Genomic DNA, 144,179 nt, shown 5'->3' with positions numbered 1-144,179 from the left:
CTACAGGAATTAGCCATTTTTTGTTCCTTATCTTTTAGGTAGGAGTGATCTCAAGAGAGGAAACAATTACTGTTTTGTGTGTGTGGTATTAGTTTTTTTTTATTTTTTAAATTTTTTATTCCTTTGATTTCTACTCAGCAAAAGTTTTCTTTCAAAATTAATATACAGACAGTGTTATCCCCTGAGAACAAATGTAAAGAATTTGAGGCCCATTAGAGAGTTTATCATAAAGTTAGCAGCCCGTGAAAACCAATGGTCCTAACAGAAATTTATAGATTTTAAATCCAGAAAGGACATTAGGAATGCAAAATATGACCTCTTTTACAATATAACTCATAGACTTTTACTTAAAAATTTTCCCCTATCTTAACTAAACTAAATAAAATTGAAAAGATAGATGGCCTTATTTCAACAATTCAAGATTAAAAGACATAGCTCAGAATTTTCTTGTTGTTTGTTTTGTTTTCTTTTCTTTTGAGTGAGTGATTACTTTTGCTGTCACAATATTTTGCTCACTTCTGTTGTGAGTTTATCATAACTGTAACACACATCTGTCTGCTCTGGAAAGAGTCTTCTCACATGCAAGCTCTTCTCAAAACTGATCAGCTCATATGCAGAAGCAAATAATTTCCTCCCTTTATCCTGCAGACTAATCAGAAAGAACTCCTTCATGTTTGGTGAAAGAGATAAATTTTACATTCTTGTTTTCATGTAGTGGTTTTTTTCTTTTTTTGTTTTGTTTTTTCAGGGTTTTTTTTTTTTTTTTGTTTTTGTTTTTTTACTATTTAGCTGGTGTGTCAGGATCTTCTTCACTTACAGAGAAGGTGTTCTTTCCTTTCAGTTCAAATCAAATGGTGGAAAAGCAAGGAGAGCATACTTTGTGGGCCAATCCATTCTTGAGGTTACTGATCTTGGATAGCAGATCTACTTCTTTACACCAAGGCCCTTTTTATTTTTGCCTGTATAGCAGTAAGTTCTTTAATCAGTGAAAATTTGGGTTGGATAAATAATAAAGCAAAGACACACAATACCTCATGCAAGAAAGGGGTCTCTCCTTTATGGTCACTAGTGCTATGAGTAACCACTATGACTTACATGGGTTTGCAGTAAAGTATTGAAAGTTATACAGAAATTCAGAAAGATGACATGAGCTGGCTCCTCTTGATCAACTAGGTGGGTTACCTTGTCATAAAAAAAATTAAGTTTGACATGAACCCATGCTGGCTGTGACTAATGACTGAAGTGTCCTTCAGGTGTTTTTCAGTAACTCCCAGAATAATCTTCTCCATAATTTTACCAGGCACTGAAATGAGACTGGGAGGCCTGTAGTTTCCAGTGTCATCTGTTTTGCCCTTCTTGAAAATTGGGACAATGTTAGCCAGCTTCCAGTCAACTGGGACCCCTCCAGATACCCAGAATCTCAATTCCCAAGATTGAAAAATCATTGAGAGAGGCCTCATGATGATATCACCCTCCTACTTGCTCCTGGCAAAACAGTATTTAGAATGAATGGGGATCCTTTGATCTCCAGCATCTCACCCTTGGTAAAACAGCAAGGTCACCAAAGATAGCAGGATGAGGTTTTGAGCTTTTGTTGGAATGTTAAGCAGGCCATTGTTTCATATTTCCTACTTGGACCCTTAAAAAATTCCATTTGATCTAACTCCACTGCTACTAGTCCAGAAATAAAGCAATTCCTTGGGGCATGAATACTATTCAGACAAAATAATACCAAATTTTGTCTGCTTTCCCTTGCTTATATCCAGCATCTTTGCCAACTCATTTTTCCTTAAAGAGGAAATAACCTACTTCTGGAATTTAGATTTTCCCGACTTCTTGGAAAAAGAGTGTATCAAGTGCTCTGAATAATGCTCCCCTTTGAAACCTTCTCAAAATAGCCTTGCAAATATCTACTGCTTTGAAAGTTTGAAGTTCCCTGGGGGTGTAATTGTGCTGACATTGATGGCATCCGCCAGCAGAAACTCTGTTTCTGCAGTTTCTTCTGTGAGCTGCATTGCCTTTTGCTCGATAAGGAAAGCTGCACGAAGTAGGTCCAAACCCAGCCATGAGTATCCTTTGCTGTGCTTTTCTCAGGCTGTGCTCAGCACTCAGGCTGATGTGATGCTGGTCTGACAGCAGCTGAACTCCTCTGGCTAGTGGGGTCACCACTCACAGCTGAGGGAGAGGCCACTTTTCCCTTGAAAACATTTGTATGGATACGTTTGCATACAAACATATGTATACCCAAGTATTTGATCACTTTCTGAGGGAATAAATCCTCCCAAGATAATGAATATAAATCAAAAAGCAAAGCTCTTGCACATTACCAGAACAGAAGTAAAAGTTTCATAATTCTTACTGAACAAATCACATGCAAGTGAGTCACTCATAATTGCTTTATAAAAATAGTGAATAAACGCTGTCTTATTCTATACTTGATTAAGTACCTGTATAACTTGAGTCAAAAGAACCTGTCTTGTGAGCATAAAGTTGCAAGGAATAAGGCTCAGTAAGAACAGCACCTTGTGGAAAGTATGAATCCCACAGCCAAAAATGTGTTTGGGAGATGCAGTTCACTCTTGAAGCATTTTCTACTTCAGGAAGATTTGCTTCAGTGCAGAGGAAGAGATTATGCTTGTCTCTCTTTTGGTAAATGAAACTGTCTCCCAAGTTAGAATGGTAGAGGGAAGAATTTATCTAAAAATTAGTTCCTTCATAAATTTATTGTCTATCTACCTGGATAATGGATAGGAAACAAAGTCCAATTGTGTTTTCTCTTTACTTAGTTACATCTTTTTTCATAGTACTTTACTTTCTTCCTTGAATGAGTATATAGTCTGAACTCTGGGTACAAAACAAAACCAAGGCAAACTCTTGGATTCAATACACCAGAAGGAGAAAAGCTGTGCCATGCTGAAGTTAGGCAATCTCATTCTTTTAATTTAAATGCTATCAGTTTTCTGCCAGGGCACTTCACCATCTCTAAAGCCACATTCAGTCCATGTAAAAGTCAACATAAATGTTCGATTTTGGCTTGAAAAATAGTTTGCTTGACAGGTATTGCCTCAGAGTGCCAAGCAGTCTTCAGTCCACCCACCTACAGCTCTCCTACTGACAGGTGAGCAAATTCAGCACTCCCCCAATCAATGTTTTGAGAGGTTGCATGTGAAAAGAAAGCCTCAGAAAGTTCTTGCAAAGTGAAGCACAGGGCCTTAACAAGTCCACAGGCACTGTCCAGGTGGAAGCTGCCTTTCAGACCTGCCTGGGAAAGGCTGAGCAGCTCTGCATCACTTATGTTTAATCCACTTGATGGGTTTGCCCCCTGGACACCTGCAGTTGAAATGTCTGATTAATTTATCCACTCCATCCCCATTGGCTGTTGGGGAAATGTACTGAAGAACATTGGTCCTAAAATGGAGGATTCTGTGAGAGATGCTATTGAAAGTTTTACTAAAATAAAAAAGTTTATATCAACTGGCTTCTCTTGATCAATTAGGTAACTTTTTCATAAGAAGAAATTGAGTTTGTTAACCAGGAGTTTTCCCTCATGTACCCATGCTGGCTGTTCACAAGGGGAAAGTCCTGATTAACAAACTTAATTTTTGTCAAGAGTTCTCCTCAAGGCACTCTGAGGGCTGTCCAGCACACCCTAAAGGAGATGCCTCCATCTGGTCAGTGCACTTGCTTTTCAATTGTATATGAAAAGCCCTAAATTTAGGTGTCTTAATTTGTGAGGTAAGCAGCTGTGGTGGAAATGGTAGAGGGCAAATTGCTGCCATCACTCCTGCTCACAGTTCAGGGACACCAGGACTGTTTCTTCACACAAAAACTGGTTCAGATACCTGTTTCCACTGAGAGAATAAAATTTTTGACCAATCCATACTCCTGTGCAGCTGGTGTCTTCCACCTCAAAATGCCTCTGAGTACTTTTCCAGCATAATTAGGGTGATACTCAAAGGTTTTTGAAGCAGAATGATGCAGCTGCTTTGCCATTGCTCTTGGGATGTGAAACAAAAGACAAGTAAATGCAATATCCAAAATATTAAGGGTTCATATATTTAAGGGTATTAAATGCATTTTCCTGCCAATCCTTTGCAGAAAAACCTTAGACTCAGGGCTAGTTCACCAGACCCTTGGGAATATCCCAAATATCCTTCCCCATGTAGGGCTGTGCTGCTCTGAGAAGAGGAGTAGGGTGTGAAAAGGCTGAGAACAGGGGGGTCACCACACCTCCACCCCTGCCAGTGCCAGGAGCAGGGAAGGTCCCACTCCACCTTGCATCATGGAGGCTCCTAAATGGGGATGCAATGGTAATACAACTATTGGGAAGCTGTGATACAGATTTGGAAGTTGTTAAATGGTCCCAGACTGATTCCTGAGATGGCCTGCTGCTGTAGCAAGGCTGTGAGTGTGGCCTCAGGCAGAGCTGATGCAGGCCCAGCACATGTCCTCCCTCTTCCCTGTCTGGGGAGAAAGCATTTCCACACCTGACACACTGTCTGTCCTGTGGCACACAGGGTGACAGGACTGTGGCAGCCCAGCCTTGGTCTGATCACACAGGGCTGTAAAAAAATGGCACACAAGCATCCTAAGCTGTGCTGTCTAACAACAGAGAGCAAACCCAAGTTATCAGCTAGGGTCTGTGTACACCCCCACCAGTTTTACCAGTGTATGTGTACTGCCCTGTAAAATTGTTATCTCTGTTGTTTTGTTCTTCCAGGAACAAAAGAAAAAGTTTTTACAGTTGCCCAAACATGTTCATTTTATTAAAGGTAGAATATGTTTTTAGTAGAAACTGTGACCTTAAAAGAGCAATTTTTCACCACTGGATGGCAGAATCTTCCTCTGGTCTAACAATCTAATAGCAGAACAATTTGCTAAAATTAAAGAGAAATTGGATCTGTCATAATCAATCCAGTGTCTGATCAAAGTGGAAGGATCTACTGGAAATGTAATTCCAGAGGCAGAAGTTATATATTTTAGAAACTACTTTCTGACTATAACACCTGACCTTTCAATATCTGTCCTGTTCACATGAATTACTGGGCACTTGCTCTTCTGAAGATTTGTCAGTGTCCCACAGCATCAGCCACCTTATCAACATGGTGTTTATATCTACACTTAATATTTTTTCTCTTGAACTCCATGTTATGCCAAAATTAAATGTCTGAATTAGGGAAATCACTATGTACTTGGGAGATGTGTTTAGGAAGATGCTGCAGTTGTTAATATTATATCCTCTTAAAAACACAAACAGTAACAAGTACAGGTGCTGAAGTTCAACTAATATAGTGATGGGACTATCAATGAAAATATTATAAAAGAAAAAATACATGTACAATATCTATAGAGAGGATGTGGTATTTTTAAATCTTGGAACTTTTCAGGAGTTACTTTTAAATTGGAAAAAAATAATGTATTTATTCACATTGCTTCTTTTACTTATAGTAAACACTGAACAGCTTCATTAAATCATGCCTGAGAAAAACGAGAATATTGAAATTAATTAAGACTTCACCCTTGCTAAGTGGGAAGACAAACTTCATCCTTCAGAGGGCTTGAAATTAGTTTCTATTAGCAGAGACCATCAAGCAATTTTGAGTATTGTTAAGAATCTACAACTTTGTTTCTTTCCTAAGTTCTACTTCCATGGGCATATCCATGTGAAGGTTTTCATAGAGATTTGAATAACCCTCAAAACAAATCTCAAAACAGTTGGCAATCCCTCTTTAGAGAGAACTTTTTAAAATGTTCAAATGAAAAAATTTCCCCCAATAGTAAGCTTTTATAAAGAAAACAAAAAGTATCTGGATAGATAAGAAAGGAGAAAAACCAAGGTGTATGATAAACTGTTTCAGTGCATAAAACATCCACTTTGTATCTTTGACTTCTGCAGCATTTTGTAGCAATGAGTTCAATAGCATCTTTATATATTTTGCACAGAGTATATCTTTAGAATTCTTTGTTTTTACCTTTTTCTTTACAGGTCATTTACAAATTCAAAGCTTTTTGTTAAAGGGATTTTAGCCTAAAAGAGACAAATTGGCATTTAGACTGATAGGAACTGAAATATGCATTTGAGTCACTTTCTCAGCAACAAAATACTTATGATGTCCTAAAAAAAGTAAAAGAGAAAGTAAGCAGGCCAGTATGAGTGCAAATAAAGCAGAGTGACACCTCTGGAGGGGTTGGGGATGCCACTTGCATTTCTGTGATGCAGGAATGTCCCTGTGTGTCAGCAGGTGCCGTGCTGGAGCAGCATTTCAGGAGACAGAGTAGCTCATATGGCAAACCCCAGTGAGGGGCTGAGAAGGTGCTTATTCTCCCCCTTCTGACAACCACCCCTTGGCTCAGGATTACAGCTTGCCTTGGTTAAAGAGACCCCCAGGGTGACCTAAGGTCCACCCCACCCTCCCTCTGTGTGGAGCAGCTCTCCAAAGCTGCTGTGTTCTCCAAAGAGCATCTTAACCCTGAAAACTGCATTTCCTCTGGGCAGCACTTGTCAAGTTGTGCCAGAGGGTAAAAGGGCCTTGAGAATATCTGGATTATAATTAAACAGGAATTTCCAGTAACTAGACCTAAGTGGTTTGAACAACAAATTCACTGATGATAAAAGTGAGATAAATTTTCCAGTGTAATCTTCTGTGTTTTCTTCTGTCCTGAATAAAATGTATTGCAATGTACAGCAATGGAACACTGGGAAAGATTAATTTTCACTTGAGGGCTAATTGCAGGCCCAATACAAGACTTTATCAATGACAATACCTAGCAGCATTACAGCTCACCCAAGAGCCAGGCTCATCAGAGAAATGTAAAATTGGAGCTGCTGATTAAGAAGTGCAAAATGAGATTCACGGCAAATAAACTATCACTCATGATTTTTTGAAATATCCTATTAAAGCTACAGTGTGAGTATAGAAAGTTTGCAGCATGGCCTGTAGTTTATTTTTCTAAAGACCTCCTCATTCAGCAGAGGCATATCAGGATAAAATCCTGATAGTCTCAACACAGCAAGTCACTGATAATGTGATATTCATAACAGGGCAGGACACTGATGCTACACCTGAATTAAACACATCTGGGGCTGCTCTCTGGCATCAGGCCAGCAGGTGTAATCCAACCTCAACATGTTTTTCAGCCTCTTCCTTTTGGAAGAGGGGAGAGGTGCAGCCAGACTGTGCCCTCAGACTGGCTGCTGGAAGTGGCTTTCCCTGACCATGACCAGATGGACATGTAAGGGTCTCTGCTGCTCTCCCTGTGACACCCTGCAAAGGGCAAGCAATGCCTCTTCTGTTCCCTGTTTTCTTACAAAAAACACCAGCTACTTAGTCCTTGGCCTTTTATTTTTCTCTCAGTTACCATAGGGATGGTACAGAACATCATCTACACAGGTGGAAATTCCTTGAGATCTCCTCCCATGATTCACATCTACAGTAATATTAATGCTGGCACCTTACACTTGCCATATCTCTGCTGTGTTACAGTTAAATGTCATTTTTTATGAACAGAAGACAAGTTTTTTTTCTCCCTTAATGCATGGGGAACTGCTGAAGAGGGGGTTCCCAATACACTGTTAAGAGAATATGATGCTCTGAGTGGCTGATTTTTAGTACAGCTCTTGTCTGACATCACACAGCCCTCAGCTGCTGTGTCCTCATCCACTCATCCTCATCCTCATCCATCACAGATTTGCTTTGGAAGGAGCCAATGGACTAATTCAGCATGTCAAAGCTAATGTTGCCAAATCCTTGGGTATATCAACGTGTCCAAGCACAGTCATAAATGTTAGCAACTTCAGTGACCAGAATGAATTACAGCAAAATTATGGTTTAACCTGTCATGAAGAGTAGGCTCTGAAAAATTGGTAATCTTGCCTGTGTTTTGAAATGTATGCCTTCAGCTGAGGTCACATTGAGAAATCACTGCTGAATGTTTAACAGAATAAATGGTACACAGCCCAGTGCTTCAAAACTATTCCTTAATTTTTTGCTTGTGCTTTCGACATTTATTTATTTTTCCCATTTCTTTTTGTAAGGCTATCCCTGCTGTATGAATGTCCCTATGAAATGCTGTTGTCTTTCAGCATTAATGTCACAGGTACAGGACTTTGTCTTACTGTGGCTGATCCTGTAGGTAAAACAACCCACCTAGTCTTGGAAGACCACCAAAAAAAGCTGTTGGTCCTTCCTTTATCAAATCCATTAATTCATTAGTTCATTGAAAGGTCTTCACTTATGGTCTAACTCTGCTCAGTAAGGTCAGGATTAAATGTAAGGGTTTTCTTAACTGGATTCCTCAGGGTTCTTTTCCTCTGGCAAATGGACTTGTGAGATGGGATTCAAGCTTGATGTCCTGGATGAGAGGAAGAAGTCCCAGCACTTATTTCTGACAGCTTTTTCGTCAAAGAGTTTCAGTCCTTCTTAAGGCTGTTCCAAAGGCTTAAGGGGTCACTTTGTTCTTATGCCAGCTCTGTGTGGATGCAAACCATCACCTCAGGACACTAAATTGTCTGGTTTGCCAAAGTGGAAATCTGCTTCAGAAAATGGGATCTGATTTGTGAGGGCATTTGGGAAAGAATGGGAGGTGCTATCTTTGTGACTCACTCTCTCAGGCAAAATGCAAAGTAGGGTAAAGATTGTATAGCAGCAACAGGGAATAAATAGGTTTCTGTTTTGCATAGCTGTTATCCAGGGAGACAGGGCTAGAGCAAACATATTCAGTGATAAGGCTCCTTTTTTTGTCTCACTGCTGGGTGTAAAAATCACTCTTCTAAGCTTGAGCAGGAAGAATGTGATGCACACCAAGAAGTGGTCAGAATAAATGAAGAGACATGAACACAGACCAGGGTGGATTTGTGCTGCGAGGAGCATCTGCAGCTCTTGTGAACAGAACTACAAGGAAGTCTCTGCAAATTGAGGTTCTTTATTTTTTATTGTAAGAAAACAGGAAACCTGCATAGCAGTGAGATGAAACTCCCCATGTCTCCCTAGAAATGGTGGTTCACTCCTCCAGAGGTTCCTATTCCCTTGGTGGTCTCTAAGGGTAATGAGGTGATCAGTGGAGGACTCCTTCAGCTATTAGTCTTCCCTGGACTGAGTGATACTGCAGAGAATTAAAGCTCCCAGAAGACAACAGACATTCCCACGACCTCAATACATTTTATTTCTGTAAGTGGAAGAAAGGCTACAACAGAATTATTCACCCTTCCCCCACTCCCCATAACTTCCCTTACTGCTGCTGTATAAATTAAAGCTTGCAAGGGTTTTTCTCCTGAGCAGACTCTTAGGGCAAGTGCAAAACTCATTAAATGAAAACAAATGTTCAACCCTTCCCTGTTATTTCCCTCTCCATCTGGCCTGTTAAAAAAAATTCCTAAAACTGAAATAGAAAAAGGTAGGAGTTTCCTGTTTTGCTCACTACAGGGAAAGGCCAGGCTGAGTCCTGGTGCAAGCAGTGAGACCATGCACCCAGCCTTCAGCTGGCACTGGCCAAGAAAGGAGAAGCAGTCTCAGCAGTGGATGCAGGGATGCTGAGCCCTGTGCACAGCAGGAATGAGACATTCATCTCATCTTCAAAGCACAGCTCCAGGCCACTGCTGGGTGCAGATCTATGTGCAGGCAGTGTGTCCAGCAGCTGGCCATTCAGTGACAGTAGATGCACTCAGATTGGCACCAGCCATGGCGGGATGGAATGAAATGCCATAGGGATACATTGGCTTCATGGGAACACGCAGTAAGTTGCCTCTGCAGTGATGGAATGGAGTTGTAAACAATGGAATGAATGGAGCTATAAACAATGGAATAAATGGAGTTGTAAACAATGGAACTGCAGAAGGGATTTGAAGGGTAAAATGCCCATGCAATGCCCAACAGAGCCCTTCACCTTTTCAAACTATGAAAACCCAGTACCAATAAAACAATACAGTGAAACACAATTTCCTTGAAACTGTAGGTGGTGGACTATACTGGTGTCCATGGGTGCTGAAAACAGCCATATTTCTGAATGGTAACTTGCCAGCAGTGTTGATAGGGGTTTGGTAATAACACCAGAGTCCACATGGCAGTTTTATTTTGCCCTGGTGTGAACTAATGTCTTCATAACTCTCTGTCAGTGAATTGTATTAGCTGCAGTTCAGAGCAATCAGTCTCTTGGGAAGTTACCATTTGACTTTCGCACTTGCCCTTACTAAGTAATACTATAAATCTTTGAATCATCTGGCTGCCTTTGATCTAGCAGCAAGTGTGTTGAATACTTGACTGGAGTGGAGGAAGGAGGGAGACAAATACCTCATTGCTGTGCTAAAGTCATTCAGAGTTCTGAAAAAAATAGATGGATACGGCTTATCTTCCTAATGAAATTATTTTAGTTGGCAATGTTGCAATTTGTGTTATCACACTTCAGAGCTGGGGAGGAATAATTATTTTTGTAAGTGTGTATTTTCTGGGGAAAAAAAAAGATATGTTTAGTTGTATCTTAAAATGACTTCAGAATAAGATCTTGTCAATAGCAGACCTCACATGTTGTTTGTAAATGGCAAAAATATTTAAACATTATACAAAATACTTAAACAAGACAGGTTTGAGGAGGGATATGCTGCTTGCAGGTGGAGCACCCCTAGCAAAACCAGATGATAGTGTAGAGTATGCTGCACTTGCAGTATAAAACACCCAAGTCATGAGCCCAAGTGATTGCAATACAGAAAAAGCACTGGATTTCCCAAGGGTGGGATTTATCTCATTAAGTTCAGATCTTGCACAGTCATCTAGAGTCCCTTTAGCAGATAAGGAACAGACTCAGCTCATTGCATATCTGCTGGAATGTGGAGCTGACCTTGCTTTTTGTTCCCAGTTATCCGAATGCTGCTGTTTGCACTGCCCCTTCACACAGGCAAAGGGGCACTTTCTTATCCCCTGAACATTTGTTACCTATGTTTTTGTGACACTGGGAAGTGAGAAAACAGACCCAAATCCTGTAACTGGCTTAGCATGGGCTGTATCAGCATTTGTAACAGGTATCACCTGGTGGGCAGCTCTCTTGAGTGGATCAGTCATTACTAAAGAGCAGCATAGCAAGATGTGCTGTGGGAGGTGCTTTACTGAGAGGCAACGTGGTCTGTTAAAGCTACATTGGCCTTATTACACCACCTCAATGTCACACAGACCACATTGCCCTGAAACCTGCTCAGAAAAATGATAGTGATAGCTGTGCCAAGCAATAAAAAAAAAAAAAAGAGGAAAAGAAAGGCATTGTAGGCAATATTTGCAAGGCCATCATCCACATATCCACACCCATCAGCAATCACATCTATTAACATGATTACTATTGATAATGTACCCTTCACTTCTGAGATTCCTTAATTTGAGCATTCATGGAACTCAGGTAGCAGCTGAAGCACTTCTGATTTTTTTCTCCTGAATATTACAAGGTGAAATTATTTTCAATGATGAGGAATCTTTGAAAAATGCCTTCCTCTGAGAATTTAATTTTGCCATCCCTTTTTGGTAATATTTAATACTCTCTGACTGTCTGCAAACAAGAGCAGAAACAGGAGAGAAATTCATCCTGGAGCACACGTCCGGTGCTCAAATTCAGTTGCAGCACCAGATTTGAATGAGACAGCAAAGCAGGACAATCACCTTTTACTCCTGAATGCTCTTGAGGTCAAAAAGGAGAAAATGCACCATTCAGCTATAGAGACTTCCAGTTTCTGAGGCAATCACTTATTTTTTGCTGTTATCAGCTACTTGTGTTACCGTCTGTTATAAAAAATGACTCCCACACCCTTTATATCCTTGTATTGTGCTTGTTTGTGCAGTTCTGCTGAGGCACTTATGAAACAGAGGAAGCTTGAAAACTAATTTTCCTATAATTTTACACATAGACAACATGTGTGAGTGAATGTGTGTATACATATATATTTTTCTGGAGGCTGGTATAGTCAGGCATCCCTCTATCTCTTAAGAGGAAAAGTGTACCTTACTACAAAAAGAAGTTTACCTATATTTATACCTGCACCTGTACCTATGGCATGGAATCACAGAATGACCTTAAAGATCATCAAGCAGTCTTACATGGGCTTGAGACTTCTGCAGCTTAGAAGGGCTCAAAGGGAAATTATAAATCAAATATTTTTTGTTGTCACAGATATGTCCACAAATCTGAGTTATGCAGTGTAGATTTTTGGTTACCTGCTCCTAAAATGTTTGTTGTACATAGGTCTATGAATACCACAGAAAAATTTTGTGACTAGCTTTCCAGTCCTCATGGGAAATACTATTTCCTGCTTAAAATATACCAGGTTTTGCGGTCTTGAATTTCTTATGAAAGAGGAAGGCTTTTGATTTTCGGAAAGGAGGGTTTACTGGAAAACGAGTTTGATTTGCATTTTTTGAGGAAAAATATTAAATTTTATTATATGCCAGGACAAAACTACCCCCTTCCCAATTTTTTTTTTATTTGGTGAGCAGTAGGGAAAGCATATTTTGTGAAACACACTTTAACTATATTTGTGCTTCGAGGCATGTGAGACCCAGGACACTGAAAAAATATGCTTGGTGAAAACAACAGGCAAGAAATCCAGGTGCCAGACTAGTGAGAATTGGCAAGGAAAACACTTTTCTCTCCTGTAACAGAATCAGAGGTGTAAGTTGCAAAAACTACACTGCCTGCTTCCCTCCAATATGTGGGACTCACCCCTGGGACTGCTCATCTGGAGGAGCATGGGATGTTTGGAGAGGGGAAGGGTTGCTTTTCTCTGGAAAGGCAGAGAGCAGGTGTTGTGGTGCACTGCCTATCTGTGTGCTTTGGTTAGTTCCCTCTGCCATTAGGAAGTGGTCCCTACTTCCCACATTTGCACAGAGCATTCTCACAGTGTAAAAAAGCCAGGGAGTGCAACCTTCAGCTCAGCTAGCAGGATCAGCTCACCAGCCCAGTGGCACTGTCTGAAGACAGAATAGCAGGAGGAGGTTGCATGAAAATTACTAATTCTCACTAATGGTTGAGAGCAGAGGCACATGCACCAGTTAGATTTGATACATTGTTTTCAATAGTGAAGCAGGTCGTCTTGGATCTGCTCCAGACAACTCCTTCTTGTCTTGTAACAGAGTGAATAAATATCACTCCTTGCTTGTAAGGCCAGGTGCAATCAGGTGACTTTCCCCTGGGGAAGCTCCATCAACCCCTCTTCAGCTCCACCAAGTTCTTTAGATCAGGCTGAATGCATTATACAGCAATAAACCTCTTCAGTACTTTGGAAAATTGCATTAGAACCTGCAAACAGGGTGTGCATGGCAGTCTGGATGGATGGATAGCTTAGGACTGATCACAGCAGCAGCATCCAAAAGAGCAGCAGGATATCATGCCTAGGCAGGACAAAGTAAGAGTGAAAGAGCTCAAGGAAGCTTAAACATGTCCCTGGAGGTTGTCACAGCTCAAGCCCTTACATCAGTAGGCACAGACCACATAACAGAGTGGGAGTGATCAGTCCTTTAGAGAGAGGCCACCCACCTGCTTGCCTAGGCAGCTGCTCCCTTGCACCTGCCCTGGAGCTGCCTCTACCCCTGCAGGGCATGGCAGCCACTACACTGGGGCACATGCAGCTATCTCAAAAGCCTAGGCATTTCTGAGAGTTCTTTTCCCAAGCTTACACAGAAGTTCAGATGCCTCAGGATGGTCATGCTGACCCCTGCAGTTCCCAAGCACAGCCAGAGTGCTCTGGGCTGCTGGCCCTCACATCACCAGTTTTGTAAATGGAGAGAAAAATCCTCAGGAAATACAGAGCTTTTCCTTTAAGCTTCACTCCATCATTCTACAGGAAGAGCAGAGATTTCCTCTATGATGAACAGAGAAGCATGTGCCTCCTTCCAGTACCCACACTGCCTGACAGCAGCAAACCACAGCTCTGCTGGAACCAGTTGCATGGAGCAATTTGCACATCCAAGGGTAGGTGGGAGCCAAACTGCTGGTGTGGTGGTCTCCTGGGGGTGCAGCATTTTCCTTGAAATCCCTTGACAGCCCTGTGGGGCAGACCCTGGAAGCACTTCACCACCAGCCCAAGGGATGTCTTCCAGACCTGGCACAAAGCCTGTGACAATCTTGTTCCTCTAACAGGGAAACCCTCTCCAGTAAAGCCTCTGAGCTGACAATGCATCATTTAGATCCTCTTAAAAAAGGATTAAGAGCTTTGTGACTGGGATGGATGCACTTTAAATAAGAAACCTTGGTCCTATTGAGTGCTTCCTTTGGGTGTGCTCTTGGTTGCTCAGCTGGGAGGTCCAACCTGCAGTGTCTTGGAGGATGACATGTGCAGCCCTTCAGGGAACTGAGAACCACTGTGCTGACCAGCAGCACTCATCCCCTTGACAGAGGGCTGCCTTCTCCACCTTCAAGGTAATGGAGTGAATGAAAATCTACCTAAGTGAGCTTGGTCTGCAAACAAGGCAGGCTGGGGAAGTCTGGATGGTCCCCAGAGCACTAGATGATATTCAGATCCAGTTTTAATTATTTTTAGAGCAAGTATCTTCAGTTTAACCATGTAAAAAGCCTTTGAATTACAAATCTACAAATCAAATTACAAGTCTACAAATCAAATAGGAATTCCTGCTACACTTTTACATGAAAGATTTCTGCTGCTCATTGCTAAAGGCAATAATCTCTACATCTTTGCAGGACTTGTAGCCTCAAAGATCAAGAATGAAATCTCTTAGTCATACTTTTGTCCCTGAAATCCAGCACTCTGCTTTTCACCTTTTACCAGTGAAAGCCTGTAGTTTCAGAATGCAGCTGTACCTCTCTAGGCTCAGCCCCTTTCTTCTCCTTCCTTTTGTGTATGTGTTTCTTCCAGTTTACCAGTTCCATCAAATACATAGATGGTTGCTATGATTATGCTCCATGCTGAGTTAAATGTTGCTAACTGTATTAAGGGATTGCTATAGAACAAAATGTCCCTCTGGGTGAAAATACAGCAGTTAAATGTGGAAAACCTGGGTCTCTCCATGCAGTCAAAACACAATTTAAAGCAGCCAGGTTCAAAATACAATTTAAAGCCAACCCAAAAGTGTTTCATTTGGGCAAACATAGAGCTTACTTTTGTTATCAAAATATATATGGATCAATATTGCTCTTTGAAATCACACAGGGTCTCTGCTGGAAGATGACTGAAATGAGAATTACTCAGTCTAGGATTTTACACTGAGTTTTGTTTGCTCTCAGACTGAGGGAGAGGCTAGAGAAGGTACTGGGCTACCTCTGAAAGTCCTTCAGCTTTTCTTTGCTGTTTTCTGGCTAAGGAAAATAAGGCAATGGAAGTCAGGCATAGTATTTGCTCCAGGTCCTTCTCAGCTGCAAGACACAGGGTTATAAAGATGTTATTGAGCCCTAAAATCAGGTTGTTTTTTGAAAATAACATTCATTAAATTATGATTTTCTTCTCTACTTGGGATCCTTCTACTTGTATTTCTGTTACCATCAACTTTTCAAAAATTAAAAACGAAAGTGTTTAATGCCTTTACACTGTACACCTTTAAGGCCCTTCATATACATATATATATATATATACACACATATATATATATATACATATATATACACAAATGTACACACACACACACACACACACACACATACATATATATATACTTTTTTTTTTTTTTTGTGTGTGTGGAGAGGGTTCTTCTGAAAGATGTGCATGGTTTGCACAAATATAGTTGGAACATGTGGATATTGGAAAAACCCCATGTCATTTCCAACTCTTAATGTCCCATCTGCCTCCCTAAGTCTCCAGGCCCTCTGCAGTTTCTTATCTCATCCCAGTCTTGATGCAGTTTTTATATTATTTCCCCTGCAGGGATGAAAACAAGCCCCACTGACAAATAACTACATGCACCATAGACATGCAGCTTCTGGACCCACCTCCCCATCTGTACCTTGGGCTGAAGGCCAGGTGCTGAGAGCTGGGACAAAAAAAAAAAAAAAAAAAGGATAAAACTCTGATTTATTTGTTTTCTGTACACCTGCACGCAAGAGGGTGCAGAACATCCTTGCCATGGTGATGCAAGTGCACAGGTTGCCAGATAATTTGAAGGCTGGATAATAACTGCCTAAGTGCATTTTTTAAGGAAAGTGCATATGTTTCACAATGCCTGCTAACAAGCTGCAGAGGAGTAGCGTGGAAATCGGCATCCCCTGCCCCCGCTGAGCCTGGAAAATGCTATTTAGAGCAGTTTGTTTTAATTTTAGTGGAGAGATTTGCTTTAAAAGCCTGTGCTCTCTATAGTATTATGCAACATATGCCCTGAAAGGCATGTTATTTAATCTGTTTTCTTGTTTGTGTTCTATTTAATGCTGAAAGGAAAAAAGGGAATACAGAGGTTTTCTACTGTCCTCCCCTCAGCAGCTTTTTGAGGAAGGCTGAGAAGCAAAAGCAAGGGACATATTTCTGCTCCAGGATGGATGAATTTTGGACAAGCAGGAATGAAAGCTGCAGGTGTGGAGCCAGTCTGTGCCTAGCTCTGCATGCAGGAGTGGAGATTGTGCTGCCATAGACAGCAGGGGTTGTGTGGTTTGGCATTTCAGGGCTCTTCAGCCATTCCAGGGCATGGCAGTCACCTCACAGGGCAGCTGCTGTGGGGTACCACTGACAGCAGCACTGCAGGTTCAGCTCTGCCTCCTCACGTCTGAGTGATGGGCTCAGCCCAAAGCTTCAACCAGAAAAAATCTGCTTTTTAGCACAAATTAAAGCGCAGGATAGCTTCTGTTGCTAACCTCAAGAATAAATAACTCTGTCTGTCTGTACTATTTCATGAAGAGAAACCCAGGACAATTCCTGCCATGAATTCTTGTTCATTTTGGGGCAGTGAGGTGCTATTCCACAGTTTTGTTTCTTGGTTAAGCTGCAGGGTTTCTGCCTGGTGTTCAGCTTCTGGCCTCACCCTGCACTTCTCTCATGGACACAACTGAAATAATTTCATTCTCAGAGGGTTCTGGGGAGTCCTGTGCTCAGATGAAACATCCCCAGGGTGGTGTTTTGGGATTTAAAAATCCCTCAGTCAGGGCAGCTCCATTTTCCCACCTTTTGCCAGCAAGAAGAAAGTGATTCCCAGGAAAGAAAATACATTAAAGCCCTGTTGGAGATATTTTTCCAAGGAGAGATGGGGAGGGCATGGGGTTGAGGGAATGTGAAAAGAGAAAATACCATATTCAGTTTCTGGGCAAGTGTACAGAAAAATGCTTATGCCATTGTTAGTCTCCTCAGCAGCTGACTCTTTGCCAGGACAAAATCCAAACCTTCAGGGCAGGAGCAACCTGAGTGAAGCTCAGAGATCCAGCAAGTCTCTCACCACTGGCCACGACTTCCTCCAAGACAAGTAGTTCTTGCTGGAGCAGACAGCCTCCCAGGTTTCCTAATGCAGGCCATGCTTTTGCACATCCCCTACCCTTTCAACAGCCCCATCTGAGGCTGATACTTGCATGGAAGAAAAAAAGTAACACAATATCATACTCAGATTGTGTAGATATTATAATATATATATATATATATATATATATATATATATATATATATATATATATATATACTTTTTTTTTTTTTTTTTTTTTTTTTTTTTTTTTTTTTTTTTTTTTTTTTGGCACTTCATGTTCAGGAGAAAGGGAAGAAAAGAAAGAGACTTTTCTTTTCTGGATGTGGGAGTCTTGGCACCCTGCATACTGCATCTGCCCAGGGTGGGCTCAGACCCTGATCACTCCCCAGGAAGGAGATCTTTGGTAAATTTTCTCCAAGGCTGTGAAGCTCCTCTGCAGTTATGTTCCATGGTAGCTTTGAAAGGAAAAAAGACAGCCTCACCCCCACAGCCCTTGTCCAGGGGTGGGGCCACCCTCCTAGCAAGCTGAATTCTTAGCTGTACTGTCACAGACATACCAAAAAAAAAAAAAAAAAAGCAGGAAAATGCAGTGTTTCCCACAGACTTCCCCAGCTGCATGATGTAGTTGTGATTTAAATATACAAGGCAGCATTTTCAGGGCTTCAAGTAAGCACACCAGCTAATGAAGGGATTTTTATTGGCACAAAGGATCCTTTGCAGTTAGTGGCTGAAGGAAATAGGACAAGCCTGGACATCAGGAGGGGCAGTGCTTCAGCTAAAGCTTCCTAAATCCTTTCTCTTTTGTCAGATGATCTGACTACCACAAGTGATCATACTTTGAAAAACCCTTCTTTTCAAAATTTCTGATAGCAAAATCCCTCTTTAATCTACTCTGAATCAGGCCATGCTGGCCTTTTTCATGCTGCCAGGGTATCCCCAGCAGTCACATTGCCCAGGAGGATGACAGGCTCATAAGAGTAATGGCAACTCTGGGGAGGAAATGCAAAAATGCTTCTAGATTTTGTTAGATGCAGAGTGCTGCCCAGGCAGGTCAGAATTTCCCCATGGAGCAAGGCTTGGACTATAACTTCCTACAGTGAGAGAGGGAAATAAAACACCTAAAATAAATTTTTTTATGACCATGAGGAAAGGTCCATTCCTCAGGCAGAAGTTTTCCTTCAAGAACTGAGTATGGCCCCCAAAAAATAAAAAGTGAAAAAACAAGGGAGTGGCCAGGTTTAAAAGCAGTATTTGGGGTGGGATGCTTGTAACCCTGCACTGCCAGGTTCTGGCTCTACCTTAGGGGTGTGTTTTGGCCAATAACTCTAGAAGTACCTCAGTTAGAAAATAATAATAAAAATATACAGAAATCAGCTGGCACCTTCCTATATCAAAACAGCTTACAGCAATCAAAGCAAAGAAAAAGTACTTGATTTTATGTGCTTTTGGATATTTTTTAGGGTAACAAACACTTGAAAAACCTGATGGTATTTTACTGAGTAGATGAATAAATATGGAGTGGGCTGATCCTGACTGGATACCAGGTACCCACCAGAGCTGCTCCATCACTCTCCTCCTCAGCTGAACACAGAGAAGAAAAACATAAAAAATAGCTCATGGGTCAGGACAAGGGCAGGGAGCACTTACCAGTTATCACAAGCAGAACAGACTCAGCTTAAGAAAAATAGTTGAATTTATTTTAATTTATTATCAGCCAAATAAGAGTAAGGTAATGAGGAACAAACCCAAATTTTAAAACAGTTGTCCCCTGTTGCATTTTAAGGCTATAAGAGCAGTGAAACATGTAATGGATAAGCAAGAGAGAAGAGAGCTTTATTTAAAGAAACACTACACATATATAAAGGGTAGTTTGTGCAAAACAAAGTAGAAAATACTCATTGGTCAAAGAAGGCAGCACCTCTCTCAAAACATACTTATGCAAAACAACACATTTCTCACACACCATGAAGGTACATAATCATTGTGATAATTCTTGTCCTTGTGAAGGCCTGAGAAGCTCAAGGATTCAAGGCTTTTTCCTTGGCTCCCAGTAGTATCCAACAACAGTCCCCCACCTCTTTTTTCTTTCCAGGCTCAACCTCAGTCTTCCATGAACTTCTCTGAAACAAATCCTTCCCACATAAACTGCTCCAGACTGGGTCCCTTCCATGGTGTGCAGCCCTCCAGGATCAGGTTACTCCAGAGTGGTCCCATGCTGGAGCAGGTTTGCTGGCAGGATCCATGTCCCAGGTCCTGCCAGGAGCCTGCTCCAGTGTGTGCTCCCCACAGGATCACAACCTCCTTTGGGCATCTGCTCTGGCACAGCTGCCTCACCATGGTCTTTGTCACAGGCTGCAGGGGCATCTCTGGAGCATCTCCTCCATCCTGCTTCACTGGCCTCAGTTTCTGCAGGGCTGGGGCTCTCACTTATTCTCACTTCTCTGTTTCAGCTGCTGTTGCACAGGGTTTTTTGTCCATTCTTTAATCTGTTATCCCACTGTCACCAATGGGCTTGGCCTTGGACAGCAGCAGGTCTCTATTGGAGCTGGATGGTGTTGGATCCCAGAAACCTGGAATTTCTGAGCTTTCTGTGCTTTCTGGCACTGGCCCCGTGGAGAGCACTGCTTTTGACCTGAGGCTTTGGAGAAGGCTTCCAAATTTAAGTGATGGAGTTAAAGTCACGGGTGTGTAGTTAAATAGAAGTGTGTGCTTTCATATAGTGAAGGGTTTTAAATTTGAGGTTTTTATAATACAGTAATAGATATGGGACACAATGGAGGATTTTGGGTGGTGTCTTCTTTTGGTGTTCTTCCTTCTTCTTGGTTTCAGGTAGTAGTTTCTGGTTGGACAGTTAGTGCTGCACTGCAGGTCACAGGAGTTTGGTTATTGGGTCAAAAGTATAAATAATATATGTGTTAATTCTCTATTGGATTGTTTAGCTTTAAGAGGCCTTGTAGCTAGCTAGGTTCACCTCCATTTTGCTTTCTTTTAGGTGGTAGCTAGAAGTGTTGCTGAACTCTCTGTACTTTAGATAAGATTTAATAAAAAACCAAGCCTGAACATGAGAAAATTCATCTCCTTCATGTTTTTTAATCCTGGCTCTGAGTGAAGACAGAAGAAATTTCAGACAAACCACTAACTAAGTGCTGCAAATACTACATTACAGATGGCACTGATTTCACAGGACACAGGGAAAGTTCCTGGCACCTTTCTCACAGAAGGCACCCTGCAGTCCCCCACTGACAAAACCTTACCATGCAAAACCCAATATAAAACAAAAAAAGGAACCTGAAATTCATAGACAAGCCCAAATGAAACTATTAACTTAAGACAAAGCAAATTAAAGTGCTGGCAGTTTAATAATAAAAAATCATACAAATTTTTATGAGTTGTGGAAAAATATTCCAGAGTGACCCCAAGTTAAGGTAGCCTGTGGAGTAACAGGAAAAAAAAGGATCAAGCTTTCCCCAGCTAACTGTAGCTTCATTGTTTAATCAATGTGCCTTCTCAGGTTGGTGGAAAGAGATGGATGATTGTGAGCAGGGGTGTAAAAAGAGGGTGTGTGTATGTGTGTGTGTCTCCACAATGCAGAGGCTGGATGCTGAGCATAAAAACTTCACTTTTAGGGAAGTTGCAGTCTGTGTGTCTAGTTCAGCCTTTTAAAAAATTTTTTTTAGTTGTGCCACATTCCAAGGCAACAATGAATGGAAGGTCCTGCTTTGGTATCAAGTTTGCTACCTTCTTGGAGCAAGCACATGTGGAACAAACAAGAAGGGGTTGCTGTTGTTGCTGTTGTGTGCTTCCCAAAGGAGAATTTCTGTCTGCAGAGGTGGTTGGGGCTCTTTGGCTGGGAGGTGGGAGGTGGCATGGGAGTCAGGACAGTGGTCTGTGCCTGCTGGGCTTCATTTCAGGGTTTGAGTGGGAGCCATCAGTCAGGTTTCCTCCTGGCCCAGTGGCTGAAACAAGCAGGGAGCCTCCATCCTGGTGGTCTGATAGATGATCAGCTCAGTCTATAATTCTTCCATAGGCCTTGAGGCAATTTGCTCTGGCCTGCAAATACAAGATACAGCCATGCTGGGTGCCAAAATGAGATGTCAAGTTGTCTGCCCTTTTCTGTGAGAGGAGAAATATGCCTTGGACAGGAAGGCATTTATCTCGGAGGTCTGCCTGCAAACCCTTCAGGATTTTGTAAAGGGAGTAAAGCTGGCATCTGAACACTGTGCAGGCTCAATCAGGTCTGTGTGCCCACCTCCTCTGCACCTGCACTGGGCTTTTATCTCCCAGCAGGAATTTACACTGGGATGGTGGCAGCTGCCTCTGCAGGGGTGTCCCTGTCCCTGCCAGCAGCCTGGAGAGCCCACAGCAGCATCTGTGGCACAAGAGCACATCTTGTACTCACCAGGTTCTGCTGCATCCTGTGGCACTCCACAGCATCCTGTAGCATCCTGCTGAATCCTGTCATGTCTGTCTACAGCCCACTGCCCTGTCACTGGAGCCAAATTCATTTACTCTTTCTGGCTCTGCTGGTGCAGGGGAAAGGTTCTGCCTTCCCAGCCAGCCCTCCTGGCTAATCTAGAGATGCAGCCAAATGTGAGGGAGTGGTTTATGCAGTTGTGGCCTTTGAATGTATGTACTGGGGTAGTTCAGTGCAGGGAGATGGCTCACTCCTCAGCCAGTGTGTAAAGGCATCTCCTCTCCAGTTACAAAGGGCTGCAGAGAGGAATGCTGAGTGCCAGGATTTATGGAGCCACATGTTTATCAAGGAAATGACAAGAAAGAAAACACCTTACTAAAACTCAGTAACATTATGGCAACTTTTTTTCTTTATTAATACTAGAAAAAAAAAATAGAAATTCTCCTGACTATTAGTCTTTTTCTCCTGGCCTGTTGTTTCTTTATTGGGTCTCAAGCCTGTCTGCTTGCCCTGCACTGTCAAGGAAAGAGCAGCCCTGCCTGGGAAACTCTTGGTGAGTGTCTGGGGCAGCAGACAAGTGTGCCTTTGTGTGGTGGTTTGTTTTGGAGGTTTGTCACAGCCTGACACAGACAGGCTGGAACTGGCACCTGGGTGTGTCCTGTGCAGAGCCCAGGCACCCGTGGGGACTTTGGGCAGGGGACAGTCTGCCACAAACCCACACCCTTAAAAATGGGGAGAGGGGGATGGGACAAAAGAAGTCATTAAGTATAGGGTTAGTTAGAAGTGTGAGTGCTATTTTGGGAAGCTCAATTTTCAATGTAGAATGGCCTTTTTCCAGATTAACAATGGTGAAAAAATATCCTGACCTTTTAAATAGTCTTCACAAACCTGTCTCAAACAGGTTTCTTAAGGATAAGCCTCACTTAGATCTGAAGCAAATATAATTGAAAATATTACAGATTTTAGTTAACACTTTCTTTTTTGACTTTGTAAGGATCAAAATGTGATTTTCCTGCTTGGAGACCCTTGAAGCTCAGCTTTTGTCTCAAGGCACCTAGTTACAGGTTTAAAATCTCCATGTTGCTTTCAAATACATGATATTTTATTAACTTAGTTTTTTTTTTCTCTCTATGCAGAAGCACTTTCTCTTTGTAGATAACAAGTGGCTGGAAATGAAAGCCAGGGATGGGAACAGAAGGATACAAGAGCTTTTTGGACTTCAAGCAGGTGATTAAAAAGAAAAGGCCATAGTGTGGTAATACAGTCACTTCTATTTCTTGGGGTTTTTTCCAACACCAAACAAAGAAAATGTAAATTGCTTCTTTCTTCAGACAACACTGAATTACCTCTAAGTAATGTTCAAAAGTCTATTATTTAAACATGTCACAGTCTGCATGTGTCCTTCTGCTTTCTTTGAAAAACAAAAGTGTTCTCTTCCAAACACAGCAGTGTGCTGTGGCAGCTCCTGAGCACAGGGACAGTGACCTCCAGCCTGTGCTAGGGGGGCCAGCTGGGGACCCATCCTTGAGGATGCACAAGGATGAGGAGCTGAATAGCTGTCCCTGGCACAGGGCTGCCAGGCAGGAGAAATTCCACACTCAGAGCAGTGCTGCAGAAGAGAAGGAGATGGGATGACTCCCATTCATTTTTAAGCAGATTTTCTCTGCAAATTCCACAGAATGGAAAATACTGGTGGTGCATGTATAGCTGTAAAATTGTTCACATGGTAAACATCTCCTGGTGCACACAGACTTAGGGCTTGTGATCCAGAGCTCTCCCTTGTCAGTCACCCTTCCCAAAAATGGGATATTTTGTATTTTATTTTTCTAAAGGGCCCCCTGGACAAATAACAAACCTTGGCTGCAGTGCATGGGATGAAATCGTGGCAATGCTACGTGGAGAAGTAAAATTGTCTGAGGCAAGATCCCAGTGAAAGTTTATATGAGACTAGGATGAGAACAGGGAGCTGCAGGGAGGAGAATGGTTCATGGATTGTTTGGAAATGTGTTTGGACGTGACTTTGCCTGTGCTGCTGCCTCTGGAGGGGAATGTGTGGGGTCAGAAGGTGCTCCATGCAGTGGAGAAGGTGCAGATTTGCCAGGGGCTGGGAGAGGGCTGGGACAGTTCCCACTCCCACTGTGACCCCTTCCTGGGGACAGGGAGGGGCAGAGATGTCCACTGAGACCTCTCAGCATTCCATGTGTCCCCAAAACCTCATGGCAGGAGTCACTGCTTGACTCCAGTCCTGGATGAGCAGGAGCCATCTGGCAAGGGGGCGGTGCTGGTGGGCTACAACAGCAGCCAACTGAATGCAATAAAACCACAGGGGGTATTTTTGGAAAAGCTGACATCTTTCTTTCTCTCTTTAGCACTGAATAATCCAAGAGCCTGGCTTCCTTGCACTGTGGGCCTTACTGAAAGCAGCACTCAATGGGCAGGAAATGCTGCCACCTGTTTTTGATGGTTGCAGACACCACCAGTACATTTGGATATAAATGAATTAATTCACTCTTAATCTTCAAAACTCAGAAAAATTCAGGTCTTGGTACCTAAAACTGATGGGTAATTTCCATGGGCCCCTAGGGGAGAGGAGTCTTTGCCTGCAATGCCCATGATGTCATCATTTGCCCTCAGTTTCCTGATGATGCCAACTCAAACTTTCCATCATCTTACAAGGAGCTTTTAGCTATAAGGGTTTTATTGAGTTCTTGAGTGTTAAGCAAAACAATCCAGCTATGAAGTTAATTGTGTCTGCAAAATGACAGGGATCTTACAAACTGCAAACACCCAGCCCACTCAGGATAAAAATGGTTCATGCAGCTCTAACAGTACACACGGTTGATTGAGAGTTTGTTGGTAATTTGGGTTTTTAGTAAATATAACCCCCACATTTTCATCAGCAATTTGATTTAAAATAAAAAAAAGGAAGAGCTTTGCATTTTCAGGTTTTTAAAGTGAAAAGCTCAATATCCCCCTTACTGCTCCCAAGCTTTGAAGCATTTGCACATAAAGAATAGGATAAGAGGCAGCATCAGGCCCTTCAGTGGGCAGTTGTGGGGGGTGTGAAGGATGTGTCAGCCAAAATGCTACTTAAACAAGAGGCATCTCTGCTGTTTTCATTAGCACATTTATGGTTTGTTTCTAGGCGTGCAAATGGTGAGCAATATTTCTGTTGTGGTTTGGGTTTCAAAAAATCCAAGTAGATTTTTGTAGGCATTGTGTTTTGGGAAGGAAAGTGAAAAGGTAAGAATGACATCCAAGCAAGTCTGGCTGTGGGGACAATTCAGTGCCTTCATGCACGTAAAATGGGTGGTCCAGGAATAAACTGGAGACTTAAAAACCTGCAGCTTTTGGAAAATGTGATGAACAAGCACCAGCAATATACCATGGGGAATTTTGGGCCAGGAAATGCTAATTTTAGCTGCAGCAGTGCTGCGTTTAGGGGTTATGGGGCCAAAGTGAGAGGCCCCTTGCTCCAGCTCTGAGTCAACACTGCCTCTGGAAACCTGCACCCTGTCCTGACTAGGGAAACTGCCCAGATTATGAAGAGGAATTAAAGCCCCAGCACCTCTCCCTACAGAGGGAATGGACACTCCACCTGGTCTGAGCAGCTTTTATTTGCCTTGGCCAGCTCTTCCCTGACACTTTTCCAAGTCCCTCAGAAGGCTCTTTCGAGCATTTTGTGTTCCCTAACAGACTATTTCCATGCACTGGGTATTTCCATGCTGCAGCAGCAGCCATGAGCAAGCTAAATGCTGATGCCTTTAGCCTGCTTTTAAGAAGGTTCTTATTTAGTCATACCTTGCACAGGGCTACATCACAGACAGCCATGTGCAACATGAACTGATGAAACAGGTCTTTTAGAGCTTTGATTTTTTTCTATTTTTTTTTTTTTGTTATATTTTGGATTAAATGTTCGAGCGAGAGTATTTTCTGTTTGGACTCAGACGTTTATTAATTCTTATTTACATTACAGTGAGTTTTACAGCACTTCTAGCTAATAAGCTAAAAATTAAGATATATTTCTCTCTTTACAAGGCCTTTTAAGTCCAAATTATCCAATTAAGAATGGACACTTCAATTATTTTTACTTTTAACTTAATAAAACTAATCACTCGTGACCCGCAATGTGGATTTTTTTATCTAATTATATAAAATCACCCAAACTCGCAAAGAAAATGATGAAGAAGAAGGACAAAACTTCCACCCCAAAATTTCTATCTTGCTTTTTATATATTGCTATATTCTAAAAGCTTAAATTCTAAGTTTTTTGTCGTGTGATATTACACTCTTCTATTCAAACTACACACTTGTGATCCCAGTTATCTCATTCAATTTTTGGAGACTTCTCCGTGGCCTCAGGTCAAAAGCAATGCTTTCCTGGGGGTTAGTGCCTGTCAGCACAGAAAGTCTAAAGTTCTCTGATTCCAGGGTTCCAACACTGACCCAGCTGAAGTCCTCCCAGCAGCAGAGCTGGCTGCAGGACCCGGCTGTCTTTGCCCACCCTGGTGAGGATGTGCTACACCTCACCTTGGAAGGGTTTATGTAGTCCTGCACTTCATGTATCAAGGGAGACATTACTGCACAGAGCAAACATCTGTACTTAAAGCCACATGGAAGCTGCTGCTCAAAATAGAGAGAATTCCTCATGCAGCTATATAGAAAAGCCTTCCTTAAAAGTTAGTATTTTATTTTAACTGCTCTTCTTCCATGTAAATAAAGCAGAGTCCTCATGGCACTGTTGTCATTTTCAACTGTGGCTTCTAATTCTAGATTTTGAGATTTAGGAGTGGCCAGGCTTCCAGGAAACCACAGGAAATTTTAAAGCACATAAAGCACCATGATCCCTTTGAGTGTGTGATACACTACAGGGTCTCACATCCCAGGACAGCTGGAAAATCCTTTTCTGGATATGAGTGTCCAGACCCAGAGATATTTGTAAATCTTTGCCTCTTGAACCTCTTAAGTCAGGGCAAAACATTTTGTTGAGTTTTGAAGCTGAACACACATGGGCTGTGACCACATGGAGTCTTCTTCAGCAGAAAGGAACCTCATGAGAGGCACATGGGGTGACCAATAGAGCTGCTGGCAAAGGTGCCTGTCATCCCTGGGGCAGTGGCCTCAGAGCAGGTGCTTCAGGGACCCCTTCAGGAGCCAGCAGAGGACTCCCCATAGCATCTTCTATTGCAGGAAATGCAACCGTCCCATTTCTGCTGGCCAGGATTCATACTGGAGAGCAGGGGAGAGAAATATGGAGGCCTTTATGGAATGACACAGGAGACTCCTCATGAAGCAGGAAGCTTCTCTGCCATGTTATCTGGTGCTTCCCTTCCTGGTCGCTACCAGACACTGCAGACAGATTTCTGATCTCAGCCTAATAAGCAGTGGAGGGCTTCTTGCCCTGGGAGGGCACTGGGGTCCCTTTGCTATGGCTTCTGCCCTGGTTTTCAACACAGGGAGGAACTGTGGGACCAGTAGTGGGACCAGTAGTGGGACCTGCCCTGGTCCCTGGCCTGGGAGAGCTCCTGACCAGGGCACAGCCAGCACGTCCCTGTTTGCAAAGCAAGTGCCAACCTGCCTCCAGTTGAGTCAGCATTAGTTCAGTTCCAACCCCTTATCCATTCTCAGCTGCAAATAACAAACCAAATTCACTTGTGGTACAGCTTCAGTAAAATTTAAGCTTCATGAAGTCCACCAGCAGCAATGTGCAGAACGTTTGCAAAGGCAAAAAAAGGAAGTTGGGAAATTATCCCCTTATCTCTACCAGCCATGGGACTTCTGAACAGCATCCAGCATCCAGTGCCTTTCCTTCCCCTCTTTGCTACAGCTGCATGCCCCTGCTTCCCATGGTTTCTGCAGTGCCTTTGACACACACCTGTTACTGTGCCATCACAGTGCATGGCTTTATCAGCATTGTTTTCAGAACTGCCATGTGTGCTCCTTTACAAAAGCACTTAAAGTAGCTGCACTTAATGCTGGACTGAAAAATGCCCAAGGCATAGATCAGTCTGGATCAAGAACCAGGTGCTGCAAAACCATGAAACTTTAAAAAGTGTATTTATTTAGTTCAAGTTTTGATGCGGATTTATGTTTATGTTTTATAATTTCACACTCCCAGATGATTCAAGCACACTCAGTTCTGACAGTTTATTTTAAGCCAAACATCTCCCTTTACTGAAACCAATATTCATGCAGAACCCTTTAATATGGCATCTTGAACAAATAAACCTCCTCAAATCCTCCATATCTTGTGTGTGTGGATTGGAAAGTCAGTGTGTTTTGGATGTATAAGCCTGGAGTGGAGCAAAAGGTGAGTGTGACACTAGAAAGGTGGCTCAGGGCAGAACAAAGCAGTGCTTGATGATTAAGTGGGTACAGCCTACAGGAGCAAGCACAGATTGCTGCCCTGAGCAGTGAATTGAGTGTGAATAAATGATAAGTCAAAGTTCAATGCAAGGTCATTGAGGTAGTCATGTAATAGAAGCAAGAGCAGTCTCTGAATAATCTGGAAAGGTCTGAGGAAATTTCAATCAGGGTGTATGGCTGAGTTTTCACAGCCAGTGCAGGAAGGTGGCAAGCAGATTCATGACTGGGCACACAGAACAGGGATGTGTAGCTGAAAAAGCCTGGAAAAAACACTGGAAGTTTGTTTTGATCCTGTTTTGACATTTATATGCCCAATTCTAGTGCCCTGGCATATGTGTGAGATATAATTTCTGAGATTACAGAGCCATCCTGATAGAACACTTCTGGCTGTTTCTAAAAGATCCTTATACATCCAGAAGGATTTTTTTGAAATAGATAAATCACTGAGAAGTTGGATTACATAAACAAGACTAAGAAGTATGGAACACTGTGATACTTAATTCACAACTCTCTTCTTCTCAGTCATTAATTTCATCTGTACTACTTCAGCCAGAAACATCAAGCAGACACAGAAGTGCTTGCAGAATTCAGTGCAAACATTTCAAACACTGTACAGGGGGCTGTTGTTGGTAAAAGACCACAAACATGGGTATTGTTTTAATTGCCTTGTGGAATCTTTTCATAAAGAGTTGCATGCTTTTTGTGGATTAGTCTCATGCATTTAAAGCTTTGTTTTGCCTGATATAACAACTGCTCAACTGCACCAACAGGAATAACTTTACAAGTTTATTCTATTTTATAAAAATCAATTTATACAGCTCCAAAAAGAAATTAGTATTTATTTAGCTAAAATGTTTCAAATATTAATAGCAGCTTCAAAATGTTGACAAGTCCTAAAGCCCAGCAAGTAACATGCTTTGATGTGTTTGTCTTCTGGCAGCTGAAGAGAGAACCTATTTAAAATGTAAATAATTAGTTGCATAATATTTTCTTCCCAAATGTGAAATCTGTTTGGGCATTTTTTCCCCCTCCAAACCGTGGTTTAAATTACACTGTACTGGTATTATTTTTCAATGTATCTCCCAAAAGAAAATGGAGACAACTCACTTGCTGACACCCAACTGACCTGGCTCTTGCCTTCAGGTTTGGCACATGTTGGCCTTAGTGTGGCACATCTTCCTTCCTATCTGTAGGCACAGCACCAACCCTGCTGAGACCATTGCTCCATTCAGGTCAGCAGCATTATTTGGTTTATTTAAGATTAAATGAATACATTTTTGAAGGATTGCTGCCACAATAAAGGTATTTTATTTTTTAGTACAAGGGGATTGATTTACACCTGAGATATTTAAAAATAAATCTCTAAGGAATTTTTTTTTTCTTGTAACAAAATAGAGCAGTTATGAAGGCCTGATTCCCAGCTGGGCTAAGTCAGCTTGCAGATATTGGAGATGCTATGATAGTTACAGCAGCTGAGGATTGAGATCTACAGTTTCCCTAAATATATGATGCAGATGTACACACCCACAGTGGCAACTTAACACATCTATCTGGCAGTGCATGAGCACCTCTCAGTCCCAAAGGAACCTTTCTATCCCTTACCTACAGAAATAATCTTTGAAACACTGAAAGCACAACAACTAAATTGAATCTTGTACTGCAGAGTCATGGCCAGAGAGGAATATAGGTTCTTTTTGAAAAGAATATAATGAAATGCAGTTCTGAGCCAAAGCCCAGTGATGCTCCAGCCATTTTTGCTGACAGCAAATCCCACTAAGGCCTGTGGGACACCAATATTGCTGTGAAAAAGAGGTGACTCCCACTGCAGAGGAGGCAATAAGCTCAGGAGATCTTCACCTGGCTGTTAGGGCTGCTACTGTAAGTGAGAGAGGGCACACACCTGCAAAATCCCTGGCAAGCTCCTGCTATGACCCTGTAATACTCTTCGACTGAACTAAACATCCTGCAAATCTATAAACTCTGCCCACCTGGCATCTGAGACAGTGTCCTTCTGTGAGATCCTGTTTTACGAGCAGATGAAGGTTTCTAACCAGATGGCAACATTTACACATTTCAAAGTGTCATTTGACTTCTCCTCTGACATTAAAAGACACTGCATCACCACACAGATGAGGTATTTACAATGGCAGTCTCTGCACAGGATGTGTTAAATACAGCCAGCTAACCTTGTGTGCTGGTTTGAAAGCAAAACCAGTAAGACAGTCCAAGTCAGAAATACAATTCAGTAGGGCAAAAATAAAATACATGCAATAGTACAAAAGAAAAACCACTGACAGAGTCAGAATGACACCCTGCTAGTTAGGGTGATGGTAGCAGTCTAGGTGAAGTGGTCTTGTTGAAGTAGTGATCCTGTAGAAAGGTCTGGTAACTCTTGTCCTCTGGAAACCAGTGGGTAAGGGCTGCCTTGGTTTTCCAAATATCAGATTCTAGTTAGGTAGGGGCTGTTTGGCTCCTCCCCCTGGGTGGAGCATCTCCCAATGGGATGATATAATTTTATCAGTCATGAAGTGGGACTCAATGGCCCATTAACAGAAGATATCATCCTGGAGGAAGGGTGGGTCCTGGGAAAGATAAAGAACATTGCCCCATCTGGTTTAACAGATGGCCCATTAGCAGAGGATATCTCCCACAGAGACAAGGATCATTGCCCCACCTGGTTTCAACAGTTCATGAAGATGGTGATAGAATACATACTTTTGGGCACATCTTTACATGGTAACCTTGGACACCTTGCAAAAAAAACCCATCTGCAAAGTCATCCCAACAGTTACTATCAAAACCGAGCAGGCTGGTAGAACAAGCAGAGATCCTGACAGGGAGCTGTGTCCCCCAGCTAGAGACCTTTGCAAAGGAGGTTCCTACAGCTGAGTCCTGCAGGCTCCCTTGCCAGTGAGTGGAGAGTGCTCTGAGGGCACAGCATCTGCCCTGCCTCAGAGGGGTGTGCCAAGACCCCCACTCCTGACTCATGTTGGCACTGACAGGGCAGATGCCCACCTGCCTTTGTGAAAACCGAGTGGCCACTAAACTGTCCCATTTCTATCACAGTTAATATAGCAGAAGAATGGTAACGTGTTTTCGGCCAGCTACAAATGAGTCAATAGGTGTGCTTTCCTCCACCAAACCCTGTACCTATAAACCAACATTGTCTCTCTCCCAAAGGTAAAAGGAAGAAGTTCAGTTACAGGTTTGTTTTTTTTCAAATCAATCATATAATCAATCATATGTTAAAAGCTGTTCACAGGAGACTGCAATAGCGGGTCCTTTAGTGCCTTTCCTCTGTCCCTAGTCGATTCTAATCCCCAAATGCAGTTTAGTTACATGTGGATGTGTCATGTTTCATGAGGGTAACATATTTACAGGCTGACTGCTCTTATTTACATTGCTTTCATCTCCTCCTTTCATTGGCATTTTACAGTATCATATTATCAATTCAGCCTTTGGGAAAGAGGCCAGTGTATATAAATCTTTGAATAAAAAAAGATCCTGAGCGAATTAGCAAGTGACAGATGGTAGGTAGAGTGTCTTACCACGCTGAGCCAATCCACATGGCAGGCAGGTTGCCAGGCACAGAGCATGGCAGGAACAAGTTGTGGCCTTAGAAAAACTGATGGCAAGCAATACAAAGGCCATGAAAACCTGTGATGAGGAAAAGAAGTGCAGCAGATAGTTCATATGTGGTCATGGTGATCAGGTGTGAAAGAACCAAGCAACGTGCCAGCTAAAGCCCCTGGGATCCATCAGGCTGGCACAGGGCAGCTGCACACCCATGCACCAGGGGCAGTCTGGGGTTTCAAACATGTGAGGTCAGTTCAGAGATAACCTCAGAAAGCAGTGCAGCTTCCCTCTTGGGGCTGGAGATAGCCTGCTTTACACCAAACTCAAATCCCTCTGCTTAGCATGTACCCTCACAGCTGATCATTTGGCTTCACCATCTCCAAGGACTCCATTTAACTTGTCTGAAACAACAGCAAAGGTGTCTCACAAAATTCCACTCTGCCAGTCCTTCACCCCTGTAGCAAGCAGAACAGACCTCTTCAGTAACAATGGTTGTGGTAATGCTCCAGCACCCAAGATCAAAAGCTTCCCAGCTCAAACCCTACAGCAGACATGAGGCAGCAGTTCTTTGGCACCCAATCCTTCCTTACAAACAAGCAGCAAGCCTTCTGTACAGCATGGTGTAAGGCATACCCGGCCAAATACCAGCTCCTCCAAGGGAAGGGCTGAGTTACAATTAATGCCAGACTGGGAAGGCACTTTGCAATATGGATGGTCATTTATTTATTGTTTTATCATGACACATCAAATGCTATGGCTGCAATATCAGAACATGGTGCCATTTATAAAATATCAGAATTATTAATGTGGTGGTAAGATATTGTTAACATTTACAGAGAGGTGTGCAATAATTCCATAGCTTTGCCTCAGTGACAAAATACACTGGCAGGCAGATGATGGATGGAATATAGTGACTCTTTATTACCATGGTTTTTCCTCCTTGATTACTGAATGGCCTATAATGATATCAATAATTGTTGCTGAAACTAATCCTTTCAAATATGGTAGATAGATCCTTTGCTTTTACAGTATGTGTCAGAATAAAAGAGAAGCATTTGAAAAATAAAGAAAAGGCATTTCTTTACAAAATGAGATGAAAAAATAAAACAATATAAATGGAACTTTCAAGTGTTTCTTTTTATATTTAAAGCTCTTATTTCAATAAACTGTATTTAAACATTCTTAAATAATCATTCTGTACCTTTGATTTTCTGTTTCACCTTTGGAAACAAATAGAGTAATCTCACTATAAATGTGTGCAAATAGAAAATATATAAATATATTTATGGCCCACGTCATAAAAAGGTGGTCTCGGAATTGTCATTTTTACAATGATCAGCTGGGGTTCCTTTCGTTTTGTCCTGCAAGTTTTTTGAGCTCTCTTCTTTGAAGCCTTTGAAGTCCACATGCAAAGAAGAGCCAAGCACACACATACTGTCCTGTGTTTCATTTTGTAAACTGCTTGATGACACCTGTAAAACAGTCCCAATGTGACTGAACAGTGGAGTTGATGTGATCCACTTCAACAAGCTGAAGTCTGCTTGGTCGACTGCTGAGCTCCACGGGAATGTTGCTCCTACAGGCAATGACTCCACCTCTGAAGTGCCACATCGAACTTCATGAAGCTCCATGGACCTTTCCAGACTGCTTGCTGATGAGGGGAGCTTGTTTTCCTCATGCAACACAGCACCCTGGGGAGAGGCAGCTGCAGTCTGATCTGTTTTATGCTCCGCCTTTGCGTGCTCACAGAAAAGGGACTCCCTTGCTTGAGGAGAGGTTGGCAAAGGAGTGCTTTGGTTATTAGCCTTGTAAGAATCACTAGCATTTGAGCCAAGGCTCGGGGAGAGGCTGTCTGCAAAGAGTCGTGTCTGACATATTGTCTCCTTTACATTCAACTTGGTGAGCAGCTGGGAGCGAGTCTCTGGGGACAGTTTACTCAGCTGGCGTCCAAGCTGAAGCTGGGTTGGGAATAGTGTTCCCTGAAGGGTTCTGTACAGGAATCTGCAAGATGAGAATGGGCACGTGAGAAGAAAGGAAAGAAGGAAATACCCAAAACGTTATTAAGGGAAAATATCCAAGACAAAAGTGCAACGTAGAAAAATAATGGTCTACACAAGAAAGCTTGCAGATGGGCAGCTATGAATGCTGTGCTAATATTTTGATTAATAACTTAATTAGGCAGTGTAATAAATCTGTATCTTTAGCCAGTAATCCACCTTGTGATTACACACAGTCATTGTTCCTGATGAGGAAAGGCAATGGGGATAAGTCTGCAGATCAAGCCTCCTACATCTACAAATAGGCAACAACATACTATCAGAATTTGGGTGCTGTGAATTTTATGTGAGGATGGACTGAATCTGGAAGCATCACAGAAAACCTCACAGGGTAGAAAACCTCTGCATGGCCAAGAGGTTTGACCAATCTACAATTATCCCATTCCTGTGGTCTTGGCCAGGAGTTGTGGTCTGTTCCTGTGGTCAGGAGCACAGAATAGGTTAGACAACCTGACTTCAAATGAACAGCTGCTGAAAGAAACCGAGTTGGCTGGCAGGCAAAACAAAACACAGGGATTGTTCTCCCAATCATATGCATAAAATGCCTTTACATTCAGGAAAAGATGTGAGGGAAGACACAATACCTGGGCAGTAATGCAACAACTGGTGATATAATGCAAGTGAAATAGAACATAGGGTCTCCCATCAGCCTTTCCATGGTCCAGTAGGGATTGGATGGAGGATGGCAGACTGGGCAGGAAGCATTGTAAACCAGAGCCACAAAGAAGAACAAAACGATACTGAAGATGCAAGATGACCAGTGGAGAAATGTCTAAAACAACAATAAAAAAAACCAACATAAGTATAATGATTCTTTATATTTCTGAGAAATTTGCTGTGACTTAATTAAATTAAAACTTCTTAATTCCTGGAGTCAAATCCATGCACAGCAAAGAATTTGGAACCTTGTATATTTAAAAATTTTTATTATAAATACAACACTACAAAGCTGTTTGCAGATCATATTTTAAAACCTTTTCCATGCTTTTTTAAAGTGCCTGCTAAAAATAAAATGTGCTGAGGGAAAGAAGCAACCATCTTATGTTTCTGTAAAGGTGGCACTAAGAGAAGAATTATGTCTGTGCCAGTGAGTTTCTATGTAGGCTGTGGGTACCTTACCCAAGTTTTGGTTTCAATAGCCAAATGCAGGATGATGGTGATAAGAGCTATTGTGGTGATGGGAGTTCCCCAAGAGAAGATATCCACCTCTGAATCATAGTAAGTCTGTAAGAAAGAAGACAGAATTTAGCCCAAGCTGTGTTACCAGTACTCCTCCAAATGCTTTAAATAGAATGGCTTAAACCAAACACTTACAAAATAGGGGATGAAGAAGCAAACCAGGCTTTGATACATGGCATCAATCATGTTCATCCAAAACATGTGTGGTTGGTACTCCTGTGTCATTAAAAAAAAAAAAAAAAGAAGAAAATCAGATCATAATGAAGATTCTATCTGCCAGGATGGGTATTTTGAGGGGCATATTTCAAGAGCAGTTTTAAGGGCTTGGGAAAATAGCTTCATAACTTTGCCAGTCATTTAGCTACCCCCAGGGGATGAAGCATGGAAAGACTACCTGCAAGTCACTCTGTTCTGGGATGAAAGTATGTTGCCTTTTTTTTTTTTTTTTTTTTTTTTTCCTGGCAGAGGGTGTAATTTGAATCTGATGCTCAGGCCAGGAAACATTTAATAAGGTGCCCTATTTTATGCACTACAGTCAGCCCACTAATGAACATGAATAAATGGGTTCTACACCACATAAGTACAAGCACAGGGTATTTATTAGCAGATGAGAAAACAGAAAATGCACACGTAGGAAAATCCACAACAAAGGTCTTTAGTGGCAATTCATGCAGCAATACATGCTATAAATATGTATAGAAAACATATATATATACACATATCTGTAAGAATGTGCATAAAATTGCTTGCTAAAACTAACAATATTAAACTAACATTTTGGTTTACAGAAATATACAATTGCAGGGGTATGGATGGTCATATAAGGGACCTAGATATAAGGGAAAATAGTTTATAAATGGCAAAATGTTTATATAATTTTGGTAAATATTCTACATCTCCAACAACTGGGTTCAAGTCTTCTTTTGTGGAAATATCATTTCAGACTAAAAATGGCAATGGAAAGATGCTTAGAAAGAATTATGGTGCTACTTGGCCTCCTGAACTAATATGGTTAATTACTGCCTGTGGTTGCTCAGAGGGATTGTGGAATATCCAGTGTTGGAGACATTCAAAACTAGATAAACTAAAGACCTGAGAAACTTCATCCTGGTTTGAAGCTGTTTTGGCTGGGAGTCTGGATCAGATGGTCTCCAGAACCATCTAAATTATTCTACAATACTGTGGGCCCTTTTTGAAAAAGATCCCACCTGGATCAGAATATTAAAATTTTTAAAATGCCTTTTTAGGTAACTATAAAGAGAATACGATCAATAGATTAAAAAAAAAAACAAAAAAAAAACCAACCAAAACCAACCAAAATAACACAACAAAACAACTTAGAATGATCTCTGGGCTTCTCTATGAGAAATAACTGTTCTGTGAACCTGGGAGACTTCTCAGTTTGCCAGCTGAAGGCAGGCAGACATAACCTCCCAACAAGCCTTAAGGCATTACAACACATCTATCATCCTAAAAATGGGCAAGGGGGGAAGGTATTAATAGTACAGATCTTTCAACTGTGATGCACTGAAACAGAAGAAATATAGAAAACAACAGATGAAAAGAAGAGTCTGGACTAATGGACTAAAATAAATTGCACTCAAATTCTCCTTTCATCTTTCCAGGAGAGTATCTAGCAATGCCACTACATGTGTGGGGTACCAAATCCAGGTGCACACTTGGAGGCAAAAACCACTTATTGTGTCCTCTCAGAAGACAGCTTTGTAAGACACTTTTAAAAAGTCTTTTCCCTTCAAAACATCCCCATATAGATAGTTTTGCCAAACAGCAAGATTTTCCCACAGTAGACTGTACTTGTAATTACCAGGAATGGTTTGGCTCAAATTCCTCCTGCAGTTCCTTCTGTTTTCATTGTGCAATTCAAGCAGATGGGGACAAGGTGTTTTCAACAGATATTTCAGCTGAATCTGTCATCTGTGACTCCCTCCCTCAGAGACTAAGTTTATTGTGCTTACTACCAAGGCCATCTTTCTCTTCTTTTTGTAAAGGGCTGGGAACTGAAGTTTTGAGTAAGTACTGTGAGGTTGTTCTGTAAATGCCTGCACTAGCTACAAGGTGCAATCTGTTTTATTTTGTGTTTATTTGTGAGCCTGCACCACGAAGGAGGCATTCAGTTTAGGTTTAATTAAATCATCCAGCCTTCTCTCCTGATGTGTATTTAAAATATGGCCAGTTGGGGATTTGCTTATTTGTTTGTTTGTGTATCTTTTGTTTAGGTTTACTTTTGGCATTTTGACTCAGATAAGAAACATGGCAAAGTAAAAACACTGACTTCTCATATAAATGCACTTCTGATGTATTTACCGGTCATCTACCCTTTGGGAGCAAGGCTGGTTTTCAGTTGAAACTAAAGATGTTCAGGAAAGAAATGACAGTAGTCAAGGGGTTTTTACCTCCATATTCTGTCCACTTTTATAAAGCTGAGGTACAGCAATTAACACTTCAGCTGGTACATCCTTATCCAGCACACCAGTAATCAGTTGTGGAAGGGAAGAGAAGAATAAATTAAAGAAGATCAGGTACCACTGATCAATCATTGATGAGCCAGAGAACCCACAGTAGAACTGGTACCAGAAGAGAAGGGCCACAAACATCTGAAACAGAACAAGCAATGCTGTAAATATAACAAGATAAGGAGCACCATCATCCCACTTTGTTCTGAAACCATTCTGATTCCAGCTCTGCAAGGATTTATCTATGAATGCTGAGCATGTGAGCAATCCTTGTGAGGATACCTATGCTTTAACTCACTTCCTGATGCATAGACCACTTGGCTGCAAACATCTGGCACACCTGCAAATCTTTGTGCTGCTGGAACCTCAGATCTTGGGCATCACACAAAATTAACTTTCAGTTCAAGAGAAACACTGAGGTGCAATCTAACTAACTGTAAAAAGCTCTCCCAACCACTACTGACCTCTAGATAAATGAGTACTGATGTCACAGCACTTACACAGCTACTGAAGCAACAAGAATTTCCAAAATAGTATCCTTTACTGGCTGGAGATGTTTTGGGAGACTTTTGTAGTCTACAACAGATAAATGCAGACCTTTTTTGCAAGACCAACATGAAACCAGCAGCAGTAAGGAAGGTGAAACTGTAAGGTCTAGAAAAGTTGTCTTAACTGTCCATTCTTTGTGCTTTGACATCTAGCAAATTAACAGTGCTGCAAAGATTCCTCAATCTCCCTTCTTCAGCTCTATGAAGAAATCAGCTGCATACACAGCTGCAGAGGGGTTGTTCTTCTACTTGCATTGGAATCACCCAAAAAGAAATAAACCACATGACTCATTTTTTTTCTATAATCTCTTCAGCATGGAGAATCCAGAGGGCTCAGGAAAGGTGCTGATTTCAGATACTGATGAAGGATTTGAGGCCTAGCAAAAAATTGCCAGCTTCCTAGAGAAGGAAGTAAATTTCAAGTTTGGTTCTCCTAAAGTAAAATTTTAATTATTCTTTGTAAAGTGATTAAAACCAGAAAACTGGTGGAAACTCTTGAGGATTTTCCTCCTTTTAATGATGAAGATAGAAAATGACATGACCTCTCCTTTCACCTCCTCTTCTTTTTGTATTCTGTTCTCAAAAAGCTTTCAGTCAGATGGAGAATGTTAATCCTTCATGAATTTTAGATATACAGAGGAAAATACAGATCTGTTCTATCTGTATGCCCAAATGTGGTTGAAAATTAAACATAGAAGGAAAAAACGGCCATGGGTGTGCTTAGACAGTGAAAGCTGCTCTAAGGAGAGTAAACCTGTCTTCCCCTGTAGAGGGGAATTGCCACAGAATAAGAGGCCAGTCCTGCAGTACATAAATGTACATACATCTATGTGTGTGTACATATATATATGCATATATATATATATGTGTGTATATATATATATATATACATACACACACACACACACACACGTACGTGAAGTAGATAAATGCTCAGGCAAAGTTTACACACTACATTGAAGTAGTTGGTATATGAGCAGCAAATACACCTCACTGTTAGTAAGCCCATTCTATAAATTAACCTAGAAAAAGTTGAATAGTATTATTTTTGTAAGCACAACCTCTAGAAAGGTTTCTGTAAATGTATTTCAAGAAAAATATCCTCCTCTGGCCCAAACAAGACTGAGTTACCAAAGCTTACCCTCTTCAGTACAGTTATTGTACTGAAAATTATTTCTTTTCCACACCCAAAATCAAGCAAAATTTCTTGAGTAATTTCTCAAAAAGAAATTAAAATAAACATGTGAATTTATGTACTTTTTTCTCACTGTTTTAAAATAAAATGCAGCTTATCCTGGACATAGTATATTTTCTGTCTAGAGCCTTGCTAACCTGTCTTGGAAACAGTTTGTCTCTGGCAAAACTAGGTAGTTTGATGAAAATACAGTCAGCTGAAAGTCCTCCTACCACTCTACCACCTCTACTATGGGTCTTAATAGTGCTGTTGAAGAAAAATATACAAATAAATGAGGCTTAAATCAGATTTTTTTCTCCTGAAATTTTATTTTTAATTTAATGAGTTTTAAATTTTATTTCAAATGTTCTCTCTTGCCTCTGTGTATTATCTCTCTGAAGATTTTAAAATAAATATTTTAAATAAAAAAAGCTTCCTTTCTTCCCTTGCTAGATGAGACTGTTTTATGAATGTGGTCCCAGAGAGAATTTCTCAGTGAATGAAGTATATGTCAAAAAATTTTCAGCGCTGTCTTGCAGAGACAATATATAAATGGGAAGAAGATGTGCAGATAAAATTTTGTTTACATGAAATCCCTTTTCATCAAGCTCACATATGTCCAGTCATGCTATGTTTTAGTTTATATTTTATTTGTATTTTTATCATCTCCATGAAGCCAAACATCTTCTTGGATAAATCATATAAGTTTCCAAATGGCTTTTGCAGTGATGTGAAGTTCAAATTTCAAATTAGATAGGTTCTAGTGGAGAATGGAAAATTGCACAATGTGAAAAATGGGGGGGAAAAAACACTTGAGGAAACAGAAAACTTGCAGAACATATGCAGTGTAGCTATCTTGACCCTGTGGAGAATCATCCAGAATAGTCACCTTGCAAAAGGTTCAGGTGCTCCTATCTTTCCATTTTTACCAATCTTTCCTTAAGGGCAGGCACTGTGTCAGACATATTAATGTCTATATGCTGGATATCCAACTACAGTTTAGAGTCAGAAGCAACAAGTATTTCTCAGAAAGCTTTGAAGGTTGTCAAACCACAGCCAACACAATGAGATCTCTTCAGTTATTTTCTAGCATTGAGGCAGCTGCTTCTGAAAATGCCTTACTTAAAAATGGCATGAGAAATAATACTTGTAATCAAGGGCAGTTGTACCAAAGAAAATTTACCCAAGCTGAGCAAAAGGGTCAATATATAAACAGCATCTCTGGCTGCTGATTGCTGGAGTGTCTTATGTGCATTACTTCAGTGTTTATTTTTTTAATTTTTAATATAAGATGGCTATGCATACACCTCTTGGAAGTTCAGATTTGATACTGTCAGTGGGCATCTTGGAAACATCCAGCACTGGGGGTGGGAGTACAGATGTCCAGCATCATTCAGGATCAAGCCTTAAAGCTGATGCATCTGAACACCACCACATATTTCACTGCTATACTTCAACAGGTGGCTCTCCACTCAGTGCAGCACTACTTAAATCTGCTTGCTATTTCTGACTCAAGCAGCAGCTCAGATCACTAAGTCCCTTCATTCTTCTGTGTCTAAAAGGGCACTTGCATGCAGTCCCTGCTCTAATCCCAGGATGTATTTTACATGCTTGTTTTAACAAAAAGACATTTCATTAATCCTTTAGCACCCTTAGGTATTCCAGTGATGTTCAAAATTTCGAGCAAATTATGTTTTTCTTCTGATAAAAAATAAGGACTAGATTAAAATTGGAAAACAGCTTTTACAAAACTGAAAGACACTTTTTTCTGATACTGAGGACAAAATCCAGTCTCCTGCACACAATTCATACATTGCCCTCTGAAACAAAAAGAGATATGAGAGCTCTAGCTCTCCTTTTTTCTTGCTTCCTCATATGCCTTTCTCCCAAGGCAATTTGTAGCTGTTTCAAGTGAGCAAATATATGTGCCTGCCAGTGACTCCCACCCAGCTGGTGGTATTCTTGGTTTCCTTGTTAGGCTGTTTTCAATCAATCATCTTTGTACTCCAAGATCAATGCAAAGGGCCTTTGTTGAGGCCAAGTAGTTGAGCTGCTTCTGGCTCGATGCCCAGTACTGGACTGAGTCCTGTTTCATACACCAGGGAGGAAACAGACCCGTCGTCTGTTCTTTACCACCGTGTGCTTCCTTTCAAATGAACTCTTTTGATTAGTTGGAAATAAGATAAATCAAGGAAAAAACCTTCCCAGTCTCTGCATCTGAGACACAGAGAGGACTCAAATTATCTCAAGTCACTAGGAAATATGTACAGTGATTCACAAACAATGATGAGATGCAGTCAGGAAGAGAAAACACACTCAACTGCTACTTGGGGCAAATGCTGGATGGCTTTGGCATTGAAGACTCCTGTATCCAGCCAGCTAAATTCTGCAGAACTGCTCTGTAAAGAAACTTTTCTTCAGCAGTGCTTGTTATTTGTGTTACCTAATTTGCACATTCAGCAGCACACTGTAGCTGTTATGGAGTGGGTCCCGTATTGCTGCAAATGGCAGCCAGCTGTCTTTCAGCTCTGCAAATTTCTTTGCAGCTTATTTATAAACCATTTGAAGGCTGACCTAATGCTCACTTAGCACAAAATAAACCCTGGAAACATGTGGTGCCATAAAGCTGCCAAGTTAAACACTTACTGCATTTTTGTAGAAGAAATACAGCACCATGTTGGCGAGTCGGGAATAACACCAGTGGCCATGAACAAGCAAAAGCTTCTCCAAATGCCTGAACCTCGGAATTGCAAAGTCACTTGCCATCACCGCCTTTAATGAAACAAAGGTTGGAATCATTATTGTGAAGCACCACCTTCAACACTAACAATGAATCTAGTCATCTTCTCGACTCCTACAGGGTTGGAAGTTGTACTCGTGAAGAATGAAATCCATGACAGTGCTTGTGAAATGCAGCTATTGCTGCATGGATTTGAAATACCCATTTGAAATACCCAAATGAAGCAGCTTGGCAGGACATGCAAGGCATCCCAGCCCTCACCAAGAAGAGATTACAGCCTACACTGCAGATGGTGACAAACAACAACAAAAAGCAAGAGGTGGGAGAATGGCTGGCAATTGCAGTTGCATGAGCATGAAGGCTCAGACTTCATGGGTGAAGACCTTGGTGGCTGCATCTTTCTCTGTAAAAACTACAGGGCAAAATTAATTTCCAGAGAATAAGATAAGAACAGCATAATTTAAGTGGTTGCATCATAATGATTTAACTTTAAAGACAAAACAATAAAAATATTAATTTTAATTTAATTTGCAGACTTGGTTTATACAGTTTACTTGGCTGTCCTAAGGTATCAGTATTTTGAAGGATTTTTAAAATCACACATTTTCTGTAACTGTATGATAAAAAATCACACTAGATGAGAGTCCTCTGGAACTGTGCAGACTGTCAGATAACATTGACAAAATGAATCACAGTTTCTCTCTAATTCTGACTAAATTTCAGGGTACTGTACATCTAGATGAGGCCTACTTGTGTTATCATGGTTGTTGTATGATTTTCCTTATCCCTAGGATCCCACTAATATTAATTAAAATTATTTTACATTTCATTTTCAATTTTGGTATCACCTTTCTTCTCACAATTCAGTTCAGCAAAATCAGGAGGAAAGGTGAAAACCTCCAAAGGAGCAATATCTTCCTTATACTCTGCTGGGTATATTTTGGCTGTACTTTTAATAAGAGACATATTTCCTTTCAAGTTTTCCTAATTCTCTTTCTTGGTAAAACATCAAAAGGGCTCAGTTTTCCCAAGTAGGTGCTTGTAGAAGCTATTAAAATAAACTCCAAAACAGTATACAAGAGAAGGTGTAAGAATGCATTGCAATTTAAACAGAGGATATACGTAAGCACCGAAGCACTTTTTAATATGTTGACACATCCTAGGATTTCTCAGGTACTGAGACACACTTGTTATAACCTCCTTGCACAGAGTCTGATTTGTCTTGCAGACACACAGCTATCTTGCAGAACACAGCTATGCTATGTCTGCTTCCTTGTCCTCCACCCCATCTCAGCCTATTCCAATGTCAAAACAAAACTGTTAGCTTCATTTGTGCTTCTAACATAATACTTCTCAGCAGACTGTGAGAAGTGTCACGATTTTTTCTTTTTTCATTCCATTTTTATTATGGTGTGGAACACAGACAGAAAGATATGTTATCCAATTATATTTGCATGTTTACTTAGGCTCAGAATACCCACTTGATTTTCACATTTTATCTTTTTTTTTTCTGCCAGCTCCACATGCTTCCACAGAATGTGGAGAGAAAATAAATCAGAAAGTATTGCTGCCTTAGGCATCGAAATGCTCAACGCCTTCTGAGTACCTGTGTGTGTACAATTCTGAGAGTTGTTTTTAGTGAAGAGGTCTGTGTGTCTCCTTGGGACTTGCAGTAAGGGAAGGGATTTATAAACATTTTCCAGTCTGCTGAACTGTCATTTAGAAATAAAACCAGGTAGTTTAATGAGTTAATGAGAAAATAGCTCTCAGTCCTGGATATACTGCAAAAGCCAGGGGGATTTGAGGACTGGTTATTGTAAGTGTATGAGCTCAACTGAAAGCAGTGTAAAGGGGCAAGGAGTCAAAAATCCTGCATGAGCAGTCTATGTCTGCATTAGGAAGAAAAGTGAACTAATACATAGATGACAGAGCTTATTGGTAAAGTCATAAGAGGTGGTAAGACCCATGAAAAAGGTTTGCAGCAGACTTGTCTGAATTGATAGGTTTGGAAGGGAGCCCACAAACCCAGCCTTCTCTGAGCTGTCTGGAGCTTGGACTGCCTTGCAGAATGATACTGCAGAAGTTATGCAGCATTTGAAGATGCATTGAAAAGTATATGACAAATAAGAACAACATCTACTGACTTTTCTCCAGTGACCTGTCCTAGCTTCTGCTGATCTGGAGTCAGAAAATGCATAAAGTTGATACCCTAGTTCATAGCTCACTTAAATTTTTGTTTCATAAGTTTGTATGTTGACCCAAATAAATTAGAGCATTCATGAAATCCCATGAAATAAAACTCTGTAGCCAGCTTGGGCATGGTGTGAAGGAGGCCTCTCTTCCCTTTTGAGCAAAACATCCAGCCAATGTTGCAAAAAATGCAATTTGGGTCAGAGAACCACCCACTGGTAACTAAGTTAAGGAGCATGCTCATCTGCTCAGGTCCTCAGGATGGAAACACTTCCCACTTTCCCTGTAGAGCTATTTGACATATACTCAGCTACTCTGTTTTCTCATGCAATCAGTCTGCCCAAACTCAAGGCAGGTTGTGGAAATGAAGTATGCTCCTCATTCTCTGTGTCTTACTGCCATGTCTGGTCCTAACACTGCAAGTGATCTGCACTAGCAGTAGAGAGACTGAGATAATATACACAACCTATACATTTACATCCTCTCTTCTGGGGATGAGAGAAGTGCCTCTTACACAGTGGCAAATGAAATAATCATAGGTGGAACACATCCAGAAGACTACAAGGCAAGGACCCTCATCCTTCTATTCCCTGTGACTGGAAAAGTGGCCAAACCAAGACTTGCTATAAGGTGTAAAGAGCAGTGGTTCTGCAAAGGGACACAATTTCTACTTTGTTTACTGTTTTGCTGTCTGAGTAAGCTGAGTGAATGAGATGTGTGAGGGGCTGAGCTAAGGGGCACCACTACAGCACACAAATAAGCTACAACAGTTGTACTGGCTTGTGCAGCCACTTCATAAAAGTAGAGAGGAGAATAAAAGCCAGAATAAGATAAACCTATATTTCCTACAGAATGCATAGCTGACCATTGGAACATTTTTTTTTCCCTTTAAACAATTATTTAGCTAAGTATTTCTTTAATCATATTGCTTAGAGGGATCTGGTAAGTTCAATTTTCTGAGAAGGCAGAGTGTGTGTAAACTCATCACAGATCTCAGAACAAGTGTGAGCTCAAATTCAAGCTGAAAGATCCCTTATAAGACACAACTGGCACTCAGCACAACTTGCTGCTTTTCCTTTATTTGTGTTGAATATCCAGAAGCAGTCTGAACAATCTGACATATAGAAAGTGGGTGTTTCATGCCCTCATGGGAGTGCTTTCCATTGGATGAGTAACATTACCTGCATGCCTTCTTGACCAGAGATCCCCACACCAACATCTGCCACTTGGATCATGCTGACATCATTAGCACCATCACCTAAAGATGACAAAATGCAGTTTTGTTGTCACTAGCAGACCAACAACATCTGACAGCAACAAAACAAAGGAAAAACAGTTGTTATTGAGTGTTGGTTGAGTATAGTTAAGAGACACATTTAATAAGTGTTGGTTGGGTATAGTAAGGGATATGTGCAGTAGAAAAGGATATACCTTTAGAATATAAGGTTCAAAGCTTGCAGAGTGTCCAAGACATTCTGATCTTTTTAGACCATTTTATTACAGAAAAGTAACAATAAAACAAATCCATGTCTTTTAAATAATAACTTAAATTCAGGCATCAGGCCTGAACTGCACCAATACTAAAACAGTAGAAGGATGAGAATAAGCATCCTCAATACTTCTGCTTCCTGATTGTCTGAAGTCTATCAGGTATAACTGAGAATTAAATGTGCAAGATGGCCTAAAGCAAATTAAAATATCTACACTGTAAAAATACTAAAGAAAGTTAAAAAGTAGTTGAATGAAAGAAAAAGTCAAGAGAGTAGGATTGACCACTCTGAGATCTTTAATACACCCAAGACTGGTAGATTTAATCGGAACAATTGCAGAGCTACCACCCCCTGCTCTGCTTGCAATGACAGTACTACAAGTGATAGGTGCCATAGACAAGATACCAGAACGAGTTCTTAACCTCTTAAATTTACAGCCAGTGTACTAACGGAAAATGATACTGTATTAGCTTATGACAGGCCACTTGGTTTTAAACTTCAGTGGCTGAGGTGCACACCACACATCAGCTATTTCCCTGCTGTTGGCACAGATAACTGTGGTATCTGCTCACCAGACAGAGATGATGTCTTTGTGACTATGTGATACAAATCCACAGATTCACAGAATTACTAGGTTGGAAGAGACCTTCAAGATCAAGTCCAGCCCATGCCCTAACATCTCAAATAATCTATGGCACTGAGTGCCACATCCAGTTTTTTTTAAACACATCCAGAGTGACTCCATCACCTCCCCAGGCAGACCATTCCAGTACTTTATAACCCTTTCTGTAAAACACTTTTTCCTAATATCCAACCTGTATTTCCCTTGGTGCAGCTGAAGACTGTGTCCTCTCATGCTGTCAGTTGCTGCCTGGAGAGAGACCAACCCTCACCTGACTACAGCCACCTTTCAGGAAGCTGTAGAGTGACAAGGTAACCTGTGGGTCTCCCTTTTTCCAGGCTACAACCAAAGTTAGCTCATGTTGGTTAAAAGGGAGGATGCATACAGCTAAGCTTTAAGCCAGAGCAGGAGCTTAAGCTCAACGTGTAGGCTCAAGATGCTCAGAAAGAATAAAATTACAAGCTGCCCAGTCCCCACTAGTGTTTTTAAGCATTCTAGATAATTCAAGTTAACGAGCCACATGTTTTTTTTACAAAATATGCAAATGATTATGTCCACATCAGTTAGTCAAAGATATAAATACAGTAGGAGGGAGGTGTATTTGAGCAAGATATAATATATTGAACATGAAGATTGTGATAATCAGCACATACTTGGTGATGTTGATGTCACACAAGTCTGGCAATTATATGTACTTAGGATTTCTCATGGGCAGGTCCCACCCACATGTGTTCCAACTATAATTAACCAATACAGGTAGATGAAAGCAAGTGTATTTGTGACAGTATATGCTGAAATCATATCTAGTAATGAAACAAGAACCTAACTTAAGATAGGGGAAGAAGAGCTGGTCGACTTGTTCAAAAATCATAGAAACATGGAAGATCCTGTCAAACTTAAGACAGACGGACTGTCAAAGTCTCTCCTTTGCCAACTGAGTGATTAGATGGGAAGAAGTGTAAGTGTTGGCATGACACCAGTTGTGAATCCACTCTCTATAATGACAAGGCCAGCCAAGTCATATATGCTGTGCTGTATAGCTGACTTGTGAGGATAAACACAGAACCTTGAGTTTAAGCATGATTGGATGAAACAGCACTGAGCACAATTTTTTGATTGTAATACAGCAATTGCAAAATAATGTTTTGCACAGCAAAAGATAACCCAGTTCTTTACAACTGTGTTCAGACATGTCAAAACCTCTTAACATAACTGGGTCCTGATTACCTAACTTCTGTAGCAAGAAATCCCCAATACTATGCCAGAGTTCTATCCTGGTTTTGAGTAAAAAGGTTAGAATAAATACATTAGAATTGTCCAATATGTTTTCAGACAAAACTGGGAAGCTATTCCAATTCAACTGGGAGGGTCTTATTGCATGTCAAAAAATTAAAAATTTTCAGGATACAGTATACATCAAGGTAGGCTTGTATAGACTGAGGTATTTACCTATTGCCAAGGTCATTGCTTTGAGCTTGTCTCTGACTAGTTTCACTACCATGCTCTTTTGGAGTGGGGTAGAGCGACAACACAGTACTGAACGGCATCGCTTGGCTAGTGCAAGAAATTTGTCTTCCAGAGCAGGTTCCAGGGCATAAGCTAGAGTCCTTCCATCAATGACTAGGCCCAAGCTGGAAAGCACAGAGGAAGAGGGTGGATAGAGAGGGGTGAACCCAACAGTCATGTTTCCAGTAGCTCCGTCTATTGTGTTGTTTGAAAATTTAGACTCTACGCATTGCAGACACTGTTCCAGCAAGACAGCACATGTCTCCTAAAAAACAATTCAAAATAAAAATGCTTGAGAGAAAAGAACATGTATTCAAAGGCTTCTGTTTGCTGTATGTTTAAGAATAACTAATAAGGGGAACATATTATTTGCTGCACTGCTAAAGTTTTAATTTCTAATAATCTTCTACTTCTTTTGAACACAATTCTTGTAGAAGATATGACAATAGGAAAGAGTAGAAAGGCTTAAAATTGAATTCTTCTTTAACATGCACTTTTGTATGCTAAATTAATTTCTTTTAGCTCCTTCTCAGAATAACAGTATTGGGAAATGATATATAATTGGTACCAAGTTAAGTATGGTGATGAACACCATTATCATGATGAGCACCATGTATACGCCCACAATTCAGATCAAAGAGTTATACATTGTTAAAGGCCAATTAAAGGTTATTTAAACTGAAATCTCTCTCCTAGCCATACTCAACTAGTAGATGTTATTGAGAATATATGAACGTTTAAAAGAAATGCTATTGGTCTTACAGCAAAGTATGACTAAAAAGAAAAACCATGGTAAATTAATTTACCAGTTCAGTTGATACACTCAAGAATGGAAAATGCTCTTATCTTTTCTTCCTCTTTGAAAGAAATTGGAGCTGAATACTGAATGGCCTACCTCTCCTCTGCTGATCTGAAGTCCAATTTTATCACCCCATAAAAGGGCTACAGCACTATCAGTCTGGTTCCTTGTATGTTAGACCGTATCAGTAAACTCTTTGTGACTGCTTGCAACAAGTTGAGCACAGAAAGAACAGGAATTCAGAAGGATTAGAAAAGGTCTGTTAGGAAGCAAGGCATTACTGTATATGTGGTTTTCTGCCTCTCACTGTTAGCATCAAAATTTAAATATTGCTTCAATCTCAGAGAAAAAGCCACCTGAGAAAATATGAATGACTGAGTTAGCATAAAATAAAGCACAAATTCTCAAGAGGTTATAATTTGCTTTCTTTCTCAACATGTATTTAACAACAGGTTGCTTTTTAGACCCATTAGTGCCAATAAACAGAAATAGGAATGTTTTGAGAATGCATACTGAAGAAAGTGATTTATGCTGCTATGGCATATTTTCGTTCATGGTGGAGCTCACTACACACAGTTGCATTTTTTCAGGAAGGTTATGATGCATGAGGCTATGGTTTAGAAGCATGATTCACTGAAAAGTATTCAAAGACATGTCCTACCTGAAAATTACAGATGAAGCAGGAAGAGAAGCAGGAAAAAAAAAAGAGGGAAAGGAAAAAAGCCATCAAATTTTTAATTATATAAGTTGAAAATACAGAAAAACTAGTTCATTAGTCAACTTGTAGATTGGATCTGCTTACTGGTGATTCAGCATTCAAAGTGATGATTTCTTCATCATGATCTAGTAGCTTGCAGGCATATGCAATATTAACAGCTGTTTCTTGCTTGTCTCCAGTAAGAACCCAAATCTGCAGCCCAGCTTTGCGCAAATTTGCAATGGTTTCTGGAACACCATCCTGCAAACGGTCCTCTATGCCAGTTGCACCTAAGCACATTAAAAAAAAAAAAGAGCAAAATATCTCATATTAAATGAACACCTAGGGCTGCCCTTAAATTTTAAGCTTAGATTAAAAAAAACAAAACAAAACCCAAACCAACCAGCAGCCACTTTTACTGGGAGACAGCTAAACTACCAATGGTTGCAAGAGTTGGGCAGCATTTTGAGGGTATTGAGGAGGAAGAAAGGAAAGTAGCTGGGGTAAATAGCTGCAGCAAGAAATAACAAATCCAGAATTCGAAATGTCAAAAGCAATCAGATGCCAGTCCTAGTCCCAGAGGTTCACAATTGCCTCTATGCTCTATATCTATGTCATTTCTGCTGAATGTTGCTAGACAAGCTCTTGGTTCTTGGAGATCATTTCAGTTCCTGAAGATCTTAACTGCCTTTTTTTTTGCAGCAAGAAGAGAGTGGGTCACTAGAAATTCCTATTCTGAAGGGGAATAACAGCAGGAGTGCAGCTTGGCAACAACATATTAGACTGCAAACATAAAACTTTTTGTGCCTTGTTCCTGCTCTTTGCTCTTGCAAAAAGACACTGGTGACCAAATGAGATACAGCAGAGAATAAATCATAAATCTTTTGACCATGATGTGAGAGTAAAATGTGTATTTTCATCCTTTCAATCATCTTTCTACCTGTTATAAGAGACTGGGAATGTTTTATGCTTACATAAATTAATTGACTGAGACAAGATTTTCATATATATGAAAAGTGGCAAAAAAGCCACTCAGGACCAAGCTCAGTGTCACCACTGGTACATCAGTGCTCCGCTGAGTGTCAGAGAGATTTCAACATGAGGAAATGCAAGCCCTGGCACTAGCAAATGAGGAAGTGATAGACATGCAAGTTATCTGGAACAACAAGAAAACCAAAACAAATTTTTCTCAGATGTTTATCTCTTCTATGGTTCTTCCTTGGAAAAAACCCCCAACAATTAACAGTAGAAGTCCCCTTAAGTCTGAGAACCAGTCATTTACATGAAAACACATTCTTAGGGCAGTGTTGGGAAAGCTATTGCTATCCAATTAAAGAAAAATATATTTCAGACTGAAATTTTATTCCCACAACTTAATGATGACTGATCACTGCAAGATGCAAACCACAGTATGAGATTCTTGGGGAATGACTGAACTGGCCGGCTTACTGCTGGCCAGAGCTCACTTATTTCTCTAGCAGCTCAATTTCAGGGTCTTTTTTTGTTTGTTTTTGTTTTGTTTTTGCTTTTGTTTTGTTGTTTGTTTGTTTGTTTGTTTTCCCACCTCAGACTGCAGCCAGAGCTAACAGGTATTCCCATGGTGGGATTTTGATTAGTCTGGTCTGAATTAGATAACTGATGTCCCCCTTTAAGTCAGGGAAGAGAACCAGACACTTCAAGGACATGATTCATCTATTCCTAAAGCAGATATCTATGCCAGACCAAATAAACTACACTTGTTTTGTCTCCCCCCTGGTTGTATGTTGAGCCTTAGAGACCTGTAGTAGATGCATTAAAAGTTGGGTGAGGTGGATCTATCTCCCAGAGATAGGCATGCTGGCAATTAGTGAGGGTCTTTTTCTCCAACAGTGTTATGTCTGTCCCAGTTTCTTTGCCAGAGAAAGTAGTTGTATGCATGGAGTATCAGTGTATACAAATACATTTCAGAAATCTCAGTGCCTTCAACATCTCAACTCAAAAGAGCATGACTTAGCTCTTGCAAGACTTTATACATACACTGGCTTTAACTTGCCACAGAACACACAGGCCCTGAGTGCATGTGCTGAACCTGATGTATACTAAAGTTGATGCCTCTCAGAGATGCAGTTTGGGAGCTTTGCTTTATGTGTGTTTCTGGTGCCCCTGGAGTCAGGGAAGTCTCTGACATGTTGAAGCAGCACTGAACTAATATAATTCTGTAGACATCTTGTGCAAGTACTCCTCTTGTTTAGAGCAGTAGCTCCCATTTATGATACTGTGTCAAATTCATCCCTGGTATTACTCCACTTATTTCACTAGTGATAAAATGTTGGCAGGAGCAAGGAAAACAGGGTATATCTTTTATGTAATTATATCCTATTCCTTTGTGGTGCTGCACATGACAGCCATGATAAAGTCCCACAGAAGCCAATTTCTATACTGTCAGAAACAATTTCAGAGAAAAAACGGATTTCATAGCCAAGTTTTCAGAATTTTTATCACATTTTAATTTCATGTCCGGCTCTCATTTCATTACCTAGCAGATGCAGATTCTTCTCTATCCGCAGTGCTGACTGAAACAGAAGTTCTTCACGATTTTCTATAGAGGATTCTGCTTCTAAATGAGTTTTTAACCAACAGCCATACTCTTCCTTGCTGAGAACCTATTACAAAGAGTATGTGAGAGCACAGTCAATATGATGCAAAGGCATTCATACTTTATTGAATAAAATGAAAAAGAAGTTCTGAATCAAGAACAATGAATAAATACCTTCAATAATCATTGCCAAGACTCTCCTTTAAAAACAAACTAAAAGCCTGCATTTACTTACTCTTTTTGCAATACAGAGGGTCCGCAGACCATCTACAGCATAAAGATTTAGGTAATTCTGCGTTTTGCTTCGGATTTTTTTTTGATGTTTGCCCCGAGGGTCATCTAGATAAGAATAAAACCATAAATTACTCGTTGAAAAATAGCAGCAGCTGAATTGCCTCAGAGAATAAAAGCTTGTATACAGTACTCACTCTACCAGTAGTTTATAATTTATACTTTTAAAGAGGTGTTGATATTTCCTGGGAAACTGAAGTAAAACATTCTATTAAAAGAAAAGAAGAAAAAGTCTTTGTTCTCTTTTCTGTCTTCCTTCTTCAAAAAAGTCACTGTGAATGTACATGACAAAGACCTTTTTTTACTCCTTAAATATTTCTTTCACCCAAATATTTTAAGAAATCATTATAATCTTCACAGCAAACAATACTGTCAGAAATAGAAGTATGATTTCAAAAACACCAGTAGCAAATGTTTTCCTGCTTCTCCACAGCTCATCATGTGCAGAAAAACAAGACTTAAAAATAGCATTCAGTTGTCCACCAAGGTTAATATCTTGAAAGAAATGGAAATAGTGCTCTGTTTTATCTAAGTGCATGAAGGTTCTTTTGTCTGTTAGTGCTGTACTGATAGTTCCCATCAGCCAACCCAAGAAGTTCTGGGTATGACTGCAATTTCATTTAGAGGAGGATTTGTACTTGCAGACCTCACAGCTAGCTTCGACCTCAGATGCATCAGTAAAACTTCTACTCAGCTTTAACCTTCACTTAAAGCCATGTGTAACTACTCAAAACGAGGACTGAGCATCTGTTTCTTTTCTCTCTTTAACTGGGACTGGCGCACTCTGTCATCAACACAGAGTAATAAACATGATGGCAGCACATTTTGTTCCATCTTATTACATGAAATGATGGCTCCAAAAATTAAAAACAAGTGATAATGCGTCTTTTTTATCATCTAGGATCAAGACAAGTTCATGAAAAAGGTACTGCAGTAGTAATCTTCAATATTATGAATTTCAAGGTTAGTACTTAAGTAAATGTACAAGAGGGTAAATTTTTAGATTGGAACCATTGAGTGAGAATGACTGGTACCTTCTGGCAGGTTTTCCTACTCCACAGTGTGATACACTTTTTTTTTACCAAAGCCTGAGTATTTTCGGGGTATGTCGAAACATTTTGGGATATAATACTGTACCTGGAGCTGTTCCTAAGTATAATATTTGAATTACTGGTACCAGTAATTGCACAGTAACCAGTCACTGAGTCAGGTGACCACTCCTCACCAGAATTCTGGGCACCTCAAGAGACCTCCTGTGTACTCAGTTCAGCACTGAGTGTGCTTTACCTCTCATACTGAGAGCCTGTGGGCACTATGCCATTATATATGCACTTGATACAGGTAAATAAATTAGATGGCATAAGCATCTTACTGTTTATAAGCATCTTACTGTTTATACTTTTCAGTGCCCATTTACCCAGTGTTTACTCATACTGAATTTGATCTTGCTATATGTTGTCTGCTTACATATATCTGTGTGTCTATAAAGTTACATAGCATTCACAACTTTCATATTTATACAGCAGCAGAGTGAGCAACTGGGCATTCAGATGCTCCAGCACAAACACACACATGTATTGATTTTGTAGAAATAAGGCAACTGTGAGTCTGGAATCCAAATATTCTGGTTTTTGTTCTATTTATCTCAACCAGGTATCAGAAAATTTTACTCACTGTACAACTATTTTCTCACCTTTAAAGACTTTTCCACCCTCTCTAGGTCTGCAAAACTGGGAGTATATGAACACAATTGTTCCTAAGGGACTCTGTGAAGATTGTGGTATTTCCTGCATATATTCATTTCAGTTCCATCTGATTAAGGTCTTGTGGTGAACTCTGACTGTTAGGAATATTCTCATGGGCCTGTCCATCTACCTGTTATACAACCTATTGTATTGATTGCCTCAAAGGGACAGTACAGATATATTATTCCAGAAGGACATCCCAATATTTGCAATTGGAAAGCCCTTTCTTACACTATATAGAAATATACATATAAGGAACAAGCAGCCTAACATGGTTTTATTTTGCTACATTTCTATTAGTTCATTATAACCTTTTTGGCACATGTGACTTCTATACTGCTTCTTGAAGCCTTCTTCACAGCCTCTTGTATTAGTGAGGTTTTTAAACTTTAGAACAATAAAGCAGGAAAGCATTTTTCCAAATATATTGTGATACATTAACATTCTAGAGAAAAACACCATTTTTTGTATATCCCACATGAAATTATCTTATGGGAGTGGCTATTTCCATGGCTCACTGACTTCAAATGATGCAAACTTCAATAGGTGCTTAAACACATCAAAAGCTGTTTCTATCCCTTTAAGGTTAAGTGGTGTTAATCACTTCAGCTCTGTCTGAATGTACAAATGCTCATACCTCCTTCAATGAACAAAGACAGCAACTCTCTACAAGTAGAGATGTGTATACTATTTCCTGTGCAAGTTCTCATTTCCAGCATACCAATGACAGCTAAAGCCCCTTATAGCTGTCCATGTGCCTCATCAGTCCTACCCTGAGATTTATCTTGGCTCAGAAGTTAAAAGGGAGGAAGGAATCTCATACAGACAAAATCCAGTTGTGGAATTTTTTTTTTTTTAGCTGGGATGCAGTGTCTGCTCTGAGCAGTGTGGCCACATGTACCATGTCAGTGACAAACAGCAAGGAAATCTCCTCCAGAAGAATGATAGAGAGCTAGTGGCCTTCTGCTTCTTCATTTCCTTCCATAATCTCGAGCTGCAGAAAGCCAGCACAGTCATTGTTTTCTCAGTGATTTATGTTCACAGTTCCTGTGCGAGCTGGGTATTGACTCAAACAGTAACTTTCTTATTTATGAACATGGTGACTGGTGAGATAAAGTAAAAACAATACACTCTTGGGAATCATTTCAAGGCTTTTGGAAATATCTGTTTGCTATCAGAATACACTAGATTCCACAGTTTTAACTAGATATACAGGCAGAGCAAATTGAGTCAATTCATAATATTTTTAAATTCTGAAGCTCATGACAATTTGTACTTTTCTATAATATGCTAAAGGAAGGAAGCTAAAACATAATACTTTTGCTTCTGATTTCAGCCTGTTTCTCTTGACATATTCCAAAATACTCTTCTTCCCTTATAGGAATCTTTGTTTCATGCCATGTGGTATTTGAGCTGGGAAATTACAGACATGGTGCAGCCTTGGTCCTTCAGTCTAAGGACGCAAGTCTCAAGACACACACTTGACTAGTGTACAGTTCACATGTCCCTGAAGCAGTAAGAGAGCAAAGACCAAGCCTGGGATTAGTTGTGGGATTAGTTGTGATGTTCATTCAATTTTTAGCCATTTCCTTAAAATGATAAATGACTGAATTCTTGTAGCATTACATCTCCTCTCACACATGTGTTCCACCATCACCAGTGAACTGGATAACACCAAGGATAAATCCCACAATACAGATAATAGACACAGCATAAATTTTTTGAGGCTCCTTCTACATCTATTGACACTAGGATACTGCAGGCAGAGACAGCAAATTCTGTTCCAGGAGTGAAAGATACTCAAGAGAAATGTCAAATGTTTTTCAGACAGATCTACTGAAACATACGGAATTACTGCAGCCAGCAGGGGCTTAAGAGGACTGGAAAAAACAAGGGGAACTGCTTATGGTGTTCTAGTGGATGCACTTTACATTGCTGCAAAAGCAAGCACACCAGAACTTGCAGTTCAATTTGGGCTAAAGAAACCCCAAACGAACAGAAAACCCAAACCAAAACAAAAAAAACTTCCGGCACAATTTCAGAACCACTTTCAATTTGCTTGTCTGTAATGATGGTGGAATCTGTATTTGCCCAGCTACAGACATTGCTAATTCCCACAGTGACCTTCAGGAACTCTGCTTCTTCCTCTTCTTCTCTGCCACGTATCACCTTTGATAATGTTGCCATTTTCAAATTTTCTAGCTGACTTCACTGTTTTTACCTAGGTGGCTCCTAGACCTGCCTGAAATTTCCTTGAAAATTCCTTGATCCATTAAGTCTACTGTGAATGGACATTGCAGCTTTGAACACAGTTTGTTATATGGTGGCAAAAAATTTAAGACCTGGCATAAATTTTTTTTTTCTTTTCTAAATGCTCAGTTCTCATTCTGAGAACACATTTCCAATCATTATTTTCTAGGTATTACAAATTTTCAGTGATAAAAATTCTCTATTACTAGTTTGGAAGGAAAGAAGCTTCCATAAATGCTCTACGTGCCTTCTGTGATATCAGATCTTTGCTAGAAAATTATTCATGAATACTTTGTTGTTAGTTAAGGACAAGTTGTTCTTAATTTTTTTGGCTCAGCTTTAATTTATGTGGCTGAAACCAGAAAACTAATGCCAACATTTTTCTGTGTTTCGTTAAACTAAAATTACACAGTATAAGCCTTTCACAATTGTTTACACCAACTAATGTCAAAGTAACCACAAAGTCAATGCATTAGTGAAACACAGGAAGTAAATCTAGTACTTTGGGGCTCTGTCCATTCATATTGGGGCAATCTTTAAACACTAGGTGAAATTCAGTGTTGAAAATACAGTAAATTAGATGCAAACTGATTAATGCAAACTGAAACCCATGAGTCTCCTCTAACTTCTGAAAACTTACAGGATTCTTCTTGAAACCAACTGATTACAATTAGCTATTTAAAGTCCCTGCTTCCTAGGACATTTGGGTGCTGGAGAATTTTTCATGCTTTAGGGAAATTCCATGTTCACTGCTACATGTCTATTACTTGCTAGTCAACTATGTATATGAAGCCAAGATTTCTTGTCTGAACAGCATCTCTATCTTTTGACACAAACCTTTCTGTTTTGATGGCTGAATGATTAACATTGCCCTTTAGCATCATGGTTAAACATGAAAAAATATGATTAATGCAATGTGTTTCAGCAAAAGGATGTAAGGACTTGAAAATCAAACAGAGGGAAGCAGAAATAAGAAGTTCTTCAGTTTCATATAAAATACTTAATTGTGCAAGCAGTGCCAGGCAGGTTTTTCTAAAGAAATATGAATTGTTTTGGCCGAGTTGCAAGAAATTCCCTTAAAATAAAGCTTCCTAGTAGAAGATCTACAGAAATTATCTTAACTCATTCTCCTGAGGTAAAGAACCAGCAATTTGTTACAGAAAATTTGCAATAATTACAAAGTATTATAAAAGAAGGGTAATGGTTGCCATTCTACAAAACAAAAAGCAGGCAAGTCTACTTGCTAGGCAAGGCAGTAAGATACAATGAGATCTTCAGCAACTAACTGCCTCCCAACCCCCCCAAAGGTAAGCAAAAGGTGTACCTGAAGAGCAGGGGAGAAGAAGATCCATAACAACTGAATCTGCTCCTTTAGTGTAAACATTTATTTCATCTGTGAGAGGATGCCTGACCACTACTGACATCCTCTTCCTGACGGAATCAAAGCCCAACGTATGTAATACTTCAAAGCTTAAGGTTCCCAGGTGAGGTAGCTCCACTGATACCTGGTCAGACAGCCTTCCAACCAGAGAACAGTTATATGCCCTTGCTGCATAGACCAGAGCAGCTTCATCTGGACTCTCTGCTTCATAGCGGAGTTCTCCTTCCCCAGGTGCACCCGCCCCAGCTGTCCTGCCTTGCTGGGAGCTGTAGCCATTGTTATTCATCTGTGCAGAGTATGCCAGCTTCTCTTCCAGTTTTAATAAAGTGCTATCCGTAGATGAAGATGAAAGCACGCTTAAACCAAATCTGTGCATTGATTTGCTTGTAGCTAGACTAGAGGAACTGCTGCTGTTAGATCCAGAGGTCAAGCGACTTGGGGTGAATCTTCGGATGAAATCTTCAATGGTTTTTACTGGAGATTTTAGTTCAAATCGGTCTCTAACCTAGAGAAGAACAAAACCCACCAATGAGCAAAAGCTGTACCAGAATTCTGACACTGGTAGTAGGCATCTCCAACTAGAGTGAAATTTCTTTGAGGGCAAAAAGTAATGCTATTTGTATTTTTTGAGAAAGGAAAGCAAATGGACAACACTGACTCAACAACAACAACAGAAAAACTCACTAGAACTTCAGAATTATACCTGTGTATGAAAGCACATATGTTTGTATATGTTTGTATTAAAACAGTTTTTTCTTCTTTCACCTCCTCAGATATGACTAATGGGTAGTCTATCAATGTTGCAACACTACCATCAGCAGTGCATTCTAAAAGCTACCATTAGTATGAAACCTTGTCGCCCTCTGTGCATACTCAGTGAAAGTAGTGAAAAAAATTAGTGCAGCATTTTTCTTTTGAGAAGGGTGGTATCACATAGTAGTAAAGTTTAATGAGAATATGCCAATTTTGAAAATACTCTCAAAAGACACTGCGATAAGTAATTTCCTCTGTCTCTTCCAGCACTGAAGCATTTTGCTTCAGACTTGTCCTTCATCACAGTTCATACAAATCTGTTCTAAAGATACAGTAGCATTACTAGTAATAGTATATTCATAGTAATATATATTATATTGTTGCGTAACAGTGTAGCATTCCTGAAACAGCAGAACTGAGCATTCTCCAAATGCTTTCTTGGCACAAAACCACATCATTTTGCAGACTAGTTCACTTTTTATTCCAATCTGGAACAGAAGCAAAGTGCAGAATTTTCTCCAGAATGGAAATTGCAGCTGCTGGCGAGCTTTAATATTACATTCCATTACAGTTTTGTCTTACAGATCATCTTGGGATTGCGTTCTTGAAATTCTCATTCATCAGTGAAACGAGTTAAAGGCCAATTTAAGCACTAATGACCATTATTTCTCATAATGAGTCTAAGATGCATATTTTACATAATTTGAAAGTTTTAAGTGATGTTTTGCAAGTGTATTTCTCTTTTTAAACTTCTAAAAAATGTCTCAGCCTTTTCTTAATTTAATCCATACATATGAAGCATTTATTCACTGACAGCTTATATCCCTTTCTACTAAGTTTTGCATGCTTACAAATTAGTTTCTACACATACTTACATATTTATGCTTATTAAATGAATAAGTTACATTACAAGAAATCAGGAGAGTTTCAGAAATATCTTTAAATTGTCGATGAAAGCACATCTTGCTATGGAGGCAAGTGAAATAGCTGACATATTCCATTCAGCTAATGCATTATTAAACTCAATCACATAGTGGTTCTACGAGGCATCTCACAACTCACTCTAGTTGTTTCTCACTAGAACAGGAGGTTTTCGTTTCCCTGGCTTATGAGATAACTCAGTACCAAGGCGAAAGAAGCCTGAGCTCTCTTTAACTCACCTTCTGTCGGGGCTGATTTGGCGCAGTAACCACAACTGTGTTACAAATAGTCAAAGCTATGAAGAAGTCAAAAACATCACATAGTTCTGGACTCAGATGGGATAATGGCTGTTCGTGGCTCCTCATGACCTCCAGATGCTTTGCACATTCATTCACTTTTTCTAACAACCTTGGGTCAGGTGTGATGTCCTTCTCCTAGTAACAAATACCAGTGATTAATACCTATGTTTCTACACCGTTCCAAAGCAGCAACAAACAATTAAAAGCATCCAAAGTAGTGTCAATATCCAGAGTTTTGTGGTGGCCTCACATCACAGAGTAGAGGTGGAGAGAACTCTAACACACACATTTTAGACAATAAACAGTTAACAATGAGCCTACTGGTAGAGATGATGTGACATATTTATAGCAGCAATATTTATCTGCTTTGGAGGTAGTGGAAAGGAGGAGAGTTACATATTAATTTTCCTCACTCTTTCCTGTTTAATTCAAGACATTTATTATCTAATAGTAAAGTATGGTACACTTTAGAGACTAGAGGTGTGGAAAAAATAGACAGCAATGACATTTAAAGTTTGGTGTTATATCAGCACAAGAAAACGAAATAATCTTCAACTGTTTCTTAGAGAATAACAATCATCCATACATTTCAAGTTAATTCATGAGGGTTTTTTCACATTGAAACACTGAGCCCTTTCAACTCTATTTCATTAGTACTTTCCACTTATTTAATATAATTCTTGTCAGAGCAAACTCCAGTATTTTGTAACACAGAGGGAGGCAAGGATACAAAAGATTAAAAGATAAACTGATCTAATCCTCTTTTCTCAGTTGAATTTTATCTCTTGATGCTCAGCAGCTGATGAATATGGGCAACCACAGAACTTCACGTACAAAAACTGCAGCTTGGAATTTTATCAAAAGAGCTTACTCTTCTTGACTGAAATCAAGAAATTCCAACAGTGCAAACAGCATCTTTCTTTGTCTATATTTGCAATTTGCTCTAAGGGTGAATTTGTGTCAACAGTGCAATAATGCAAAAGCCCTGAATAGACACGACTTGGCTCTCCTCTTATTACCATTTAGCTCATGCAAAACTTACACAGAGTTACTACAGTATAAAATAAACCAAATGAAGATGTAACAACATAAAGTCACCAACATTTTGAAATGTAAAGATATTTACTTTTTAAAATCCAACACATGCAGTCAACTGATAACCACTTAAACTATGCTATGGTGCATATCAACAGCATCTATGAACTGGAATATGTGCTGTTCACCCTAGAACTTGATAGTTTTAAAATCCTCTGACAAAAGAGAAGAGGCATATGCAGAACAATTCAAATCCTTGAGCTCAATGCTGTACTCAGCTTCTGTAGATAAAAGAAAGACATACATTTCTTTCCAAAATCTAACTAAAACAAATGTTTCAGATTGTCTTCACCTTCAGCTTGTTCCCACAAAGGCATTTAGATAAGATCTATGCTAACACTTCATTGTGTTTGTACAAACAGCTATGACTACAGAAGTCAAAACACCAAGATGAAATCTATAGAGTCACACAATGTGCTGCAGATTTCTACACCTCTTCCTTTCCAGGACATGGCTCTATTACAAGATACAGGACACTGTGCATTTAGTTCACATGCCTTACCATTGGGCTACTGAATGCAGTGTGCTTTGAGAGTATGCTTGCTCTTTTTGCTTCAGCTCTGCTACCCGTGCGCCGGTGGGTTTTGGTGCTCTGGCTCCTGTGTATCACTTTGATGCTCTGATGGCTGCAAATACTGTCACGCTGGGACACAGTTCCTCCTTTTGGGGCTGCCTCTTCTTCTTCAGAATCAGGCTCTTGGTACATTGCTAAGCGTTTGGCTATCAGTAAAAATAGAGAGGGACAAATGTTGTATATGTTAAATGGGGCTTAGAAAGAGAGAGGGACATGGTGACTTTTTTTTTTTTTGGTGATCTGATTTTAATATTATTCTGTGCTTTCTCAGCAATAATGAATGATTCCATTACCAAGAGATTTAGAGTAGTCTTAATTGAGTGGCAGTATCTAATGAAGGATGCAGATAACATAATTAGAAATGTATCACAGCGCACTGCCTCCCTTATCATCACATTCTCTCTGGAAGGCAGTTAGACTCTGCAGTAATTCAGTGCATCCCTGAAGACTATTCTCCAGCTCTGCCTTATGAAATCAACCAAATAATTTCATCTTCACTTGAAATCTGAGTAGGAAATAAACAATCCAGAAATTTTCCTGTCATTTCCAACATAAATTTCAAGTAAAGTGTTTTCCTGCAAAAATGTCACATCTACTGAGTACCAGTTACTGACACCTGAAATGCACCCAGAGCAACCCACCTACAGAGCACTACTGCCTTTGTAAGAGATGAGGTACAGAGAGCATTAAAACCTTGCTTAATGTCAGGGCCATTTGTTGCAGAGTGGAGACAGATTCTTGATTGCTAGTCTAGTGTTAAAATCACAGTGGAGCCTGTCCCTACTTCTCTGGATGGCAGAGTGGACAATGCAGCATGCAGTATGCAAAACAGGGTACCCTCACCTACTGCAACACTTGTTCCTATCACCATCTGCTGCAGTGACCAATTCCTGGTTTACACAGAAAGAAAGAGTTTTTCCAAATGATATATTTCACATGAATGCCTCAATGAAGAATCCAGCGAAGCCAATTAATGATAGATAACAATCCTGGCAATTGGATATACAGAAATCAAAAAGGAAACAGAAAACAGGGGTGAAACAGCCATAGAATCCTGTCCCTCTAATGACAGGCTGTTTAGCTCTAACTGATGTACAACACAGTTTTTCATTCCTAAAGACCATGGGCATTTAGTAATCTGGGTGATTCATTAGGCAGAAAAATACCACTCTTTTATTCCTTCATTATGTATTAATTGAAAAGCTTTCCATTATGCTTCCAAAATAATCCACACTATACAATACAAGTTACATACTTGTGGCTCAGTTTGCTTCAGTTCTCCAGTGTAACAAATTAAATTTTCCTAATAGCAAATGATAAATCACTAGCATGTAAGTTAATTATTCAGGCCTTTAACAAACAAAAAAAAAAAATATTTCAAAATACTTCCTGAAAAAAATCTTGCGTGGCGAGTTTGGCACATGATCCCTTTTAATGTAGCTAGCTTTACAAAGAAAAACCCACCCTCACTACCCACTGCAATTTCCAAACATGTTTTAGCTGTCAGAAAGCAGCAGGAGGAGTTGAAACCAGACCACACACAGTACATGGTGATAGCTCTATCACTACAGCATCATGCATGAGAGGTTTTTTCAACTCCATTTGAAACAAATATAGGCTTTGTCTGTAAAGTGGAAAATGGGAGTTTCTCAGTCCTGGCTGTGAGTGCACACCTGGTCACTCCTCTAACTCTGTATCCAAGTATGCAATGTTCTCCACTGCACTCTGGCTCCTCTTGGCAAAAAATACAGACCATGGGTGTAGAAGGGACCACAGCACATTTGGAATCACAAAGACTGCAGGACACCCCGCAGTTCACTTCTGCCCCACAGCTTGAATAGAGCCCTGCAGCCCTGAGGCTGATGTAGACTAATGGTGAATGACTGGACAGTTTCCTTCATCAGCATTATTTTGTGGGATACATGTTCCTCTATGTTATGTGGTGGGAAAGAGGTTGAGCAACAGCATGTTCCCTGCTGTGTAAGGCAGCTGCACCTTGAGCCACACAGCTTCCAAGAGAACAGACAGCACCTTATCCTTTCAGTACCTGCCTAGCTCTTTGATTACAGAACATACAGAACAGCTCAAAGAATTAGGGAGGTTACTGGTTTCCTTGGTCCTTCTGTTGCATGGTAATAAGCTGCAAGTAAATGAAGTTTATTTCACCTCCAAATGTTGCTTTCTGCAATTTCATGCATTTGGGCCAATGCAGTTCTCACCTCTCCCATCACTCTTCCCCACTAATTCCGACTTTCTTCTGCTCTATAAGCCTCTTTGTATTTTCCCAGTGAAAATGCAGATCCCTGTAGTGTGCATTGAATTCAACTGATTATAGGTTTGTCTATATCAGAAGCAGTCTACACTGAGGGCCCAAATTGAACTACAGCACCTACTAAGAAGAGATCCAGCCCTGGATCAAGAGGAGAGCCAGACTGTGCCAGACTGCTCACTGCTCCCCCAGAAAAACAAGCTCCTTGGAAGGAAGGATTCCAGGGGGAAGGGAAGGGAAGGGAAGGGAAGGGAAGGGAAGGGAAGGGAAGGGAAGGGAAGGGAAGGGAAGGGAAGGGAAGGGAAGGGAAGGGAAGGGAAGGGAAGGGAAGGGAAGGGAAGGGAAGGGAAGGGAAGGGAAGGGAAGGGAAGGGAAGGGAAGGGAAGGGAAGGGAAGGGAGGGAAGGGAGGAAGGGAAGGGAAGGGAAGGGAAGGGAAGGGAAGGGAAGGGAAGGGAAGGGAAGGGAAGGGAAGGGAAGGGAAGGGAAGGGAAGGGAAGGGAAGGGAAGGGAAGGAGCCATGTGGATATCACAGTATGTTAATTTAAGATGATGCCTCAAGAACCAGAATGGAGCAGCACACTGAAGGGCTTCTCTCCTTCTCTCCACTGGGGAGGTACAGTGGAGAGCCCATCTGGGGAGGTATGATGGAGTGCACCCCTGGGATGAGGCCTGTGTGAGGGCAGTGCCAGACAGTGCAGCCTCTGCCTCCATTATATTCTGCAGGTCCTTGGTACATGCTGCTAACCCCAGGCTGAAAGAACATTACTCAAGATGACACAGCAGTAGGGTTTTCTGCACTTTACCAACATTTAAGATTTAAGTCAAGAATAAGAAAAATATTTTTGTGCCTCATTTTCACTAGAGCCTCAGCAGCAAAACCAGTTTCAAGTAGAGCTGGTGAAGCATGTGGACACAGCCACTTTCAGGAAAAGCATAAGAAAAGTCTGGATTTGCTGTAGGGATAATATTTTCACCATAGATGCTGGACGTTTGAATGGCAGGCTGACAGAAATCTGTGCTGCTTCTTCTCATAACAGGTAACATCCCTTGTCAGGGAAAGGACTGGCTACAATTATTTCAGCTTTGCAAAATGTGCTTCTCAGTTGATCCAACTCCCTTCCAAGCAGAGCTTTTTTTTTAAAGGATACATTTTCTTTAATAATCATACCTACTTCAGGCTTCTGCTCTGAATACACATCTTGAGATATAAGACCTCAAAGATCCTGAACTGAATATAATTTTCTTCCCTGTATAAAAACTCTATGGTTAAGCAGAGAATGCATTTCATGTACAATACACAGCTATGCCTGTATACCATATCTCTGGATTCCTCACTCCTCTTCTTTCTTGCATTACATCTAAACATATCTTTTTAATTCAACATAGCAAAAGCTGTTTTCCAAAGCAGCACTCAGGTTGTTTATTAGCATTACACTGATAGTGTGGTTCTTTTTAGTCTATGTAATAATAGCTATCTCTTGTTCCCTGTACAAGTTTTATTGCAGCACATCCATTTAATTGTCCTTGCCACTGAGAAAAAGGAAGAAAAGGGAAAGTAGGAACAAGACTAGAATCTCATTTAACCAAATCAAATGCAATTCCTTTGATACAAATGGTGTTATTTCAGTTTACAGCAAGGGAAACTTAACAACAAAAAACAAGCCTGAGCACCTTTCAACATTTTCTCAAATGCAGTCTTACACATTATGCAGCAAGAACTAAGGACTTTAAAGAAATAATGAAACCCAGTTCAATAGTTATGCTATGGCTGAGGTTCACATTGCTTCAGCTGTGCAGTGCGTGCTTCTCTGGGAACACACTGTTCTCTCCACCCACTCAGCTCCCTCCAAATGAGAACCTTTTCCTGTGAACATTATAACCTGAAAGACATTGTTGTGGGATACTTTTCAGCTTCAGCACTGAAAATTGATGGCCTTGATCTTTTTTTCAATCCAGTTTCTTATTAAGGGCAAAGACACAAACAGCTTTGGTAACACAGCAATGCAATTTATGAAAGTCAGATTTCACTGTGCTGTACTTCACTTTATATTTATGGCACAAAGAAGAAACAAAGGTTAATACTTATTCCATTAACCCTCTTTTATCTTTCAGAAGACAGCAGGAAGCTATAAATAAAACTCCTGTAGTAGCTGACAAGTATTGAGAAGATAAATTCTTTATCTTCTTAAAGATAAATTCTTTTATTTTAAAAATCCTTTTCTTTAATTTCATTTTGATTCTGTTTTTTTTCTGTTTTACCTTCCATGCCATATATGTTCTATGACAAGGAGTCCATTTTGCAGGCTGACAGAGATACTGCTGCCACACAGCCAGATGTTCCAATGACTTGAAAAGTGGGATTAGGAACCCGTAAAGAATTTCCCTTCAAGCAGCATAAAACTGCAGACCCCCTTAATACTTAAGTTGTCAGTGTGTGGGCACTATTTTACTGTGGAAAAATTCCATTTTGCCTCAAACCATTCAGTAAGGCTGCTCCTGAACTGTCACAAAGTAAATCTAGATGTGCAGCACTTGCACCATCACACCACCTTATTTCCTTATTATTTTACAAGTGCAAGTTTATTTCACTTTGAAGTGCACTCTAGTGTCTACATAAAGATTCAGTCAAGCAGCTAGAATGCTATAAATTTATACAAGTGTGCTAACATGATCTTAATTTACTTTGCAAGAATTTACCCATAAGAGTAAGTCTTGAGATAAGAAAACACCAAGATTTCCCTTCCTCTATCCTCTTGGCATCCCCAGAGGCTTAATAACCTTAAGTCCTTTATCAAGAACTCTTTACCCAGAAACTGAGAGAATTTCATGTTTCTTGAGATTTTTCAGAGAAATTGTCAGTTTAGGTATGTGCTTAGAAGAAAGTAGTGCCTGTCTCTAGGTATGAGTTATTCTGTCTTTTACAGAACCTAAAATGGACACTCCCCATGTACTGAGTTGTACACCCTCTCATACCGATTCTCTCCTCAATTACCAATTTAAAATTTTCAAAAAGCAGCAAGGAAGCTAAAGAGAAGCTACAATAAAAGCTGCACAGAATGCCTGAAGCACCAAGTTCTGCTAAAGGTTTTCAGCTTTCCAGGAAAGGCTAGATGGACTATCCTGAAGCTTGTCAGATTTTAAAGGTGGCAGATAAGAAATCCCTTTGGAAGCAACCACAACATTTATGGAAAAGGTTTTTGAACTTCTGTGCCTTAAAAAAAAAAAATCTCTAATATGGCTGGACTATGCAGGCTATGTTCTCATGACTGCACACAACAAGAAAAACAAAATTCCACAACAAAACAGCCCCCCAAACTAGGAAAGATTTTTTTAACATAATCTATTTTCCTGTAAAAATTAGTTGCTAGCCAACTTTCATCATGAAAAACTGGATGGCAGAAAGAAGCTCATTCCCTCTGATTGAGTGATTAAGAAACTTTGTTAAACAAGAGAAGAATCACTGAGGTTTTCTCCATCTACCTTAACTTCCATAAATTTCTCTAATTCTTATGTTGTCTATAGTTCTTTTCAGTCATTGGAAAGAAGGGGGAAGAATTCAAAGAATGAAAAATTCAGATTTTTCAGATTTGTGTGGTTGTATTAATGGAGATTCAATTTGTGTTTTGTCAACAGCTTCATACAATGGGTAGCTAAAACTAGAAAAACAGAGATCATGTCCCATAGGCAAGAGGGTGATTAATGCAGCATTTGGAAAACAACTATGAAAAATGTCAGGCCAAGACCATCTGGTTGTAGCTAAATCATGTAAGGACTTTCAGAAGCACAGTCAGCTTTGGGCACCTACTGTCTCTGGGATTAGCAGGCAGACTTGGGACATGGCCAGTTCTAAGAACTGTTAGAAGCTGTCTCAGTTCTAAGAACTGCTAGAAGCTGTCTCCTAGCCTGCTATGGCCATGTGATTTGGAGAAGGTAAGTCATACGACATGAGGTGGGAATTCTCTTTGTCTGTACAGAGAATTCTACACCACAGAGCAACAAGCATGTATTAGAGAACCATCATAGATGCCTAAAAAAAAAAATATCTGATAAACTACATCCCACAAATGTTTCATTTTCTCCAGAAACTGTAAATTTACCAGATTACTATCCTCCATGCAAATATCAGCAATTAGGTAACTAGTATCTGATCCTTGCCAATATAGTCTCCACAGCACCCAAATGTGCAGTGCAAATTCCCATAGTTTGATCCAAATGAGTGCATGATCCACAATCAAAATACTGTAAGTGACCTCAACAGTGATGAGTATTTCATCATGCTTCCATCATGGAACTATTATTAAGTATGCTCACAATTTTCCCTACATTCCTGGATTCCTCTTTAGTGCTAAGCTTTTGCTTAGTACCCATGAGTAATACTTTGTACTAACTCCAGCTGATTCTGTCCCACACAAGTGCAATTTATTGCCTTCTATTATTCATGGTTTTTTTCACTTCTTGTCTAGACTAAAATAATGCAACACTTCTGGGCAAAGCACCATCCCCGTCACAAGAAACTTGGAGCTCATAGAGAATTCTGCAGGAAAATGTTTTCTCCTGAGCATTCATGAATACTTGTTTCCTGTACCTAAAAATGTATTGAGTATCACTCAGGGTTTCAGTTTTTATATGTAATGTAAATTTAAATTCCATAATTGCTTCAACCCTGCAAGGTCTGCATAAACCTCTGTGATGAAAATCATAATTAACACGTCCATGTCTGATGCAAAACAGAACTCTCTCTCGTAATCATAAAGCTCACCTTTCACATGGGGAATTATACAGCTTTGTGTTAGGAATTTCCAAGGGAAAAAAGGATACTACCACCACTGAAAAAAAAGACATACTGCCTCAAATATGCCAAATTGAACACTGCATAGCATACACTTTTAAAGTAGCTCCCAAGCTCCCAAAATGTATAGGGAGAGGAAGAAGGGGAAAGACCAATCTACATGTCCCAGAACTCATGTGCATTGCTTAATGCTCTCCCTGAGTGCAAGGAACTGAGATATGACAATGTCAAATGCAGTATAATAACAATTGCTGTAGAACAGAAAAGAATGGGATAATTTCTCATAACTCTGAATAAATTTTAGGGAAAAGAGCTTATAAAGCAGCATAGAGAAAATTTATGATGGCTATTCACAATCTGTTGGTTGAGTAATTAACAGATATAAAGTAGTCCTAGATTATGCAGAAAAATAAAATGCTTTAAAAGAAAATGAAAGTTCGAAAGTTAGAAAATTTCAGACCTCAGTTTGTCAGTGCAGACATAACTCTCCTGCTCTGTGTGTGTGCATGGCTTACCCCAAGAGTATAGGGACTCCAAATGATTTCAGTGGAAAACTTGCCAGCACATCTTGCCGTGGGAAAAAAAGTCTGCTACATCTTAGCCTTGTTCTTGGTTATGGCTGAGTGGTACTGTTATAACTGAAATTTCTCTCCTAAAACTTATGCCTGAGGCAAACATCTAGCATGATAAATTTGAACCAAATAGTTCGAAGTTTTGTACAGCTATCCAAATCTGAAAACAGGATCTTATCATGAGCAGGGTCAAGCAACTGGAATGCCAGGCACTGCTAACCCACCACAGCAGAATAACAAACTTAAGCCAAAGAGCTCAGAGCAAGGTTATTTCCATCCTTGGACATCTGCTTTTACAGTGAAAAATGACCTGTTATCTTTTGCATCATGACCCATGTAAAATAATTTAAAATTAAGTTCGTCATATAAAGGGCTACTCAAAGTAGTATTCCAAGTAATAAACCACTGTGCATGAAAAAAATACTTTGTTATGTGAAGATATAGTGTCATCTTTGAAAGAGATCAAGAAAAGATAAATGACTTTTACTTGATTTTCCAGCATATATGGCAGACTCAGATCACCCCCCTAAGTGAAAGATTTTAGAATTTTCTTTTTCATGAAGTCTTCAACAAAACCTGATATACAGAGCAGGATAGCATCAGTTATAACATATGTAGGAAAATACTCTGATGTAAGAGAGAGAAAAGCAGCTGACAAATCATTTGCAAGTAAGCACACAGCAATGAAATGTTGTTGATGCACCCCCTAAAACTAGAAAGAGCTGTGTTAGACATTTTATCATATCTAAACAAGAAGGCTTCAGCAGCAGAAAAGATAACAAACAGATGGTTATAAGATCAAACTGAAGAACATAGCTTACAAAATACTTGAATAAAGAATGTTATTTATACTGATTATAGAGAACAAATTAAATAGAAATTATCATAATTTATATAATTATAGAGAAAAACTTGTTTTCCCTAGAGGAAAAAACCTAAAATAATAAAATCCTATGTTAATATTCTGCGTCAATTTAAAAATTATATTTGTCAGAAATTTTATACTGACTGGAGTTTCAATGAAGCCCAAAGCCATAGGTGAAAAGAATGACTGAAGAAAAAATCAGTTTATATATATGACACTCTTGTTCATAGTGACATTCACTCTGTTTTCATTACCTTTTATATTGTAATATGAAATCATAAGAGGAAAGTGTGCAACAACTTGTATTTCTGTTAAATTCACTACATCTGAAGAAAAAAGACCTCAACATTCAACACTCAAACTCAGGGGCCTGATGATATCAAGCTCATAAAAATACCTTTTCTGCACTGTTTTAATTGGCAATAACATAATTCTTGCGAGGAACAGAATGCACTCCGAAATTAGCATAAACATGCAAACAATCAGTGGCACAGAAGAAGCAAAAAATAATGAATAATTAGAGTGTCACAAGCACATTTAGTAGTTCAGTAACACACTTTAAGTTCTAATTCTTTTCTCTTTCTTACCTACTGTACAGAGGGAGGAAGTCACAGGTTCTCCCCAAGTTCTTTCTGTAACACTTGTAACACTACCCAAAGATCTGCTTTCTTGAAAAAGAATGCCTTAAATCTAAGATCTCAGTACTACTTTAAAGTAAGAAAAAAAAAAAAAAAAAGAACAATTCACTACTTCAAAGTATCTTTTTCTGATTTAAGATCTTATCATCCTTCTAAAGCATATTTTAGAGTTCCCAGTCTATTTTGATTCTTTATCTTAGTCTGTATCTTATTTGTAAGCTGAAATTCTATAGTGTTCTTTGAGAAAACTGCCTAATCAGAGATCTTTATGGGTTGTGTAGAATAAGAAACTTATTTTTTGCAAACACGGATATTGTAACTGTCAATATTTGCCTGCATACAGGATATGATTTGAAGAGTTAAGATCTGTTCTTTCAAAAATGATAATGACAGTATGTTAGAGAAAAATAACAAACTATAAACATCATAAAATAGGAAATCACTTCATCATTTTAAAAGGATGAAGAAATAACACAGGGAGCACAGTTCTCACATTGCCTTGTGAAAACAGTAATTTTTTACTGTTTTAAGAGGCTGGTACTTGTGGATATTCTCTCAACTGCAGTGTTCGTAGAGCAAACATACCTGACAGACACTTCACACAGGAGAGCTGAAAAGAATCTGACAAAGGTAACAAAACATGCAATTCTATCAGATTACATTTCTTGCTAATATGAAAACTGGCATATTTGTCTGCATTTATTTCTCAGTACAAAAGGATAATCTCATTGCAGGTGTTCGATCAGACACTAATCTGGCTGTATGCATAAAAGCTTTATCTACACTGTACACTTCAAACACACCAAACAAGTGTGATACCAGCAGCACCATTCAATTTTCTTACTTTGGCCATGCACTCAAGTGCTTTATTACATCAGGAGCTGAAGTCAAAAGCTTTAAATACCTTGACAGCACACTGTAGATATTACAATCTAGTTAGATTGTCATTGTTAGCTGAACACAGCCATTGAATCACACTGATCTGAAAACAGCTGTTAAATTTCTTTTGTTTTCCTTTTTTGATTTAACATTACAGCAACTTTTCTGACTGCTTCAGTTTGCCTGAAGCACAAGTGTTAGATAGAGAAGTGGCCATGAGCTCACCATTATCATCATGGGAATACTCTATTCCAGAAACAGTACATCTTCGGAAAACCATCTTGTTTTCAGTAAGTGTCCCAGTCTTGTCTGAAAAGATAAACTGCACCTGACCCAAGTCTTCTGTGATATTTAAAGCTCGGCACTGCAGTTGAGAGTCTGTTTCTTCATCATATAAATCTTTATCTTGATGAATAAAGTATACTTGGCAGATTTTAACTATTTCAATAGATACATACAAAGAAATTGGAATCAGAACCTAGAATACAAAAAAGGAAAGAGAATTAGGAGAAAACAAAAGCAAGGACACAATGAATTATTAAAGCTACTTAGCTTGGCACTAGACTGGAACATAAAGAAGGACTTTAAACATCTCAAGTTATTATTGTGTTTAAGGAGTTTATTTACTGTATTAGATGAGGAAAACCTATGCTGAATTTCTGAGCTGGAATGCATTATTATGCCTAGAAAACTGATTATCAAAACATGGACAGAAGCAAATATTTCTTAGGCTAATAAGCTGAGCTTCAAACTAGTTGAGGAAGGAAAATAAAAAAAAAATTCAACCCAAACAAGACCATACAATCAGAATACTGTAGTGTGAAAGGACTGAATAAATTTGTTCTACATAAACAATTGACTGTTTACAAATTCACTTTTCAGGAATACAAGAAGCAAAATGAGAAATGTTAATCTCTCCACAGGAACAATATCTTTGGCCTTGGCTTTTGCTCTGCAAATTTATTTGAATGATGATGACATTTTGTAAGTGCTAGGAAGGAGACATGAAAAGACTTTCAACTGTTTCTTGAGGATTGTCAAAACTACATAAAATACTAAATTTGTACCTAAATTTTTCCCTGCAGATTTTTTTTTTCAATATAGAAATTCCTGACTGCAAACATTGTTTAGTTTTCTGAATTAGATACAAGGGAGAAACTACAGCATGTCTGTAAGTGGCAAATATGGTCATTTAAACAAAAACGACAGTGAAATGTGTTTAATGAAGGTGTTTAAAGAATTCTGTGGTGAATTTTCTTAACCAATATCATAACCCAATCCCTCAGAGTAAAAATTATTTTTACTGTCTTTTTCATTCCTTTTATAAACAAGTTGCTGCCTCCAGTAAAGCAACCTCCTCCAGTGTCCCACTAGGCACACTTCCATATATCTCAGTGACATGAGGTTCTTTTACTTCTCTCAACTTATCCACCTCCACCATTCAAGATATTCCTCCTCAGGACCAAGAAACTTTTAACATTGTTTGTTACCTGGCTGACATATGGTTTTATTAAGAGGAATATATCTGAAAAGCTGTTAGAAAATATGAAATTTATTTTCATACCACAACACTGTACCCAAAGTGGCATCCTTGTTCCACAGTGGGCAGACAGGAAGACTAAAGGTTGTTTTCTGGCTCATGGGGCTGTTTCTCTCCAGGTGCAGGACCCTGCATTTGCCTTTGTTGAATTTCAGGCAGTCCTCCTCTGAGCATCCCTCCAGCCTGCCAAGGTTCTTCTGAAGGGCTGCACAGCTCTCTGGGGTAATTGGCCACTCATCCCAGCTTGGTGTCACCAGAACTTGCTGAGGAGCCATCTGCCCCTTCATACAAGTTATTGGGAATAAGCTAAACAACACTGGGCCCACTACTGAACCTTGGGGTACATCACTAGTGACAGACCCTGTGCTACTGATGACAACCCTCTGGGATCTGTTTAGTGCTTGATCAGCTTCTTACATGCCTCAGTGGAAAAAGGAGCACTACACATATTGCATACATGTAACTTCATTGCAGCCAGCTAGGAACAGAGGTGACAGCATGTACAACTTGATTACCTGGAACACTATGATCACGGTCAGAAATAAATACACTGAAGACAAAACAGGTGACAAATATTTGCCATCAGGCCCTGGAACATCAAAAATTGGTTTCTTCTTCTCACCATACTGCCATACCCATAGACCATGACCTGCAGAAGAATTGGAAGAGGGAAAAAAGCAAGGAAAAATGCTTATGGTATGATTTTGTTTTCAAGAGTTATGTGAGAAATTGGTATTTGTTTTCAAATATTCTGCATGACTTCTGAAAAATGTCTCAAACTCATGGTTTTTTTCTGCCTTGGGACTGGAGGATTGAGAAAGGAATTTGGCTGTCCTTAAGCCATGCAAGACTCATTTCACATAACTTTATTTAAATAAAGTGAACTGGCTAGTCTAAATTAGTAGTTTAGACTGTTTCTATAATCACCAAAGAAAACTACACTTCTTCAGAAAATTATTGATTTCAATGATATGCTGTGTGTTAAAATGAGAGAACTATACTTACTGTACTAGATATATCACCAGTCAGCTACCAGTAGACTAACTTTAGAAGAGACTTTCATTTTACTGTGTAAATCATATCCACCACATGCATAGAATTAATGAAATAAGAGTATCAACTGAGACAATAGCATTGAAACTGAGGAATGAAGAACAAAAAAATTCTAGGTCTTGCTCAAAATGTTTTGGGTTTGGTTTTTTTTTTTTTTGATTGTGCCAGTAACCAAATAAAGATAAGATTGTTATTGTTTTGGGAAAATGACATTCTTGCTAAAGAGACAGAACGTTGCCTTTTAAAGTACAGTACTAACATTTAAAACCCCAAAATCCCCGAAATGATCTGCCTGGTGTTTTTAAGGCATAAAAAACAAAGAAGAATTCTTCTGCAACAAAAAGCATTCAAACTATCACAATATGTTGGAAATCAAAAAAAGGTCTAGTTTAAAAGTAATCTTTTGTAAACCACCTTTGACAAGATCTTTTACATCTTGATACATAAATCCAGCATTGAATGCTTAAAAAATAAAAACATCTAAGTAAGCACTTTATTTTGTCCCTATACTACCAATATGAGATCACATGCATGAGGCCTTTATTGATGTATATATTTTTATTCTTGAGAGCAAAAATAGAATGCTCCACACTGAGAATGACCTACATTAAAGCCTGTTTTATAAATAGATTTAGATTTTCGAAAGAATCAGGTGCCATATCTCCAGTTACACTTTATTGGCAGAAGGTGTGAAAAAATGGCCTGACTTCTGCAGAACAGCAGGCAACCCAAAGGGTTGGAGCAAATTTCCTTCCAGCTGCTGGTGGCTGCCAGCACCTCGAGTAGTTTGCTCAGGCCCTCTGCTGGTGGCTTGCAGATGGGACAGAAGGGAAGGCACATCTGTCACCTACTGAGTGCCACCTCCTCCTGCTCACATCCACACCTCTGGAGAGCCCCAGGTGCACTGAACCCTCACAGGGCACCCCCACTGCTGCTGCTGATCTGGGGACAGAGTGGGGGACACCTCTCCAGTGGCAGAGGGGAGAGCTGCAGGCAGCAGCTCCCTGCTGTGACACTGCAGCCCTGGGGACTGGGCTCCCCAGCACTGAAACACTACAAAAGCCTGTCATGAACTCAGTGGGAACAAATAATCTGGCTGATTCACAGCTGGAAATACTCATCTTCAGGAATTTAACAATACCTGGAAAAAGGCACACAGGGATGTATTAAAGTGGCACAAGATTGTTATTAAACTACGCCACGGTTGTTAAGAAACATTCTGGTGTTTATGCCATATGACTCACATGCAAACATTACAGAATACACAAATATTAAGGATATGGAATTCACATGCCAAATGTAAAACTCAATTCTTTCTCACAAATGAACACAAAAAGCCTGAAGAGACATAACCTGAACTGCAGCATTTTCTTAAACACTCCCAGAAGTCTAGAGAATATTCTACTTGGATTTATGCAGACTTTGGCTTATTTCTTCTATGTTAAATCTGCAGCCTTAGGGACAGTGAGTCCATGTTGTGCACTGTGCCCTCAATTTAAAAATTAGTACTGGGGAATACCACTGTGCTGATTATGTTTATTCTCTGCTTATAAATTACTCCACTGACTGATTAGCACATTACACTCCACCTACCACCTGTAATTTTGAGAGGACTACATATAAACTGGGGGCTTTTTTGGGCTTGACATATTTGGATGATATCCAGGGTAGTATAATCTAAGCCTTCAGATCTCTAGTACTAATAGCATATATTTGACTGAGATCAAGAAGGTATTTAGATCAGCTTGTGTACCAAGTCATTTTGATTTTTGACAAAAATAAGTATGGAGACAGCTTTACAGATTTTATGTGCTGGCAGATAGGTATGTTTTTGATAAAGTTCGTGAATCCTAAGACAGTGTAATACTTAAGTTTCTACTAGTAAAGAGCACTTACCAATGGCAGAAAAGAGACACATGACTAGAAGTATGAGGACACACCAAAGGACATCAGCATTCATCTGTCTTTCAAGCTTACTGCGCTTGTAACGTGGTCCATTATTATTTAAAAAAGCTTTGGTCTCATGCCCTGCAGAAACAATTGCACCAAATGTGTCATATGGAACTTTGCTAATATTTTAAGAAAACTATAAGAAGATGGTATGCCCTAAAAGACAGAAAAACAGCTCTTACCTGCATAGATTACTATTCCTGCAACTTCTTCTGTGTTTCTAATGGTACATCCACGTAACAAAAGATTCTCTTTGAACAGTCCATCCTTTTTTCCACTTTTATGAATACTACAGAAAATGTGAAAACAACAAAACACAGCATGTCAAAACATTAAGCTTGTTAAATCATACTTGTAAAATAACAAGCCCAGGAAACATCTTCAAAATCTAAGAAGTCTTTTTTTTTTCAATTTGATGGCAAAATATTTCATTAGATCTTCCTCCTGGAAAGGCTCTCTGCTGGATTTTGAAAACTGAGTTTACTTACCCAAGGATCCCTAACATGCAGCAGCCCAGCTGGAGCAGTACCAGTTGCTGTTGGATACACAAATGTCCTGGACAAATGCTCACTAGAGATATGTGGGCCAAATTGACAGCATGTGTGCAGCCTAGCTAATACTTGGAAAATGCACAGGACTTCCTGTACATGTACTGAGCAATCACAGTTAATCCAGTCTACCTCAAAGCAGCTGTGAAAGTGGATATAATTAACCCACTATTCACATGTGCTTACTAAAGAGATCCTAGAAAGAGATATGGTGAAATTGGGAAATGACTGTTCTTCAGAAGGCATGATACTAAGGAAGATGTGCCAGGGATAAGACACGTCAGTTCAGTGAAAAGGAAAAATATGTCATGTATTCATCAGTGAGAACAAGAGAAATTCATTTCAGAACTGTCTCACCAACTATCTAAGAATGGCCTGCACACTGAGGATTCTCATTGACTAATACCAAAGCACAGGAGAAAAATGGAATGAAGTCCCATTTCTACTGCAACTTATTATCTGCTGTGCATGGACTGACTGAAATTTCAGCCGGCAGAGAAATACAGAAAATAGCATTATGAGAATTAACAGGGAAATGCTAAACAATAATAACAATTAAAAATGGTATTAGAATTTTTGTTACGTAAAAAGACAAACCAAATAAGGATTTAAAAGCACTTTCAAATGAATAAAATTTCATTTTATCAACTGAAGTATCCCAATGCCTCAGAGAAGACTAAAGCAAGACTGGATTGTTTAAGTATTGTCCTCACTTTCAGACCATTAAGATTTCAATATACACTTTCAATATACTACACTAAAATTAGCATTGTGCTGCTGCAACACCAAATTTTATGTCTGTCTGGATTTGAGCACTGAAAATCCTCTGTCCCCTGAAATCTGCAAAGTGGCTTAAAATTGTTCTTTTTATGTACTTCTTATTTTCTAAACCTTCACATCTGGGTTACAAATTCATATTTTCCCCTTTTCAATTATTCTCTAAGTGAGGACCAAAATTGTAATTTAAGTACATATTTCTAGGATCTCAGGCCTAGGAACTATACCAAATACCCTGAGATTTGTAAGAAGAAAAGGTTCACATTAGTGAGTTTCTTGTATTTGTCCCAGTCTCATAGGACTACTTGCAGATTTTTCTGTAATGCTGGTTATGCTACCTAACTCCAATAGACAATGCTTGTAGTGAGCAGAATAAACCTGTGTATATATACACACACACATACAGCCTTTTTTACAACAGCACAATATCCTATACCTATCCTTTGCTCAAAATATATACATATATACTAAAAGTACTGGTGTTTCAACAAGTATGCTTAGCTTTTCTCTGCAGGGATGGAGAAAAAGCCTTTGGTTTTTCACTGCTGAGGTAGCAGCAGCAGTGATAACATCTGACATGGGACCAGAAATGGAGAAAGAAAGAAGTAGATAACATCAAATTTGCAATTCTGACACGAAAGCCAAAGGTGGTTTTTTAGTTAGGAGAGAACTTCCCCTGCCCAGCCCATACTCCCTGCCAGTCTCAGATAGAAGAACAGAGGTTTCACTTCTGTTCTTTTCCGCACACCTCCTTAACCCACTGTCTCACCTTTTACCAAAACAGCATCAGTTGGGGGGCTGCCCAACATCCCTCTGGCAAAATGTCAGTAGCTGTCAATTTGTCTGTGCTTAAACTATGGGAAATAACTTCTTAACGATTCCATACTGTCGAAATTACACCACTACCAGGATTCTGTCATTCCTCTGATTCTTAAGGGTAAATTCTACATTAGGCTTTCTTCTAAATCATGAGAATGTTTGACTTTCCAATAAAATCTTCAAATGATTCCTATTAATAAATGGGACTTTTTAGTTTTATAACCTTTGTTAATTTTTCACACTTCACAGAAACAGTGGACTGTGCCAGGTATATTGCACATGGCAAACTTCATATACAATTGCTTGCATATTTGCTCTATACAATTATATATTTGTTCTTCCTATCTTAGCTTACAAAACAACTCCAAAACAATTGTGCAACATCTGAAGTTAACCCATTGGTGTTAAAATCCCAATCCACTGCCCTTACCCACAGGCTGAGCCTTCTTACCACATCTCATCCTTACATGCATTTGGTACTGATTTTTACTTATGCATCAAATCAGAGAACTCAGCTGTTGCTCACCAGACCTTTAAGAAAACATGGATGAAATCAAAATCTGGACACAAGAAGCCAGCAGAGGCTGGAGAAAACTCATTTGCCTCTTGTCTACAGTCACTCCCAGTGACTCAGTTACACAACATACACATAAAACACTTGGGTTCTGATGATAAAAGGAAGAAAAACTACAGACATAAAGGTCTGGATTAAAAAGTAATGAAAACTAGACTTGGTTAAAACTGCTCACTTTGATAACAAACCTGCCAACTCTGAGTCTGAGTTGAGAGACAGCCTAGCTCCCATTTCTAGTCCTGCAGAGTTATAAACCTTAAGCTTGTTACAAAGGCTGAACAGTCTGTTTTTCCCCTTTCTGGATTCTGGCCAGTGTAAGTTACAGGCAAAGAAGGAAAATTTTCTCTGTCATTCTTTAAAACAGTGTCTGGCTGGAGCCACTCAGATGCCTGGAATGCAAAGGCTAAGCTGTGAGGAAATGCACTGGCAAGAGCAGGTGCAATGCTCTTCTTCTCTACAATTTCTCACATGGATGACACTGCAAAAATGTGCTTATCTTCACATCTAAAATACAAATGCACCACAAATTAGGAGAAGTGGGCAGATCATTTGCAGTTAACTACTACTATGCTACAGCACTCTGAAAGTGTTTATACAGAAGTAAGCCTCTGGTTTAACACAGCAATGCAAAAATTACCCTGATGGTAGCTCACTTCATCTTTCTATTATGTTTTAACTTGTTATGTGTTTATCATCATTAAATAACAAGGTAACCAATGATAATTGTATTCAAAAAAGAGTATTTTCTTTCCCGTTTTGGTTTATCAACTGTCTTACAAAGGAAATGGAAAAGCTGGCATTACTTTCCAAGATTTGACACTCCCAAAGAAAATATTCAATAATCTTAAACATGATCTCAGTGAACATTATCAGTCAGAAACTTTCTGACTCTCAACTGATGAAAATTAGTCTAGGTTGTTTTGGTCTTTTATTCCAGGAGTGGAGCTGTTACTATAGCACATTAAAGAGACATAACTATAGATTTATAATTGTTTTTTCTTTAAAAAAACTGTAACATGATTTTGTATTAATTTGGGTTTTTTTACCTTATGACAACCTCAGAAATACACACATGTATTCATCTCCTTCTTTTTCTTCTCACAATTTCAAGTATACTTATTTTGGTATGATCAGATAAAATTTTATGTTCTTGTCTAAGAATAAAATTATTATTTTCAAAAAGCTGAAAAGTTAGAATCCCAATTACTACTTCTCTTTTTCCCTTGCCCATATACACACAAAAAGGTACAAACAAGATTTTAAAGCAAATATTGCTATTTTTGGAACCTGGAATTGGATTTTTGAATGTTTGCCATGCATGCTCTACATAATCTGGCTAGACTCATACGGGCAGAGGGTATGTTAGGTTTTGTTCTATTCTTCTCATACAGAATAGGTTTATAGGGGAAATGAAAGTGAGGGAATGTGCTTGGGTTATGTGTGGGTGCAGAAACTGCAAAAGAGAATTAAGGCAAGTACCTGAATAGAACTGGTAATCTGCCTGTGCATCTGTAGATCCCAACTGTGTTCAATGCAGATTGTGGCAACATAGCTGAAGAATTCAGTGCAGTGCATTGTACATTTTTTCAGATATAGGATAGGGGTAGGCCCATCTCAATTTTGCATTTTGAATTTTGCAGCATCTGTAGATCCCAACTGTGTTCAATGCAGATTGTGGCAACATAGCTGAAGAATTCAGTGCAGTGCATTGTACATTTTTTCAGATATAGGATAGGGGTAGGCCCATCTCAATTTTGCATTTTGAATTTTGCAGTATCTTTTTTTTTTTTTTAATATCATGTCTCCTTTTATCTTGGCCTGCCTGTGCTACATTGGCTGCCTATAGTAGTTTTGGTTCAGGAAAACTGTGTGGAATAGAATTTTTTACATGTTTACAGCATACATACACAAATATTTCTATTTCCTGAAAGATTTGTCAGCAGAGACATTAAAACCAAAGACTACATTTCATACAGGGGGGAAAAAAAACAGAGTCAAAACTGGAAAACTAGTGGTCAAAATGGCTAGGAAACTTTGTTACTAACGTTTCATTACTTTTACATATGGATCTGTTGAAAGTCTATTACTTCGTGGGATTCCTATTTAAATATTTTGGTATAATTTCTTTTCATTTAAGCTATTATTAGCTGGTAGCTATCTGATCCATTATTTCAAGCAGCAACTTGAAAAATTTTGAGCAAGAATTAAGATGTGAGTTTGATCTGACAATGACATGTTTCAGTGCAGATGTGCTAATTGCTATTCTTGTTAATGTGTGATTTAAAATAGACTCCTGATTCCATTATACTAATGAAGGATCTCTAAAAAATGGGGGGAAAAAGCCTTCTTCTGTGATGAATTAGGGGACTGAGAATTTATTTGTTGATGGGTTGGTCCCCACTCTCTAATTCTAATGGCCCATGTCCTTTAGCTGTAAATCACTTGGAAAATAGCTGATGAGAGCTGGAAATCAACTGATGCTTTCTGCCAGATTCAAAATTTGTGTCCAAACATATTCACATAATTTGTGTCACTATAAAATATAAAGAAAATTCAATATAATCAGTGCTAAACAACAGCCACCAAAAAGATATTACCATGTTTTCTGCTACGTAATTCAAATGGTTCTGTAACTTACATGCCACAGGCCTTTTCCACATGGAGTAAATAAGTAAATATAGAATGAAGGAAAAATGTATGCATATTTTCTGTCTTTTTGGGGACTAAGATTCACACATAAAGTGTGCTAGAAAAGCTGCCAAGCTTTCCATTTCCATATCTGGAAATGGCATGTCTGCAGTAGAGCAGGCTCTCTGTTACACACCCTCATGCAGTAATGTCTAATACTAAACTTTTTTCTTCATATGAACTGTAGAGCTTTGTGCTGCTAAATAAAGGAGCACATTTTCCCACACTACAACTTGATGTAGTTTCAAAGAAACTGTCCTGATTTACACCAGTTGACAGTACATCCTACACAATCTCTGACATCTGAGAGTAGTAACTCTGGTGGTAAATGGCATCACTATAAAAAACTCCCCGAGCTCCAGTAATTTACCTTGTGACATTTACACAATTTAATACTGCTTATCACTCCTAATCAACATGGGTGATAAATCATTGTATTTGAAACAGAGTTAGTGTCAGTTTAACTCTCGTCATTAAATTTGGGCAAAAATTATGTATCCTGGGCTCTCACTCTCCACGTGATTAACAGACTGTAGAAAAATAAATCATGCAAGAGTGCATGTCCTAAGCCACTACAATCAATATACCTTTACACTACAGACCAGGCTACATAAGAAGTAAAGTGCTTTGCACACCCTAAAACATTTGTTTCTGATTGACCACTGATGAGCACCCTGTTAATGTAGTTCTGTTTGTTTAAAGTCAAGTGTGCATAGGTGATGTAGTAATGCACAAGCATACCCATCATGTGAGCCAATCATTTCATTTTATCTGAATGAGAAGAAAGGAACAGTGCCATAGCTGGAGAAATATCAGTTTTGCCTTCTGATTTTCCTCAATGACACATATATTAAAAGAAACATCCAACAGACCCATCTTCATGAAAGTGTACAACAGATTGTGCTTGTTTGTTCCCTCTCTTGGACTTATTTTCTATTTCTTCCCATTTCCAGATGGGGTTTTTTTGATCCATGGAGGAAAAGAAGAGTGCCTGCAACTGCAGTGCTTCATACATTCATTTCTGTAGTGTAAGGTGATTGAAGGTAGCAAATAAATCCATCCTAAGGAATGGAACATGAGGTTCCCATCTCACCCTGAAGTGAGGATCCTCTAAAAGAACCTTAAATATACAGCCTTGTTTAGATGTGATGATGATGCAACTTAGAGAAGACAGCCCAAAGCAAACAAACATTTATTTTATTCCATGTTAGAGAAAACGAGTATATACTGAAGGATACTATATGAAATACTCACATGTAACCTCGAAACCTACTTAAGTCATTGTTTGGCTTCTCACATTCAATCACACTGGTGAACTTCAAAGGGTCAAATTCTGAGTCCTGGAATAATAAGAACAGAGCAAAGACTTGAAAATTACATCCAAAATAGTTTCTTTTTTAGTTTTTGTAATACAATAAAGTCCAGTTTTTTCTAAAGACAATGAAAGCAAAGATGCAGACCACTGGTACTGAAAATCAAAGGCACCTGGGAAAAAAAATCCAAAGATGCCTCCCAAAATCTCTCTTATAGGGTGACTTTTGTTCTGTAAGTGGAAGATGACAAATGAATTTAATTTGCAGTGGAAAAATGAAATTTATCAAGAAAATCTCAAAATCTTAAATATTATCATTATCTTTCACATTCAGTGAAGCCAGCGAAAATTTAGGAGAATATAAGTCAATATACTGCCAATTAGCAAAAAGCTAATATGAGCTTTTGAAATATTAGCAAGACTTCTTAATTGCTTTATGCTAACAGAGATAAATTAATCTAACACAGTAAATTACACACATATAGCAGAATAATTTTTTCTTAATTATCACTTAAAAGCCTTCTTGATTGTCTAGCTCATTACTCTGAAACTGCTATTTATGCTGACTATTTAAGTTTACCTCTAGTTAGCACCTTGTTGTGTATGAGAAAAACATTGTATCACAGCAGAATTGCTTAATTTTGTTAAATAAAAATCAAAGATCTCCCTTATTTGCTAGATCAAACTACACACTGAGAGTAGATGTATCTGATCCTGGTGGTGCTGTTTATCTCCATCAATGAGACTACTTTTATAAAGCTGCTTTGATTACCATTTGAATATAAGAACTAATTGTGAATTATCATATTACTAAGCTTTTAATAGTGACAGCACTTCATATGTTATGTTTTAGAAAGGTTTTGCTGAGCTGCTGGAGAACTCAACCACTAGTTTTTAGAGTAAACTTGTGACTGAGAACAGGACAGACATGGTCCTATTGCTAGTTTCTCTGAAACACACAGGTGTCTCTGTGATTTTTTGATGTTGCCTCTACTCAGGTGAAAGAAACCAGATTTTGAGTAAGAGATAAAAGAAACTAGAGGATATGTCAGCATGAAAACCAACACCCACCATTTTTCTACTGGTTACACCTGGAATGAAGACAGACTTACACTATACAGGTGGCAATTCAAACCACCCACGCCTGAGACTTTTGAGAACCTTTTCTGTATTTTCAAGAAACACGAGATGATAAAGAGAACTGTGAAAATGGGCTGTCACTTGGAGACAGCTACAGCCCGCTGGAGGAAAGAAAAATTTCAACGTGCAGAATTCAGCTTGTAAACAAGGGGAAAAAAATGGAATAAAAACAAAGGACAGCTCTGAATAGAGACTGCTTTGCTGAGAATCAGACTCCCCAAATTACATCAATGTTGGCAGTCAAGAACCTGAGCCTGAACAAGAAATAACACCTGCTCTGCTGTCCCAGAAGATGATCTTTTCCTTCCTTGCCCCAGTATGTTCCCTGGCAGAAGAAAAAAAATTAAAAGGTATAGGAAAAAATTATCTACAAACATTTACCACTGTAGCTTAAACTGCATTTGTAAATTGGATGGAATGGGAAACATTTATTTTCTCCTTATTATGACAAAACATATATAATACATTTAATTTAGCACAAATTTTCATTCAGTGGTCTTAAAAAAGAAAAGAAATAAATCCTAATATCTTTAATGAATGTGAGGGAATCCTAGAGAAACCAAATAATAAAACCCAATGTAACCAAATGCAGATTTTGTATGGCTGCTGAACTCAGCAGACAGAGTGTGCTCAGACACAATATCTTCTAGAGCAGCTGGACAGCTGAATTCCCTTTCTGCTAAGAAAAGGAAAACCTGCCACCAAGATTTATATTTCACAAATAAAGATTAAAAAAGGTACATAGATCTAGAGGCTTCTGAAGTCTTCACATAAAAAGAAAGATCTTGTCAAGCTCAGAGAGAACTAAATGTATCTGATCTCCCCATCAGTACCATGCAATATTGTCCTTCTCCCTCCTTTGTTTGTTGCTTTCTTTTCAGTCATGACTCAGTTTTGGAACTAAAAGTCCTTTATCATTAAATCTGTCTGTGTATTTGTGTTCTGTTACAATTAATTTGAAATATGTGGTTATGGTCTTTACTCAGATAATATCTGGGAGTGAAAACCCAATTAGAATAGTAGTTTACGTAAGGAAAAAAAAGCTGATGAATTCTGATTTATGGCAAAATCCCTTTGGGTTATTGATATATCAAACTGCTCCATCTCTTCCCTGTGAAATGGAAATGCAGATATACATTGTATATTACTGCTGATGACACTGTTTTGATGTGAAAATACCTTCTGGTAAATGAAAGAACAAATATCTAAACACTGTTATGATTGCTTTCAGTGGTTATAAAGAAGCACAAATTTAACATAAGATTTCACAAGATCAAAGTTTTGCTCTTTTCAGTGCTGATACTCATACTTTGGCAGCAATTGGAACACAAACTGTGCTGATGTTCTCATGTATTAGTTCTCATGTATTAGCAGCTAAGAGAAGCTGCAGTTAGATGGAAGTTAAAGCTAACAGTGTTGCTTTTACAGTGCACAGATTTGCTCTTTTCTCCTGTAAAAGTCCATGAAAAAAAATCTCCACTACTACTTTTAATGTTTCTCTTACACTGAATTTCTGCATCACTGTTAAGACATAAGAAACAAGATCAAAGTATGGTCAAACACTGAACTGGCCCAGACCTTTGTGCAGTAGTTATCTGATGTGCCTGATTTTGTGTACCTTACTTCCCACCTAGAGAACTGCTGGGCATTAAAGCCAAGAGGGAGGAAAAGCTCCATGCCTCAGCAGACTGCAATCTGAGATGAGGCTTTTCAGTGCCTAATCTCCCTGAAATCTTGACTTCTCTGGTGTCATCATCCCTCTGTGCATATCTACAAGGCTGGGTCATACACAAAAAGCAGCTGGGGGTATTTTTTACATTTTCTGAAGGCATACATAAAAAATGTATAATTTTTTATCTGGTACCTCAGGAAGTGTCCCAAACTTGCACCTTGTGCACCACTGATATGGACAACTGACTCTTGCTGATAAAAACTAGGGAGAGATTCACTGATTGCACATAAGTTCCCCAGAGTATTTTAGAAAACTGTTAGGTAGCAAAGGCCAGGGCTAAATTCATGTCAGCCACATTATTTCTGTTGAACAAGCAGTTCTACTTTTTCTACAATGCACATTTTACTTTCCATGACTATTTCCAAGGATAAGCCCCCATACAATAAAGCAAAACTTACTCCTTTCACTCATGGCAGATGACTTGCTACTAGGTAGTGCTTCACCTGGAGCCCAGACCCATACTCTAATAATTTACTATGCTTCAGAGAGTATTAAATTATGCTTGAGATACATTGGAGGAGTAAAATCTACCTCTTGCTCAACTCTTCTGCCATATTATGTCATATCAAAATGAAAAAAAAACCAAGAAAAGAAAAAAAAAACCCATAAGAAGGGCTTTGATTCAATAAGAAACTGACTTTCATCAAATCCCTGACTTCACTTTTTGATTTTGCCAAGATAGCTTTAGTTCACTGCTTTTCTTGGGAAAAAACTGCTGACTTATTAGGAAGTCAAAACACCCTCATAGGTCTTTCTGAAAGTTTGAAACTTGTCAAGAGGACACACGGTGATACTTGTGTATTTTATATACCCATGGATTCTATGGAATGTATTTCATTTCTTCAGGACTCCTCCTGCTAGGAAAATTTTTAACATACTATACATAAATCCTATTTCTCCCACTTTCTTAAAACCTCAGGAAATTCATTCTTAGTCTAAATGCAGCAATGGAAAAGGTTGTTTTCCTTACATAAGCAGACCTAGTCAAACTGCAAAAGCATGCTAAATATTGATTCAGTCAAAGCTGAATTTCAAATTAAAGTTAAATTGCAGATGCAAAGGGTTTTGTGACTAGCCTTTTAACAATGCACTAGCCATTAAATCTGAAAAAAGGTTCCATTTAAAACAATATCTTAGGTCTGAAATAATTGGGCTATGTCTTATACCCTAAAAAAGAAGAAGTGTTGAGGGGAAGAAAATATTACAATACCTTCAGAGATTGGGAAACCAACAGGTAGACAGATGAAGACAGTATAAAGATTTGTCACAAAAAAGCAGACTGAATTTAGCTGTCTCCAACATGACTTTGTAGCTTCAGCTGTAAGATGAGTCTGAATCTCCACAGTGAAATGCCAACCTTTTCAGTTCTGCTGGCAACCTCACGAAACTGTCATAGCTCAAGAAGCAAAGCATGCCAGATGAGTCAGTTTGACAATTACACAATGTTCAAACAACATATTTCCCTTCATTAAATGCCTGTTGTATGGGTGTTTTAATAGCCTGCTAGTGATATTAATAATGCATAGTTATTAAAATGTTTTCCTTTATTCATCTGCCCTACTTCACTGCTGCAGAAACCTGACTTTGATGCTCAGTCCTTCCTTCCAATAGGACAGCATTGGGTACCCAGGATGGCCTTGGGTGACAGTGACAGTAACCTGCTTATCACATTGGGTTTACTGGCTATGCTGGGGATCTCATCCAGACTTCTCCCTGCAGTGCAGGGCTGATGAGGGCTCTGAGATTTGTTTTGGCGTGTACGTCTGGAAGAAACACAAAAAGGAGAAATGGAGTCATGGGGACAACTCTAAGAAAATATTTAAAAGACAAAAATCTGCCTCAGCCAGAAAAATAGCTTTTCCAGTTTAAAAGCTTTTAAGTGCACTAAGAACTCATCCTGTTAATGCACTGGTCCATCCTGTTACTGCTTTTTATAGCAGTACCCTGCCTTTACCATATAAAATTAATCTGACCTTTTATTAATGTACAACTGGAATTACATACTGATGTTATGTATTCAAAGCATATGAACTGTTTATATACTGAAGGAGTGAAATGTTTTCATGTCTAAACTGCATTAGTCTCTATGGCAAAATTTATCTGTGGCACTAATTCCCAAGGAAAGGAAGAAACAGCTGAATCTATGCTGTTTAGGAGCTAAGAAGATCCAGCTGTACATCAGAATTCAACTATTCTGGTTTTCACACTTAAAACTACTACTATAATTAGAGTTTTTTGAGTATTGTTTGTTTAAAAGTAACACGTATTCAGAAACACTGGAACAACTGAGCAAGTCAAATACATTTTAGGAGGCTGATCTTCCTCTGGGTGACCAAAGTTTTCCACTTTGCAGAAAATAACATGAGGGAATAGTGCAATATCCAGGCTGCAGGAAAAAAAATGAATTGTTTGAAAGGCCTAGGAAGATCTCAATAATTCTGTAACAGCCAGCTGAAGAAACTGCTATTAGTCAATCATGGAACAGAAACACCAAAAAATATGTCAACACTGAAAATACATATGCAAGTTTTAATGTCCCTCAGGATTATGGCCACCCTTAGCACTGCACTGAAAATTATGGTGGTGTGAATAAATTAATTTATGGACAATAGTAGTGTTGGAGAGTGGTAAGGGAACAGTGCATGTCAAGGCTGAAATACAGACCTTGACCTGGACAATTAAGAAAGTGGTATTTGCTTGTTCCAAAAGCCACTCACTAGAATAAATGAATGGGTGCATAGTCTGCAAGAGCCAACCTCAGTATTAGCTCAGTGCTTCAACTAAACCACAGACAAAGCCTCTCAAGGACTCTCAAAACTCTGTGTACTACCCTGCTCCTGCAGGGACTTTTTGCTTCATGCTCACAGACAAATGTAATTCTCCCCACTATCCAGTTCTTTCTTTCTGTGAAGATTTCTAGCAGTCTTTCTGCTCCATTTCTTAAGTGCTGGAAGAAAACTCCAGTTGATTAGTGGCAAAAACATTGCAGTCATTTTAAAGTAGTAGCACAACAGCTTAGGTCAGCTTCTGAATATACCTTGTCCTGCTCCTGCTCTAGTTCAGACTGCTGGACAGTCTGACTTCTTGTGGAACGATGTTCTGCCAGAAGAAATGGTGATGGGAAGGACTAAGATCCTTCACCAGAAGAGAGAAATGCCAAACACTGCTCTTACATCACTCCACAAATAAAACCCAAAACACCAGAGTCCTGACAGGAAAGGGAGTGGTTAGTAATGCAGGGATATTCTTGTGAACAGTAAAACCTAACAGTAGCAGCTACAGTGTCAGGATGCAATTAAACACACCAAAGCTCAATGATCCTACCTCAGCCTGAAGACAGGGAATCTGGATAAAAGCAGCATTTCCTTACAAAGCATCATGTTTAAGAAATGTCTCAAGGATGTGGGGGAAACCCCTAACATACAACAATTGCCTAAGGAACTGAGGGACTCCAGCCCCTTGCAACTGCAGGGGAGCACAAAGGGAAAGAAGCAATCCTAATGAAAAGACACCTTTTATTCCAAATGCTACAGGGCAGCATTTATATTAGCACTACCACAGTTCTGTCAGCCTTTCCATGAGCAACTCCAGTGTGAGGTGTCAAAATCCAGTCCAAACTCCCCAAGCTGACACTGGTATGCTGTCTTCACTTGGATTCACATTTTTTATCAATATTTACCATCACATGCCCACCCTACTGCAAACATGGCATTCAGGGTGAACGTTCTCTGCTTAATCTCAGCTGTTTCTGTTTTTGCCTTAGCTCTGTGGAGAGGCCAGAGGTGCAGGTGTGAAGATTTAACAGGCTGTGAAGATTTAGCAGGCTGTGGTTGGCATACACAGAACAGGGGGGAAGTTGGGATGGCTGCAGAAACTTTGGTCAGCAGCTTCCCCTCTGGTCCATTTTCATCTGTTATCAAATCTATTGAACAAGTTCCTTTTCAATCAACATGTTAAAACCACTACTAGCAAAATGAAGAACACCTCCTCAAGGAATTAAAGAGTGTTTTATTTTTCAGACACCAGCTGATTGCATGGGTCTTTTGAAAAGAAACTCACAATGGCCTTATTGATTTTAAAACTGGCAAATGAGCTGAGAGAAATGAAAATGTATCATTATGGCAGGGACTGAGCTTTGCTTGCCTGTTTAGCTGTCCAGACAGCCTCATACTTCAGGCAAGCACAATGGCTACAAAGTTCCTGCACAGTCTTGTCTTCAGCTCTGTTCAGGTAAGTGTGGAAATCAAACACACTTGTGTATATGTATATGTATATGATTATGACCTGTTGAATTAGATCTCTGCAGTGCAGCAGAGTCTATTACTCCTGTCTAGGCTTTCCTTACCTCCTGTGTAGAAGTCAAATACTTGGACTTCTGCTTTGATATGGTCTTCTGCTTTGATTTGGCCTGTTAGATGGGCAAGGAATGGCTGGATGGCCATGTCCAAAGAGTTAGTCAATGTTTTGGTGTCCAGATGGAAACCAGTAATGAATGGTGACCCTCATGGGTTTGTATGGGAGACCAGTACTATTTATTCATCAGTGACACAGACAGTGGGATGGAAACTCTCAGAAGTTTGCAGATGACACCAAGCTGTGTGGTGTGACATGCTGGAGGGAAGCGATGCCGTCCAGAGAGAGCTCTACAGGATTGAGAGGTGGGTCTATACAAACCCCATGAAATTCAACAAGGCCACATGCATGTGGGTTGGGCAATATCAATACAGACTGGGGGATGAATGGATTGACAGCAGCCCTGGGGAATAGCGCTGGAGATACCAGTGGATGAAAAACTGGATGAGCTGGAAGTGTGTGCTGGCAAACCCAGAAAGCCAGCTGTAGCCTTGGTTGCATACATAAATATACAAAAGTGTGGCCAGCAAGTTGAGGGAGGTGATTCTCCCCCACTACTCCACTCTCATGAGACCCCACCTGGAGTGCTGTGTCCAGCTCTGGTATAAGGAAGACATGTAACAGGTCAGAGTGGTTTCAGAGGAAAGCCACAAAAAGGATCCAAGGGCTGGAACACTTCTCCTATGAAAGAAGGCTGAGAGAGTTGTGGTTGAGCCTGGAGAAGGCTCCAGGGAGACCTTGTGGAGACCTTTCAATATATAAAAGCAGCTTATAGGAAAGATAGAGATTTTTTACAAAGGCTTGCAGTGATAGGACAAGGGGCAGCATTTTTAAACTGAGAGTAGATTTAGATTATACAAAAATACACATTTTTTACTAAAAGGATGGTTAGATACTGGGACAGGTTGCCTAGAGAAGCTTTGGATATGCCACCACTGAAGTGTCCAGGTTCAAATTAAACAGGGCTTTGAGAACACTGATCTAATGAAAGATGTCCTGCCTTTGGCAGGAGTGTTGGATTAAATGGTCTTTAAAGGTTCCCTCAGAACCCAAATTACTCCATGATTATGATTCTTATGCATATATTCATTATTATAAGCATTCAAAAAATGTGAGATGTTGAAGGGCAACCAATGAGAACAAATGCCAGATGAAAGACCAACAGGGAGAACATCAATTGATGAAACAGTTTGTTTCATTTTTCTTACATGTCATTATCAGTTATCTAACCTAAAGAACACAAGCTTCCTATGAAGTACCAGGAGATAGTCCATTTTTTTTGGTTCTTTGTAGCTGACATGACACACCTCCATGCAGCTAATTGCAGGACTGAGTCATTTTTACCCCTCCCTATTACACTGCAGCAGCCTCTAAGTCAGATCCCCATGATCTCAGCCACACAGGCCACATTGTTGTACAGGTATATGAGACCATTTGGGGTATAGTTTTCAGTCTGGTATTAAATCAAGTCACACCAAAAATACAGTAAGTAGAGAAGCTTGGAAAAGTTAATTAGAGGAAGGGAAAATGCTTAAGACAACTTATACGCATTTTTGAACCATGCTGCATGTTAATCAAATTCTCTTTCTCTGGGAAGTCAAAAGGCTGTTCCCTGCTTTGATGTAAACTAGTTTATCTTCTCTACCATTAAGAAAGATGAATTAGGGTATTAGCACTGATTTATAGAAATCTCTATGCATTACTGATGTTTTTAATTCAACTCCAAATAGATGTATAAGCATTATAGTACTGTGTGGAGAGCAGTATCTTGGCAGGACCTACCTGCAGGACAACCACAACTCTTGAGCACACACATGTAATGGAAAATATCTGACCATCACAGAGTCATAGCAGAGCTTGAAAGTATGAACCCAAGTATAACCAATCAACAGAAATGTTCATTATTTCATTGAAATAGAAGTTTTGAGACATACAGCCTGCCACTTCTCATGTAAGTCACATTTCAATGCAAAAGTCTGATGACCACCATGGCTTATCACCACTAAACTGTGTAAAAGACTTGGAGGGTAGCAGCAGGTGGAGAAAAGAGAAGTGGGATGAGAGTTCACATCCTTGATGCTAAAATAAATACAGGAGTTCCTCATACTGTTCCTCTGCCTTTTCTGGCAGAAAAGCAGACCCCTTCACCTCAGTAGGAGGTGGAGGAAAGTGAGACCATATCAATGTAATTGGGGTAATATATGGCTCAGTACTGTCAACCCTTCTGCTCTGGAAAATAAGGTCTTTCCATCCTTTCCTAACCACTGATACTGCCATCTGGGCTTGTGGTTTCAGAGACCAGTGTAATATGACCTGCTTCCAGCTTGAAAATCCTGGCCCTAAAATCATGAGTTCTCAGTGTTATATTATAAAAACTCATTTCCAAAAACATATATTCCAGGTATTTCCTGTTCTCAGGCCAATGAATGGCTAAGGAATAAACAGTTCTAGAAATTCAGTAAAATTGAATTAGGCTGTATCAGAAAAGTCAAGACAACAACAAAAAAAAAAAAAAAAAAGGAGAAATCCTGTGTTAATGAAACAGAGAAATGAAATTTCTTGCCTCTACAGAGCTTTGATGCAGCACAAGCACTGGCATAATACATTTCCTTACATGGATTTACCACTGTTCCACCAATGCTGGAAGGATTACCCTGGGGATGAGAGGTCCTTCACAGCCACGACACTCAAACTTAGATTCATCAATTTAGCCCCTTTAACCTACATTTAAACACAAAACCAAACAACTAATGCCAATGGCAAAAGTCAACTACTCAGCACTCTTCAGACTTTCAGGACACTTCCTCTATTCTCCCCCTCCCTGCTATTGCTTCCATTACTGTATACAAAAATTTCCCTTACAGTTATTCAAATTATTTGTCTCTCTAATAAAGCTCTCTCAAAATGAGAACTTGTGGCCTGGACACCTGTGCAATGGAAACTAGGAGGAGATGATAACCATGCCCAAAGCTGACCAAGGAGGAACCATCATTCTGAACCATCATTCTTGAGTTTTTTTACTTCCCCATGCCTCCCAGTGTGGGACTGCTGACTGTGTGCCATGGTTAGGTCTGGAGTGAAAAATTGTTCTCAGCCTTCCTTTAGCCCATTTAGCTCAGACAGAGTTTGCTACAGCACCAACTTGGGTCATTCTCTGCCCCAGGTCATTCTGCATGCATCTGTTACATGCCTGTTTCTCTGTTAGAGAGACAGCAGTTGCTTCCTCTTTAACTAGACATGTCCACAGTTTCCACATAAGTCATCTCTGAACAAGATACTATCCAAAAAAAAAGATAAAACAATATAGGTGTAGAGGTTTTCATAACAATTCACCCCATCAAAGAAACCTACTGAATGTTCAAGGCATTACCTCAGACAAAAGTCCTTCTCAGGGTGTGACATGCACTGACAAATGCAAGTCTTTTTAGAAGAGTTTTTTTTCTCTAAAATCTTTGGCTAAATTGCAAAACTAAAAAACAATAGGCTTTAATTTAATATTCTGGTAGTGCGTAGCAAAAAACATTGTTCACTTTTGCTTCCTTGGTTCGTTTTTTAAACTTTCTTTTCCCTTGGGAAAATTAATTTTGGCAACATCCATAGGATGGAGCACTAATCTATGTTTTAACATGTGCATATCTGGTATTTTCAAGCCAGTTTTCATCACCTTCTGAACCTTCTCAAAATACTGCAAAAAAGAAATGCACAAGGGATAACCCCCAAAAGATGCCAGAGAGGCAGTTGCTGTTATTGTAGCCTGATTCTACCTTATTAAAGTACACACAGTCAAAACAACACTGAGTCAAACTACAGTGAGTATGCTGATTAATTCCCATCTACTTGATTATAATAGTATATTATTCCCACTAATTGCTAGTGGATGATTGCCTGAGGATACTAGTAAGACAAGAAGCAACAGGGAGAATATAGCTATCCCTCTCTTGTTTTTCTCTAGAAGACTCATTCAGGCTCTTTGAGATAAGAGGCTCTTATCAACAGGTAAGTTGAGCTGCTTTAACTTCAACTGTTCACTCAAACTAGGCTAGTTTAGACAACACAGATTGCTGCACAAGAAATTTTAGCTCAGTTTAGGCTAAACTAACATTTGAAAATTGCTTTATTTTTCTCTTTTTTTTTTTTTTTTTTTTTTTTTTTTTTCCTTAGAGTGAGTAAAAACTGAGCACAAAAGCAACATCTACACTGAGATACCAAGGCTGCCCTGGGAGTTGTTTACACACAATCAGCATGAGTTGCCCTTGCCATAAAATCTCATACACAGAGCACTCTGGAGCCATCAAGTCAGGCTTACAGTGCAGCCCTACCAGAAAACCATCTTTTCTTCTGGGCCAGTTTCAGCCTGGGACTCACAGGCAAAAAAAAAGAAATTGTTTAAATGGCTTAATGCTTGGAACAGGGAGCTGTAGGACTGTTTCTCTAAGTCCAGCTGTATCCAATGTATTTCCAGCACACTGCAGGACCAGAAAGGGCTGGAATGAAAGCTGGCTCTGTCAATTTAGCCCAACTTCTAGGCTGGGATTGATGAAAAATATGCCTGCAGTATGCACAGGCTCTGCATTTATACATATTCCAGAAGTGTTCACAAACTGACTTGTGAGGAAATCAGATTCATCAGTTATTTTGGTGCTAGTCTGCATGCAAATGAACCTCCCAAACAGGCAGACCAAATTCAGATGTGCTTTTCAGATGAAGTAAATAAGCAGTCACAAAGTAATTTGCAAGGCTTATCTAAACCTGTTTAATCATGCTAGTAATAAGTTTGTTTTGAAAGAAGTTCTACTTTTAGGAGAAAATGAGAAGGAGAAAATTGCATCTCCTAAGCCCACCAGCCCCCACAGGGATTCGTGCACCTTCTCACAGGGGATGGCAGCTGCTGCATTTAGCTTAGCTTTCAGCTGAACTGAAGCTTTCCACATAAACATCCAGGACAGGGGCAGTAGTGAATAAACCATAAGCTGCTCCAGAATCCACAGTGAGTCTTTGTGGATTTTGTTAAAAGGCACACTGAGTAAAAACAGTGGAGCACGGAAATGTAAATGTTTTTCATGAGTCTAGATTCATACTATCAAAATATCCTAAATCAAGTTCATGAAATCTGAAAGGGAGTTTTGAGCTCTCGCAGCCCGAGCTGTATCTGCTTATCCACTCTCTGAAGAGCGGCTGACATGACGTCTCAGATGGATGGAAAACATTCCACAAGCAACTGCAGAGGGTGTGGTGGCAGGGCAGCTTGCAGAGCAGCACAGAAACACATTGATTCCTCCTGCCTGCCCTGTCTCCTCCTAGCCCAGTGCACCAGAAACTGCTGCTGCGACTTGGCAGCAGTGAGGGTGGGATTGAAATTAGAAGGAAATGGGCAGAATACCTACAAAGAGCTGGTCTGGGTTTGGTTTTTTTTTTTCCCCAAGAGATGTTTACTGGTCATGGCTAAACAGTGAGGTTTAGCACAGTGCCTTCTCCTAGCTGCACTTGTCAGTGAGTCATGCTGCATACATGAACCTGATCAGTATTTCAGGGTGAAGACAGTCCACTATCCTGTTCATTTTAGAGCATGCAGAAGTATGTTACTGGCTATTTTAAACATTTCTAACACATCCTGTTGCTGTAGTAGCAGAATAACAAGAACACAGTATTTAAAGTTTCAGAGGAAAAAATGTCAAGGCCTTTGTAAAATCTCCTGTTTTTTTAAATTCTTTTTTAAATCTACTCACTGAGTGATTTTCTTTTTTCTTGACTATTTTGAGTCTACAACAACAAGGTATAATTCAAACTGGTGTCTTCAGACATGGAAGCCAGAGGAATATATCAGTGACTCTTCTCACACCTTGTGCATTGATAAGGTGTAGAATCACATACACAAAGTACAGGCTTATGTCTGACAGATTGCATTCATTAACAAACAGGCAAATCTAACAAGCAGTATGTTCCCAGTCTGCCATAAATTACTCAGACAATTCAAAGCAGCACTAAAATAAGCAGTATTTATGGTCACTTGCACTATAAAGGACAACAGTTTCCTGGAATTCACAAGTGGGGAGATGAAATCCAAGCACAAAAATGCTGATCCTGGACCTTCTGAGCATATGTTCAGAGTAAAATAATGCCTGCAAAGCACCAGAGACAAGGATACAGAATAACTTCTATAATTTCTTATTGTTTCTTCAAGAGTCAGGCTAAAAAGGTATCAAAATGCTACTTTTCTGAACAAAGCTTTGGAAGAGGGAGACAGATTATAAAGCCTTTTCCTCTCTGAGACTACGGACCTGATATGCTGTTATTGCTGAAAAGAAACACACAAAGATCCTTCAGAGGATGCTGGAGGAACAGCAGCCTTTCTAGGGGACAGTTGTACCCAACATAACAGTGCTGGCCTTGCTGACCTTGGGAGAAAATGTAGTGGCCAGCACACATGCCACTTCAGTGACCCCAAATTGGCAACCAGGCTCTCCCTGAGAGCTCAGCACAGACCTGTGGGGCTGTAAATTGTGTGGGTGCACACAGGGCAGGAACAGAATCAAGAATGCATTATCTTAAAACAACAGTTCCTGCTGCCACCCCCACTCCATTCCCATGCCCAGCTGAGTGACAGGTATAGAAATAGCTATCCTTCATTGACCTGCTTCACAGGCATGTGCTCTGAAGTTAGCAGTTAGCTCATAAATGAAGCACAGACAAGCCAACCTTTGTAAAAGTTTATTTTAAAAACTTGAGATAGTGATACAGAGACATTATTCAAAGACAGCTATTAAGAGCTGATACTTTGAAAAGAAGCCTCCAAAAAATCTGTTTTTTATCCTGTGATAAGCCACATGACAAGGCACGTCATTCTGTAAGAGAGGTGAGGAAAGTGTTTAGCAGTGTGGGAAAGAGAGGCTCAGGACTACATAATTTATTTGTTTGTTTTCCTGCTTGAACAACAGGGCTGCAGAATGACATAGAACCAAACAGCAATAAACATAACAGAGCAATGTGTTAATACAAAAATATAAAAGCATTCTCGGCCAATGCATGAATAGGCTGGGATGCAGGTCTTGTAAGAAACTTGGGAATAAGTTTCTCTGAAGTTTGGCAAAAGGAGGGTTAACACTAGATGCAAGAAAATGTTTGTCATCTGAAGTATTTGATGAGATGCAACAATAAGCTCTCTCCAGTTGTGACAACTTAAGACATATCCAGATAGGAACTGAACTCCAGTCCAATAGACAGAAAACACCTTCTTATTCCATGCCACTTGGCTGTGGTCCCACTATTCATCCAACATTTTCCAAGCACCTCCCTCTATCCCACTGAGTGTCTCTGAGCAAGGCAACGCCTTCAAGAATCAGTAAGAGCCTATCCCTATAGTACGGAGTGTGAAAGCCAATGCTGCTGCATGAATTAACAGTATGCTTAGAGAGGTTTTGGACAGGTTTTCATGAGGATGGCAAGTATTCTGCTGGATAACATATGGGGTGCTGTTACAGAGAGGTTCTGTGATGCTACAGCTGCTGAAGACTTCTTACTTGCATGTGTGCACTTTGACTACAACTTAGTTGATGTAGGAACCCAGGCTTGAATATTTCCTGCTTTCTCAGCTATTTTAAGAGAGGGGAGGTAATCACATGTGGTTTTCTTACAAGTTCTCTTTCAATACTTGACTCCTTGAGGACCAGTCCTGTTTTCATTGTAATGAATGAGCTTTTTGTCACTGACCTCAGTTTAACCCCTGACAATTTACTATGGACCTCATAGCTACTGCAGCTTGGCACCTTGTGATCTGAAATTTATTTTTAAAAATATTTATCTACATTTTTCTGAGCACATTTCTGAAACAGAGAAGTTCCATAATCATCTTATGATACAGAGAGCTAAGATATGGAAGGAAGATGTGCTGGAAATCCAAAGTGTGCTAGGTTCCTACAAAGCTGACTGCAAGTATCTACATGATACCTAATTTCCTCAGTAAAGCAGGGTATGCTGAGCTAGCCATGCCACATATGATTGGTACACGTTTCCCTAGGCAGGAACTGTTTCCTCAGCCTTCTTCCTCAATGAGGCCCAATTCAGTCTGATAATTTTTGATCTGTTTGAAGAGGAAATAGCACTGCCACTCACTTCCATAGGACAATTTAAAGGTTACAGGTCTTGCCAAACTGTACAAACCCCAGAACTGAAGTCTTTAGCTGCTGAGTTTGGATCACCAATTTAAACACCATTGGGTATGCCAAACATAATGCTGCTGGGGTACTCCTTTTGGGTTTTCCTGCTCTGTTAATTCATGAATGGGAATGCTGGTTGAAGACACAGAAGTGACTCCACAACCAATGGGCTCAGGCACACGTCCAGGTGCCACAGCTCACAGGAGCAGGGCAATCTGTAGGGTTGGGAGGTGTCCCCAGCCTGACAGCCTCCAGGAATGCTGAATCACTACTCTGCTGCAGGGAGCTGGGGATTCCAAGACAGTATAAGGAACTCCTTTGGGCAGCAAGGGTCTTGAAAGCCAGTTGTCTGATAATTTGTAGTTGGACATGGTGATTCCTTTCACCATGTTTACCAACACCTAATGATGTGTGTCCAGTGGTGTCCGATCACAGAAATCCAACCATCTGCTGTGGATGAGTGGAGGACCTGGTGCCTTTCCTTTGAGACAAAACTGGAATGTGCCCTTAGCTTGTAAGTGTACTCACAAATGCAAAAGCACCCCTATGTTCAGCTACCTAAATGAAATCTACAGTTTTTGTTCTACATAATGTACCTGAAGTCACGTAAGAAGTCTGTGTTGGCAGAAAACTGTGATACATCATCTGAGCACTTCCCTGAAGCTCTATCCACTGGGAGAGATTTCCTCTCAGCAGGAACAGGATGGGAGGTTTGAGCAGCAATTCAATTAACTTTGAAACAATAAGAGTTTTTGAAATATTTGGCCTATAGCTGACTGAGCTTGTTGCCACAGTGGTAGGTGCTATGTCATGCCTAAATTCTGTGGAAATCACTAATCATTAAACAAGTCCTTATCTCACATTTTTACAAGCTATTTAGAGAAAAGGTCTACCTACCATAAACATTTGGAATGCACACTGACTTTTATTCTGTTGGTTGGATAACAACTTCATTAATGCTGATCTTTCTCAGTACAACCACGGGCTTCTGTAGTTACCTTTGATGGCAGAGGTGAGGGCAGCAGCTCCCATTGTTTGCAAAATCCCTCAATTTAGAAGTGCTACTAGGAGAATCAATGTAACTGACTTCTAAAAAAATGGGTTTTTTCCTGACAAATACAGGAAGCTGGAGTTAGCTGCTAAGAGGGATGGGAGAGGAGGGCATACAAATAAATACTATTTCAATAACATCATTAAAGCAAGCAAAACTTCAGGTAATTTCCTCTAATTCTGCTGACAGTAACTGATCTGGATTATGTTTTGTTTCAAAATAGTGCTGTCGGGGAGAGATAAGAACAGGGAGAGAGCAGTAAAACAGTTTTTGAGTGCTGATACCTCCAGAACGAATGCTTGTTGTTCTTTTAAATCTTACAAGCTTTAATGCTCCAAGTGCTGGAGGGATATTCTGCAACACAGAGTTTTAGGCAGATTTCTAATTGAAACTGATCTGGTTTGCAGGCAGGAAAAGTACATGTTTATATTTAAGCATCTTCTTTTTGGAAAGTTAAAATGTGTTTTCAAGAATCAAGTTACAATAGAAGCCATTAAAATCCTCCAACATTTTCCAACCACACACAATTGCCCCAAATAATTCCTATTCAGATTCAGGGAAAAATGATGGTAAAACTTCTGATACTATGATGAGGTCAGTTGACAAGTGATAGCATTTTAATGACAGCCATAATGGTAGTTCATTAGCATTTTTAGATCAAGCAGATTTAGCTGGAGTGGAATATATTGGTAACCAGCTACTTACTTGAAAGGAATTCTAATCTTAAATGTGAGTTAGGAATGGAGACTTACCAGCTCTAAGAACCTCCTCACCACCTGTCTTTGTTTTAAGTTAGTTTCACCATCCAGGTTGGCTGTTTCTATGTGGCACAGCCCATCAGGATCACTTGAGGAGAGCAGCAATATGTCAGCAGGTATAATTTCATTACAGCGAAGCTGCACAAAGTCTCCGACTTTCACTTCTTTCCAGTATCTGCTTATATATTTTTTCTCATTTCTGAAAAAGAAAAAAAAGGTCATATTCAACACTTTTAATGAAAAAACTGAATAGACTGAGATGCTTCTGATAAATGTGGTTTGATTTGTAACAGGAGCACCTGTTACAGGAGTGCCTTTGGAAGGTACTCAGGAACTCTCAAGTTAATCTGAGAAAAGTCAATGCAGAGTGCCAAGAGGCAATTTCCCAGTGACTCAGAACCAGGTCTGAGCTACCAAGATCCTCTTTTAAGAACCAGAAGAAAACACACTGATGTCAGACTTGACTAAACAGGATAAACAGGAGCTTCACACCTTCTTCTTTCTCTGCCTCTATGCTCTGAGTCACCCATATGACCCCAAGAAGGAGAGAGGGTCGGTGCCCATACTTTGTGAAAAGAAGTCACTTTCAGGGCAAGAGAGAAAATCAGAACAGGTCTGGGCACAGGAAACCTGCTTGGAATGGCTCCCTCATGTGCCACCCTCTGATGCACCTTCACATAGCTTCCCCTTGTTCCCTTCTTCCAACAGGGACAAACTCTGTACACTGCATGTCATAGCTAGACAGAGACCCCTAACTGGGAGGAATTTCCACTATTCTTCACTAAACCTACAAGGACATGCTGTGTGGTAAAATGCAATCCTAACTACTCTACTGGGAAAGGACACCCTAATTTCTTTCAAGTATTTCTATGCTATTCCCATTCTAGCTGAAGTGCTGTTACATAGCTGACTCCTGCTTAGTTATACTGAACCTTTCATTTGGGAGTATAAGCATTAAACCTCTCTAGTTTTAAAGGCAAAAGTCGTTTCCTAATTTTTTAGTTTTTACCTTAAAAAACTTAACTGACTGCTTAACTAATTTTAGCCAAAATTCCAGATTTTAGTTTTACAGCAGGCATGGACTCACATGCTTTCTTGATGTTTGTGGAAAGTGATTAATTATATTGTGATTTTGAAAGAAATCAATTTCAAAACAGCCCAAATATTGACTTGTTAAAATACCTCCTGAAAATGGGAAGCTAACATGCTGACAGTTTTCTAAGCCATTAGAAGGCCTTCTGCTCTGTGAGGACCAAGACAATTGTCAATGCTGCCACTGTCACCAGAAACCATCTCCTGGGACAGCACTTTATGGCAGAATGGGATTCTGATGAGGGGTGGAGAGAGGTACTGGCAGCTTTTTTATGTTGTTTAAAGTATATTATTTTAAAAAGCATCACTTTCAGCAGTAATGTGAATAAATCAATAACAAAGTGGAAATGGGAAAGTCCTGGTAATGTTGTTACTTTGGAGTTACTGATAGTTATGCCTTCACTGGTGTTAGAAGAATTAGTAACTTAATTGGCATTTATTAATATATTTAGCCAAAACCCTGAACAATAAAAGGTCAGGTATCAGATCAGGTTTTATCCCCCAGAATTGCTTCATTGTCTTTTCATAACATCCAGTTTATAAGGGGAAGAATTAAAAATATGGCTGTGATTTCTGTTTGGATAAAACCTGAAAAGGATTATTATTAACCAAGGGTAAATTATGATAATCTAACAGAGGCAGGTAATACACCTACTAAGTGCTGAAATTACACATTTTCTTCATAATCAGCCTGAAACAAACATTTAGCTTTCTCTGCTAATGAGTATGAATTGCTTTGAAACCCAGTGTACCATAATACAGAACAAATTACTGCACTGTAGATCTGAAGGGTTTGTTAGCTCTGCAATCTGTAACTCCAAATCCCTTTACATGTGTCTGTTGTTTTCCATCCTTTTCAATTTAACTGTGAAACTGGGAGATGTACAAATGCGTGCACAAGGAGCAGCAGTACAAAAGCACAATCAGGATAAAAATAGCAAGTAGTCCCATACTATGCTATAAGTACTACTATTTTTTATTTAATTTCTATTGTTTGAAAAGCATTGCTATTTTAGCATTTCCTCATCCCTCACATGCTTAGCAACTGCCACAACTATATACACCAGGGCAGGAAGGGTGGATAGCAAGAAACACAAGGCCAAATGGCTCTGCTGGAATAAATGAAGTTGTTCAGCATGGAAAAGGGAATGCTGTAGGGAGATCTTATTGTGGTCTTTCAATATATAAAGGGGATTAGTAAAAAAGACAATTATTACCAGTGCTGATAGCCACAGGACAAAGGGGTAATGGTTTTAAACTGAAAAAAGATAGGTTTAGATGAAACATAAGGGAGAAATTTCTTATGGTGAGGCTGCTGGGACACTGGAACAGTGAAGCTATGGATGCCCCATCCCTGGAAATGTTCAAAATGGGGCTTTGAGCAATTTTGATATATTGAAGAGTGTCTCTGCTCCTGGCAGGAGTATTGGACTAAGCGATCTTTAAAGGTCCTTACCAAGCTAAACCATACTATGAGTCAATAAATCTGTCAATGTAAGACCTCTTGGACATGCACCAGGGCCCAGGGCACAGCCCCCTTCATTAGGCACATGGGAACAATTTGGCCCCATATTCTACTTGATCAGCTCTTTGCTAACAAGGGTCAATAATGGATGAAAAATTACTGTCTTCATGGAAAATTACTTCCTAATCCTCTTTAGATTGGGGTGCTCTGTGTCCTCTAGCAGAGCTCTGAACTGAGACTTGTCTCACTGCAGACAGAGAGTGGTCACTGCAAGCCTTCTCTGCATAATATGGCATGATACTGTCTTCACATGAGGTGGTTCAGAAACCATTTGAGCCATAAAAACATCAACCCTATGAAGCTTTCCTTTAAAATGCTCAGCCCAGTCCTCTGAACATAGGTTAGCTCACCTCCAGACAGCCATCATATTCTGCAGCCAGTACAAACACACCAAGTGACCCCACTGATAAAGTTAAGCTTTTTCCATTGATTCTGCAGAGACAGGACTTTTTTGTCCAAGTTTTATATTACCTACTAAATGTTTATTCTTGCTGTTATGTTGTGCCAGTTAAGTTATATAATACAGACAGTTAAAAAAAAACAGACTTTCTATAGGAGAAGGAGCTCAAAAGGATGGCAGTCCTCTGCAGTCTCAGTACAGAGCTTCTGTGGTGGTGCATTCCCCACCCCTTCTGGGGTCTGCTCTACAATTTCAATAATTCCCATTAGGCCTTGGCTTTTATGTAATGAGTTGGGCAGGGAAATGTCCCTTGACCATACCAGAAACACATGCATGGCTAAGGAGGAGTGGCACTGTTTATATCAGGGAAATGTGCTGTCTGACCAAGGAAGGCAATGAGAAATAATCACTCATCCCCTAATACCCTTGGAACATTACCCACCTGAATTATAACCCCAGTGAAACCGGGCTTTTGAATAATTTCAGTAATTATCAACTTGGGTTATAGTCAAGATGGAAATGGACTCATGTAAAAAATGCCAGTCATCTTGTGACCCTATAAACAGTGGTTCTAAGTGAGGCCCTTTGAGTTCCACCACACCAGGGCAGGCTGTACCAGCTTGTCCCTCAGAGTGAGCTGCCACTCAGAGCCTGCAAACTATCAAGCTGCAGCACTCAGAGGACTGTCACCAAAAGCTGATGAGCTGGCCTGGGTCAACACCCCCAGTCCTTGACACACAAGCCTCTCCCATTGAGAAATGCCAAGACATTCAACGTGAGTAATTCACTGACATTGCAGTGAAGCAAAGTGGAACTTTGTGCATTTATATAAATATAGACACACACGCGTCTTTGTGTACGTGCATGTGTGAATTGATTTAAACACCCCACAGATAACTGAGTTACTATTTTGATTTAAGGTTAATCCTATTTAATCACTTTGTAAATATTAAATTAGTCAATTACTGAGTGCTGCTAAATCCTACACATTGCCCAGGTCTGAAGCTGAGCTGGACTCAGCCACACCTAGGCTGCATCTGAAGTTTAGAAAGCAATGGAGTCCATCCTGGATTTTGTGACCCAGCAGCAAGATTTCCCTATTAGTCCTTTAGATATCCCATGGATGAAGGCTGAGATTTGGATTGAGTTGCACTTAGGCTCCACCAAAAGTTTAGAAAGCAAGGTAGTCTATTCTATAATTCACAACTCAACAGGGAAATCTCCCTTACCCCATGTACCCTTACCCTGGCATTCCTGTAAATCATGCAAAATTCATTGTAATTCTACTTTCCTGTATGTTTCATCTCTGTAATAGAGTCAATGTTGCCATCAAACTCTTTTAAGTCATGCTTTCACAAATTTATAATAAAATCTGCTTTTGGTAATACCTTTGATTGTTACTCCTGAAGTTGCCTAAACCACTCATTTGTGGCAGCTGCAGGCACTGTTTGCAAGGGATTTGTTAACAAAAGCTTTTGGCTTTTGGCAAACATCATCAAACCTCCTGGAATATTTTGCTGAAAGGCTCAAAGAGTTCTAGCAAGAACACAGGAATGGGAGGCAGCATCTCAGTGACTCCAGTTCCCTTCAATGGTCATGGCAAACTGTGATATGGATATCTAGCCCAGAAGCTAACTCCCCACAACTCTAGTTCTACCTGCCCTCATTTATCACAAGCCTGAAGATACCTTTATTTACCTACAATACACTCAAGGCTGATGCTACAAGAAATAAATGCTGCAAACCATGAGGAACCACAGGAAGAGGTCAGAGATGCTAAATATTTCCAGCTTGGAGAGTTACATAAATGTCCTACAAATCAATATGCTGTCATGAACTAGTGCCATTCTGCAGATATTGTTGTTATTCTCTAGTTAAATCACAATGATGCACTATTAATTTCAGAGAGTTATGCCCAGATACCATAATATGTTATGTTGAGCTCAAATATTAAAAATGTGCATCCTCCTGCACACAACCTAATTTTTATCAATACACTTGCATGCAAAGAAGGCATCTGTCAGCTGTGGTTTAAACCCACAGTCACGTAAATCTTCATGCTTGTCTGCCAAATTACAAGAAGAACTTTCCAGTGCTTTCATTTTTCTGAGCATATTGTTACAGGTAAACCTTGAAAGAAATCTAAAGATGAATAGCTAAAAAAGTCAGCCAATACAGCTGCATTAGCATCAAAATTTTTGTTAGCCAACAGCAAATGTGGCTCTGGCAGGAGTCAAATTGCAAGGATAAAGTGCTATTATCCTGGCATATCTGCTCTTGAATATACATACAAAAAGTCTGAAACATCCTTTCAAGTGCATGAACACAGAGAAAAATACTTTCTTTGCTATTAGAAATTTGTACTAGTCTACTATTAGTCTATTGCTTATTTGGCCAATGCTCTGTTTTGAAGCAGAACAGTCTGCAGGTAAGTGCCAAATTTGAGTGCCAATTGACTTTGGTTAGCAGCAAAACTGCTACTTTGTTCAGCAAAAACTAAACAAACCAAAACTACTGATGATTAAAAAAAAAACCAACAAAAAGTCAGTTTCTAATTCAGAAACACAGAAACTCATAAATGACATTTTCTTTTCATATTAGTTATGCTTTTTCTTCTTCTGGTCTCCTTTGCAACATGAGCTGATAAAGATCACACTCATAATTTTGCTTTCTGGACGTGTGGACATCACTTGATATCTACAAAAGGCTGAAGATTTTCAAACTGTCTCCATTCATTACAAAAATAATTGTTTACTTCTTTTATTGTATTTTTTTGCATAATAATAAATTATTAAAAATTACCTGAGATAACATATATACATGTATATAATAATAAAAATTAAGATAAAATATGTCTTGCCTTTTGTCTAGAATTTCTTTTTTTAAGTTTGGGAAAATTTTCATAAGCAATACTTGGCAAAGAAATATGAAGGCCATGCATCTGTAATCTGTTCCACTTGTGTAAGGTCTGCATACTAGAAATTTTATACATTAAATTGAGAGGATGGAGACTACTAAGTAATGATTTCTTACTTCCTGCACTTCTCCACTGACAAAAATCAGTTAATGAGTGGCAATGGCTGATGCAGGTTTGCTCCATCAGGTCCAGTGGCTGGGGCACCCGTGGTTCTATGTAGTGCAGCCCTAGCTTAGTCCCAGCACAGACTCTCACATTCACCTCAGCAGGGCTGGTAAAACACGTGTAGCAGAAGAATGGAGATGTTCTCTTGCACTTTTTGGGGTGTTCAGCCTGTTTGACCTGGCTTATAGAGCACAGCCCTTCCTACACACATTTCAGCTGCAACCCAGAGGTTTCCAAGCCTCTCAAAACATCCAGATAAAATGCTGTTTCCCAGCCCAAGCCCATCCGCTGACCTGCTTCTGAAGTAACAATCGTCTTTACTTCAAAAGAAATCTGACTCCTTTGCCTTCCCTGCCAGCTGAGGTTGGCCAGTAGGATTTTAAAGAAACAGCAAGAAATTAAGTCTGCAGAAGAGGAAAAGCCCTCCACAAAAGACAGTCAAAGAGCTGTTGTAAATGCACAAAGCGTACTTTGTATCTGTTCTTGATATCAGCCAGGTTCTTCCTTTTCATCTCAGGAGGCAGAAATAGATTGGGGTAGCACAAAAGAATGATTCAGGTACATCTCTGCTCCCAGTGATTTAAAGTATGTTCCAATCAATTGCCTACAAGTGCTGTGACAAACCTTCTGGTTAGGTATGAGCTAACTAAAAAACTTGGGAGCTAATTAGCAGGGCACAAACAGAGCAGCAACTTCTGAAGGAGAACCTCAAACTAATGCAAACACAAAGTGTCACATCAGGCCAGACTATCTTTAGGGAGGCTCCAGCATCTAGCTATTTCTCCACAATCCCTTTATGCTCAGACAGTTCTCCCAAATCATCTGTCCTTTCTGGAGATCTGTTCTTTTACCTGGTCTGCAGCCTTCACCTTCAGTCCCCCACCTCTCTTCCCAAGATGTGCTTGTGTGGAGAGGGGTTCCCACTAAGGGAGCTCATAGCATTCTATGAACACTTCAGTGACAAGAAGAGATACTGCAAAAAATCATCACATGCTACAAAATAAAAGCTGGTGGACAGCACTAAATATGTGAACAAAACTGCTGTGTTACAACCAGCATCGACTATGACTTGAAAACTATGGGTGCAGCAGATCTCAGAGTTTAAAAACAAGAGGTATCTGTGAGACCAAGGCATACATTGCACAAAGCCTGAACATGTCAACTATCTATGGAAACATGTTGAGAACCATTTGGGTACAATTACAATGTTACAGGAAAATGAAGGGAAAGCATGTAGCATAAGTTAATGCCAAAGGAGGTTACATAATGCCCAGAATATGTCTCCATTCCATCACAAATGATAACATCTGTTTCTATGAAAATAAATCATGAAGAGACTCTGAATCTGATACTGATCAGACAAAACAGATTAGTAGAGTGCATTTTTGAGACACACTGAAGAGAATGAATTCTCTCCATTACTGATGTTTCTAAATAGACTCCATAATCCTCACATTATTTTAGGGGCATTATTTTCATTCACTTCAAATATCCTTTTTTTCTTTTTTTGGAGGATTAGCATGTGCAAATGTATGTTACCGTTGCTTGAAGAAAATCTGCATATATAGTGATGATGAAGCATAAAGGTGCTGTTTATCAAAACCATAATTTCTAAAAACTGCTAATTTTTCTGTTACTAGTAAAAATTGCTATGAAAAGCTACCCAGGAAACCTTAACTATTCAGGCTCATAATGTGGAAGTAGTATTTTAACTTATTTTGGCAGTGTTATCTTCATTATACCTCATGTTGAAAGAAACCTCACTATTGTTAATTATAATGAAACATTTACTACCCGGAATAAATGATTTTTCAGCCAAGAAGCTTGTTGTGGTGACAACATGAAACACAAAAGCAGAACATGTAATGAAACTTTATACAAACTGAAGAAAGAAAAAGCTGTCTTCTAGGACTTGATTTTAAAACAAGACTGTTGCAGACAGATATCTAGTATTAAGGTTTCTGTAAGTGGTATAATTGTCAACCTCTTATGTTTGCTGCCAAAAATGCTAAAAAAATACTATCACTCTTGCAGTAAACATATTTATTGGGAGAGAAGAATATCAGTTGCTTTATATATAGCAGGACAGATACATCACGGTTAGTATTGAGGCTTTCTAAAAGGTATCACACAAGGAGGTGGAAGTGGAAGAACAGCTTGGATGTGACCTGGCTCACAGCCAGGTTAAGATTCTCATCCTGATTTTCAGAGCCATCAAAGATACTAACATTGAATATTTCCATTAAAGTGCTGCTCCAAGCTACTGCAAAATGATCCAGCAGAGCTTGGTGCTCTGAAAACACAGAAAAAAGAATGTCTTGCTTAAGGGAACCCACTGAAATAGTAAACACCAAATGACACAAATCTTGTGTATCTGTGCCTGCTGCCTAAACAATTGAAGAAAAAGCAAGAACTCTTCTTAGGGAGAACTGAGGTGCCAAATTTTGGTGCAACATGAGCTCCATGCAGGAGCTTTCCAGGGTCCTTGTCTTCTAAATGAATAATGAATGGCTTGAGAAAACTTAGGAATACTGTGTTAGTGACTAAAATTCAGGTGTGAGATACACGAATAAAGCTGGTGGACTAAATCCTCTTTTTGGTGCTCCCCCACTACATTTAAGGCAATGCAATCAGGTCACCATTCCAAGGGAGCTCTTCAGATCTTAAAGGTACATTTTAAAAGGTAAACTAGGCATGGCTTTGCACAGTTATTGAGGAAAATTCCATTCTTTAAGAGTTTTAGACTCTTGAATGGAAATTTTATTCTTTCTCATTCCTCTTGTTCTGCACATCTGCCTCATTTGATGTCAGGACAGCTTGACCCAGGAAACAAAAAAAGCATTGATATACTTACTAGGTATAAACAAAAAGCCATTTGTAAAGAGCTTCTAAAGACAAGTACTTCTCAAGAAGTGCAACTGTTTTTATTTGAAAAAAAATATTCTAGTTCTTTTAAATAAACATGTAAAAAACCGAAAGGTTTTTTATCAATGCTAATTATGTGCACAGCCCTGATGGAGTTGGTTCAGATATTCAGCTGGGGAGAGTATTTTTCTGTATGTAACTATGCCATCCATCTCCTTTAAAACTCTAAAGGCCACACTTTATCTAATCACTGCAATAAAGCACTCTAGAAGTTAATACAGTTTGGCTATTTAATGTTAACAAGAAGATTAATAATTCATCATTTTCACATTTAATAGGCAAACCAACATCTCAGACTTATATAAGTGTTCAACCTTCTCCAGGTCCTCCTAAAACTATTAAGTCCTACATCTTCCTTCCAGTTCTGTTCTTGTCTGGGCAACATCCATCCATGACATCCATCTAATTTAGATGTTTTCACCTCTTTTCATCTGGACAATCTAAAGCACAGGTTGAGGGCAAGAAAAATACTGAGTACCAGCTGAGATCTCAGTGGGTTCCAGGATGCAGTGCTTACATTCAGAACAACTGAGATTATGTTTTCCATATTGCTGCCTCAGAGTTTCCTCAGACAGCAGTTCCAGAAATTAGCTTTACACCAGACCTTACTATTCCACTGCCACACAAAATTAAACTGCTTTAAAAACTGGTATTGTTAAAAATAATAAAAATAATAATAAAGAAAGAGGGAAAAAGAAAGAAAGAAACTCTTGGCTGTAATATTATTGGAAGAATCTTGCAAAAGAAAGTTCTGGATGCTACTATATATATGCAGAACAGTTTTTTCTGCTGTGAGGTGAGACTCATAGCAGAAAGGTGTGAGACTGTGTAATATGTGGGTTACTGATTTTCAAAGATATTAGAACCATGTATTGGTTCACTTATTTCTCAATTCACATAAATTACATTTAACTGCAGATTTATTAAGGAATTCCTTTCCACAGTCTGATGAGGATGTACATTCAATGTAGATTGAATAAACAGGAAAACCTCAAACTCAGGCACACTCAGGAACACTTATGTTGACATCAAAGTGTACAAAGGGAGATTTAAGGTGCTATCCTGGATAAAATTGTGTTCTGTCTCCACATCCATTCAATTAGAGGCCTGCACCAAACACCCCCAGGTAGGTACAACCAAGGGGAAGGTTTAACCAGGCAGTTGGGGATGCCTACTGGTTATCAGGACAAGCAGAGTGGAACACTTCTAATGCTGATGGAGGAAAGCTTTGGCAGGATTTGTAGCAATGTTGACCTTACCTTGAATGTCAACTTGCAAATAGAAGAGGCCCCAGAATAGTCAGAAGTCAGCCAAAATGTGTATCACAACAGCATCTGGTGAACTTTTGTTGATCAGATGCTGTATGATGCTTTTGGAGCTCTGGCACTGGTATGACTGGCTGTCCTAAACCCCAGGATGAATTCTCAGTGGGGTGAGGTAAAACTTTGCTTGTGAGCAACTGCTCTTGCCCCATCCTACTAATGTCCTCCTAACTGGCTATGTCTCAGCAGAAAGCAGGGCAGCAAGTCTGTGGTAACTGAGTTCTCAGAAGTCTCCTCCTAATCTGGAGAAACAGAACAGATGGCTAAGGACCTGAAATAAAAACATAAAGATCTTTCTTTTAAAGCTTTATTTTTATTATTTACTATTATTATCTCTACTTTGCAGCTATTTTTTCATGCAGTTTCTTACACACAAGAGCTATGAATGAGACTTCTCAGAAGAGACATCTCTATCATGCTGACTGAACCAAACATGGAAGAGCAGCAGGTTCCTGCAGTGCTCTCACTAGTGCTCACACTGGTACATAAGAGAGCTACCTGACATTTTAAATTCAGCTCTATGAAGTCATTGTGTGAGAATAAAGACACTGAGGATTCTAGAGTGTGTCCAGAACAATGCAAGGGAGGTGGTAAGGGCTCTGGAGCACAGGCAGGATGAGAGCAGGCTGAGAGAGCTGGGGTTCTTTAGTCTAAAGAAAACAAAGCTCAAGGGGAACTAATAGCTCTCTATAAGCCCCTGAAAGGAGGTTGTAGCCAGGTGGGGTTTGTCCTCTTCTCTCAGGCAGCCAGAGACAGGACAAGAGGAAATGCCTCAAGTCTTAAGCTAGCTGTTCAACAAAACTGATTCACCAAAAGGGTGGTTGGGCATTGGAACAGGCTGCTCAGGGAAGTGTGGAGCCACCATCCCTGGAGATGCAGATGTGACACTTGGGGACATGGTTTAGTGATGGACTTGGCAGTGCTACAATCTTAGAAATCCATTCCAACCCAAATGATTCTATGATGAATCCCTGGTCAGATGTATAAACACCGTGACTCCCTCAGCTGAAGCAGAAACATCTCCAGCATCAGTACATTCACAAGAGGGAAGGAGGAGTAAAACACTACAACTCAGAAGAATGCTAATTTGTTCATGTAGCTGGCAGAGAATAGGCCTTAACTTGTACTTCAGACTGATCTGAGAAGCACAGTTGAAGTTTTAAATGCAGTGACTTATCTCAGGCTGTATCTGGCCAATTTTTCTGTGTTCAGCTGCTCTCATAGGTTATACAGCCTGTCTTTACATTTCTGGATCACTGCTTGCCCCAACAAGACAAGAATACAAATACAAGGGAAAGCAAACAGCCTCAGGCTCTATCATAGCACTAAGACATGTTTAAATTAGCATATTGCTCTCAAAACAAAATTTAGAAATCTGAAAATCTCTAAAATTCTGGTATAAAATAATAACAAGGTATTTCCCAAAAATGCTTTCTTAAAGATTATCTTAAATATGGTCTTAAAGTCCCATATAAACTGGGTCCTGGGAGCACTTCCCAACAGTCCTACCTGAGTACATAGACTGGGTTGGATCCTACATTAGATTGAAATCTGGGTGTGTTGAATGAAATCGAGTTGCTATGCTGTCCTAACGCAATGTGAAGCCAGCCTTACATAAGGCCATCTAACAGAAATTCACAGAATATAAAAATGTTCCTCACTTCCATCAAAGAAGAATTAGAAGACCAAACTCCAAGCAAATCATATGCAGTGATATGAATCTTTGAAGGTTTGAGTCAAAACAAGTATGCCTAGAGATGCAAATTTTATATTCGAAATCCTTGGTGAAAGTAAATAATAGAGATATTGAAGAAGTGAGAACCAGGAAATGTAAAAGCCTACTATTTAAAGGAAATGTAGGTTGTCTTTAGTAACATTTGAGTAGGTCAGATTCAAATAGACTGATATTGCAGGTATCTACATACAAAAAAAATCAGGATAAAAATTAATTTAAAGCTTTTAATGTCAACTTGACTATGCTTCCACACTACCTGCTGCTTCCTCTGAATTAAAGATGATGGTCTTCATTTCATTAATATTCCAAACTTACTGTAGCCAGTCAGTGAGTGTAGTTGAATATGAAATACTAAGCTAGAATAATACTTTTCACAATAATGTTTTTACAGAGAGAAATGTAGTCCTTTCCTGTCCCACTGATTTACAATCAAAATGACTATGAATTATGCATCTCATAATTCCAATGGCATTATGAGATACAGTCAGCTCATGCAGACAGTACATCTCAACCTGTTAACATAGCTCTTCAGAGACCTTGTAATTATAGAGTTCTGCAGGGAAGCACGTCATCTTTGCCACTTGTCCACAACCACTGAACTATCATCAATAAAAAAGCTAATTTATAAAGAGCAACACACCATCAGTACAAATTTTGATAGCCTGTTTCCATCACTTTACAGACAATACATTTTCAAAATGAAGTGTATATTACCATAATAATTCCCACAGTAATTATCCACACTTCTAAAAAATCATTGTCAGTTATAACTCAGATATTTTCAAGAGCTTGTTAGTTGACAGATCTGTACATATTTGTACATATTTAAACAAAAAACTTATAAATGTAAACTTTTCTTCACTATTGCCCTATTGCAAAGAAATAGTGTCATTTGTGAACACTGTTTCGCAGGAACTCTTTTTAAATTAATTTTGAAGAATTTAAAATCTAAGCAGCCAACTAATAGGAATGGATATTGTTCTTTGTTTCTTTTTACACTAAAGGCTACCTCATCAAGCTCAGTCTTTCTTGGAAATGACTGAATAATTTATTGGCAAATATTGTTCCCACATTTAGAGAAACATTTAAAAAACCAATTTTCATGCATGATTTTCACTTATTGTTCAGTGAACTCCAAAACCAGGCTACAAATCTTGGCCCAAATTCAGAAACGTAACTAAACAGATGTCTAAACTCAGGCAGAAAAGCACTCTTTCTGGCCAAACTCCAGAATGACAACTTCTCTGTAGTTCACATTCATACCTTCCTTGGGGGGAAAAAGGATAAAACATTGAAATTCAATATCCTAGGGAAAAAAAAAATAAATTTCAAGGTCTTTACTGCAGCCAGAAGAAGAAAATTACTAGCTTTTGAAACACCCAGAAACTGAGCTTAGAGCAAGCAATTTCAAAGAGACTGCTTACTGAAAGGGTTTGAATCATGGAAGGGGAACAAGCAACCTAAAAGAGATGCTAAAAGAGTTCCAAAGATTTGAAGCACCACAGCTACCCTGTTCACAGACAGAAAAAAACAGTATTCGGCACCCAAAACATTTTGCAGACAAAAGTTGTGGACTTAATGAAATAAATTTTTACCCACAACCCTTCCCCACTAGTCTGAAAGAAATTCAAAAGAAATGAAAATATATGAATCTCAGCTTTTTAGAGCTGGCACATGACCATTTTCATCTCTGTTACACAAAGATGCAACTGACGATTATTTTCCACTTCTAACCCCAACCTAAAAAACCCCACAACTTAAATGTGTGGCTTTCTTTCTCCCCCTAAAGCAAACTCTTATCAAGACAGTCACTTCCAGTATTTTCTCCATCCTTTTTCCATAATTATTTCATTTGTTCATCCTATATCTGCAGCAATTAATGGCTTTGAACACAATGGCTCCTTGTTCCTACATCCAGTTGAGGGCTAAATCCTCTCCAAAACATCTCCCTCCCTCCTTATCTAGTGTTTGCTATATCTCTGCAGACAGTGATCTTATCTTGTTAGCACTTTTTGATTGATTATGTATCTTTTTTTAGAAGTCCTCTAGTGGATAAAACACTTTTCAAGACATTAAGTGGATTGCATTGAGCTCCATAACTGTGAGGTTAACTAAGGAGAAGCCTTTGAAAGGAGGACACCCCAGCTTGTAAAATTCCTAAATCTAAATGTCATGGTTGCAATCCCCTTGTGATGTGGATCTTACTCATCAGAGGAAAGCAATTTTTTATCTGCAGGCACTAATTCAGAGCAAGCTACTTTATAAACGTGCAGTACAAATTCTGAAAATGCTTTCCTGACTACCCTCGACAAAATCCATTTCTTGTGTAAACACATGTCAAGAGTTACTTCTGCCACCAGGACAGAAATCCAGTCTAGACATGTTCCAAAGCACATCAGGTCACTCTTTCAGCATGCTACTGGCTTGTGTACTGCCTACAGCTTGGTCTGTCTATGGAGGCAAAAGTCGTATGGCACCTTCAGAAACCCCTGATTTAATATAAGCTGTGACATCAGAGCAAGAGCATGGTATGAGAAAGATGCATAAATTCTTCAGGGTTAAGCTACCTAAATTTTTTTAATGTAATCAAAACAAGTATGTTTCCTTGACATTTTTAGACTTGTTTATTCTGCAGAAAAATAAGCAGAATGTTTTATGAAGCACTTGAAAGAATCCGTAGTTTTTTGTTCAAGATGAGGAAAAAAGATTTCTGTTGGCCCAAAACCTTGTTTGAGAGCTCCACATACAAAGCATCATTTTCCTTCATCTTTTCAAACAAGACACAGCAGAAACAGTGACATGATATTAATCTGGGTGGAAAATGCTGTAGGCAGCTCCAAATTCCTCCTGTGACTATAGAGAATGCCTTCAAAAAATCCAACCTGGTAAATTCTAAAAACAAAACCAAACCACTGAGTTCTGAAAGGGTTAAAGGGCTTCTTGCATACATACTTATTTCTAACATACGGTTTGTTAGAGCATATTAATGACAGGAATATTTAGATTCTGGAGACTATCAAATGGACCACTAGAAAGGGAGGCATTCTCTAGAAAGAGGCTTTACAGCTGGTGCTACTGCCCATATGCTGCTCCACTGCAGCTGGCAACCCACGGGAGAAGACCAGACCTCTGTTTGTAATGCAGGGTTAGTCTGAGCACCAAATGGGAGTCCTGCAAGAAACTCCACTTGATACTTAGTGCAATGAAGCCACCTTTGGGAAAGGCACCTGTGGAATCAATCCAGCAGTTAAAATGCAATTATTTTTCAATTCAGACTAAAAGAGGGCTTTTAGCTCTACCTTTAGCCCTTGACTAGGAAGAATGAAGAATTTCTCTCCTTTCTTACCATCTTGGCATCAATCCTTCCAGGACAGATCAATATATTTCTAGGAGAACTCTGATTTGACACGTATGTCTCAGACACTGATGAGGAGACAGACAGCAGGAGAGTCTGCTAGATGGGAACAGAGAAAGAGAAGTGTATGAGAACTGAGGAGAAGCAATGAGATATGTGCAGAAGAGAAAAGGGTGGGCTATACATGGAGGAAAGTATAAAGAAGGTTAAAATCAAAGAATGGGACCTACTGGCCACTTGAAAATGTAGAGGAAGGATTATTAAGGAAATAATTTAACTTAAGATCACAGAAGTTCTGAGGAAAAACTCAGTCCAGTTTGAAAGTGGGGAGAAACTAAGGCTGGTTAGTAATAAAAGATTATCTCTGTGACTCTACTTTTGCTGGGGACTTCTGAGCTATATTGCTAAGCCTGCAGAACAGGGCAGTACTATGCAATTATGTTTTCTGGATCTGTTGTTAGTTTTTGAGACCTCACCAGTTTGTGGGCCACAATGGTCTTTGGAGATGTAGACTGTGATATATATTTACATGCTGAATGTATGTTTGAAGTGACTTTCATCCAAGCCAACAGGAGACATTAAAGACAATCTCAATAGACTATTCACATTCAGTTTCATATACAGGGCATACTAGTTTTCAGAGAGGCTAAAGCAAAATGTACTTTACTGTCAATGTTGCAAAGATCCACCTTGGAGCAGAGAGATTTGTGCAGTTACTACTGAGAAACACAGGAAAGTGAAAGAGATTTCTCTCTTTGTGTCTTTCACAGCCAGCCTTAGTTCACTCAATAAAGCATCTTTAGTTCTGTACATTTAATGATATATAAAAGTAAAGGAAACAGGAACAATTGTGCCCAATATGTACAATAAATCCTAATACACTTTGTTGTCAATAACACTTTACTTCCACATCAGTTCAATTGGGAAACATCACAGACAATTTATAGATCCAGTTTTTCTGCTTTGATTTAGAATGAATTTGAATGTAATTTTAATCAATCTGAAAACTGAGGATAGTGAGAAAAAGTCTTACCAAAGGATAGAGGTAAAATTATATAATCCATACACTGGGATTTTATAATTAATATGGTTTATCTTCTTAAAGTGAATTTTTTTGTAAAGAAATCAAGCAATCAAAACCTCTGCCTCTGGCAGTCCTATGTTTATCACAGACTGTGAGTCTGTCCAGCAGAGCACTAAAACTGAGAGAGCCTTAGCCAAATTCCAGCATCTACCAGCTACAGAAGTGTCGAAGTACTGACAGACTGTGGTTGGAACTGACTGGTTCCCCTAAACCAGAACAAGTTGTGTTTGGCACAAGGTTAAAACCATCACCACCTGAAATCCAGAGAAAATGACCAAAGATGACACCTTGTTTTCTAAAACCAAAAAGCACATAAAATAGTAGAAAATAATCAAAGTTGCCAGATCATAAAACACTGGAACAAAGTATTTTAAAATTATGTAATCTCACTTCAAACAAATCTGAATAAGTAGGTTTGCATATTCTCTACAGGTGGCAGATCTCCCTGTCCAAAAAAACCTGGGACATTTTAATGATCTCACCATCATTTTTTTTCTAATGGAAATTTGTCTTAAATGCTTCCTGATAGACACAATGTCTGTATTTCAACAGAGGATGGAATACCATCTCTAAGTATCACTAGATCTATTATTCCTACTCTAAAAAAACCTATTCCATATAGCTCAGAAAATACAAAAAGGTTTTCCTCTGAGGTTGATCAATTACTTTGACCAAATCTAAGAAATTAGCCAAAATTCAATAATAATGTCTAAAATCTGATTTCTTAACACTAAAAATCTATGGCTCCTTTTTATATAAAGATATTCAACCCTTTCTGCAAGCAGAATCATATGCTTTTTATTTTTTTTTTTTTAATAGCTTAGTGGAAAAATGAGAAAAGATGCAATTGTCTGCAGACTGTGACTATTTTAACTGTTAACATGTCTCATTCAACTCTGTGCCAAAAGTAAATTACTTAGTAAGGTTACCATGTATGTCTTTGGCTAGATTAATAAATCCCTCTGAATAAAACTACTGATTGTCTTGTACTGATTATTATTTGATAGTGTCTGGCCAATTTTTAACCAAAAATATTTTGTTGCAGTCTTTGAGAAACTGGAGCTTATGCAAAGGTGTGAACTACTATGGTGGTCAAAGTGACATGTGTTAACTGACAGGATGACAAATGTGAGTCTAGATTTTGTTACCAGTAATAGAGTAGACAGATATACTCAAATCTTCACTTTTTTCATTTTGGGTTTGGTTGGGGTTATTTTCGTTTAAAAAAAACTTGGGCACTATAAGTTTCAAAATTTGCAATCATATTTTTAGGGTGACGGTATAACACATGAAGAAGTACATTAAATGTCAGAATGAATAACAACATCAAAAGAATCATTGACTTCTCAAAGAGTTTCATGTTAAAATTCTCACTGATGACAACTGCAGATTTTTGGCTGACCTCTCTGGCATTAAACAACTGCAGAAAAACACCTGCAAGGAGGTAATTGTAAATGTGATTGCATTTCCAAAAGCTTAGAAGTAGCAAAAGAAAATACAGCACATAAAAGTCTGACTAAGTGCTGTCATCAGTATAGTATTTCACAAAAGCTTTCTGAAAATGTTACTTTCAATAGCATCAGGTGTAAAGAGCAGTGTAATATGGCTTATAAATTACTGGAAGGGCTGTTGACACAGGTTAATAATAAATGGCAGCATATGCAGTAGAGAGAGAGAGAGTCACAGAGGAATGCCTGCTAACTCTAGTTTTAGACACCATTAAAGCTAATGATCTGTAGGCAGTGCATGCATCATGGTAAACTAGACCTATCAAATACAAAGTACAAGACCTACTGAGGTAAGTTATCTTCTATCTGCTTTATTACACAGGCATAGCTAGGTTAAATTAAACTGATGGTTTTATTAGCACTAGGCTGTATTGAGTCTGGTTTTAAGACAGCTCCCTCATTTCATCTCTCTCATTTCAGAGAGGGAATCTTAATTCAGTGCTTGAAGAAAGATGCAAGATGCTCAGGTTAAGTACTAAACTTCCAATTATTTTAATCAGCTCTGAAGATCCCCTCTCCTAAAAACCCTCTGAAAATTATGCATATGAAGAAGAAATTTAAAAAACTCCTAAATACAACACATAAGCATGGACTAGCAGACTATGTGGGGAAGAAGGCTGTGATATCCACTGGTCATGTTAAGGATGTAGATGACACAGAGATCAGGATATGAGAACACACCAAAGCACGAGTCCCACTCACACAAGATGAGGGTGTGGATGGCAATGCTACCTTTAAACACAACAGTTGAAGGTCAGCACAATTTGTAGCTAAACACAGAGATTATTCCATCATAGCAAGGATTTCTATTCCTCTGACTGCTCTGCAGTTTGAAATATTGCCAGGGACCTCAGCAGTCTCTGGAATGAAAAGGATGAGAATCTGGGCAGAGTTCAGAGAACACAAACATGGAAAGATCTTTATTAGGAAATATAAAAATAACTAAGTATGTTGCACAGTGCATTCAAATAATTTTCAGAGGTGTGATAGCCTTACAAATACTGGGAGCTGTTAAGTGAAAGAGGGAAAGCATTTTTAATATGGTAAAAGAGGCATAGACAGAGGAAAAGAATGAAAAATCCATTCAGATGACCATTTGCTGCACCTGAGCAGCAAATACACAAGTATAAACTACTAAACTGAGGCTACTAGACCAGGACTGCTTTTGTGCCCAAGCAGCACTGCACCCACACGTGCTGATAAACTTACTTTGTTCACACTTGAGAAAGGGGAAGGTTGGACATCCCAAGCCACTAGCACAACAGAGGCAGTGAACTTCATGTTTGCCTTGTGCTGCTTTAGAAATACAGGGCTCTGGCTGCTCTGGGTACAGCTGGGGCAAACTGAATGGCTCTGCAGCTCACCGCAGACAGCTCACCACTGCCTTCCTGTAAGAGGAGACTGATCATCACTGCAATTGCTAGAATAACTGCTGCTTCTCAGGTCAGGTCAGGCAGGAAAAAAACCAAACCCACTATTAGAAGTGCTGGAGTTCTTCTGGATAATTTTGACTGAACTATGCTGGGAAGAAACCTTAAATTGAGCAGCTGAGACAGAGTGGAAGGGGGTCCTGGGGTCAGCCAGATCTGCAGTGTTCAGCTGCAACTAGAACAGGATGTGTAACCACACTGTTGTCCCCTGCTTTATGTCACAGAGGATGTTTCTGCTGGAGGCAAGCAATTCTTACTTCAAGCCTGTGCAAGCCCCTTTGGCTGAGAAAACACAAGTTTCCAGTAATTGTGGTGGCCTGTCCACTTGTGGTCCTCACTAAGCTAGGACCACAAACCATCCAACACCTCAATTACTACCAGCAAATAAGGAATGCTCCTTATTATCACTAGACTGCACAGGATTAAAAAAAGAGAAAACTTTAAACCAAAACCAAACAATCAGCCTCAAATAAGAAACTCTACCCTGATTATGATACTCTGCCTCATCTATTATTTTACCTTAACTGAATATGACATGAGGAAAACAAAAACAACCTCCCTGACCCCTCCACATTCTCCAAGACCTATTTTTCTGGAGGTTTACTTGGCACGTAGCTCAAAAATGAGGTGTTGAACAGAAATGCTAAATGAAGATGTCTGTCATGGACAAGCATTTCTGAAACTGTTAGTACAAACCCAACCCTGACCAGAGTGACTTCCACGACAGCTACTGGCTTCGAGAGCTGTGACCTTTCAGTGATCCAGCTTTGTCTCTAATGCACTGCAACACACTCAGAATGCTCTGTTAGGAGGATAAATAAGTTTAATGAGTAGTTCCATTCTGGGAGACTGCCCCTGCCAGTATATTCTGGGTTGTGTGGTTCATTTCTTAAACTAAAATCTTGCACAGGGAAAAAAAAAATATCCAGAAAGAAAAGGACAATTCTTGGCTGCAGGGTGGATACAGAAAGGTGGTTTTCCTAAATAATAAATTAGGTCAGTCTTTAAATAAGTCATCTCCTTCTGCCTGGATAAATATTTACTCCTTCCAAACTAATATTAGGTTTATGTGTCTCCCAAAACCTTAATTCTTTTCTGGTTTTCATTAGGAGTTCTGGAGTCAGCCACAACAGAAATTAACTAGATAGCTTGAGGGGATTAAAAAAAAAGGAACACCAAAATAACAAAAAAACCCGACTTGGGCTTCTGGTTTTCAATAAAACCAGCCACTGTTCATTCAGCACACAGATAAGTTACTTCCCCAACAAAAATTACAACTGGATCAAATTAAACCCAAAATTTCCAAATTGAGCTTTAATACTGGAAGAGAGGAATTTGCATTTTCAAAAACAATTGATAACTTACTACAAATTGAATATTAGAGAGGCCTCTTCCTTCCAAAGCCCAGTGCTGCAAAAGCTGTTGTGCCAAAGACAGGTAGAGAAATAATATTTTGAGGGTACAAGGCCCTGCTGTATATACACAGGGCCCAGAGAGAAAGGAGGTCAGCAAAAAAATGGCATTAGAGAGTCTAGAGGAGAGGCATGGAATTATCAGAGAATAAAAACAGTGATTATCTTACAATGAAAAATTCAAGAGAAGGCTATTTCACAGTGCACTGTGAATCTTAAAGATGCCTGATGGCAGACAATTTATCCTTTTCATAAGGTGGATGCTTTCCTGGTTTACAACAACTTTTGTTCCCTAATGATTTTAGTTCCTCATAGAATCAGAGGACGGCTTGGGTTAGAAGGGACCTTAAAGACCATCTGATTCCAAGCCCCCTGCCATGGGCAGGGATGCCATTCCTTAAATCACGTTGCTCAGGGCTCCATCCAACCCGGCCTTGAATGAACCTGGCCTTCACCCAGAATGAAGAACAACTAAGTTTTTTAGTGATCATTCTGTGCTCATTAGAAAGCTTCTGGTTTCATTTTGACCTTTTAAAATTATCTAAAAGTAAATCAAAGAAACATTTCTTTTCCACTAACTATGGTTTTGTTGGGAAACAAAACAAAGCCAAGAGAGTCGCTCAATTACTCCCATCAGAGTCAATTTGAGAGGAAGAGAATGGGTGTTTAAGGGGGAAAATCCTTGGATAAGACCAAGAATAGAAGTGTCCATGTAAGAACTAAGGCTGCAAATGGGATTTCTGAGGACTGGGGGATGGTACAGGTGCAGAGACACTTCAAGGCAGAGTGTGCACTCACAAAGGAGGTTATTGGACAGGGTGCCATGAGCCACAAGTCATCTCAGCCACACAGTAACAGTCTGTGAAAATTAAGACCCTGATTTATAGTGAACCCTAGACAGCCCTGGGCTTCTACTGGCAGGCAAGTTTCTGTCCTTACTGACCTCAGTAAGGCATTGACACTTATATATTTCCAGTACCTTATTTTCCAATATGCTGCGCACCAGCAATTTTAAAATGTTAATCTAAAAGCACACAGCAGCTTATCATCAGGCATTGCTGCAATTCACAGCTTCTCCCTCTACAGAACAAAGCCTAACAAAAACCTGAGGAATGTAAACTTGAACACTTACCCTTGAATTTTAGGACAAACAAGACAATTTACTAATCTCTATATATTATTCTCTAAAACTGAGAATTATAAGAGCAAATAGGCCTGGTACCAGAAAGCCTTACATGCAAGGAAAGCAAAGCAAGAGCAACCTAAGACAGGTTAAGTTCTCAGTGACTTCTATGAAAACAGTTTTGAATGCAGGTTTCCTTGTTCTGGAACAAGTACAAAGTTGTACTTGTTTATTCTTTCTGCTATAGAGTGTGTGCATAGCTAAGCAGAACAATCAGCTTGAGGAAACATTCCTGAAAAAAAAAAGGTCTAATTTTTTTTATTATTCAAAAGAGGGGAGAAAAACAAACATTTAATTTCAGTACACGCCCAAGAGCTTTTTTTCCAAAAACATTTGTATTTATTATTAGATCAGTAAGTATGCTTTGCTGGCCACATCAAAGCTCTTTAATTTATCTGTGATCAATCAGGGGTAAGCTTGTAAGAGAATTTTTTTTCCCATCAACTAAAAAGAGTAGGCAGGAAAAATATCCTAGACATCAAACTAATCAAATTATACATGTTCTTGGTCTCTAGCAGCTCCTTAAAAGTGATTTTGGAGAACAAAGTGGTCTGCTTTAAAATTACTTACAATTAGAAATATTTGCCATTTATTTTCCTTTCAGGAAATTCCAGTGCTTTATCCCAAACTCACTGATGTCAGTGAGGTTTTACACAGTGATTTCTGCGTGCTTTGGAGCAGATCTCTGCTGCATTCAGACTTCTGTCAAGCAAAATCTCTGACCTAACACCCATGCTCTTATGCTGGGATGGGTGGGAATGTGCTCAGAATATCTTGCACAATATCTGACACTGCAAATCTCCCCCTATATTAATAGATGACTGGCTATTAGGCAAAATACAGTAGTGAAAAATCAGATCATGTGCAAAGTAATGTGTAATTTATGGTCTTAAAACATGACAAATAGGATAATTCACTTTAACTGTTCATATTACTTCTGATGCTTACAATTTTACAATGCAAAAAGAGGAAACTAATCCCACACCCGTTAGGAACACTGAGATTTGTGCTATTCAGTCCAAGCAGGACAATCTTCTACATTCTTTTGGGACTATTCATAATTTGGGTTTTCAAGAATAGTTTAACAGTTAAATTAAGAACTTTGCTTTGTAATCTCAACAGATAATGTGCAACTACGTAGGAAGAAAATCTAACTACATCTTGACCTTGTGCATAATGGGGATTATACCAAGTTTCTATATCAGAAAAAGTCCACTGGATAAGACCTAAACCTGAACCAAGTTCAGACATCCGGATGATTTCAAAAGGATTTGCATTCAGTGGCAATATTTAAGACAAAATTTTCCATATCAAACAGCAAATTATGCAGGAATCTTTTTTTTTAGAGTTGCATCCTGTGTCTTGAACACAACATAATTATCAGACAACAATTATCCTGATATCACTAACTCAAATCTGTTTTTCATGGTGCACTGCCATTATATTTTTTTGGCTTTGATCAAAACACAGATTTTTGTTCCTGGTGTGCCCATCAATGTTAGCAACATGCTATGCTCCAGCATGAAACTACATATAAATGGCTTTATTTCCAGTGACATATTAGAAATAGGAAACTGCTAATTTGTAGGAGAATATCTTTCAAAATTCAGGTTCCTTACACCATTTTCCCTCTTAATTAGGAAAGCAGTAGTGATATTAGGCATTTGTTGATTGTGATTCTTAGAATTACTGGGATGCCTCTGCAATCTGAAAGGTTAGAGCAGCTTTCTTTCAAAACACCTGCTGTGTTATTACTGGAAATAGTGCTTTTCTACAGCAATTCACACTCTAATCACTTCCCATCCGAGGAATGCCTGACTACCAATATTACTACTCAAAAATTGTAATGAGATTGAAGCACAGTGTGAAACCAAAACTTTTACAGATAGTTGGAACACTTCCATTTTCTGTTTATTTGTTTGTTTGTCAATTTTCTTCCCCTAAGAGAGAGCAATTAAGAACTCTCTGGAGTAAAGAGGCTTAAGTCATCACCCTTACCTGTTGAGTAAAGATCTCTCTATTTGAAGCATGCCACACAGCCCTCCTTAAAGAAAATGTGTAAGTCAGCTTATGTTGTATTTATAGAATAAACTTACAGCTTCTCACCCCAAAGAAACACCAAACACCTCTTTTGTTCAACACTGCCCTATCTGGAAATAAACAGCAGCATGACAGCAATAGGTGTGATAACAGAGTACGGGTTGGGTTTTTTCCAGTAGAATGCACTAAATTAGATTCTATCCATTTGTTATGTTTGCAATGTTCCAAAATTGTGCAAAAGGGTGCTGGGGCAGCAACTTAGCTGAGATGAATCAAAATAGCTGAACTGGACAGGATCAAATAAGGGACTGTCTCATAATCTTTGCAGTGTTCAGTCTCCAGTTGCAGTCCCAAACACAAGACAGCAGGAAATTTACCCTCTTACTTGGCATAAGTGAGAGCAAAGGTTTTTGTGATTTCTCTTATTTTTTGTGTGCAAGCATTTTTCTTGTGAAGCACACATCCAGCACTTGAAGCCTACTGATAATAAGCTTGTTTTTCTCTTTCATGGAACCTATGCGTAATGCCTCCCGCATCTCCTGGGATTTGTGTAGATGCAGGTGGAAAATTACTGCAGGGAGCATTTCAGGAGATGTCCAAGAGCACACAGGCTGACTGTCAGAGCTGGGAAAAGGAACAGAGTCTAACACTGCTGAGTCCCAGCATTTGAGTACTTCCATACCTGCACTGCTATGGTCCAAAGCCCTTCTACAGGTATGGCAGGACCCAGATATGTTCACAGCTTTTGAAAGCCTGAGTTTTTTCAGTGAGAATGGTGACAGAGGTGCACAGGCAGAAAGGCTCCATCCACTGGCAACATGAGTTTGACATTGGAGGGCTCCCTTAGCACTATGGTGATGTAGGCTGGGTCTGGATTTCCTGCTCGGTTTGCTAGCTTCAATCACACTTGATAGGAAAAGTAAGGTCTCTGTAGTGAAAAAATGAAGCATGACAATTGCTAGAAAAACAGTAGGTGCACTAACCAAACTACAGTTTTGGACAAAATTTGGCCTATAATGGAGAACAGGATTTAGTACAAAAAAGAATCTTAGTGATATTTGCAGCTACTTGAGAAGACCTGCATATCCCAGCTTGTATAAAGCAATAGAACAACACTATTTAGGCCTAAAACTTGCTAATATTTAGGGTAAAGCTGGGAAAAAAGTTTGATATTTACAACAAACAGCATGGGTCTGTTAGTATGATTCAATATTCTATTAATCAGTATAAAGGTAAAATACCATCCTGTTAAGACCACCTTTATGCACATCCACACCTACCCCACTGGAGACACAAGGTTTTCATTACACCTTATTCAAGCTGTCCAGATGTGAGGGAGCTCACCTGTCCTACTTTCTCAGATGTCTCCAAAGCAGATGACAGGAGGGGGGAGGACACCTTTTGGTGGGTGACTCTTCTTACAGAGGATGGATAGGACCAACAGCTCTCTGGAGATGCCCATGTTTTTGCCCAGGATAGTGTGCAGGATCACAAGTTTATTAGAACTGAATGCCTAATACCCAAATGGCTTAAGACTTGCAAGAGAAATCTCATGTTGATCTAGGTGGTTTTAGAGAATATCAAGCAACTTCAACAGTATCAACAAAGTTTGGCTGATGAATACATAATCTCATTTATGCCTTAATCTCACCCTTTCTGAGAATCCCAGTTTTCCCTCTGAGCAGATGTTCATGTGAAAGTCCTTTATTTTGCTGCATATAATTAGAGAATGGTTCAGACTAAAAGGGATCTTCAGAGATCATCTAGTCCAACCTCCCAGCTAGGCAGGGACACCTTCAACTGGACCAGAGCCCCATCAGAGCCCCATCCCACCTGGCTGGAACACTTCCAGGGATGGGGCACCCACAGCTTCTCTGGGCAGCCTGCTCCTCACCACCCTTAAAGAATCTCTTCTCAATGATCAATCTAATCTTTGAATTTAAAACTCTTGCATAATCCAATCCTAGGGAAGGTAAGCGAACACTGAATGTGGCTTAACGTTTCCCTCACTTATCAGCATCTTCTTCAAACAAGCTTTCCAAAACCACCCCACCTTGTTTTCAGTCTGATGACATCAATGATCCTCATGCCCAGGTGCTTGCAGAACTCCTCATTACCTAGAGTTAAAACCTGTAACTAGGTTACAGACTATTGCATGAAAAAAGTTTCTCAACTCCTGAAATATTTTCATAATAAACCTTCTAGAGACAGTTTCAGTATTAACCTTTGTGCTTTGAAGTCTTTTTTTATTTGACCTTTGGAACAAATATTTCACAGGATTATTTGTAGCTAAGGAACATGATGGAGAACTTGAAATATTCTCTTTTTCTGCCTGTAATTTGTTACTGTACATATGTTTTTATTCTGAATTACACCTCTACTTTCAAAGTGTTCCATCTCTACCAGCTGGCAACTGTTATTGTGCAGTAACATTTCTTAAGTAAAGAGGCATTTCTGAAGTGGTTATTTCTGCATATGGCATCTCCAAATGTTTTGCTTTGTCTTAACTAAATGCCCAACTTTTTTTTCTGGGGTGCCTGACAACGACCTTTTAATTTTTCTTTTTATTTCAGAGTTTCTCTGAGGCTTGTGGGAGAAATACAATAATGATAATCCATTTACCACAGTAGTGCTGGGATGTACCTTATGGATGGTAGATACAAATTTCTTTATAACTGAAACTGTAATTTTCCCATAACCTATTTGCTACTCCATTTGAAAAAGTTGTGAAATCAGATTACTAATAACTCAAAAGTCAGAAAAAAAAAATTAGACATTTTCACATAAGATAGCTGATTTGAATATTGCTGAAATGAGGAAATCAAAACTCTGAACTCCCATTCAGCTTTAAGGGTAAATCAAAATCACATTTTTAAAAAAATTTAAAATTCCTGGCTCAAACTGCAAAAACTCTATGAAATAAATAATGGTTTTCTCATTTTGAAATAAATAATGGTTTTCTCATTTTGAGGACTAAGACCTTGACACACAGAAGAGATCATGCAACTTGCATTTTGAAGACCTGAGTGGAGACCTGGGGACTCCCTGTAAGTGGCTTAAAGATTCAACACTGTCCTCTTTCCCATAATGATTGCCAAATCCTTCCAGCAATTCAGCAAGACACTAGACCAAACAAGAAAAATTAAAAAGGGGCAGGAGGGAACACATCTCTTGCACAAATGGTTTATTTAAAAGTATTCTGGGTGAACAGGAAGGAAACAATGAGTGCATCTTCATTTACTGATGCTCTTGAAGCTCTGACTTTGGGGAGGATACAGCTTGCCTTGGGACTGCTGATTTTGACATACAGGTGATGTTCCCACCTTGCTGCAAGGAAAGTTCATGTGCTTTTGAGGTGAAATTAATTTGTCATGTTATAGAAAAGTATCTACCAAAAAAGAAACCAAGGGTTGGATGTAAATCAAAACCCCAGAGCCCTACTTTACTCCCAGGACTCATTTCAAGACCCAGTTATAAAGCAATAAGAATTGGTTTTACTGATATTAGAGGCTGGAACCACGTTTCTCTTTTCCATATTTTTTAGTTTAACATAACTTTTAAGTGACCTTGTAATAATCAAATTTTGCATATTTTTCTTCAACTTCCATAGCTGATCTCTATAGTACTAACAAAAAACTACTGTTTTTTCAGTCTTGCAGACACAATGTTTTATCCACAGCAACTGGGAAGAAGCATTCTGTTTGTGAAAACATGTAAGCAGAAAATAAACTCAAGAATTCTGATGCAAAAAATAACTTGTTTTGGCAAGTTCAAGGATTTTGTGTGTGTGTATCTTTCTGAAGGTGTTGGTAGCCAAGCTAATTTCTATTTCATCCTAAATGCTGTAGAAGAATAACCAAAACAAAATACAAAACCCCCAAATGCCAGTGCTTGCCAAGTGATGGAAAAATAAAACAAACCTACTGGTTGCAAAAAATATTTACTTCCCAGCATCTAAAATTGTTATGGGCATTAGAAAATATTTAGGAAAATGCCCTTTAAAAACTCACTGAAGTGTTATTTTAATAATTTGAAACAGGAGACAGAGTCAGTGCTACTGATGCATGAAGTTTGGCTCTGCTCTTCCTTCTCCTAGCAGGTTGATTTAAGGACTGCCTGTACCACCCTTGCAGACTGATCTCTTTGTTAACCATCAGACCTCTCTGTGCCAAGAGAGTTCAAAACACAACTTCAAAAGTAAAGTGCCTCTCTTGGAAATGTAAAACCAGGACCAAAACCTTCAGCTGGCCAAAGAATAATCCCAGGACATGACAAAAATACTGGATTTCTAATTTCTCAGCTGTTGTGTGTTGCCTGTTTTCAGTACCATGAAAACACTGGTTATTTCATCAGCCTGCTGAAAAAGACCAACCTCTGCTATTTTATCATGGCTCCCCAAAAATGGCTGTTTGCTGTCTACTGCCCAGAGATTTCTTGGTACAGCACAGCTATGCAAAAAGACAGCTGTCCCAGCATGCAAACTGCTAACCTGCTATGTGTGAAGCCACATTTTCTCTTGACAAGACAGCAAAACTGTCACCTTGGCCATTTTCTCTTGTACCTACCCTGCTGTAAAGCACCTCACTGATGTTTACAAAATACCCTCTGCTTCTTACAGTAAAAGAGCTATGACTCCACTTATATTCATTTAAAGACTTATTAAACTCCCAATCATATTTTTAGTACTTTATCAGTATTAAGCATTATATAAGGAAGGTCTGACTTGCAAGAAGTGTCTTATTTCTGAAAGCCAGGTGAAAACTCAAGGCTCAAATAGAGTTCTGCAGACTTCTTGCAAGGTAAACATTACTCTGGATCATGAACTGCCTATGCTGGTGTGAGACATGCAGGCTACTTTTCTTAAGCTTTGTAAAATTCCTAAGAATGTTGTGTTCCCTTCCTAAGAATTTAGCAGCAGCTTTTCCACTTGAGTTCTCACTAAAAATTAATTGGGATGGCAGAAATATGATAGAAGGATAACAACTTGCAGTAGCATTTGCTTATATCCTCTTCACTTGAATATCTTTAAGCTTATATCCAGCTTGTTTTGCTTGCTTTTCAACCCTTAATCATGAGTCTCTTGATAATTTGATTTGTGCTGATGCAGCAAATCACACTTATTATCTATAGGTATCTTTAAAAAAAAAGTGTTTTGACAGGATTTTATTTCATACATTGTCCTTTCTGATCCAAAGTTATTATAGAAACAGTGCTGCATTAACTGCTAGAATCATGGTTTATAATCCATTTGGTCACAGTTAAGCTGAAATTACCCCCCAAATTAAGCAGAGTCATGTAATTTGTATATGCATTTACTGAATTTTTTCTTACTGGGTTTTATCAGTCTGAGGACAATAAATGAGGAAGGTGCAGAGTTGCCCCCTCCAGCTGTGCCCCATCCCCACAGAGAAAAATGTTAGTCATGTAAACTTGGCTGTGTTTGAGCTGACAAACCCTGCTAAGAAACAGGACAGCAGTAATGACCCAAATTGCTTCCAGAGCAGCAAGCACCTCTGCAGGGTGCTCTGAGGGTGCTGAGATGCAGCAGCTGGGACAGCTGTGATTCATGCTGAATGTGTGCTGCACAAACACACCTTTCACAGCTGAGAGTTCTAAGAACTGACATTCGTGTAACCAACTGCATAGGAAGCCACACTTAAAAAAACTAACAAACCTCTTCTTCTGGCTCTTATTTGAGTTAGACTTGGGCAAAGAGATGCAAAGACTAAGTTTTCTAGATACCTGGTGCATAGTGCATACCACCTTACAGCTCCCATTAACCATGTACAGGTGTGTAACGCAGTAATAAAAGTTACAGAAAACACTGACTAGGAACTTCTCCTTCACAGACTGTATTTTCATATTGTCTACGCTCTTGGTGGAATGAACTGCTGTGGAATCTAACTGGAACTCATGAGTTACAAGAACAGGTCAGAAAGGAGCTAGACATCAGTGAAGAGACATTTCCAAGACATCCTGGGCATCTGGGATGTATGTTCAGTAACTGGAAAGAACAAGAACTGTGCTCCCAAATGCTCAGCAATCAGGTTTGCATCTAATTTGAATACTGCTCAACTAGCAGGGATGATGGATCACAGGTTTTAACCACTTCTGTGTCTACATTTGGTTGTTTTTCTATACTTCCTACCAGGGGTAAACAGTATGCCTTGTAGTTTTCTTGCTTAAAACATTTTGGTAGGTTGCAGCACCATCACCTCAGACATGCTTTCTGCAAATGCAAATCGTATTTAAAAAAACAAAACAAAACAAAACAAACCCACTCAAACTTGAAAATCTTTCTAGAAGTTGCCAGATCGGACAGCTGAAGGGAATGTTATTATGACTAAGAGGCTGGATTCCATGCACAAAGCAGCTATTTCCAGTGATAAAGCATAAAGGTTAAACAACTGAGGACAAGACTGCCAGATGTAAAATGGAAAGTTTCCAATTTAGGAGCAGCAGAGGAAGAACATGAATTAATATGGAAGGACCAAATTAGCATTATAAAAATCCTCCGAGCCAAACCAAATGCCATTGAAAATAAACTCAGGAACTCTCCCCCTTTTCTGCTCCCTGCATTCCAAGGAGGATTGAATTTAGAATAACCATAGGGAATTTCAGAGGAATCTTACACTTAAATGCAGAGCAAAGGCTTTAAAACTGAGAGACTGTATGTGCTTCAAAAACACTATTAATCATGCTAGATGCTTCTTCAGTACTGCTGTTTAAAAGGAAATAAGTATTTTGGATATACATATTCTCATTAGTTTTATCTTTAGTGAAATTGGTAAAGATCAGGCTGATTCTTCAACAGTTTTGAAACTGGGGTATTAAATTATAATTTCTACCATTTTATTAACTGGAAGAAAAAACAAATACACTCACACACAAAAAACCAGCAAAATAAAAACCACATTAACAACCAAACACTTTGCAAATACAAAAAAAATCCACTGGTTATTGGGTTTCCAACCTAGACTATGTTTCATTGCTAACTTCATTAGCTCAACATGCAGAGACACAGTCAGTCTGGGGGTCCTACACTGCAATATTTTTTGCAGATGGCTCTTACTGGTCTCACACACATTTTTCTGGCACGTGCTGGCAGATATCAGACCACTGTAGTATTCCTCAAATTGAAGATACATCATGGATTGCACAGTCCATAAAAGACTATTATAGACTTTAAACTGGATTCTTGGATCATGAGTGTAGCAGATTATACATCAGCACTCCTAGACTGATGGTTGGCTCAGCTGTGATACACCTTTTCTGTTGAGCCTGAATTTAAGAAAGCTCCCACAGGATGTGACAGCAAGAGGAGCTTCCATGCACAGCAGACATGCAGGGAACTACACTGAAAATAAATGAGACATAGATGTAAGAAAAACCTGACAGGATTCAGTAGATTTAAGCCTAAAAGGATCAGGAAGAGCAGGGTGTCAAATGCTGCCATTAGGTGAACAGATTTCAGGATTCTGAAGGTAGCAAACAGTGGCATGATGTCTTATGCTGCTGCTCCTCTTATATGGCTACATGATGTAGCTACAAGAGTCTATGCTCTCATAGGGATGGACACTAAAATTCCAGCATAGAAATTGCATTTTTGATAGGCTGCTTGCAAAGTAGTTTTAGTTGACCTAATATTTAGCTACCTCCAGGCAAACAGAAGAAAGAATGAAGAACCTCTTAGCTTATGCTTCAACATCCATCTCCAAAAGCTGCATCTGAAGTTAAAGAACTAATAAGATCCCCAAAATACCAGAATTCCCTATATTATGAGGGCAGTCTGCAAAACTCCACAGAAATGCAAATGCAATCATTCAAAGAAGAAAATTATTTATAACTAATCTCATATTGTTTCTCAACACTGCAATAGATGATATAAATACATTTCACAAGTATGAACAATAAGTTAATGGCTATTGCTGAAGGCAGAACGTGGCAGGAGGTATACAGCTGTGAGACCCAGAGAAAGCCCAGGAAACATGAGATAATACACAAAGATAAAAGACCTCTGCTTACAAAAGATGTCACTTCACAGTGGAACTTCTCTTTTTAGTCAAAAAGTCAAAACTAAAACCTCCATGGAAAATACAGAAATACTAAATTTTTCTGCAATAGCGTTCACACTCTCAGTGTTGATGTAGCAGCACAGACATATAAAAACTGAAGTCAGTTGTCAGTCAAGGAGTTAAACTCTTCCTTGAAGTAGGTCAGTATTGCCAGACAACCAGAACATAAAAACAAAACAAGTGACCTCCATGCCTGTTAAAACAAATCTCCAGCAGAGTTTGGGTTTATGAGATGACTGGGCATGATGCAAATGTTGGCTACTGAACTGAAGACAGTGGCCTACTTGTCACTCTTGAGAAATTGTGGTCAGACAAGAATAAAACTGTAACAAAACACTACTGGAGATGGAAGAAGTTTCCCACCCTAAAAAATGCATGCCTTGTCAGTTTAGGGCTGTCCTTTAACCAATGTGGCCTGAAGGACATGGGCTGACCACGGCAGAGATGTTCACCTGCAAAACAGAGTTAAAATATTGCTCCTGTTGGAGCAAAGAACTAGATGGTAGTTTGCCAGCTCCAAAGGGTTAGATTATCCCCAGCAGCCCACAGGACAAAACCCTATTAGTTGGGTGGCTAGCATGTTGTGGACAGGCTGTGTGTCCCTGAGTAAAAAAGAGAAAGCTGTTCCTCTCAGCTCACATATGACAGGCACTGTAAGCTCTTACTTTGAAGCCCCCTCACTCCCACTTCCTGTACACACAGCAAAGATCAAACCAATTCATTCAGGAACATGCAGGTCATCTCCAACTAAATCTGAGGTTTGCTTTATCTGCCTTTTAAGAATCAAAGATATATTTAGAAATGTAAGTTTTCTCAGTTGATCTCAATATTAGGGCTATTCAAGCTCTTCCTTTGCATTTCTTCTCCCCTGCACACCACCACTAGCACCTGCTTAGGAGAAGCTATAAGCTAGCATCTTTCACAAGCATACATTGTGGCTGAATTTTGGCAGCGAGTCAACTTTTGTGCTTGATGTGCAACACAGGAAGCTGCTGCCCATAACTAAACAATTTACCCACAAGAGGCAAGTGTCCTGGTTTTTAGCAGGCTCCTCACTTTATGCCATTCACTGAAATGCACTCTCCCTGGCCCAGTGCATGGAGAATCTGTCTTGCCTCCACATTTTGGTGAGACAAAGTGAGGCAGTGCTGGAGGGTACAAATAAAGTTTCTGCTGTGGATCTCTTCTGGGTACAAACATGACTGGCTGCTCTCACAGCCACATTAGTGACACCTCCCAAAGTGAGAACACTAAGGCTGAAGGTAAGCCATGGAAACTGGTTCACCTCCACAACTATGTGAAGTGAAACAAACTGTTCTGCTTTTCATGAACTTAATTGCTTTCAATATATGCAATTGCTAAAACCAAGCCTGCACAGCACAAATCCTGCAAACTGGGTATAATCCTGAAGCTGTGCATTTGGCTTCCCAGTTGCACTGGCCTTACTGCATCCATACATAAAAGCACCACATTCCCAGAAGGTCTGGTGCTGCAGGGAATGAGCAAAGGTACCCCTGAGACTGCTCTTGCACAGAGTAACTATTGCACAAATTGGAAGCATGCTGGATTACACAGCAGGGAGATGCAGCACTTGGACTTCTCCTGGTGCTGTGTCAAGGCAAGCAACCTGCCCATCTGTTAGGGCAGAACCTGGAGGAGGTACCTGCAAAAGTCCTGCTCAGTGACAAGGACCCTTCTTTCTCTAATTAGTACTTCTGGAGGACTGATCTGCTTGTGAGAGGAATGTCCTAGCTAAATTATGCCATGCTAGCTAGTAAGCAGTTCCATAAATATTGTTTTTTGAGTGGCTGGCATGGGTTTCAATTCTGGTTTTCAGTTCTGCTGACTATGTGACACAGGGAAGGTGGAATCACAATACCAGGCAGAGCTGAACAGTACATGCAATTCTTTTCTCTTGTGTATTTTCTTTGGACATGCACTCTGACAGGATCAAATACAGCTGTTATTCTTTTGGCCACCTCTAACAATAATCATGGTCTCAAGTTAATTAAGACACACAACAGCAAGGAGATCTGCACACAAGGTGGCCACCTATAATTCTGGGCTATGGTCTGCTTAGCACAAGAGATTATGGTGTCTCTCTGGAGGGCAGTGTGTAACAGCAAAAATTGATTTGGGGACATCACCAGGTCTTTCAGTGGAGATTAACAGCATCTTCTTTGGCAGCCAGCCAGAGGCATGTGAGACAGCCTACAACAGCTCTCATGACATCCAATACAAATGAAAGAGCTTAGTAACAAGAGTCAAGCATTTTTCTTTTCCAATAAAGAAACTCAGGCACTTAGAAAATTTGCCCTACACTGAATAGCAAATAAACTGCCTACATACAGTTGGACAGAGAGATGGGTTCACCTGTGCATTCCAGCTGGCCACGTCTCAGAAGATTAGCACAGACATCCCTTGCTGCTTGGATAAACTCTACTGCAGAACAAAACTGCTCCCTGTCATTCTAACAGAGGAGCCTCATCTACTTTACTCACTGAGTTTACTCACTGTCATCCTGGCTCAACTGAAGTGAAGGACAAAGAGACAGTAAGACAAAGAGAGATGCATCTTTCTGAAACTCAAGGAAGGAACACCGACTTCACCAACAGATTCAGACTACAGCTTCCTGCTTTCAGTTTTTTGTGCACCAAATCACTCAGAGTGGAAACTGAGTAATCCCAGGTAGTTTCCTTTTGAATCACATCCAGTGACATTTGCGTTCTGGAGGGGGGACAAGCTTGTTTCTTCTAGTGAGAAATGTCTCACCTACCAGCACGTTTTGGGACAAGAAGCTGTTCTTGACTATGGCAGCAGTGAGAGATATTCACAACCTAATTCCTCAGAGGCTGGTGTTGCCAGCAAAACAAGGCACCTACTAAGTGAAGTGGCTGCAAGCAAGTGATCATCTGGCTATTTTTGAGGCCATGAGTGGGATCTACTGTGCCTTTGTGAGGATTTGGTAATACTGCTGTACCTTTTTCCTCCAAGGCTGTATTTGCTTTCACAGTGGGTTGACAAAGGGAAGAAAGGGGCTTATTTTTGAAATTATAGGAAATGCTGCCCACATCAAACTCTCTTCTCTTTACCCCTTCAGTTTTGCAAAAAGAAATTAACATTTAATGTAAACCAGCCTGCTTTGATAGCTGTCTGAGTGTCCCATTAAACATTTTCCACACCTCAGGGGTGACAAGTATCCAGTCATATTTTGCAATTTGTTATGGAATTTCTAAGTCACAGGTTGACACAAGAAGCAGTTATCACTCTCTGATCAGTATGCAGTAAGCACTACTCTTGGACACAGCAAGAGTTAAGAGAGTAGATTTAAATAGTGAAGCCCTTTGGTTTTGAACATATGGTTCCTAGAAAAATGTTAGCAGAGATTATTTCACCAGCACGGCCCTGAGACAGCAATAAAATGTAATTCCCTGATGGACAAGTACCATTATTTCTTGTGACTGTAGTTATCATTATTAATTTTCTATTTACATGTCATGTAAACATATACTGTATTTCAGCACACCGAAATCAAAGTTTCTGCCCCAGTGACAAATTTGGTTCTATCAAATATTTAACAGTGGACATTTACATGTGCCTCCCACAACTCCAATGAGAGCTGGTGAGCACTGGAGGACACGAACTGCAAAGAAAAAGTCACCCTTCCATCCCCCCAAGTCCAAGATACTAACACAGATTACACTGTCAGGATTGCAAGATTGTAATCTTCAGTCTTCAGCCTCAATCCCAGGGTGATGGAAATGAGGAAGAGGAACAAAGAGAGGAGACTAAGGTAATCACAGGTTTGCAAAAATAATTTTCTGCAGGCTAGGCTCTAATGCCTTTGTAACGTTCCTCCACTTAAATCAGCTATGAGTTTTGGCTGTCATCCAGCATTCCCATCTTAAGCACCTGTACAAAATTGAAATTCTAGGTGACCTGTGAAGCTGTCCTCCTAAAGTAAGTGCCTCATTTCCTCCATATTGCCATATGAGAGAGGTGCACTGAAGGCCTCTGCAGAGAGGCCCTATTAGCTCCTCTTGGCTAAGAAATCTTCCTCAAGACTCTGCCTGCTCTAATAGACAGATCTGCAAAGTCCATTACAGAGCAACACAAGTCTGCAATTCTCCTGTGTGCTTCACTCCTCGACATAAGCTGCCAATTCAAACTCAACAGCTTCTTTCAATTTATTCAAAGAATCAGATCTTTTCCCTTTCCATCTGACTCTAGAAAGCAATAATCTCTGGAGGTACTTTCCACTCCCCACCACATCCAGGACTTCTAAATGAAAACTGTCTTCTTTCTGTCAAAACAAACTGCATCTCTCTTCAACTTCTTACTTTAGGTTGCATCATCCTTTGCTGGTTTTTTTTGTCTCATAAGTGTTGCCAACTCTGAGCCACAGAGTCATTGATTCCGCAGTGGCTGTATGAGAATGGGTCATCTGAGTCCACTGAGCAGGCAGGAGGAAGAAGACCAGCCTGTCAAACAGCCAGCATAGCAGAAGAATATTATTTTTCCCCAGTTCTTGACATGATCTGCCTGTGTAGGCTGTGCCAGAGCACCAGGCAGTGGACACTGCACGAGTTGTGTAGAACCTCCTCCTGATGAGCCCCACTAGGCTCTGCCTACCCTGCTTTCTCCCTGTCCTGTAGCTTTTGCATCACTAAATGCTGCTTGTATCTAACAGAGGACAGGTACTTCAGCAGCCAAGAAAGCATGTGTGGATTATACACAAAAAGGATACGTGACAGAACACACAATATCCAGCTTGAACCTTTACTTGGTCACTAAACAACATAGAACATGAGACAGAGGGCTTTTCTCTACTACTGAAGCAAAAGTCCCTGTCCCCTATTTCTGTAATAATTCAATGTTATTTTGCTGTAGTGTGTTTGAACACTGTATCTGTGTTTGAGGTGACTCTAGCAGGAAAGGGAGCCCATCACTGCACAGAATCCTGGAACTCAGATACATCCTATCTTGCCTCTTTCCAAGCTATGAACAACTGACCAGCAAGAGAAGAGTTACTGCTCCCTGACAGCTCTAGGGGAACAAAGGACTGCAGCAATGTTCATTAACCTACAGCAGCATTTCTATCGAGGACAACATTTGCATCAAAGTCTGCCCCTACCACAAGGAAGTGGTAAGTAGGGGGAGGGAGAGACTGGTTAGCAAAAAAGGTAGTAAAACAGATAAGGCATCAGCATTAAATCCATGTGAGGAGAAAGCTGTCATTTATTACTTCCTTACATGACATGCTTCAACATTTTACCAGAAACAGAGACTAACGAAACAAAGTAAAAGTCAGTATCAATCCCTTGTGTTTCTCCTGGCATGACACCTCTGTAAGAAAACAGCTTTTCTGAACTCACGCCCAGCAACTTCAATGACCTTGATACAAATCTCTCAATCTTGGTACCCCGTCACTCGAGTTAGCAAGAATCTTAGCTCTTATCTGCAGAAGTAGCAAGTTTCTAGTCCCATCGTGCTTACTGGAGCTGGAGGGTGTTTAGAAAGGTGACTTGGTGAAGTTTAAAAAAAGTTACGAGAGAAGAAAAACGGCAGATTAAAAACATGTGAGCAAATTACTTTAACCACATGTTTTGATTGTATTTTTTAATTGTGGGAGGGAAGCTTTCCCTAGGGACTGCTGGAAGGTGAAAATAGAGGAGCTGTTGCTGGGGACCACATTTCTGTTGTGGGCTGTAGGCACACATGGTTCAGCTCTGCCTCTGTATCTGAATAGGTGACAGAGTTCTCACACTTCCATGTTTGCTGCCCCACAGGGATTTGGCTGACATGGCCTTTGATGCCAATGCAAAGGAAAACCACTCCCAAATTAATCTGTGTAAGTGTCACTCAGCAGCAATCTAAATTCTGCAGTAAAAGGAACAATTCTGACTTTGCCTGTGACAAGCACAGGCATGACAAAGGGTAGTGCCCTTAACTGGGACTTACAAAGACCACAACTGAGTGTAACAACAAAGGTACACCTTTTCTCATAGTCATGTCTACTTTTGGCAGCAGAGAGGGATATGGAAAATTGCTGGGGGAAAAGCATTCCAGAATTAATATCCCTGTACTGGTATTTGCTAATATTTTTAACATCTTCTGCACTGGGCACTTAGTGCTTTTCAACCTAGGAGACACAAGTGCTTATTTCTAAACTGATTTTGTTTGGAAAAGGATGCTTAGATTAACCATCCTTATTAGCACCGTTTTACTTTCTGCATGAATAGCCCCTTACAAGACCTCCTGTGATCCACCTTCCTCAAGAAGTGGTCAGAGTCCTACAGGCAAGCAAGGCACTAGGCACAGCCACAGGTAAGCAGTAACTACATGTGTGACTTGACTGGGTCATTTTTTATTTAGTTTACAGAAAAAAAACAGTTTTACTTATGTTTTCATGCATACATATCTACTGGTGGAGGATTACATCCCTGGGTGAGATTTCTTACATGATACCAGTTTGTGAACTAACAAGCTGAGTCTGCTGATGTTGGAAATGCAGCCTTTTTTGAGTTCTTTTTTTCAGTGTATTTTTTTTCTCATGCTTTCTTGCAATAGGAGAGCTGCTCTCTCTCCCATGTTTACGTCAGCCCAGGAGACCCTCCCAGTCGGTCTGTGGAATCAGAGTGTAAGTTTCTTGGCACGTGTTTCATTTCTTTTAGACTTACAAGCATCAGAAATGAAACTAAAATCTGCTTTCTCAGAAAATACATTCTTCTCTCATTCCCAAGGAAACCTTAGCCCTAGACTACTAGGAGATGACTGGCACTCTGAGGAAAGCAAAACCAAAGTTTTCTAAAGCTGGCGTCTAAGCACATAAATGTTGATGCAAAAGTCATTTCAGTCTGATTTACAAACACCAAAGCATTACTCTAAATGTATTGCTCAGATCATTAGAAAAACTAATTCTGAGAGCCATAAATGACCTAATGCTCCAACACAAGCCTTTAGAAAGGCAAAGTTTGGGCTCGCTAATTTCACATCATGAGGCGTCACATACCTAACTGAAATTTAGAAACCTCTGGCCTCTATCCTTCCTTCACTCATTGAAGATTAATAGCAGACTGTGTGGGTTCTCATATTATCATAATGAAATTATAATGAATGCCCGAAACGATACACGAGTGTAATTTACTGAACACACTGGGAAGTGTTTGATTGAATGATTTACTGCGGGACCCCACCCATCAGAGGGGATTCACTTTCACCTGCAGGTACAGGACTGTATGAACTCCTGCAGTTCTGAGTTAACACTTGGTAGACACCAGTTCCACGGGCAACTGGAAGTTTCTTTGCACTTGAAGTGGAAACGAGAGCCCTCCACAACGGAGCTGCTCACTGCCCTGTCCTCACCTGCGCTCTCCTGAGCGCTGTGCCAGGCGCGTCCCCAGCGCTGGGTGCCACCAGTCCCCTGCCCTGAGCCTCACCTGCTGTACACCAGGCACTCCATGTGGTTGATCTCCTGGTCGGAGCGGTAGCGGCTGTAATCCTCCCAGAGGTCCTTGATGGCCGTGACCGCCAAGATGAAGAGCACGGGGGCCAAGGCCAGCTCCGGCTGGAAGGCATTGACGGCCGGCACGAAGTTGAGGAGGGCGATGAACACAAAGTAGACATTGGCCAGGCGGTGGAACTGCTCAAAGAGGTTCTTGGGCAGGAAGGACAATGCCGTGTACTTGGTGGTCTTGAGCTGGTTGCAGGCCAGCACCGTCCTCTTGGACTTCTCCGGCTCGGCCTCAGGTAACAGCAGGCTGGAGCGCACCAGCCGCGTCTTACTCTCCTTCTTCTTCCTCCGCCTCCCCCTCCTCTGCCTCTCCTTCCCCTCCGGCAGCACCTGGGGCGCTCCCTGTCCCCCTGCCGTGCCCTGGGACATCGCTGCCGCCCCGGTGTCGTGGCCGGGCAGCGCGGGCAGCTCCCAGGGGCAGCACGGCCCTAAGTTATCATCCTCCGCCGCCCGCCACGGCTCCTTTCCTCTTCCCCTCCGGGGGCGGGCGGGGGGAGGAGGGCTCTCCGAACCCGCTCCCAGCCGCTCTGCCGGGACCTCTCTGCCTCTCTCCTCCTCCTGCCGGCCGGGGAGGGGACGTGGGCAGGCGGGGAGCCGAGCCCTCCTCCCGCGGGCCTCTCCCCGTGGCGGGCGCGGGGGATGCGGGGCGGCCGGGCCGGGGAACGGGGCACGGGGAGCGGGGAACGGGAGCGGCCCTTCCGCGCACAGCCTGCCCCGGAGCCGGGGACACTTCGCTCTCAGCGACGTGGGACGGGGAGAGAGGTTCGAGCGGGGAAAGAGAGAATTCCCGCTGAAACCTCGGCGCTGCGCACTGGCCTTTATCCACGGTGCCCCAGGAGCAGCTGGTGGGAGTTTTTACAGCTGACTCACAGCGAAACACTCCGCTTTCTGCCTCAATCCCTGTGCCACGTTTATACCATCCCCGTGCTTAGCCTGGGAGTTGGAGCACAACATCTCCCAGCTCCTCACGTCTGTCTGCTGGTGGCAGCCATGGTGCTTGGGACAGCCCCAAAGGTGGGAAGCAGAAAAAGGAGGTTTCCGATGGAAAGCATTAGGCACTGCCACCCCCGCACACGCCCTGGCAGCGGTGTGCTTTAACGCACGTTCACCTCTCTGGATTTTTCTATTTCCTTGTAGGTTTTACCAGCGAGGGTTGGAAAATGCCAATCTCTTGCTCTGCGGTTTAGGCTCTGCACTTTATGGAGAAAGACACAGTTGTGGGTCATGATGGATAATTTAGATTGAAAGTTTAGTCTAAAATCACAAGTAAACAAATGTAGTAAATAAATGCTGAGATTTAAAGAACAAAAAGTAAGAGAAAAATCAAATTATTGCTACTAGGTGTGGCATGAGTCCTTACAGCATCATTTTAGGTTGGAGTTTAAGAGCCTATCCTTTGGATACAGGATTTCATGCAGGCTGCCACAGGTGACTCCTGCATTTTATGGTGGGACCCTTGGTTCCTGATTCTGTGATATCCCAAGGTGGCATCATATTGAGTACAAAAGCAAGCCCTCATACCTGTCAGCATGTTTCTTATCATCACAGAAAACAGCCATAGAGTACAAACATCTAATCTTGATACAAAGGCAGGACAGGACTGGGGCATTTTCTGGGAAAGTACTTGGTCCCACAACTCAGATGCTGCCATGGCAAATTCCATGAAGACCAAGAAGTGAAAGTCATTACCCAGTCCTCCTGGATTGTATTCTGCTGCTGTGTTTTCATCCTTCCTTCTTCCATCTGCAGTATGTTTGTTATTGCTCTTTAAAGTATCTGGTTAATTATGAGCCGTTTTCAGGCTCTGAGGCACTATGTGAGTGATAGTTCAGCACATGATGTGATACTGGTACTGTGTGAAGCCACAACCCTTTACCAATCCTGCTGTCTACTCTTCTGATGCAACTTCAAACTTAGCAGGGATTTCCTGGGTTTCTCAGCTCTTGGAATATAGAAACAACAAGGTTTTAGTTAGTGCAAGAGGGAAAGGGAAAATTGGCCTTGTTTTTTTTTTTCCCCCCAAAATCTACTTTGTTGTTGATAAGGGAAAACTACAAAATGTTAAGAGAAATAAAGAAGACAAATTTTTAATCCCTCCCAATTTCAATTTTCTGTGGGTATTTATTTGGTTTGGGTTTTTTTGTTTGTTTGTTTCTTTGCTTATATTTGTGGTTAACTTAAAGTGGAAGCTGGAATGAAGAAATATCCCTTTTCTGTGCTTTGCAAACACTGAAATGGGATGAGGACATATTATCATTGTGCAATATTCCCATAAACTGAGCTTCACCCATCCAAGGGCTCCTTACAAGGAGCAGCAGATGCTCCAAGAAGTGAATTTCAGGACTTTGCCACTGCCTGCCAGCCTCTACAACCCACTATTTTGTGGGGTTCTGGTTCACCCCAGGCCTCCAGGAGCAGAAGCACTGTTCAGGCTTCATTTTTCCTCTAGACATCCCTCCAACTTATTTCCACAAATTAGAGGAGAAGCAACAGTAATATTTGTTCCTTTCTCATGTCAAAGCACATCACCTCTTATAATAAACTGTTCATATCAATGCCAGGTGACTCACAAATGGCTTGAATGTAGCACATCTGAGTGACAAGACAGTGCACACACCAGAGTTGTGGAGTAGTGAGAGTCTGTGCTGGGAGGAGAAGTAAGCCAGCTGCTCAGCCACTGAATCCACCACATAAAAATGGTGTGTAAATCATCAAAAAATGGTGTCTAGATCAGGTTTAGCACTGCATATTCAGCAAACTTTCAGTAACTGAAAGCACATTAAGGGTTGGATATGTAGTGACATTAAACTTTCAGAGTGCTCAAGGCAAAGTAAGAAAAACAATTTTCGCATTCTCCTTCAGCTACTGTGCAAGTTTGGAGAGCCTAACCTGGGATGAATTCTGCTTACACCTAGTGGTATTGGCCAAATCTGTGACACCAAATATCCCAAAATTGTCAGTTACAATCCCACATTTATAAGAAATGGTCTATAAGTCAGTATGCTGCACTTTAAAACCTGTTTTACTTGCCTAGTTTTGGAGTGCTCAGGATTCACATTAGTGAGATTTCTTCTGCAACTGAGCAACAGAAGAGAAACTTAAAGATATTGAACAGAAGCTGAAAGTTTTTGTGCAATTCCCATGAGCTGAGCTTTACAAACAGATATAGCAGCAGAAAGATAACAAAGAGTTGGGTGGGAACCTCTGAAGAGTTATACATTTGTTTGCTAAATTGTTTATTTAAAAGCAGTTTAAAGCCTTTGTATTTGAGTATGAATTGGCAGAATTAAGTGCCACCCTTGGAAAGTTTCACTCTAAAAAAATGCAGAAAGTATGCCACACCCCACTGGTAAAGAGCTAAAAAACTCTTCTTGCATCATTGGCTGTGACTTTCTCTGTTGCTAGTAAACTGCTTCTTAACTGATACAGGCAAGCTAAAATATTGCAAGGCAGTGCCATGAGGAAAGGATGTGGCACCCCTCTGCTTTCTGTGCAGTTACAGAATATCCAAATAAATATCCAAAATTCTGGATGTTTATACTAAAACCTGACAAAATGTAATCCATGATAAATAAAAACAAGAGTTAATCTTGCTTTAAAAGGCCTTTAAAACCTAGTGTTTGTTAAGGTTTTCTAGCCAAAAATTTTGTCAATGTAGACACTCCCAAGAATTTAGTTCTTCCTTTCCATTTTCAAATAAAACTGTGCACAAAGGGTTTGAGAAATCATGAATATTTGTATCTAAACTCATATCTGACCTCTCCCTGCCCACACAGTCTGAGCATGCAAGGTTGAAAATAAAAGGAAAACAGGCAGAAAATTCAGCCTTCAGCTGGTACAAAATACACATGCACAAGTCTGTCTCTAGCTTTTGAGTACAAAAGGACAAGTATGTTGCTTTTGTTGCTAACTGCAGTACACCTGCATCTCCTTTTTATGGAGCCTACTGGAGGAAAAGAGGTGAAAGAAAATTTGCTTTAAATCACTCTGGATGGTGCATGGATCCTACAAAGTATCACCCTCAAGAAACAGAAGCAAACTGTGTTGAAAAGCCAGAGGAGCCTAGATCCAAAGACTCAATTTACTGGTTAACCTGAACTAAAATGTGGGGCCTTTACTAAAATAAAATGTGGACTCTACTGTTTTTCAGGGTGATTGGAGTGAAGCATAAACCCAGGTGATGTCTGTGGATTACTCTGTACTCTAATTGCTCCCTGCACCCATTGATGTCTCCTTCCCATCCAGAGCTCTTCCTTTGTTGTCACATGGCTTTTTTGGAGCATCCTTCATCTCACTGCATTTTGCTGGTATCTGCTCTCTTATTTCTCCTGCCATTAGCCTGAATCCAGCCTCTGATGCCCAATATCTCTTGAATTTCAAGCTCTCTCCAGAGCCTTTCCAGTGCCTGACTCTTTTTTCTAGCTGTGCACATTTTCTTCAGATTAAAGACTAAAATTGAAAAAGGAGAGGTGTTCTAAGCATCACTTATGCTGATAATATACCTAGTGAGTCTTTGATAGCCTGGGCCACTAAAAGCTGAGCCTTAAGGTATGACTACCTTTAAGGCTAGAAGGAACTACAGCATTTTCTAGTTCAAGATATTGTATTAACTTGGCCTTTTAAAAGCCATATATGCTAGAGCTTGAAATTATTATTGAACTGTTATGTGAACAGGCTGGTTGCTTAGAGATCAGATAACCAGTTTCATTCCTCTTCTCAGGGTCATCAGCCCTGATTGTGTTTGAAGTATTTTTTATGGCATTGGGTTTTGTCAGTATGCAAGAATGATAACATAGGCCAAAAAATGCCTTTAGCCTGATGGTTGTGAAAAACATTTGGAAATTAGCATCCTCCTAAGTGCTAAGGATAAAAATGTCATAGGCATAAGATTACATATACATTACTGATATAATAACTCCTGATTTGACTTTTATGGGTTTTGAAAGATTGGAGTTACCATTATT

General features: G+C 39.7%; 1 protein-coding gene across 1 annotated transcript; it reads right to left on the bottom strand.

The window, feature by feature from the left end:
- Window positions 1–32,610: 32,610 nt before the first annotated feature.
- On the bottom strand, window positions 32,611–140,746 carry ATP10A (ATPase phospholipid transporting 10A (putative); the record flags this gene model as incomplete). Its single annotated transcript, XM_079298044.1, has 22 exons — window positions 32,611–33,714; window positions 34,355–34,542; window positions 34,890–34,994; window positions 35,085–35,165; window positions 37,364–37,564; window positions 41,792–41,917; window positions 45,257–45,333; window positions 47,637–47,958; window positions 49,295–49,479; window positions 51,705–51,831; window positions 52,000–52,103; window positions 57,375–57,936; window positions 59,345–59,539; window positions 61,002–61,219; window positions 71,312–71,564; window positions 73,142–73,275; window positions 75,576–75,707; window positions 75,812–75,918; window positions 82,290–82,375; window positions 99,529–99,733; window positions 139,142–140,057; window positions 140,737–140,746. The coding sequence occupies 22 exons, from the start codon at window positions 140,744–140,746 to the stop codon at window positions 33,009–33,011; spliced, it is 5,040 nt and encodes a 1,679-aa protein (XP_079154170.1). The 3' UTR covers window positions 32,611–33,008.
- Between the last annotated feature and the right edge of the window lie 3,433 nt (window positions 140,747–144,179).

Source organism: Erithacus rubecula (genome assembly GCF_903797595.1).
Source record: "Erithacus rubecula genome assembly, chromosome: 1".
NCBI classification, from domain to species: Eukaryota; Metazoa; Chordata; class Aves; order Passeriformes; family Muscicapidae; genus Erithacus; species Erithacus rubecula.
The sequence above is the reverse complement of the archived record's forward strand: the minus strand, read 5'-3'. Positions and strand labels throughout refer to the sequence as shown.